The sequence below is a fragment of the Magnolia sinica genome, chromosome 16, assembly GCF_029962835.1.
Source record: "Magnolia sinica isolate HGM2019 chromosome 16, MsV1, whole genome shotgun sequence".
Taxonomy (NCBI): Eukaryota; Viridiplantae; Streptophyta; class Magnoliopsida; order Magnoliales; family Magnoliaceae; genus Magnolia; species Magnolia sinica.
This window is the reverse complement of record NC_080588.1, coordinates 57,281,664-57,425,842: the sequence shown is the minus strand read 5'-3', so window position 1 is coordinate 57,425,842 and position 144,179 is coordinate 57,281,664. Positions and strand designations below refer to the sequence as shown.

General features: G+C 39.3%; 2 protein-coding genes and 1 non-coding gene across 3 annotated transcripts; all 3 read right to left on the bottom strand.

Annotated features, from left to right (window-relative positions):
• Nucleotides 1–5,366: 5,366 nt before the first annotated feature.
• LOC131229350 (uncharacterized) lies at nucleotides 5,367–6,998 on the bottom strand. The gene is made up of 2 exons (XM_058225288.1): nucleotides 6,734–6,998; nucleotides 5,367–6,583 (listed from the first exon to the last, which is right to left on the bottom strand). Exons 1-2 carry the CDS (start codon nucleotides 6,961–6,963, stop codon nucleotides 5,728–5,730), a joined length of 1,086 nt encoding a protein of 361 aa, XP_058081271.1. The 5' UTR covers nucleotides 6,964–6,998; the 3' UTR covers nucleotides 5,367–5,727.
• A 27,114-nt stretch (nucleotides 6,999–34,112) lies between these two features.
• Nucleotides 34,113–85,695, bottom strand: LOC131228869 (cation/H(+) antiporter 15-like). The gene is made up of 3 exons (XM_058224718.1): nucleotides 85,543–85,695; nucleotides 84,218–85,207; nucleotides 34,113–35,420 (listed from the first exon to the last, which is right to left on the bottom strand). The coding sequence occupies exons 1-3, from the start codon at nucleotides 85,693–85,695 to the stop codon at nucleotides 34,113–34,115; spliced, it is 2,451 nt and encodes an 816-aa protein (XP_058080701.1).
• LOC131230123 (small nucleolar RNA R71) lies at nucleotides 43,717–43,823 on the bottom strand. The gene has a single exon (XR_009163847.1). It is a non-coding gene; the product is annotated as a small nucleolar RNA R71 (small nucleolar RNA).
• Nucleotides 85,696–144,179: the final 58,484 nt, after the last annotated feature.

The window sequence follows — 144,179 nt, the reverse complement described above, 5'->3', positions numbered from 1 at the left end:
ACACCGCCCATCCATTTTATTTTATCATTTCAGGGCATTATCCCAAAACTGAGGCAGATCCAAATCTCAAGTGGACCACACCATAGGAAGCAGCGATGATAATGATTCTCACCGTTAAAATTTTTTTAGGGCCACTGTGATGTTTATTTGACATCCAACCTGTAGATTAGGTCATACAAACCTGGATGATGGCAAAAAACAAATATAAGCTTGACCCAAAAATTTGGTAGCAAGAGGAAGTTTTTAATGGTGAGAATTCAATCAACACTATATGGCCCATTTGAGATTTTGATCTACCTCGGTTTTGGCTTCTTATCATAAAATTATGTTTAAAAATGTATGGACAGCATGGATTTATCACTAGCATTTTGGTGGGACCCACTTAGCGTCCCCGTGGAAGAACTTCATGCGAAAGGCTTTCGCCACATTCTTCTTGAGAGAGTTAGAGAATATGGTGAATAGGTGTACTAGAGAAAGAAACTCAATCTTTTAAAATTGTGCATAAGAGCGCACGTTCATCCAAACCGTCTGTCGTATCCAATTGTTGATATCTATTTTTATTTTTCCTCCGCCTTTAGGGTTAATATGCCTTTTATCTCTTTTCAGTTTTACTCTCCCCGTGGGTTTTGTGTGTTTTTTTTTTCCTAAGACAAATCCTTCGTCCCAGTCAATGGGTGGATCACCCTAATTTTCACACTGAGCGATGACCGTAGTGGTGGTGCGGCCCACCATTTGCAAGAATTGGATATTCTGCACATGCGACGGCGGCGGAAATAAATGGCTGTATGTGAAGGACATACTAAAAAACAAAATAAGCCATCGTTTTTATACCTGTCGTGACTTAAATGGCCTGCTTGCGTCGTACCATTGGGGCCATATGGTGTGATGTCTGATCAGGACCACCCATGTTCTCAAACTGCGCCACTAGAGCAATCTTGATGGTAGTAATTCAACTTCATAAATGGACAGTCAGGATCATCATTGAAAAGTAATTACAGGATTACAGCTTATTTATGATAGCACTTATAAGATGTCTGGTCCATGTCATGGGGCCATCTCAGCATGTGGTCTAAAACAGGGCGACACATGTTGGGGAACCTGAGTCTCGACGGAGGGAAGACAAGCTCGCAAATAAAATAAAAACGGTGGAGATTATTCCATCCATCCATCCGCCGCTGGGACGCAGATTGCCTCGGACGCGGACTTCCTGCGAAAGCGGAAGTTCCTGCGCAAGGATGCTGGGTGGGGCCCACCACCATGTTTGTAGGAAATCTACCCGTTCATCCGTTTTGAGAAATCATTTTAAGACATGCCACAAAAAATGAGGTGGATCCAAAACTCAAATAGGCTACACAAGATGAAATTTGGGGAAAGAAATAGGAAACGGATTGGCTACTCCCCCGTCACCAGCCGGGTGGCTGGTGGTCGGTGTTCTGTGGGCCCCACTTCATCCATTCCGTTCATCTATTTTTATAGATCATTTTAGGCTTGATCCAAAAAATGAAATGGATATAAATCTAAGGTGGACCACACCACAGGAAAACAATAGTGATGGGATATCCACCATTAAAATCCTCCTAAGGTCCAATGTAATGTTTATTTGACATCCAATCTGTTGATAAGGTCATCCAGACCCAGATGAAGGGAAAAAACAAAGATCAGCTTGATCCAAAGCTTTTATGGCCCAAAAAGTTTTTAATGGTCGACATTCATTCAACACTGTTTCCTGTAATGTGGTCCACTTGAGATTGAGATATACCTCATTTTCGGTCTCATACCATAAAATGATTTTAAAAATGGATGAACCAAATGGCTGAACCAAATACATCATGGTGGGTCCCACAGAGCACCGAACGTCAGCCATTGGCTGGTGCCATGCAGGGGGAGTAACCAATCCGTTTCCAAAGAAATACCTACCGTTTGAACCTTTATGGGCTCCACGTTGATGTTTATATGCCATTCAAACCGTTTATAAGGTCATTAACACTGATATGAAGAGAAAATATAAAACAGTTAGACTGACACAAAACTTTTATGGCCACACGAATGTTTCAATGGTTCTCACTGAATTTCTACTGTTTCCCTTGTGTGGCCCATTTAGTGATGAATCCACCTCATTTTTTGTATAATATCCTAAAATGATCTATTAAAACGGATGAACAGGATAGATTTCCAACAAACATGAAGGTGTGTCCCACCAGCATCCTTGTGCGGGAACTTCCTGCAAAATGTTCCGTAGTAAATCCGCCGTCCGATTGCCTCTGCCTCCTGTCACAGGAAGTTCCTGTAGTCCGAAACTAGGTGGGGTTTACATAGATGCCCGTGATAAATCTACTCTGTTCATCAGCTTTGCAAGGTTGCAAACATCCCTAAGTTTGCAAGAGACGTAATGACACACGAAACAGTGGGAATGTAAACATCCACCGTTGAAACCTTCCTAGAGTCGATCATGAAGTTTATATACTATCAGAACTGTTTATAGGGTAAGTGTAGGCATAATTATCGACTTTGTTGTTGACAAAATTTGAATGACTCTCTGCTCGAATCACTGAATTTCGAGCTGCTTCACGTCTTGAACCTGCACAATCACAGTGAACAAAGGATACCCTGGTCTAAAGAGGAGACCCTCCGATGCCTAAGTCAGTAAGGAAACTTGGGTCTAAGTTCATTTGTAGAGAGGGAGAGTGTGAGATATTGTGTACCTCTTTCCTCCTTATGAGATACTATTTATATCCTCACCTGAAGAGGGTGTGTCGGTATAACTCGGTGCGCCCTCTGCCACTAACCACGTACTGCAGGTGAGATGGCATAGACGGTTATTTGACGTTTTAGCAGACTTGTAGACGCAGGCAGTTGCGCAACTATAGCTAATCGTGGGCAGCTTGAGATCCCACAAGTAGATGAGATCCCACAAGTAGATCCCACTCTTAGCAGTTTGAGTTTTACATTGATTGCTTTGGCTTCAGATTACTCCGAACCTATAACCTGTGGGTAAAGGTGTAACTAGGACTGAACTAGGAATCTTTTCCTTCAGTTGTTTTCATAATTCTAGACTTACTCTTGCATCTCCGTTTGGATCTGAATGGTGTTGGACATCGGAGTTGAGTAGACTCAGATCTTCCCATATCAGCCTCAATACAAAAATTCTTTATCGGCCCCATCTACAAGGTGAGTTCATCACGATGAACAGGTTGGATCTCTCACGCGTATGCCGCTTAATCACGTACGAGAATCGAGTACCATAAAAAAGTGCACTCGCACGTATGAAACATAGAAAAGCCAACGATTTAGTAGTCCGACGGACTATCCGTGCTTTTCGCATTTAATAAAGAAACTACCTGAAACAGTCGAAAAAGGGTTGAAATACTGAGTATTCTGTTCCCTTGTCATAAAAGCATCACGCTCTAATCATGACTCCTTCCCTCTTCTTAATTATTAAAAGAACCGTGTCAGGACCATGCTCCTCTAAAAAAGATAAAGAAGAAATGATCAAATACGGCCGCTGTTTCGTAAGCTACAGTGCAACCATTTCTATACTGCCAATGGTCAGTCAATGGTATAACTCAGTTTGCTGGTCTGGCCCATCAAATGAATGGACTGCCCTGATTTCATATAAACTAGAGGCCCACCTTTCTGAAATTTTTAGGTAAATAAAATGAATGGATCATAACTAATGATACTGCCCCTTTGTAAAAAATGGAAGAAAATTGACTAAGCATGCTGTGGTAGTACAATTCCTCCCAATTCAAACCAGCCATCGTATCCGTGGTAGACATGTCATCAACTTGAACAGTCCAAATACTTGGCCTTTGTTTAGATGGGAAACTGCCCAAAAATATCTTACATTGGAGTATTATAACCTCATATTAGGACGGGTAATTATCTATCATATTCACGGTCCATTTTGACAGCTACCGACCTGTGGTATACTAGCGTATCTTGTAGGTTTTGTAAAGCCCACCATGATGTATGTGTCTTATCTTCACCGCCCATCTATCTTACTAGCAAATTTTAGGTCATGAGCCAAAAATTAAATGGACCACACCACATTAGACTTCTTGGGAGCCACAAAAGTTTCAAATAGGTTGATGTTTGTGTTTGTCCTCCACCTATGTCTAGGTGACCTTATGAAGAGATTAAGAGATAAATAGACAATGTCAAGTGAACTTCTTAAGATTAAGGAATAAATAGACAATGACAATTGAACTTTTTAAAGTCACAAAAGTTTTGAATCAAGGTGATATTTGTGTTTTCCTTCATTCATGTTGTATGATCTTATTAATGTAGTGTGATCTTATGAAAAAGTCGAAGGACAAATAAACATGGTTATAGGCTCAAGAAGGCTTCGATGGTGGATATTATTTTCATTTTTTATTGTATTGTGGCTCACTCAAGTTATGATATGATTTCAGTTTGAGTCCTTACTTAAGTGGTAGACTCTTAGGGTGTGTTTGGGCAGTGGGATTAGAAGGGATTTGGTGGGATGGGATTCATCTGGTCCTGTGCCAATTCCACTTTATGTTTGGGAAGAATGGAGTTAGATCAGATGGGATTCATCTGGTCCTGTGCCAATTCCACTCCATGTTTGGGTAGAATGGAGTTAGATCAGATGGAATTGTATGGGTCCCGTGCCAATTTTATTGAATGTTAGCAAGTTGTGTAGGTCCCACCATGATGTGTGGGCTATATCCACACCGTCCACTCATTTTTTGAGAATATTTTAGAGCATGGGCCAAAAAATCAGGTAAATCTAAAGCTCACGTGGACCCCACCATAGAAAGCAACTGGGATTGAATACTTACCATTGAAAACTTCTTTGGGGCCACATAAGTTTTGGATCTACTTCATTTTTAAGCCCATGCCATAAAATGAGGTTAAAAAACAAATGAACAATTTAGATATAACACGTGTGTTATTCTTAATAATTTCAAATGATGGTGGGTATATCTATTCAATGTACCACCTTATTACCAACAAAGCATGACATTAATCTTATCCCATGGCAAAGGGGACAATGTCCTGCCATCGGTAATAATTATGTTTTTTAAACCCCATCCCACCTAATCCTTTATAATCCCACCGCCCAAACACGCCCTCAGGATTTTCAACACGGGCTTTGACTAGAGTTCATATTGGTGATCAAATTCCACTGGGGCATGAACACAGCGACAGAGGTGGGTTAAAAAAAAAATAAAACAAAAGGAGCCTTGATATGCTTTTCATCCCACTAGGACATGAGAATGGGGATGGCAGTGTGAGTAAAAACACTAAAGGGCGTTGATATACTTTAATTTAAAGATGAGGGTTTAAAATGAATTGGAAAAATGAATGTACGCTAGATAAAACATACATCCACGATGGCCTAACAGAGTTTACTCATTACAGGGGCTACTTCCTCTTGGGTCCGAAGAATTATTACAAATAGGCCCCAAAATGCTGTGTAGATGTGGCCCACCTGATGAGTGGATGGTACTGATTTCTTCATAACAAATTTATGATGGTAGGGATATTTAGGGCCATTTTACATTGAGATTTTACTCCCATCTAAAATGGCCAACTATTTGAACGGCATAGATTGAATTATATTTACGCGAACATATAATTAGACGTGTGCATGCGTGCAGATAATCATAGTCTGCCATCGTACTGAATAACTCTTCAAATAAAATTACAATTACAAAACCAAAAAAAAAAAGAAAAAGAGAAAGGAGAAACCGGGGTGGGGATCTAAACTACAGGCGTTTCTGCAATGGAAAGCTCTTTCAACCATTCAAACGTACGTCTCCGAGAAATTTCCTGTTTCCCATTATACCCTTCTCCTCTTTCTTTCTTTCCCTTAACAATAACAATTCTCGAAGAAACAGTTTCCACAGCTGCTGCCGAACACTTGCAATTCAAACCGCCGCCCCACAGAAACTTTTGTACTCCCTCACCATCCTTCTTCTCTTTAATACCATCTTTACCCTTCTTCCTACTGCTATAATTACAACTACTACCATTGCTCCTCTTCTTCAGATCTTCCAGCTCGATTTCAGGCGTCTTCACCAGACCCAACCGGAAAAGCCCCCACGAGCTCGACCTCCGGCCACTTCTACACGCGTTTCTACGAAGATGGCCGCCGCCCATCTGCGGTCTCGGGCTGGGATGCGTGTAGAAATTGTAATTGCTGCCGCTCGAGTGCGAATAACATCTCCTGCTGCTGCTGCTGCCACTGCTGCCGCTGCTGCTGAAACCCCAACTCGATCGGTCCATGGAATCGGACCTCGACCCGCATCGGCTCGATTTCTGGCTATCCGGACGAAAATACCCTGAAAGCAAGCCGGTCTCGGAGCTCACAGAAGGGCGGAGTGGGAGAATCTGGCCCTGGAAAAACACATCATCAGCCGCGCACATTAATGGGTCCTCAGCCCAAGACCCGAACTCGAAGTCTACGGGTTCGGATACCCGGTTGCTTTCGCTCCTCTCGCAATTCTCAGACCCGAGTATGGGGAGGTCGGAGAGGGAGAGCGCCTCTGCTTCTTCATCCCAGCCGTCCATCATCTGCTGCTGGTGTTGTTCATCCGAAACCATAGCTGCAGTTTTCCTGTAGAGAGAGAAACAGAGAGAGAGAGAGATAGAGAACAGACGGTTGAGATTTTATAGAGATAGAGAAGGGGTTTGAGAGGGAGACAGATGGAGGGTAGAAAAGGAAATAAAATTAAAGAAATGGAAAGGACGGGTTTGGCGTCTGTACTGCAGGCTTCCCAAATGCGGTTTTCTTTTCTTGGGATTTTTTAATATAAAATATTCGGATAGATGGAGCCTTTCGGGCCGGCTGTGTTGGGCTATTGCCCGACTGGAAGCCTCTGTCGAGATTTTGAATTTTGGAAGTTGGGGTATTTTCGGTATTATTTTATTTGGTTTGAATGGGATATTGGAGGAAAAGCACAAAACAGTCTTCTCCTTCTTTCTTCTTCTCCTCATCCGAGCTTCGTTGGTAGCATGTGAAAGAAATGTTGGGATTTTATAAAGTAAGAGATTCGTTATAATGTGAGTTTCTTGTAACTTTAGTATAGGAATGGCCACACACGTGTAAAGTGGGGTCGGGTGTTCATGTGCAATATCCAAGCCGTCCATTAGGTGGGTTTGATTGTTGTTGGATGAAAATGAATTGGTCCAATGTATTTGGAAGCAGTTGATGGGTAAAAATAAAAATAAAAAACTTAGGAAAGTTTTCTTTGGTTGTATATTTGTTTCATAAACTGTGGCCCACCTGAAGAGTGGACTGAAATGATTCTTCGTTAAGAGCATCTAGATAGTATTACTGCTCTAATGAACGGATTTGATCTCATGCTTATGATCCATGCTGGCAGATATGTAGCGTGTGCATGAGCAACGATCTTGCTGTGACAGGAAGCTACGTGGGGTCCACCGTGATGTTTTTGAGCAATCCACCCCGTCCATCCGTTTTTCCATATCATTTTAGTATCTGAGGTCAGAAATGAGGCAGATTCAAATCTCAAATGGGCCGCAGGACAGGAAAAAGTGGGCAGAGAAATGCCTACCGTTGAAACCTCCATGGAGTCCACCGTGATGTTTATATACCATCCATACCGATCATAAGGTAACTCATAATGGACTGAACTGAAAACACTATAATATTAGCCTGATACAAAACTTCTACGGCCCCACAGATGTTTCAATGGTGGATGCTCAATCCTCACTTTTTCCTGTCGTGCGGCCCACTTGAGTTTTGGATCTGTCTCATTTTTGGGATCATGTCCTAATATGATCTAAAAAAATAGATGGACGGGGTGAATTTCTCAAAAACATCATAGTTGGCCGCACGTAGCGTCTCGTAGCCGGAAGTTCGTCCGAGCTGCCTTGTATACGTGTGTGGCTCAGCAACGACAAGATGTAGTAGAGCCTTGCAAAAACTTTTACTGTTTTTTTTTTTTTCGTGTGGCGCACTCGAGTTTTGAATCAATCTCATTTTTGGGCTCAAGTCATAATGTGATCGGTTTCAAATGATGGACGGAGTGGATGTCACACACACTCAAAAACGGTGGGCCTAACAAGCTCTGGCTCCCTGCAAGCTGCAACCACTGTTGTAGGAAATTAGCGTCCAGGATGCATCTTCTACGCCTAGGGACGCCCTGGCCGTCCAAATAATGGTCCACATTGTGGATGAACCGTAGCCTGAGAATCACGTTTAATGGACGATCTTTATTACATGATTTAGTATTTTAGAATTTGGACCGTTTGACATTTTATTTTCTGATCCAAGTGTTAGGCACCCACTGCATGTGTGGGACCGGATGATTTTTTATCGTCAGGTGGGAGTTGGGTCGTTCGATAAGTGTAATGTTAGGGATTTGTTGTACATGTGTAACACATGTGGTGGTGATGAGCCCCACCTCTCTGAAAATGGTTGGTGAATTGCCACTAAATATTGTCCCTTGATGTAACCCATCCGCTGTACACGTGGACATCTACATCATCTTGTCCGATGTGTCAAGACATCCACCGTACGTGGGTCACATATGCCTGCCAATGTAGGCCATCCAAGTAAGTTGGATCCATCGTGATGAGGGGGAGCGGATTAGCTTTTACCTCGGTAACAGCTTACTGGGTGTTACGCTTCCCATGTGGGACCCACCTTGATGAAGATGTTTCATATCTACGCCGTCCATCCCTTTTTTAAGATCATTTAAGTATGATTCCAAAATGAAGTGGATCATTTCAGGTGGACCACACTACAGGAAATAGTGGTGATTGAACACTCACCGTTAGAAACTTTTTAGGGGCCACATGAATGTTTATTTTCCATCCAACCTGTTGATAAGGTCACAAAAACTTGGATGAAGGAAACACACAAGTATAAACTTGATCCGAAATATTTGTAGCCCACATAAAGTTTTTAATGGTCAATAACTACTGTTTCCTGTGGTGTGGTCCAAATGAGATTTGGATCTACTTCATTTTTTGAATCATACCCTAAAATGATCTTTCAAAACGGATGGACGGCATGGATGTCAGGAGCATACATCAAGGTCAGAGATCCATCTGGATCCACCGAAGGCCCCATCTTGATGGGTCCTGGCCCAAATTGGTGTTGATCACAAAAAAGTTGACGGTTAAAATTGGACAATCTGGACCGGAAATAAAATGTTTGGAATGGACCCACGGCGCCCATACATGCCAATCTGGACCATCTGAACGATGTGGCCCATTTGGATGGGCTACTGGACGATCAGGTCATTGAAATTCGGTTCCCTATCATTTTATTATCCTGTGGAGCGTCTATTCCGTGGTCACCAATTGGATGGTTGGATTTGTCTGATGGGTCCCATTTGTGGGCTTCCAGATACTGGGCCCCCTTGAATGGACAGCACCGATGAGACCGCATGTGCATGCATGCCACGTAAACTTTGAATAGCAACCGCACATTCTAGTCAATGCTTTGTGGAGATTTTTTTCCCCTTTTGGGAAAGTTGTATTGTTTTGTCATGGATTTTCCGTGCCTTGGTTGCCTCGAAAACCAAGCAACGCACATACACATGACGACCTCCTGTGTTAGTCTTACTTCATCTAAAGATTGGTGGTGACTCTTCAAACTTCCACGTGTTGAAGTTTACGGAAATCCAGACCGTCCAAATCGACTATACAGCATAACAATTTCACTGAGAAGCAATGTGACCTTTTGCTTTGAGTACGGACGTCACCATTTTACTCTTAGCCGTCCATTTGATAGCCAATTACTGGATGATTATGGTTTCTTATTCAGTGTAATTATATATATATGATACATCCACGATGGGACCTACAGTTTGATGGTTTGGATCATGTGATGAGGACGATGCACAACCAATTTTTAAATAGTGAAGAACTAACACAGTAGTCTGGGCCGGAGGAGAATTATACCATACTTTAGCTTGGGGAGTACTCGAAGCATTATGATAAATCGTACTGTAAGATTTGACAGGGTCGAAGGATCTAGACGTGTGATTTGATTATGATGCAAGAGTATGATGATCCATATTCATACAGAGAGCCAGTGTACACGTGGAATACAAATTTTACAATCTAAACCGTCCAATACATGGGCCTAGCTATGGATGAGGCATGATCCAACAATGCCAGTGACTACAGCTATTTAAGTATTCGGACAGTAAATATCGGTTTGAGAATTAGACGGAGGTTCATTTATCCGTTCAATTTAGTTGTGGGATTATTCTCAGTGTGGGGCCCTTGAATTTGGGACCTGTGGGTCCTCCATGCCAGGATACAGACAGAAGGCTCTGCTTTTCCGGTTTGTATAAGTGGTTCTCGATCTAGGCCGTTGATATGTTAGGCCTCGCTCTTGGTGAACCTTATCTCAGAATTGGGAGAGGATCAGGTGTTACTTGGGTGTGTAGGGGTGCACATTGAACCAACCAAGCAGTCTGGTTTGGTTCGTTCTAGAGTGCACAAGTTCTGGTACTTGTTTCAAAAATTAAATAATCAATTACATCGGTTAGGTTCCACCGATTCAATTCTATAGAGAACTGAACCAAAGCATAAACTAAATTGTAGAACCAAGTCGTGGATCCAAATTGTGGAACCGAACCTATATTTAAAACAAAAAAAAACCTAATACCCTAACACTTATTTACGCTGATCGCCCAACTCTGCTGTGGCTGCCCTCTCTCGCTAGTTCTCTCTCTCTCTCGCTGGTTCTCTCTCTCTCTCTCTCTCTCTCTCTCTCTCTCTCTCTCTCTCTCTCTATGGTCCTCACCTAGAACCGTGGAACAATTCCGGAACTGATTCGGTTTTAACGGTCCGGTTCTGGTTCGGTTCTAGGGTGTTAACGGTCCGGTTCCAGTTCCAAATATCCTAGAACCGTTAGGAACGGTTCAATTCCAGGTGCTAATGGCCCGGTTCCGGTTCTGAATATGTTAGAACCGTTAGGAACGGTTCGGTTCCGATTTCACCATCGACTATCCCACCCGTGTTAACCCCTACCTGGGTGTGTTACCCTTACTGTGTGGGGTCCACCTTGATGAATGTGTTGTATACCCAAGATGTCCATTCTTTTTTTTTTTTTTTCCAGTGCATTAGGCCGTGATCCCAAAAATTATGTAGATTCAAATCTCAAGTGGACCACACCACTGGAAACAGTGGTGAATGACCATTAAAAACTGTGCCACAAAAGTTTCGGATTAAGCCGATATTTTATTTTCCCTCCATTTTAGGTCTGACTGACCTTCTCATTTTAAATCTCAGGTGGACCACACCACTAAAAACCGTGGTGAATGACCATAACTTTTTGTGGGCCACAAAAGTTTTGGATCAAGCCGTTCTCTATATTTTCCTTCCATTCAGGTTTGGCTGGCCTTATCAACGGGTTGGATGAAAAATAAACATTACGGTTGGCCCTATAAGTTTTTAATGGATTCCATAGCAACAGGAAACCATACCCAATGATGGATGTTGGAATCTGAAATAAACGCACGAAAACATCCATTGAATCATGGTCATTAGATGCTGTTCACACGTGCCTTGGCCTATAAAGGCAGGCCATTGGCCTCAGGATTCTGACCATAAGCTTGTAGAGAAAGAGAGAGAGAGTGAGAGAGAGAGAGAGAAAGAGAGAGCGAGTGATAGAAATAAGTTCGGGTGTAAAAACTAGGTGCCGCACTGCACCGAGTTGAGCTGTTCGAGTCGGGTCAGTGCAGCCTGTGAACACCATCCAGAAGGAGAGAAAAAATAGAGAAGAACAGGGAGGTTGTGGGAGAAAGAGAACTAGAAAGAAGGGAGGAAGGTTAGGTGTAAGCTTGGTGCCGCACTGAGTTGACCCGACTCTTGTAGACTAAGTTGAACCAGTGCAGACCAACGGCATCTCTGAGAGTGTGAGAGGGAGCCTAGGTAACACCGAACACCCCACCTCCATTAATCCATTTTTCTGGTTACGGTGTGACCATTTGGCCCTCTTAATCAGGCCATGTAATGGCTGAAACATGGGCTATTACCTGAGCTGAATAAGGTCTCTAGCCATGCCATGATTTAGAGCTGAATAAGGTCTCCAGTTAGGCCATGATTCAGAGATGAATGAGGTCTTTAGCTGGGCCCTGAAACCAGCCTTTAGCTGTTGCATGAAGTGGGCCAAAAACAGGCCTTAGCAAGGACTTAGAATGGTCCTAGACAGGGGCTCAAGAAAGCCTTCAGTTGGCCATGAAATGGTGCTGGAAATGGTCCTTCGGATGGGCCGTAAACTGAACAGAGATCGGGCTCATCTTTCGGCCATCCATTGGCTGGGTCCTAGCCATCAAGTTGTCCTAGAAGGTGGGCTAAAACCAGCCCCAGATCAGGGCTGGACTCAGCCTGAAATCTGGGCCAAGGATGGCCATCGTCCAATCTTCCAGCAACGCACCTGAGCAAAGCTTAGTGGGCTGCACAACTGGGCCAAGCCAGAAGGCCTAGCCATAGCTGCGGGCCGCACATGAGCCACATGGTGGGGCAACAGGTGGGCCAGACCGTCAACTTAGCCACAATTGTGGGCCGAGCCAATCAGCCCAGCCGCTAATCTGGACTAAGATCTGGGTTGAGTCCAACTATGAGTTGAGCTCAAGCCCAATCATAAAATGGGCTGGAAATATGGGCCGAGATCGGGCCATGTAATGGACTGAAATATGGGCCATGTAATGGGCTGAGATGTGGGTTGAAATCAGTCCAAGATCGGGATAAAAATCAGGCCAAGTTCACTTATTTGGGCCCAAAATACAACCAATAGATTCACAACCCTAAATTCATGGCCATTGATGAAGAGGTTGTTGTGGGGCCATCAACTATAGTACACGCATTCTCCCTTGCATGCATGTCAGAAAGGACCCTTGCAGGGGACGATATGATCTTTTCTTGGCTCTAAATCGGAGCCCAAATCCATTTGGGCCAAGCCAGGCCTAGTTTGTTCGGTCAAATCTGGCCCAATTCACATGTAGAAGGGCTCTTACAAACTTACTCACTTGCTACAACTCAGGTAGATTAGTGGTCTCGAGAACACAATCTAATACAACTCTTGGATTGGAAATAATTTTAGGTAATCAAGCATACGGTGTGGGATTGTTAATTGACTATAGAAATCCGAATCAAGGAAAGAGCTACAAACCTCCAGGTGATGATTTGTCCCTGTGAGCTTTCAATCTCTAAGTTAGCCAAATATAGTTTACATTAAATTATTACCGCTAGTTCAAGGTCCTAATAGTTATTGTGAAATTACTAAGTTCTATTAACTGTCCTATCTTGATTTATGATTGATGAATTATGTTTATATGAAATAAATGCTACATGCTAGGGTCATATATTAGTTGATAATTCACGAATATTGTTCAAGTACAATGATCATTGATTCCCATGCTTTAGTATCATAATACTTGATAGTTCATACCTTAGTTTCATGTTACCATGTTATTCCGCTAGCGTTATAATCCTATACAACTATACATGCGAAGTAGATTGTATGATTCACCATAGAATTCCATTCACAGCAATTGCGCGTGGATAATTTCACTATTGCATGTGAGCCACTCTTGGGATGTAACTAGACAGATTGTGTGAAAAATAGGATCCTTGACTTGGAGTTATTTTGATTGAAGGGTTTTATTTAACATCCTAAGGTGAAAAATCTCATGAGCTAGGGATGTTTGTCATGGGACACTATGCCTGAACTATCAGCCTACGCTGGGTGACGAGCCCCCCGTGGTGATCGTCGAGCTTTCTTAAACTGGCTGATTATAACTGGGATAATGGCGATAACAGGTGGCTAATTCTTGATGCTGTAGCACGTGCCTAAGATTTATCGGGGTATCATTTTGTTAGCTCTCAGACCACCGACTATTGACATTTTTTCACTATGTTGTACGAGTTATGCTACGCTAGTGACCTACGTATGTGATATGTACGATGACTGGGCACCATGCTGTACGAGATATGCTACGCTGGTGACCGATCTTATGCATGGGTGACAAGCGAAGTCCGATTGGATGAGCATCCTCAGGTCGATGTGCATTCACACATCCATGCATTTTAATAAGATTGCATCTTATCTGTTTTGGAATGTTTCATTATTTTTCTTTAAAGTATGTTTGCTAAGGTGGTGGTGTGTAATCTTGAGGGGATTTTACACTGAGCTGACCACTCATTCATCGAATATCCAACCATAAAGAGTATGCAGGTGTAGATGGATAAGATCGTAACACTGGCCTGGAGGGCGCGACGGCAGAACTTGAGGGAGAATGTTATGATGATGAGCCGCAGCAGGAAGCAGTTGATTATTTTGGTCTTTACCAGTAGATTTAGTATCTCTTTATGGGTGTTGGTACTTGGGAACTTATAAATTTTATATTTAAGGCCCCCATCTGAGTGGGCCTAATATTTGGATTTACATGATATATTCGTTGCTTGCTTATGCTATCGCACACTGATTTTGACATTTCACTAGTTACCCGATTTATTAACACTCGAGTTTCTAGAATGAGTCTCGTACTCAGGTTCTGGAAACCGGGGCGTTACAAATAACTACTTGCATCTGATCACTTTTCGGGCTACTAGAAGCTCCACCAGCTCCCATGTGTGATTTTTATGCAATGAGTCCATCTCACCATTCATAACTGCCTATCACTTTTCTGCATCAGGCTCACTGAGAGCCTCCTATACAATAGATGAGTCCCCCTCATCTTTAACGAGGGTATATGCAATATTAGAGTCGTCCCTGTATTTTGTCGGTAACCTGCGATCAGCAGTGGGTTTCTTCTCATAGGTAGCTGCTTCACCTAATCTTGTAATCTATCTACGTATCTGTCTCTGTCTGAGTATCATTTGTATCCATCTGGACGTATACGATCAACCTTTCTGGTTCTTCTTTTTCCTCTTGATCATTCTTGTGGAATAGAGAGCTTTCATCGAATCTGATGTCATGGCTAGTGATGACCTTGCGTGTGACCTTGTCGAATAACTTATAACCTTTCACACTAATAGCATAGCCAACAAAAATGTACTTTTTGGATCTATGGTCTAGCTTATATCTCTCAACTGATGGTACATGAGAGTAAGCTTCACAACCAAATATACGCAAATCTGAGTAGTTGACCTTATGACTACTCCATACTTTCTATGAAATTTTACATTCAATTGTCGTAGAAGGAGACCATTTCACCAAATAGTAAGCCGTGTTAATGGCCTTGGTTCATAAGTCCTTGCCCAGTGTAGCATTACTTAATATGCATTGAGCCCTCTTCAAGAGAGTCCAATTCATTCACTCAGCCACACTATTTTGTTCGGCCGTGTGGCCCACTGTGTTATGCCTAAAATTTCTTCATCTTTACAATATTCATTAAATTCAGTAGAAGTAAATTCTCCACCATTGTTAGTCCTCAAAACATTTATTTTTCACCCTGAACATTTTTTCACCATTGCCTTCCATTGTTTGAATATAGCGAAAACTTCAGATTTACGTTTCATAAAATAAACCCAAACTTTCTTGGAGTAGTCGTCAATGAATGAAACAAACCATGACGATCCTCCAATGGAAATCTTTGGCGATGGTCCCCGTATGTCAGAGTGCACATAATCAAGCACTCCCTTACATGTTTTCAATTTTTAAAAGATAATCTAGATTATTTACCATCTATACAATGCTCGCATATATCTAAATCAGAATTTTTAAAAGCTGGAATCAAACAATGATCAGATAGTACCTTGATGCCTCGCTCACTCATGTGGCCCAGACGAGCATGCCACATAGTGTAGATGTGAAATCTTTAACATTTGCTGCCGCTCCACCCTTTGAGGTTCTTCCGATCAAACAGTAAAGGTTTTCGTACCTTTACGCTCTTATAACCACAAGTGCCCCTTTTGAAACTTTAAGGACACCATCAATACCAGTGAACTTGCACCCTATAGTTTCGAGTGTACCGAGAGAAATCAGACTTTTCTTCATATTAGGAACGTGCCTGACATTAGTTAAAGTACGCTCTATCCCATCAAATATCTTGATGCTCACTGTACCAATAGCTACAACATTACAGGCATTGTCATTGTCCATAATGACTTGTCCACTGTCGCATTCTCTATAACTGGCGAACCAACTCCGATGAGGAGTCATGTGATATGACGCTCCTGTGTCGAGGATCCACTCATCTCCATGATTATCATGCAATCCGATTATGGACACAGATAATACATCACCACCACTTGTCTCTTCATCAGATGTGACGACATTGGCCTCCTTGAAAGAAGCTACTGAATTTTCTTTCTTTGTTTTAGAATTGGTACAATCCTTTTTTCATGTGTCCAGACATCTTATAGTTCTAGCACTTTAGTTTTCCTTTACCCTTGCCCTTGGATTTAGATATAGGTTTTAAAGATTTTGTACCTTGCTCAGAATTACTGCCTCTCATAATTAGTGCATCGGAAGATGTCCCCATGTCGCTGTTTAGTTTTCTCATGGCCTTCTCTTGAAGGGCTGAGATAACGACATCGACACTCAGGGTTTTATTTATGGTGCATATTATATCTTTGAATGACTCATACGATGCCAGAAGTGAATTCAGCAACATACATGCTTGTTCCTCATCTTTGATCACTTCCCATATATCCAGTAATTTGTAAAATAATTTATTAAAGTTGCTGATGTGGGCCTCCAGATCTTCACCCTTTGCCATCTTGAAGTTATACCACTACCGCTTTAAGTGTAGGTAATTTTCAAAGAATTTTTTCACATAGGAAGATGTCCCCATGTCGCTGTTTAGTTTTCTCATGGCCTTCTCTTGAAGGGCTGAGATAACGGCATCGACACTCAGGGTTTTATTTATGGTGCATATTATGTCCTTGAATGACTCATACGATGTCAGAAGTGAATTCAGTAATATACATGCTTGTTCCTCATCTTTGATCACTTCCTATATATCCAACAATTTGCAAACTAATTTATTAAAGTTGCTGATGTGGGCCTCCAGATCTTTACCCTTTGCCACTTGAAGTTATATCACTGCCACTTCAAGTGTAGGCAATTTTCAGAGAATTTTTTCGCATAGATATTTTCTAACTTCGCCCATAAACTAGTTATAGTCCCTCAAAACATTATATAGAACCTCATCTGTGAGACATAAACAGATTGAGGATAAGGCCTTCTTATCAAGGGTATTAATGTAGGGATGAACGTGATGAGGTTGAGCACCATCTCCCTCAAGAGGATAACTGTTCTGAATCCACGGAACTTCTCTGGACTCCTCACAGAGGCTTCTCGAATCCATGAGAAAGAAAGCAAGCAAAATAGAAAATAAATTCTATAAAATTTGAAATTGATTTATGAATCAAATAAACAAGTTCACAACCCTTTAAATAGGGATATCAAGCAATGAGAGAGAAATCAGAAGCAAACTATAACTAAAACTCTTAGAATTCGCAACTTACTATAAACAAGAAACTTACTATTTATAGATGGTCGTGATGTCTACTAGTGTGCACGATTTTCGGCCAAAAATAGTAAGTGTCCTATTTGACTTCACCAAACCGTTCTCTTAATTATTCTAAGTTCTTTTCACATTGGACGCAACGTGACAGATGAATAGTTATAATTAAATTAAAACTTATTATTTATAGTAAAAACGGAATTAAAATAGGGAAACGACCGTCGATCTGGGGTTATTTCGCAAATTCGCCTTGCGGAACCCAGTGTAACAGGGTTGGATAGCTATCGTTCTTCCCTAAAATTATATATTTTATACTTGATAACTCATTTTGGATTGTGAGATATGCCTGATATAAGGTCCGACGGTCCGAATCACTTCCGTCATCAACCATGCCTTTTTTGATCCATCTTGTCCATGAAACTGTTCGCGACCCGCTCTATATCAGATATTCCATTCATCATCAGTTATACTAGACTTTCTCGTCTCAAGAGTACCATCCTCGCCCTGCTTAACTGATCATCTTGATCTTTCATAACTCAAAAGTTATTTTTCCTTGAGTATTTCTCAATATCATACCTAATATTTCCCATTATTACTAATCTTGTAGATTCAGATCTGTGCCCCAACGATTGCTCTGATACTACTGTTGGGATTTAGTCTGCGGAATCTCACATATATGGATTTAGGATAGCAATCCAATAACACCAAGAAAACACAAGAGAACACAGAGATTTAACATAGGAAACCCTTACAGGGAAAAACCACGGCACGAAGCGACACAAATCTACTATGAAAGCATAAATTATAAAGAGAAAGGACTTACACAATTTGAACAATCTCGAATCTCAACCTTGCTATACCCTTTGAAACCCTAGAACCCCTTTTAGAAATCCTTAGAATACTTTTAGAAAGCCTTAGAATATCTTAAAATGGCCCTAGGGACTCCTATTTATAGATGAAGAACTCCCACTTATGCACATATTTAGAAATCGCTTCAAATTTACACAATCCACCCACAAACCGTGTGCCGCCTGCATAACCCTCGACTAGTCAAGACAAGACTTCGACTAGTTAAAGGGAACTTTGACTAGTCGAGCCAATCCCTGGACTGGTCGAGCATCTCAAAAATCTAGGATTAAAGACATCTTTTAACAACATTAGCCTCCTTCGATCAAATACTAATGCATGTTGATCCAAGCTATTTTTATTTTTTATTTTTAATTTTTTACGAGAATCATGCTGATATAATCTCGTGGGCCAAATATACAACTCTGAATTGGCTGAACATACAACTTCCATCCTAAATATTTTTAAAAATCTTACTAAAAAGTAAATAAGAAAAACCATGTTTCCTTTTTCACATTTTTTCGAAAATAAAGCTTTTTAAACAGCATTATTTCTTCCTTTATGTGTGAGAAGGTGCCTATGCTTTGGAACAAGGCTACCATGACAATAAAGACAATGTGAACCCTTCATTCGATGGCCATGGATTAAACAATTATTACATTTATAGCATGAAATTTGAATTATTTTTCAATGGGGCCGACAACTTCGACGACACGTACGCCGACCATGTTCAATTAAGAAGTGAAAGAATGAACCGGAGTTATTCATGTGGTCCCCTACTAATACCGCTAAAACCTATAATGGAATTCTATCCATTTAATGGGAACCTCCTCAAATGTGGTTAATGAAGCTAATGTTTGATGGTCCACCCATTTTTCCCCTGCACAAGCAGCACACCGTCACTTGACTACCTGACTAGCCTATTTTTGGGCCAGGTTTTTATGGTGGGTCCTCGATGAATGCTGTTGATCCCATGTTGTGCCTTGTTGACACAAAAAATGCAGGTATTTCTACTTTGTCTTCCGAGATAAAAAACCTCAAAACATATCATTTATGGTTTAAAAATGATCTATCTAGTTTAATTTCTACAATACATAACACTATCTTCTTGGAAAATCACGTGAATGGGTAACTTTCTCTGACGTTTAGAAGGATTTAACGTGTATGAAATCCTTTCTGTCCATCTAATGGACCTCCTTATGTTTTATCCGGTTCTCATAGCATGGACCACGCGAGTTTAAAACTAAGGAGATTTCTCACGAGTCCTTTCATCCTGGGGAAGGCGAGTTTCAAAATACTAAGATTTTTCGCTAATCCTTTCGTCCTCATGAGGGAAATCGGATGAAGAAATTTTTACGTTTGGCATATAAAAACTGCTCTACATAAAAATGGTGGTTTATGTTTCATCCCATCCATTTCCTACAATGGCCTACCTGACTTTTGTATTATCATGATATTTGGTTTCCTGGGTGACCATGTGACAGCGTGCCTGATGAGCGGTGTGGATCTCATGAGATTTCCACTCATGTGGCACTCGGTTAGCAATGGGTAACTAAGCAAGGTATATTGCCAATCATTTTTTCAACCGTAGTCTAAGGTACTATTTGTTGTCATGTACCTAAAGTTAAAAGTGAAATGCCACCCCCCATTTTTGGCTTAGTTAGGTAGATTCTTCTAAAAAAGAATTCTTTAGATTTCACTGACTAAAGTTTTGTAATTTTACTACTTTTTAAAAGAATTTATTTAACGACGACTGATCGCTTATTTTTGAAAATGATGAAAATACTTTTACCATATAAATTCTAAAACGACTTGTTCATATCATTGTTCATCATTTCGAAATGGTTCAGATCCTAATCCTTTTTTTTTTTGAACGGTTTAAATCACTGTCCACTGTCTCGCACCCATATAACTGTCCATCTATTTTCATACAATCAGAATCACCAACCTAGTTGTTGAATGGTCTACAATACCGTCCAACATCTTTGAATGGTCGGAATCACTATCTATATATCTTTTAAATGGTCCATATCACTGTCCATAATTACTATTTCATAGGAGTATCTTCGTCATTTTTTAAAATAAGCTAATCATAATCACTTGCATCGGACGGAAAGTGGTAAAATGAATGGACCTTTTAAAATGTGAGAGCTAATATCTAAGGATTTTTTTGGGGTGATTCCATATAATTAAGCTGAAAAATGGTGACATGTCATAAAAAAAAAAAAAAAAATCTCTTTTTAGTTAATGATTTCTTTTTTTAGTTGAATTTTTAAGAGTGGTAGTTGTGATTTGTTTCAACAACCTAACATAACGGTCATGTTGACGCTAGAAAGACCATTTTCTCTTTTTGTCTTTTGATGATGAGAGAAGAATATTTCCATGCACGGCCCAAATGTGGAACATTGCAAGTGTGCAAAATCCCCGATTTTTGGACCGGCCAAGATCATGGTGTGTCCCGCCTAACTAATGGCTCAAAACTTACACACGTGTCACTCGTTGGTAACTGTACTGCAAGGCCACGTCCTCGCATTCGATCTGTACCATTCTCATGTAGTGGCGACCAAGTTACACTTGGAGATTTAGGGTGTCCACTTACTTGGATCCAGTCAAACTTGGGTCATGTGAGTATCAGCATGCAGCAGCCTCAATGTGATTTTATCTTCGAGCTTTGCTAAGGCCACGTGCATGTACAAGTCAGCGAATATAAGCGCCTGCCACATATGCCAACGTGGGAGATAGATTACATATCTAAGACATCCATCAAGTGTACCTCAACTTATAGGTGCTAATGCACAGGGATAAGATGTTCCATTCACCGGGTGAGCCCTAATATTATAAATTAGTCCACAGGATGGAAAACTTCTGCCGATTTTTCACAACTGTATGTTTGTTCAGTTACTTGTGGCCTACTTGATTAATGGACCAACCTTATTCCTAGGGTAGAGAATCCACATAGTGGTACCCTTCTAATGAATGAGTTAGATATTGCGCTAATCTACCATGCTGATGTATGGGGTAGCTTGTGCCTTAGCTGCCTTGTATACATATGTGGGATTTGTAAAGTTTACTTTTCGTTTAGTAAAAGTTTTTTTTTTTTTTTTTTAATGGAATAAAAAACCCCTAATAGCTATTGCAACATGTTAAATTAGTATAATTAGCAGCTAGTACTTAATTATGGGATGTTAAAAAATGTAAAGTTGCATATGTAGCATACACAACATATGTGAGGCACTGGAAGTTGAATTATGGCACATGTAAGATACTTGAAGCTATATATGGTGGCACGTACTATATAAGAGATACATTGACACATTGGAAAAGTTAGAGGATAATATTTGTGCAGACTAAACATAGATAAAGGCATGTGTATCCAATTGGCACGTGAGGTGCAAATAACGCGGATTACTTATAACCCTGTGGATGTTAGATCCCAAATGGAATTGACTCTTGGCTTCTACAAGTAGCCTCTTTTGAGGATTCTTACGCTACTATGTTTGAAAGGGTGTTATGTTTGGCTAGAGTGGCCGCTAGCCACTCACTTCATTTCCATAGTCAGCTAAACCCTATAAAAAGATTAGGAGAAAGGATTCGAAGATGGTCTACCCTACGATGACTCTTTGATTTATGTTTAGAGATTGTAAGGACCGCGTTACAGAGAGGGAAGGTATTAGGCACCTCACTTTGCCCATATAAATGTACAGTATCTACTTCGTAGAATCCAAATATCTATAAGGATTAGTTATGGCTCTTGCATTTTGATGATGCAATGGCGTGTAGTGCTAAATGCAAATCAGCACAAGTTTCTGATGGGCAAGATTCGAATATATTGGCAAGCCACAAAATATATGTTTGTACTGAATGAATATAGGGATGTTTATGTATGTGATGTGATGCTTATGATATATGCAGTGTGTGATGCTGTGTTAAATGTAATGCCTATGACAAGATTCGGTTCGGGCTAGATATATTTGTCCCAACATCTCTACTTGCTAAAGCTATTGACCAACCAACACAATTTTCTTATGGCGTAGGATCTGACCATGTTGGTAAGCCACAAAGCATATGTTTGTACTAGTTGGGTATCAAATGCTATGTAATGCAATACAAATGGATGAGATAACCAGGGGTGTTGAGAATGAAGTCTGTGTTACATAATGCTAATGTTGAGATTTGACAGAGAGAATTAGAGATTGGATGGTTGGATGAATGGTTGTATCACAAGGACTGAATTGAGCGGCTAGGATTAGGGTCTTAGTGGCTCAGGAGGCTAGGGATTTGGATGGACTAAGTTGACCTGGGATGGACTCCTTCCTATTGCTCTCACCTCTCCTAGGTGGAGGGATGGAGATGGCTAAAGGGAGAGGCTTAAGGGACTTGGGGGTTTTGGATGCTTGAGGGATTGTTAAATGGGTAAGGATGCTTAGAATGAGGAGAGAAGGGTGCTATTTATAGCCTCTCAACCTAGTTTTCCTGAAATTCCTAGCAAGTCTAGTGTTGAAATAAGGTTGAAGAGTGAAATCCTAGATTGCCATGTAGCACAATCTAAGTGGTTGGATTTCTTTGTAGAAAAGTAGTTTTGAATTCAAATAAAGGACATGGTGGTAATTCTTTATACGTGCAAATGTTGAAAGGGGAGGTCTGGCACTCGTGGGGAGCTTTTTATCGAAATAGGGGGTTTGCCACATGTTAGGCGACAGTCAGATCGCCGCCCAAAGCACAGAATTCCCCCTTATTTTGGCAGGGGACTTCACACATGTACGAGGGATCTCTGGCTGTTGCAATGCTCACTTACTGTCTGGGCTGCGGACCTCTATCGGGTCTATGGGCTTGGACTTTTGGGCTTGGGTTGACTATGTGGGTTGGTCGGGTTTTGGGTCGCAAGTCAACTAGGAATGACTCAGTGAGTTGACTCAGTGGGTTAACTTGGTTGAATCTGGTTTCGAAAGTTTTAGGATCTGGGTTTCTAGGTTTCTAAAATTTAACGTCTAGATTTAGGTTTAGAGTTTTAGATTTAGGGTTTGGATTAAGGTTTGGGTTTAAACTTTAGATCAAGGGTTGGGTTTAGAGTTTTTCCATCCATTGGGACTATCCACTTTTAATCAACTTGTCACCTTTGGGTGAGGTGTCTACAAACCCCTAGTTGCAGGAGCACCTCATAACCTTTGCCATTGAAAAGGAACCTGCGTGTGTACTGGATTTTGGGCATGCAGTGAAAAACAAAGATTATTATGCGAAACAACTATGTTTGTCTTTACATTAGGGGGCTTGCATGCATTTAATGCATGCACATAAAGTTGTAATGACATTATCCAAATAACATAACTTGTAATGGTAATGTCCATCTCCGTGCTTTACAACTCACAGGGATTGCTAAATGTGGAGGTAGAGGGACCACATGGCATGTCGTCACATGTGATGACGTAATGGCTTTGTTCAAATCAAATAATGGCATTGTCCATCTTCCTGCCATTACAAGCGTTGCTAAATGTAGGGGATACGACGACCAAATAGCAAGTTATGGCATGTGACATTGTAATGGTATTGTCCAAATCACGTAATTTGTAATGGTAATGTCCATTTTCGTGCCATTATAAGGATTGCCAAACGTAGTGGTTACATGAACCAAATAATATATTAGTGCATATAATGTGGTAATAACATTGTCCAAATCACATAACTTGTAATAGCAATGTTCATTTTGGTGTTATTATAATAATTGCCAAATGCAAGGGTTATAGGGACCAAATAATATGTTGACATATGTGACGTTGTAATGGTATTGTCTAAATCACATAACTTGTAATAGCAATGTCCATCTTCTTGCAATTACAAGGATTGCTAAATGCATGGATTACATGGACCAAATGACATATTGGTATATGTGATGTTGTAATGTCATTGTCCAAATTACGTAACTTATAATGTCATTGTCCATCTTGGTGCTATTACAAGGACTACTAAATGCAGGGGTAATAGGGACCAAATGGCACATTGACACATGTGACGTTGTAATAACATTGTCTAAATCACATTGACCATATCATGTTGGGGCTACATTAGAAAATGTGGCACATGTGAGACTATTGAAGGTGCATAGTGGTGTATTTGGGTGTAACTCTTAAAACTCATTTTCCTTCCATCGTAGAAAAATGCATTTCTTAAGCATAGATGTAAGAAATTTAATTTAATGATTTTTCAACAAAATAAAGTGGAAAATTGTTTCTCACAAATTTTTACAGAAAAAAGAAGACTTCACAAATAAAGGAAAGTGGAAAATACTGTTTCCTTTCCATTCCTTTTTATGATCCATATAAGCTCTAATTATACATTCACTATCAATCAACATTATACAAAGTGCATGTTTTTCTTAGACCAATTGACCATGTGCTTGATTTCAGATCTAAACCCACCTTATAGGGTCATTAAGATGCTTGTAAAATTTTAAGGTGTAAGCACTTTATATCTGAAATTCTTTTAAGGTGTAAAGTATTTATAGTATGTCATATTTATCTTTGAGTGGTAAAGGGTTTACATACAACTACTCATTGTAACGAGAGAGAGAGAGAGAGAGAGAGAGAGAGAGAGAGAGAGAGAGAGATTGCTAACGACAAGCCTTTCTTCAAGAATTAAAAAAGGAGGCTAATTGGGCTGGTAATTAGATTACTTATATTTTGAAACACATCAAAATTTCATAATTCTAATATTTACAGCCTATAAAGAGTTTAAAAGAAATAACATCTAAACAACTTTTGTAATGTTTTTACTTTTATAAACTCTTTACAACTAAGGAATTTTATAAGCATCCAAACTACCCCTAAATCTTAATTCAAACCCACAAATCTAATGAGATAACTTCATGCCTCATATACCATATTTGTCTATGAATGCATTAAGACTTGAGCACGGATCCCTTATGCTCAAGTAGGTTACAACACTATTCAACCCGTTGATAGCCCTACTGACATGGTTTGGTTCTCTAAGAATTTTTTTTTTTTTTTTTAGGTTAAAATTTTAACCTAGTTAAAAGTTTTTTACTTGATATTTACCAAATATGAATAAATTTTTAATAACCCATTAAAATTTTAACTTATTAAGCTTAAATTTTAACCTAATAAGCTCTCATTTTATCTAAAGAGTGATTTTGATGTAAAAATGAAATTGTGGAATAATTGATCTCTCTATTAATCGATAATGGAGATTAGACATGTTTAATCTTAAATCACATACTCGAATATTCCTTTTGATTGTTGATATTGATGGACAAGGATAAATCTTTGATCTTTTATACTTTTCACCTTTTAAAAAATCCTTTAATGGCCAGAGTAGCTCAACTCATCACAATTACTCCCTTAAAATACTCCACACTAGATATAATTATGTCTCTCTAAAATATTGTAAATGCGTGGCACGGTTGAAGCATACAACCCTTTATGTATTTGTATCATTGACTATGGGGCCCACTAGTATGATGTAGAGCAAGTTGCGGACACTTTGATTGAAAAGATGGACTAGAGAAGGCCCGTTAGAGGTGAAAGTGATTAGGACCGTCAAAACCCTAAAACAAATGTATCTCACAAATCAGAATGAGTTATTCGACGTATAATATATGATTTTAGGGTAGGAGAAGCTACTTTAGCCAACTAACTGCACTATGTCGAGCTACTCACACCGGATTTGCGAGATTCAATTAGATTGGCATACATTTTTTTTTTTTTTTTTTAATATATATTTTTTAAACTATTTATAGTAGGTTTTAGTTCAATCATAACTTTTGATCCTTTGAGTTTTAGGAGTTGTGCCCAACATGAAAATGACTTAGAAAAATTAGGAGAATAACGTTATTAGGCCACATTGGACACTTATTATTTTTGGTTGAAACAATGAAGTCTAGTAGAAATTATGACCGTATATAAATAATATGTTTACTATTTATAGTAAGTCATGTTTGTAGGGAGTTTGAGTTGGAGTTTGATCATGAAACTTCTTCCTAGATTTGATATCACCATTTAAAGGACTATAAATTCATTTTTATCATTAATTAATTTATTTTCAATTTTATTAGAATTTATTTCTATTATTTCTATTATTCTTGTGGATTCAAGGAATCTCCATAAGTCCAGAGAAGCTCCGTAGATACAGAGTAATTATCCCATGAGGAAGACGATGGTCGAGCTTATTACATCCATCCCTGCATCATAGCATGTTAAGTTCAGATAATTTAATGTCATATCCAAACCAATGATAATGTGTACATTTGGGTTATATAGCTTTCTTCTTCTTAATCAATGGTTCTCATCTTTCTCCACTATTCCCGCAATCAGTTTTAATCATTATCATGGACGGTATCTGTAAGCTTTAGAAAACTCAAGATCTGTGGCTTCTGGTGTTCTAGAGCCATCAATTATAACTGGGGATCATGGCTTTGGTGATCTGGATTGTTGATCTATTGGGACCCACCCACCAAGTGTTGGGGATTCCCCAAAAATCCGTATGATGGAAATAATGCTATCCCTTCAATCGGTGATCTGCAAATGGATGGTTAAGAAAAAACGATCCGTCAACGGTCCTCATACATCCAGAAATGCCCATAGACTGGATGGTAAGTTCCTTTTTTTTTTTTTTTCTTTTCTTTTCTTTTGCTTGCTTGATGGATGGACACAAGCTACCAATTTAGAACATTTTAAGGCATGGCCTATCAAAGCTACGGTACATCATATCAACGGTCTGGATCACTAAGATATGGGCCTCGATTGGGCCCATCTAATTGTACCGTGGGGCCAGGCTTTTTGGTGTAAACGGACGCTTTTGGGCAGGAAAGGTGCAGGTGGGACCCACCACTCCTTGATCCAGGCTATTCATCTGGTGGGCACCATCATGAACGTGTCGTGCTGGCGAAAACCCTCGGTAGGAAAATCGTAGCCGTTTGTATCTATTATCCCTGCTGAATTTGGACGGCTTACCAAGTCATCACCATTTGCAAGCCAGCCATCTAATAGCTATAAAGGTTTTCCAATAAAGGGGAGTTGCACTGCACGCCCTATTCATAATCAGGCCACCAGATGAACAGCCTGGATTAATGATAGGTGGGCCCCACATGTACAGTTCTTTGCCGAACAAAGCATACCCTTTTGTCATCCATTCACACAATATAAAATCTGAAAATGCTAACCTTGATCATGTCGCATGCTGGCCTAACACTTCTTGTCGGCCGAACCTGCATGGGTTTCAGAGGGTGGGGTCCACCTGCCCTCAGTAGATCAGCTGTACATATATCAACTATGAGCCAGTTCACCACCACCTCTTAACTTGTGGTGTCTCATCGTGACACGTGTCATCTGTAGTTGGCAATCCGGATCGTCCAAATTGTGGGTCCGATTGTGTATGTCACATAGCCCAAAACCCAGCAGTGGAAAATCCTAGCCATCAAATCATTAGCCTATCTTAGTTGAATGAGATTTCTGTTTTTCCCTTTCTTTTTTAACCACTAATTATTAGCCACCAATTGAAGGGTTGAGATTTTCTTATAAGGGAGAATTTTCTGCAAATGGTCGGTGCTCTGTGGGCCCCACCCTGACGTATATGTGTTTCATCCATTCCGTTCATCCATCTTTACATATCATTTTAGGGCTTGATCCCAAAATGAGAGGGATATAAATCTCAGGTGGACCACATCACAGGAAATCTACAGATCATTTAAGGCCCACTGTACTGTTTATTTGACATCCAATCTTTCGATTAGGTCATACAGGCCCAGATGAAGGGAAAAAACAAAGATCAGGTTGATCCAAAACTTTTATGGCCCCCAAAAGGTTTTTAATGGTTGACGCTCATTAAACTCTATTTCTTGTAATGTGGTCCACTTGAGACTGGGATACATCTCATTTTTTGTCTTATTCCATTAGAATGATCTGGAAAAATAAATGGACGGCATGGATGAAACACATACATCATGGTGGGGCCCACAGAGCACCGACCATCAGCCATTGGCTTGTGGCACGGGGAGTAGCCAATCCGTTTCCAAAGTGGAAAGTGGAATCCAATGTTTTAAAATTCAGACCAGACCGGTACCCGTTGTTGTGTACGGTTCATTGCAACTGCCAGTACAACCGCTCAAAGCAGGAAATCTACTTGATAAAAAAGTATTTTAAAAAAAAGGAATTAACAAATAATCTATTGGTAATATAGTGGTCCATAGCTATGTACCACATGTGCTCCAGATCTAGGCCGATCATCAGGTGGACCACACTCAAAGTGTGCTAGTGAACCCGGATATCAGGCTGGTCCGGTCTTTTGGTAGGCCATCCATGTACAAAAGAGTGGACCGCTAATGCTTCGAAAAAAAAAAAAGAATCGTAGTTAATATGCAAGTGTGTCCCACCTGATACATGTCTGATAATTAGACATGATGGACTTTTAGAATTGCCATACATGGTAGGTGCCACTCAATGAATGGCATGATGCTCATGCACCTGTGCCAGCCGATTGTGATGGACTTCGTGCATGGACTTAGGATTGGTGCCATAATGCTGGCCCAACTAAGGATTTAAGTCATCTATTATATCAGCCATGATGGCCCACAGATGTTAGGGCTATGATCTATTGTAGTGGGTTAAAGTGGTTTCATCATGCTTATTATTTTATGGCATTTAAAACATTCCGGGCCATTGCAGATGAGAAAAGCATGTGTGCCATTTGAAGGTCCCACCGTATGATTGTGCTATGCTTATATTGGTACACTTGCTTAAAACTGGTGTGTTAGCCAAACCTAACAAACGTTTAACTTTGCATTATTGCAAGGGGGTGTTTGTTTCTTTATTTACGGTGAACACGGAATGTCCTCACTTTCTTAGCTTTCTCTTTATCTGTAAGTTCTAGTTATTGTTTGAATCCTTACTCTTGCTCGGGTGGTAGACTCTTAGGAGTTTCAACACCCGGTCAAGGGTTCGAGTATCAATGGGTGGTGAAATCGCACTATGGCATGAGTGTATGGGGGTGTGTTGAATTTTGTGACATCCGAACGTCCAAGGGTGTTCCCATTTTCTTGATCACATCTCAGATCAATTCTTATTCCATTCCATACGTACCCAAAAGTTCAATAACTTTCTACTCTCCCGTTATTTATACATTTTTCTTTATTTCATTATATGACTTACCTTGGTAGTATTGGAAATTTTCCTAAATCCCCCCCAAAAAATCATCTAGTTCCATAAGATCGTGCATTGCACGGGTAGAAAATAGTAACTAACGTAATGTTACTTGGGTTAAGGAATATTTCGATTTATCGCCTTTTAGATGATTATACGGATTCTAGTCAATTATATATTCTAAAGTAATATCATAACTAATGGTAACTTTAAATCAAATACACTTTTATCTTTGAGTTAATCCCACATTCAAATCAAACAAGAATTAAAACTTTCTTTTTATTTGTTTTTACTCATTGACTGCAGTATTTCTATGGCATTGACTTTGATTGAGTGAGCAACCTAACAAAGAGAAATCTCGAGAGATGGTATAGGGTCAAATGAGTTTGGGTGCATACAACTTTGAAATAAAGACGGAATGATGATTGAAACTTCTTTCAAAGGACTGGCTAAACAAACCTTCCATAATGCTTAAACTCCTCCAACACCTCCGCCTCCACTCGCCTCTCCAGGGTGGTAAAGGGTCAAATGAGCATGGGTGCATACAACTTTTCAATAAAGAGGGAGTAGCGACTGGAACTTCTTTGAAAGGACTAGCCAAGCAGACCTTCCATAATGCTTCAGCTCATCCAACACCTCTGCCCCTTTTGGCTTGTCATTTGTACAATCTGACGGTGACTGATTTGACCCAATGGCTGTTTTTAAGGCTTACCCTATGTTGTATAGTTGTATAGGTGCTTTGACTGACACTTTACTAGAGCCAACAAGTAGGATTTAATCTTGGTAAGGTGAGGGTAACACCTAGGTGTGCTTGTTGCAGGACCATTATCACCAAGAAATAGTCCATGTATGATCATTTTATCCAAAATGGTACCTGCTGGAGTGTCTACATTCACATAAATAATTGCTAATAAATAGGTAATGATTATTTACCTATGTAATTACAGCATTAGTCTCGAGGTTTGTGGTGAGCTTATTGCAAAGCTTCCCATTTCATAGCATTGAATTCGTACAATTTCTACATATAAAAATCGTGGGGATCACCATGATGCTTGTATCTTATCCACATTGTCTATCTATTTTGTGAGCTCATTTTAGGGCATGAGCCCAAAAATGAGATAGATCTATAGCTCGAATGAACCACACCATAGAAAATAGTGGTAATTAAATGCCTAGCGTTGAAAAGTTCTTGGGATCTATTGAAGTTTGGATTAAGCTGATATTTGTGTATACACTTCATACATGTTAGTGCCATCTTATGAATGGGTTTGGATGATAGATACACATTTTCACGGACCTACAAAAGTTTCAATTTTGAATAGTGGATGTCATTAACCCCTCTGTTTCTTGTGGTCTGGTTCACTTGAGCTTCTAATCTACCTAATTTTTTGGCTCATGCCCTACAATGAGATGCTAAGATGGATAGACGGAGTAGATCACATACATACATCATTGTGGGACCTATGAGTTTTGACAGCATCGAAATCATGTTCGATTTCATGCTTCATGCATTGTTTTCCAGCCGTGTTTACGAAGGTATTTTTCTCTTAAACAAACACTCTTAATTATGATGAAGGGCTTAAAACTACTTAGCCAAAAAAATTCTACTAGCTAAGTATTGGTTATCACTCTATCTATTAGTGGATTGAATTTATTTATTTATTTTAGGCTAGGGTATAGTTAAATGACGGTTCCACTTGATGAGTGGTTTGAATTTCTCACACGTGTGCCACATCAGTTAACATAACAGCAGTTTGAAGAAAATGAAAGAAAAAGATCACTGTGTTCTACCCTTATGATAAACCGTGAAACTACAAGATTTTTTTTATTATTATTATTTAAAAAAAGTAAAAAAAATAAAATAAAAATCTTAAACCAAAATGAAATTGATAATACTGAATTATTCATCTGCAATGAAATGGATATGGCTCATATAATCCCTAAAATCATAACTTATATGCAAAAGTAAACTTCCAAGATATGGTAAAAGATTCCCAAACCGATTTAATTTCTCTTAGACGACACTAAAAAGGACTTCTAAGCTACCAATAAAAATTTCATGCTCTAAAACAATTAAAAACAATAAGTCACAACTTATTAAAAATAGTAAATTATAACTTCAAGTATTAAAACAATCCTATTTTACAAAATCTTTATGGGCCAATGGACCCAAGTTGATTTGCCAGGTTGAAGGGCTCGGCAATATCTTTCAAATAATATCTTATATGTGCGATTAATGCATTAGGCAATAATGTATTTTTGTCATTAAAAATAAAAAAGCCCCAAGAATTATTGACTTTTTTTTTTTTTTTTTTAATTTTTTTTCAAAGAAAGGGTATTTGCAACAACAATGTATTAAAAGCATAGTTTTAAAACGCAGTGAGTCACTGTGTAACTCGGTGTTGAGGTTGATATTTGAACTCCAAGCCACCCTTACTGCTTATAGTGATAATTCCAGCGTTAACCAACAAACCATATTTTTATAATCAAATATTTCTATATAACTATTATTAGTAAAATATCAATCCTGGTTTAATATTTAGACATTGAGTTGAGTTTAGTTGAGTCTTCTAGTCAGCCCAACTCAATTGGACAGCTAACTCAGCTGATCACCCAGCAGTAGTGTTGTGTGTTGTTGGTCCCACTTTGATGTATGTGTTTTATATCTACGCCGTTCATCAGTTTTTTTGGCTCATTTTCCGTCATGAACTAAAAAACGAAGTTGATCCGAAGCTCAAGTGGATCCCGCTGCAGGAAACAATGGGGATAATGACAAAAAACGTTGAAACCTTCTAAGGGCCCACTGTAATGTTTATCTACCATTCAACCTAATCTCATGCGGACATGAATGAAGGGAAAACAAAAGTATGAGCGTGATCCAAAACTTTTGTAGCCTCCAAGAAGTTTCTTATGGTAGGTGTACTTTTTCCTGTGGTGTGGTCCACTTGAGTTTCATATTTGTTTCATGAGGGAGCGCAATGGATGGACGGTGCAGATATAAAACACGTAATCATGTTGGGCCCCACATAACACATCTACACATCACCGCTGGGCATGGTGTTGGCAACACCACTTAATACGCGTCTATTTGCAAGTACTCTGTTATCTGCAGAAATCCCAACAAAACTTGAGTAGATCTACTTTTTTACATTCAGTTTCAAAATATTTTTGAACCGTCCATCTTCTTTATTTTTCCTACGGCTCACATTCAATTACAAAAGTCAAAGGTCAGGATACTTAAGGAACCGTAATTATGATGTCAGTGGCTTTAGTTCCAGGAGCGGGATTACAGAAAAAAAAAGGTGAACGGTTCAAAACACTGGGCCATGTCAGCACGTGCGTCCACTATTTTCCAACATTTATTTGTCCGGAAATGCCTGTAGAGGCACGGAAGGCATCATGCCTAATGTTATCATTGCTGAACAGATATCATACATGGATTACATCAAGACCGTTGATTTCACAATCAAAAATATTAAATGGGCCACATTCCAAAAATCAGAATGTGTAGCCAATCCTAATCCTAACCATTTGATCCAAAGCAGCAGATTGCATCCTGCCCCACGGGTACAGAAATCAGTCCAAGCAACGGCTCTTTAGGGTCCACCTTGTATGGATTTTATCATGTCATTCAACAAGGCAGACCAAAGGCTCAAGTGGACCAAAACCAAAGGAAGCACACCGTTGATATTTTCCTAGGGCCCACCATAATATTAATCTGCTATTTAACCTTTTTTATTATGGAAAATACTCCATTCAAAACTTATAATGGTATCTCAGTCATCTTTACTAAGATCTCTTAATCATTTTTGTAACTCTTCTATTGATGTTTTGTATATTAATTAATTCAAATAATGCAAATATAGATAAAATTCATTATCTAAAATAGAAGTAAATTTTTTTCATTTCTAATAATTCCGCTATGACTAAAGGACACGATAGAAGGTTTTTCTATTCTTTTATTACCTGATTTATGTATCAGATTCCACTTACCCAATGGCTCGAAAGTAATGATTGGTTCGTCTACGAAGATTTATTTGCGCCCAACAATCAAATCATTTCTAGTTTTATTTTCACTTTTCCAATCATTCTAGACTATTAGCATTCTTATTACGGTCTCTTAATTATTTTTCTAACTCTTATCTTGTTTTTTGGTACCTTAATTAATTCAAATAATATATATATAAATATAGATGAAATTCATTATCTAAAATAAAAGTAAATTTTTTTTTTTTTTTTTCATTTTTAAGAATTACTCGATAACTTAAACGATACAATAAAAGCTTTTTCTGTTCTTTTATTAACTGATTTATGCATTGGATTTCACTTGCCTAATGACTCGAAAGTAATTATTACTTCATCTACAAAGATTTTGGATTTGCTTGTAAAATCAAATTATATCTAGTCTTGTTTGCAGTTTTCCAAATCATGCTACACTATTAGCATTCTTACTGTATCATATAGAAAAATACAAATGTTAGCTTAATCCAAAACTTCTATAACCTGGTGAAGTTTTTAATGGTGGGCATTCAATTCACTTGTGTGGTCCACTTATTAGTTAACTCATTTTTAAAATTTTTAAATCGACGAACGAAGTGGATAAATTGCATACATGACGGTGGGCCCCACAAAACTTCTGCCCGGAGAGAGAGAGAGAGAGAGAGAGAGAGAGAGTGTCCATTTTGCATGCTTATACAATCATGCCAGAACGCACAGCTATGCTGGCGGGGGAACGGTTCTGGTGCAAGGTCTGGGAGACCAGACCTCGCCTGGCATCGTTCAGCATCAACTGCTCCGACCCGTCGCCCAAGCTATCAGGCGTCATTGCCGTTCCTTCCATCGACATGACTCCCAAATACTGCTGCACCACAAGCACAGACGCCATTGCCGCAAAATCAATCGACGCAAGCAAATCCCCCATCGCTCCAAGTTCAGGACAATCACTCCAATCCGTCAGCCCAACCGTCAACGGCGACAACATCCCTTGCCCACGTCCCACTATAAAAAGATCATGATTCGAATCCATCCCTCTCACCACTTCCACAGTCTCCTCCGCATTATTCACCACCTTTTCAATATACAACACCGACTCATCACTCAAATGCCTATGCCTGAATACGTTAATACATTCATTATCAAGCTGCTTCTCTTTATCTCTCTCAGTAAAAACAGACAGCATATCCATCTCTTCCTTCTCCGGATCCACCACATTCTCCAACACATGCTCTCCCTCCACGAACCTCACCACCGTCAAACTAATCCCTGGATGCTGCGACATCCGGCTCGCGTAAGCTAGCCCTTCCCGATCATCAGCCCCACCGAAGAAAAGAACTCCCACGTTCTGAAATACCCGACTCTCTGAATGTCGGTTATCCCCGCTCTGTCCTCCATCAACGAGTATTCCCACCGAGCACGGCGAGTTCATCAACACATTCGTATTGATGGTCTGGAAAGCTGGGTTTCTCGCCTCCATCCTACCATCCACTGTCTTCTGCTTGTGGAAAGGGAGAACAATCAGAGCCGCACGTTTCTCCTCCGCCAATCCACATATATCTTCATGCATCGTCGGGTAAGGTGATGCAACGGTGAGAACTTGTACTGAAACTCCTACCAACTTCTGTCTGTAATTCTCGAAGGCGTTGATGATTTGATCTGTCTTTGATTTCGTTGATCTGTTCGTTCTTATATTGTGGGTTATCAGCATTGTCGAGGCACGACCCGTCAGTTCTACTAAGTGAAGTGCATAGACCGACATCGGAGACCGCCTCGTCGGATGGGATGATTCAAGGAGGCGGAGGATGGTCGGCACGCTATCTTCGTTGTGCATGCACACCAGCATTCGGAGCTCTTTGTCTGATTTCGTATGTTGGATGGTCCGTCGCTTGTATGGTAAAGACAGTCTCGCTGGCCGGTATATGATAGTCACTAATGGCGTGATCGACGACGTCACTATCACTGCCATTAACACTATGATTGCAAATGACTGATCATCGATCACCTGCAATTGCATGTATCAGTAGGGATGGCCCACCAAATATATCACATCTTATATTGATTAAAACTAATTTCCTGATATCAGATTGCATACAGACCGTTTATTAGGTTTAGGAAGCGGATTGGGTGGTGTACCACACACCAGATATATAGCTGTTCACACCTCAACCGGTAGTTCATGGAGAGCGGTCTGGAAAATGGATGGGCGGGATGGAGTGATCCATAAGACCTACTACTATGTTTCATCTACAATGTGACCCACATGGTTAGATTCCGTTGGAAGATAGGTCGGGCCCGCCCTGATGTGTGAGAAATCTTGTATGTCCGTTTTTTCAGCTCGTGTGTTAGGACATTTAGCTAGAAATGAGGCGAATCCAAAACTTAAGTGGCCCACATGAGAGGAGAAATTGGAGAGTGAAATGTCTACCATTGAAATATTTTTTGATCCACCATATTATTTATATGCCATCCAAACTGTTCATAAGGTCATTTTCCTATTGATATGAACTGAAGAAGAATAAATAAATAAATCAATCAATCAAAATATCAGTCTGATCTAAAACTTATACAGCCCCAAGAATGTTTCAATGATCGGCATTAGTGTTGCTTGCCGTGTGGCCCACTTGAGTTTTGGACATGTCACATACGAACTGGCAAAACAGATGAACAAAATGGATTTCTCACATGGGCCACAGAAACTCCCAATGGTTGGGGCTGTAGGCAATCCAAGTCCGATAACAAGGAGACTTGTGCACAGATTAGGTAAGGGCAGAGTAACTGCTTAGTGTCGGAGGGCCTGATAGTGGGCTCATCATGATGTATATGTTGTATATTCATGTTGTCCTTCTATCTTTTCTAAGTGAATTATTCTTTTATGTGTCGGTTCTATTTTTGAAATCTTGATCAACAAGTAATAATTGTCTTTCAAAATTGTCTAGTCACATAATCTACCTGCATCATAATCACATCATAATCATGAAGTGCTTCAAACTTGATTTATTTGGTTGTATTATGATTATTGAATGCTTAGAAATTAGTTGGCTTACATTGTCATGAAATAACTAAAATTTAATTTGGATAATTGAAACTTAAAAATTGTGAATAATTCAAATTGAATTTAATTGAATGATGGATCAGTGAGCATTTAAGGATTGTTCATGCAAGGATTGCTCGCCTTACTAAACTGGATAAGTGAGCATGTAAGGATTGTAAAAGGTTTTTATTGTCAAAGTCATGTAAGATCTTGTCTCGTTAAATTGAATCAGTGAGCATGTAAGAATTACTCATTACTATGCATGTAAGAATTGTATGCTTCGCTAGATTGGATATATGAGCATGTCAAGATTACGGAAGGCTTCTTTTATCATAGCTATGAGAGATCTTAGAAAAATGAATAGATTGAATTTGAGTACACGTCTTATTAGACCAAATAGGTGAGCATGTTAGAATTGTAAAAAGTTCCCATTATTAAATCCATGCAAATTTGTGAAAAAGTGGTTACATTGAATCTAAAAAAGGTAGAATATATAAATTTGTATATATTACCGCATTCATGACATCATTACATCGATGTCCATTCATAACATCATTATATGAACTCCGTTCATGACATTATTTCATCGATATTCTATTTTATTCTTGTCTTCTAATTAAGTTGTTATATATGATATATCTCTTAGAATTTAATTGTGGTGGATGTGATCTCATTAGACTTCTAACTCACCCATTTTGATAACTCTTTCAAGTTTAGGAGATGAGGAAGGAACGGTAGAAGTGAAGTACTTACATGATTACTTTCATTAAAGTTTCACCTTTAGTTTATTTTTATTTGGATAGTTGTAATAAGATAAATTAGAGTATGATTTGAATTCATAAATTATTTGTTTATTTTATGTTTTTATATTATGGTTTGAATAATTAAATAGTTGTTTGGCTTAGAGTACAATGTGTATTGAATGTAATTGTAATGTATAAATGTGTATAAATTACTTTATACTGTAGAACTCAGAATCAGTATCATCGTACTCGGGTTCCGAATTTCAATGCGTGACAATGTGTTGGTGTGAGAGAGAGAAATAAGAGAGAAAGAGAGATGCAGAGAGAGAGAGAGAGAGAGAGAGAGAGAGAGAGAGAGAGAGAGAGAGAGAGAGAGAGAGAGAGAGAGAGAGAGAGGAAACTTATTTTTGGTTTAGGATTTGTTAAGTTGAGTGGTCTCTCACATGGTTTTAAAAGTTTTTATTCTTTTAATTTTTTTAAAACTATACTCTTATACGATGTGAAAACTATATCTATTTCATATCTTTTTCTAATTTGTCTTTTGAATTGATCTTCTTCAATTGTTTTTCTTAAGTTCCGTATTGTAGGAAATCGATGCTTTCATGTGCTTGAATTGAAATTTCGGTGCTAGTTGGTATTAAACTATGGAATTCACGAATTTTTCTTAATTTCTTAAATTTAGAGTTTTAATAATTATTTTTATAATCCCAATTAGTTCAGGGATTAATTTGTATAGAAATTCTAAGTTTGGCATTTTAAAATATTACACAAAATCCTACACAATGTTGTTCTACATTCAATTGACAATATGACTTTAAATTCTAATTTTTTGAAGACTTAATGTAAAAAAATAAAAATAAAATCTAGATTTATTTTATTTATTTTAATTATCTTATTATTGAAAATTTAATGAGCATGCGTTTTATATACAAGTATGTTATATGGAAAGCATACGTGAGATTATTCTTGGAAAGTATGTTAGTTTTGGAAAGTATGTTATCTTTTTTTTGGAAGTATGTGATTTATGAAAAGTATGTTTGAATACTAAATACTTTAGGAACGTTTAAATGTTCATTTAAATATTTTGGAAGGTTTCAATAAGTTTGAGATGTGGATTTTAAGAGAAAGTAATGCATCATGTATTTTAGAACACCGATAAAAATAGTTGGGTGATTAATGTCCAATGGATTGAAATTTTCAGAAAGCATAAATAAACGAGTCTATGTGACCTTTGGGTTAAAAAACTTTAACCCAATTTGGTACCTCTTGGAACCTATGCTTGGTCTAGGTAGAAAGAGCATTTTGTTGATGCTGCGACACTTACATTAGAGGAAAACTACGATGTCGTCAAACCAGGTTGGAATCAGTCATTCACCTTAGTCCGGGTGGGTAAGTTTGCAGGACTACAGAAGACCACTAGTGGATGCGTGTTGTATTAAAGAATGTTGGCCATCTACAATAAACTGGCCTTGATGTTCTAATGGTTAATTACATTGAAAATGTTGGTTCATTCTTGTATATCCTACTATATTCATGTTTCTACTATATTGAAAAGCATGTTTTCCCTAATATTTTAAATTCAAGTTTTGGATTGCGAATATTCTTGTTTCTAAATATCATGTATAGTTTATTCGGTTTTAGAATAGTGATTGTTTTTAAAAAACTGTGCGAGACTTTCTCCCTAACTTTCACAGCTTATCAGTTTGGAATTTTAAATTTCAGAAGCAGGGTCTAATGAAGGAGTGGAGTGGAGTTCTAGGCATTTATTTTTCTAGAGTTATTTTTTATTTTTATTTATTTATTTTTTTAAATTTTGAAAGTATTATAAGAGGACTTATAATGAAGAGTGATTAAGACTTTAAATAGTGTTGATTGGATGTTTTATTATTTTTATTAGAAAAGCGTATGTTTTATGAAATGATTTTACGCAACGGTTTATGAATATATTTTTATAAGTCATGTCCCTGAGTGCGGGATTAGGGTAGAGCATACTCGGGTGTTGAATTCAGGGTGTCATGACATCATAATATGTCCATTATTTTTATACATGAGACCTTATTTAGGAGCACCCTTTAAATAGTGCAAAATTCTCGATATAGCATCCCAATGAGGTGTACGTAGTTGGTGCATAAATCGTCTACAAGCTTTATCCTTTAGCCTTAACAAAGAGATTAGCCTAGCATGACTAATATTCTAAAGCAAAAATAAAAGAAAGACAAATTAGAAATGAGAAATCAAAGAAGAAGAATAGCTCCATGGAAGCTCTATCAACCTTAGGTTTCTTTTCCAAGCCCTAAAAGCCTAACACACCATTTTAAATGGGAAAAATTCACACTGATTTAGACCCGACTTCAAATTTATGGACTTTTGTAACACTTCGGTCACATCGATTGTAGCCTTCAGTTGTACTGAACATCATTTCGGTCGCACTGACTGGGTCTCTTGATTGCAATCAAATTTCTTTAATATTCTTCTGAAGTATGTCTCCCTCAGGTTAGACCGGGCTCTCTTTCGGTGGCATCGAATGCACCTTTGGTTGGACCTAAATATTGAACCAAATTATCTCTAAAAATTACAATTTCTCGTTAGACTATTCTATGCACATTCAGTTGGATCGAACCAACCTCAGGTGGCACTGAATAGTTTGTTATTTCTATTATTGCACTTTGTGATTTTTCAAGTCTTTTCTCCATCCTCTGTACTTGGTTTTCTTGAATCTTTGCCACTTGAAATCTTCAATAATGTCATCCAAATCTCCAATTATTTATCACATTTAGCTTGATTTCTTTATTAGCTTTAATTCTTCCATTTAAGCATGTATTTGTCTTTAAGTCCACAATCGCCTCGCAATTATTAGATCAATTTAACATGTAAATACTAGAAAAGCTAATGCAATTAAGAAGATAAAGATACAATATTTAGGCGTTATCACTCGCCTCACCTAACATCTTGTGCCTCTAACCGTGGAGTCTACCTTGATGTATTTATTATATATCCATTTTCAAGCTCATTTTAGGACATATTTAAAAATGAAACAGATCCAATCGCAAATAGACCACACCATAGGAAATAGTGGTGATTAACCATTAAAAGCTTCTTATGGGCTACAAAAGTTCTGGATTAAGTTGATTCGTGCAACCTTTTTGACATGTTGTATGACACATAAACATTATAGTTGAAATTAAGGTGGCCCCAATGGTGGGCATTTAATCAATCTATTTCCTATGGCGTGGTTTACTTAAGATTTGGGTTTGCTTCATTTTTGGGTTCATGTCCTAAATTTAGCTGGAAGGATATACAATAAATACATCAAAGTGGGTTCCATGGTCAGGGCCACACCTAATCAGCTCCCTTAAAGAAGAGTAGCCCTCACGTGCCTCACATGATACCTGGCATTGGGGAGCGGATTAGGTGTTACATGGGTAACAGCTTAGTGGGTGAATTTTTATATATCCATACCGGTCATCCATTTCTCCAATCCATTTTAGGAGGGCATTCCAAAAATTATGCCAATCCAAATCTCATATGTGCAACACCATATGAAATAGTGTTGATTGAGTGCCTCACCATTAAAAATTCCAAAGAGCCCTTCGTTAGGTTCGGTAATATTTTTTTTGGCAATTGATGCCTGTTGATAATGTAAAAAAGATATGGATGAATGTGAAATATAAATATTAGCTTGATTGAAAACTTTTGCTGCTCACAAAGTTTTTAATGATTATTCTCGATTGTTTCTTTTGAATAGATAATGCTTGAACCTCGGAATGTACAACTGAGTATTTAACATGTTCAAGAATAAGTGTGATTTTAAGTAGAGTTGGTAAACACTCAAGTTAAATAATTCTATGTTCAAACTAAGAATGTTAATAGAGGGATGGCTAATCAAACTGAGGCCATGCATTGATTGATGGCTATCATTATCGAAAGAGCGACAAGGTTTAATGTCCCTTTTCTATTGGTATAGTTTACCCAAGATTTTTATTCTCTTAAGGTTCAGGATTTTGTCCTAAAATGAAATGAAAAACATATGGACGGCGCAGATATATATAAAATATATAAAGGTGGACCTCGCAGAGTTAGGGTAACACTCCCTGAGCTGTTCCCAGGGAACAGCTAATCCGTTCTCCTGCCATTGACCTCCCTTGGTCATCCAACCCTATTTATAAGGTCACATAGAGTTGTATGAAGGAAAAATAAATAAATATCAGCTTAATCCAAAACTTCTATGGCCCCTAGAAATTTTCAACAATAGGCTTTAAATTCCCACTACTTCATTGTTGAGTATCAAATATTATATATTTTTTCCTATTTATATCTTAGTTTTATGAACATGATAAGGCTTAATGGTATATTTTATACATGTTTGTATTGCAAGGTGAATCTGAGGGCTTGGATTGAAAAGAATGTTAAAAGCATGGATTTAATATTAAAAAATCACCAAGGCTAAGGATGGATCTTATGAGACCAATAACAGAGAATTCTCATGCCAAAGATCCAAGGAAACCTAGTACAAAAGATGGAGAAAAGACTGGAAAAAACACAAGTTAAACAGAAGAAAAATAAGACAATTCGGTCCCTCCTAAGCCAAATTCGGTCTGACTAAAATCGCACAAAACTGTCTAGCAAGAAATTAAGATTTTCAGGCTTAATTCGGTCCCACCTAAGCCAACTTCGATCTGATCGAAACCAACTTCGGTCCCACCTAAGCCAATTTCGGTCCCACCTAAGTTCTCTACACATAAATTTCAGATGCGATTTTGGTGGGACTGAAGGCAATTTCGGTGCGACTGAAGCATAACTTTTTGCGTAAATGTGAGGCAGTTTCAAGGTCGGTTTGCGAAAATTCTAAGTCAGTGTGGAAGAAGGTGTTTTACAACTATAAATAGGAGTCCCTAGGACGTTCCTAGGCATCATTTAGGGTTTAAGGAGTGGCGCAAAAGAGTGGAGAGCCACCGCCAAGAGGTTTCCTTCTTCTTCCTTAGTTGTTTTTATGCTTTGTTTAAGTGTTCTTAGTTCAATCATGTCTATGGTTGGCTAAACCTTTTATTTAGGGCTAAGAGGTAAAGCTTGTAGCATGATTGAGATGTTTACTTTGATTTGATTCATGTTTATGTTGAACTTCATTGATTTTTAGTTGATTGTAAGGAATACTTTCAGTTTTCAATGGTTTGTTGTGACTCAAATTACAGTAGATCTACGATAGCTTTAATTATCTTCTTTTCTTATTTGAGATTGTGGGATTGGTAAATCCTGTTGTTTTCCATCATCCCTTGGACATGGTTTGGTGACGGAATCCCTTCCAATCTCCACAGTTCTCTTTTATTGAGGCTAGATCAATGAGAAGTTCAGAGATTTGATCATCTCTCTTTCCAATTGGATAGGATAAGACTCTGATTCCAATTAGTTCCTTTGAATCAAGTAAGGTAGCATCCTAAGAGCTACAAGTGGATCCTTGGCATCCTAGTTCCCACCTTTAAATTTATAAGTTTCAATTACCTTATTCAACATTACTCTTTCCAAATATTTCAAATTTAGATTTACATCTTCTACTATTTCTATTTCTAGTTACTTCCAGAAACATACGAGATTAGTCCCCGTGGATTCAACCTTGACCTCACTGAGATTATTACTACATCGCGACCCTACACTTGGGGTTGTGAACAAGTTTTTGGCGCCGTTGCAGGGGACTATGACACGTTTTTCTGAATTTAATTAGTATTAGAATGAGGTTAAGATTAGGATTATTTTTCAATTTCGTGTCTAGTTTAAGATTTTTTTGAACTTGTTTTTAGAATCTAACTTGGTTTTTTGTTTTGAAGGATTCTAGCATAGCAATCTCCAATCCGGTAACCTCTTTCTAATTCTCTCTCTTATTTTTCTTAGATCTCTCATTTGTTTTAGTTTCCTTAATTTTAATTCTTAGATTTTAGGTTAGATTCTGAACTTGAAGGCTGAGAGTGTTTCATGCCTAAGTGGGTCCGTGACAACACTCAATGTCTCTTAAGTGAAGGAGGATTGGTCGAATGGTTTCCTATCCATCACAGGATTAGACACCACCAGAGATCCTAAGAGTCAATAGAAGTAATGACTGTTAATTAACCTACAAATCAACCTCAACCTCCAGTTGAGGAAGCCTAGGATGAGAATGAGGTGCATCATGCACCCCCACCTTATACCTTATGAGACTATTTACAATTGACGGGGCCGAGCACACCTTCATGTATGATTTTTTCAGAAAATACAGGAAATATGGATTTTATGCCAGGGGTGATCTAACTCCTCCCAAAGTTCCATGGACTTGAATCTAAAAGTCCATATCTACACATGAAAGAGTTTGATGAGATCATAGCCACTTTATACTTTCCTAATGTGCCAGAGGACACGATTGGGCTGAAACTCTTTCCTTTCTCTTTAAAAGAAAAGGCTAAGATGTAGTTGCATTCACTACGTCCGCGATCTATTGGTAGATAGAACGAGATGACAAGGGAGTTTATAAAGAATTTCTTCCCAAACATAAAATGAACACCATCAGGAAGTCGATCATGAACTTTGCCCAAAAGGAAGATGAAACATTCTTTCAATGTTGGGAGCGGTTCAAGGATCTTGTCAGTTCATGCCCATAATACGGTTTTAAAATGTGGTGCATAACAAGTTTCTTCCATGAAGGACTGACATCTTCCATGCTCCAATTCGTTGAGACAATGTGCAATGAGGAATTCATGAATAAAGATGTCAATGATGTGTGGGATTACTTTGACAAACTTGCTGTAACCGCAAAATCATGGGACATCTCTTCAAGATCGAGCACCACTTCTAAACCTACTCAATCAAGGTAGAAGGGTGGGATATATCTTTTGAAAGAGGAAGATGATTTAAATGCTAAAGTGGTTAGTCTCATAAGGAAATTTGAGGCCATGGAACTTAAGAAGGATAAGGTTAAGGAAGTTGTCTGTGGTATTTGTGCCTGTGTTGTTTACACAACTAAAAATTGTCCAACAATACTAGCTTTTTAAGAAATACTGAATGAGCAATCGAATGCCGTGAACAACTACCAAAGGCCTTTCAAAGGACTCACTTCGAACACATACAATTCAAGTTGGAGAAATCATCCAAACTTCAGTTGGAGGAATGAACAAACTATTACTCCTCAAAGATTCCCTAACCAGTTCTTAAATCAAGGGAAACCTTAGGAGGATCCGGTTTTAAAACACGTTCAAAATCAAGACCTTTTCAATCCAAACACATTACAAGCCTTTTAAGACCTTAATAAATCTATTCAAAGGATTGAGGCACACTTATCGAGTGGGGAGAAAGGGATGCTTCCAGCCAAACATCTCCCCAATTCAAAATCGCAATGTGAAATTAGTGACCCATGCTCTTCAAATCAGATGGAGCAAGCTAAGCCTATCACCACTCTTAGGAGTGAAAAAATAATTGACAAATCTATTCTGGTAAGGGCTGAAATGTCTAAGGACCCGGAAGAAGACACAGATGACAAACCTAGCACTACTCCACATGGATTAGAACTGGAACCTCTAAGCAAGCCAATTGCTCCATTCCCCCAGTGGTTGATTGCACCAAAACCTCTAGCTAACTCACAGGATATTCTAGAAGTGTTGAAACAAGTGAAGGTCAACATCCATCTCTTGGATGCGTAAAACAAATTCCTTCATATGCCAAATTTTTGAAAGACTTATGCACAACCAAGAGGCAGCAAAGTATCAAAAAGAAAATTTACCTGACAGAGAAAGTGAGTGCCATCCTCAAGCAAAATGTACCACATAAATATAAAGATCCTGGTAGCCCAACTATCACTTGTACAATTAAGAATCACCAAATTGAGATCGTACTTCTTAACTTAGGGGCAAGTGTAAATCTAATCCCTTACTCAGTTTAGGAACAACTAGGTCTAGGTGAATTAAAACCCACCTGAACCACATTACAACTTGATGATCTCTCAGTTTATGTACCGAGGGGGATGATTGAGGATGTATTTGTCCAACTTGATAAATTCTACTATCCAGTAGATTTTATCGTCCTAGATACTCAGCCCATCATAGATATGAGCATTCAAATCTACATCCAATGCTATCATCAATTGTAGGAATGGGGTCATGAATTTGTCTTTTGGAAATATGATATTTGACCTCAATATTTTTTTCAACATGAGGAGACAAACAGAGGATGATGATGAGGCCCACGACATTACTTTGATAGACTCTTTCGTGGAAGATAGAACTTTGATGACCTTATCCTCTGACCCTCTAAAACGTGCTTGGCACACACCCCCAATTTGGATGATGACATGATTAGGGAGATGGATGTCATGCTTGATACTGCATCGGTACTTGAAGTTAACTGGTGGAGGCTACAATTTAAAGAATTACCCTAGACTAATGCAGTGCCTCTACCGTCTAGCTTCAAAGTGTCAAAGCTTGACCTAAAACCTTTGCCATCTGATCTTAAATATGTCTATTTAGGTCAAGATGAGAGATACCCGGTGGTAATTTCTTCCTACCTTAAGTAAGAACAAGAGAGTATGCTTATTTCTACTCTCATTGAGCATAAAGGAGCCCTTGGATGGTTGATTACGGACCTCAAAGGAATTGACCCTTTAATTTGTACTCACCGCATTCATCTTGAGGATAATGTGAAGACCTCTCGACAATTACAACGTAGATTAAATCCAAACATGAAGGAAGTAGTTAAGGCCGAGGTACTTAAACTGTTAGATGTGGGTATCATATACCCCATATCTGATAGCCAATAGGTGAGTCCAACTTAAGTAGTTCCTAAGAAGTCTGAAATCACCATCGTAGCCAATGCTGACAATGAACTCGTGCCAACTAGAGTTACTACATCAAGCGACCCTTGAGGGGTCTTCCATGGTATCAATGACCACTCGATGACATCAAGTAGTTGGATTAGATATGTCCAATGAGTTTTGACATTTTTATTTGATTTTCTCGATGGAATCGAGGGACCTTCGATGACATCGAAGGATCATTTCGACGACATTGAAGATCCATCAATGACATCAAGTAAAGAAGTGTAAACTATCCTACAACTTCTCATATGGAATTTGGATTTTTTTTATGCCATCGAAAGGAGCCTCGATGCCATAGATTTGGGAGATTTTTGCCTTTTTTTTTTTTACTATTGTAAGCTCCTCTATTTAATTGAAAGATGACTTTCCTTGCAAATGGGTGAGATATACATAGAACCTTGAGAGAGTGTTATTCTCATGTTAAACCCCTCATCCTAAGCTCTTTATCTCATGGAGTTCATTATTCATTCCTTGTGATTAAGAACATTTATTGAGAATTCAAAGCTTGGATTAAAACATGAACTCCAGCATTCATTGATGCCCTAACCTTTACCTTTAATGGCAAATCCTTGGTGTTAAAGGGCATTGAATGCTAGTACTTAGGTATCCTAACTTGTACCCTAAAGATCCTTCACCTTTGATTTAGGTTCTCCTATCCTTCTCCCTTACCTCAATACTACAAAGGCACATCTATTGTAAGGTTGTTGTTCAAGGGAGCTGAAGAAGAAGCTTTATGATAGAGGAAGCTCTTCGTCAAGGTGCATTCATGAAGGCTCATACACTTTGAGTTAGAAAATTATTTATGAGTCCATTTTTTCTGAAAATCGATTCTTGTATAGAATTAGGTTTTAGAGTTTGATAAACCAAACTCAGTAAGTCTTTGTGTAGGCCTCTGATGGGAGCATACATGTTTCATCCTTATGTAGGACATTTTGTTGGGTTTGAGATCCAAACTCACTAAGACCTTGACATGTAGACCTTGTCTAAATTGTAAAGGTTTATTGTAAACCAAATTTAAAACCATTATAATAGTAAAATCCAGTACACTCTAGGAGAAAGGGCATCAGCTGGGAGTGGAGTAGTGTAACACCTCGTACTTTTCGATACTCGGGTGTTACCTTGGAGATCTAAATTAATTACATGTACGCAGGATCACACGTACATATCATCATCCAGTAGTCCTCAATCTATCCATCTGGGCCATCTAACACAATCTTCATTCATATATCAAGTCATCTGACCGTTGATTCTCAAGAACGAACAATCATCTCATCCCAAATGTGACATTGATATTTAGGAACCCACTGTGTTGCTGGAATCCAAATGGCGACAGAAGTCTAACCTTACCTTATTAGACAAATTGAGCCATACATTATCGATCGTAGGCCTTAGATCATCAGATCCACTATTCGTTGGATCCGCAACGTCCAACTTAAAGGTCTGCCACCTGGTCATCACAATCCAACCATCAGACCACTAAGTCGACTATAGATCTTCATCTAGACAAACCTTATGACCCTTAAGGCTGTTGAAAGTAACCTTTACCCACAGATGAAGCCATCCATCGGGTTTAGACTTAGATATTCAGTGAGCAAAAATATGGTAATAGCAAATTTAATAATAATAATAACAAGGTTATTAAAATATTATCATAATATTTAATGTTATAAATGCATAGTAGGTCATCTAACCACTAATCAGACAATCAATTTTTATCTAAGGGACCCTAGAAAGCTTTTGACCATTGATGTGTAATTTCAGAATGATCCGATCGTCAGATCGATGTAGATCCGTGACTAGACTCTCCAATCAAGTAGTATGGCCCACCAAAGCTTTGGATCCACCCCCATCTAGGGTCAAATAGTCCTACTTGGGCCATTGAAAATCGGATGGACGGAGTAGATTTGATAGAATCATCACGGTGGACCCCACCTTACGTTGTGTGTGCACCCTAGTGGGTGTGCACCTGCTGAGCACTGGACCAGTGGAAGCAGTCAAACTGCTTTGACCCAACATTTCCAAAAATGGGAGAGTTCCTGCCCACAACTGTTCGAAAAGAAAGACGCAGTTGTTTTTCTTCCTTCTCGTTCGATCGATCCTTGGGCCACCATGATCATCCCCATGGATGATCCGAACCGTCCATCTTGTTGGATGGAAAGTGACGACCAAAACCATAGTCATTCCACCAGATATTATGCTTGGGTGTGCACGCAAACCCCATCATAACAGCAGCGTGTGCGGTTGATTTTCTTCCAAAAATGAAAAGAAACATTGTTTCTTCTATTTGCCAGCTTGGCAATCCGCGTGAACACCCATCTTCGAATCTCAGCCATCTATTCGACGAGATCTCTGCCACCCAATACTCGATTTAGGGCTCCCTCAAATACTAGTGAAAGAAACCGCTTGAACGAATCATATCCTGACCGTTTGGGTTCAATCCAACGATCTGAGAAAGGCTAGGGTTCGTCATAAGAGAAGAAGGGATCGAGCAGCAGTCCCCATTCACAATAGCCGCAGTCGAAAACCCACAACAAGTGCCCAACGTCGAACCTGCCAGTCCAGTCTCCTCCAAACCTCAAGGAAGCTTGTTTACAAGCTTTCCAGGGCCCATACAAACTGTTTCTAAGGCCTGGATGTGAAGCCAGAAATGCCATTTATGGTAGCCATCTTCTCTGTCGTTCTACTGCACTAGGTCGACATGGTTCGACCTTAGTTATGATCGGTCTCACTCCTGGATGTCTCTGGAGAAGAAAGGAGAGAGGAAGATGGAAGAATGAAGAAAGAAAGAAAGAGGAAATAAGAGAGAAAGGAAGGGAGAGTGAGAGAAGTAGTGTCTGTCATACTACTGAGTTGGGTTGCAATAAACAAGTCGACTCAGTTGACTTCCGAGTCTGCCCTAACCAGCTGGGTTCGAATTTCACTGAGTTTGGATGACTCAGAACCTTCTCAGGCATTCGTAGGAGGTAAAGACCAGGCCCATCTGTCCATCTAACCAAAATTGCTGAGGGTCCTACCGGGAGCCGGTCGGACGAGTTTAACGTGCTACAACTCATCAGAGCTGTTGGGATAGTCTGCGTCATGCTCTTCCTTAAGCAACAACAATCTAATATGTAGGATGCTTCTGACTGGCGGTGCTATGGCAGCACTTTAAGTGGTTTGGGCTGACTCGTCCTAGCCTCAAAGGCTGACCCAGTAGCTCCCCAGTTTGGGGTGAGTTCAAGAACTGTGTAGGCTTGAGTCATCTGGTGGTAGCATCCTCCCATTCGGGCACGAAGACTTACTCAAACTCAGATCCACCATCCAAATTTCCAAGCAAGTTGAACAGTTGGGGTCTAATGTAGGGGAGTTTGAGTTCTCTAAATCACCTCTTAGACCCATCCTGATTCAGGTTTGAGTGAAGGTCGAATCAATCAATTTAAGGTAAGATGATTTCTTAGACCTCCTGTTTGGTTTTAATTAGAGTGATGGTGATTTGAACATTACTGAAATGTTGAGAGTTAAAGCCCCTAAATTCTTCGTAGGAACTTTCTTATTTAGAATCGAGTGAAATTAATTTTCTTTGATTTAAGTTGTAGGATTGGATTATTCCCCATACATTCCTGCACTTAGGGTTCATTTAGGACAAGAAACCTCAATTGGAAAGTTTGAGACCTTGTCAACAATTGACCAATCATGTAAGCTAAAGAGTTGGATCTTGAGGGCACGCATACTTTCTAGCAATGTTAGTTGGTGTTTTGATTCGTAAGGTGATGACTTTTTCCCTTACGCTTTCCATTTCCAAATTAGTTAAGTAATAGTCTTTATCAAAATCACACATGTTATATTATAGGATGTGATCTCTTACATTAGTCATAGATTCTTAAGGTGTGACTTATATTTGACTAATGATTGCATGTAATAGTTATTTACATGATGACTTCCATTTAAATTTCAATCAATGACCTTTGCGATTATTATGTATCAAATGCTTCACATACATCTGACATGCTATATCTATATGCTTTCACTTGAATTGTTGTAAGTCGTTTATGAATCTCTATTCACTACACTTACTAATGGGTAACTCCCTCTTGTGTATGTGAACCCATACTTAGATGTAACAAGATGGGTTGTGGTAAGAAATGGGCCCTCGATTTAGAGGTTATATGGGATATGGAACATTAATGTAGGATTTACCATCCATAGGGCATACAACTTAAGTGGCTTATAAATGATCTCTTTCAACCACACTGATTTAGCCTTGTCTAACCCTTTTGCCGTTTTGATTTGATGTTTGTGTACCCTTTTTGTCGCTACAATTTGACATCTGTCCCATGTTAGGTTTGCCCGGCGTGGCTTCGATGGCCTATAACATGCGATGGTAATCCCTACTTACTGAATTTAATTGGCCACTAGTCGACGGGCATCCATTAAACATTCTAAGATGGAAAAACCTCATGAGCCGGGGATGGTGGTCAGTGGACATTATGCCCGAGCTGTTGGCCTACACTGGGTGACGAACCTCCTGTAGTGACCATTGAGTTACTCAAACCGACTGATTGTAATTGAAATAATAATGGTTTGGCTAATCATGCATTCATAGCATATTAGCAATTACGGGTGGCTAATTCTGGATGCTGTAGCACGTGCCCTAGGTTTAGTGGGGTATCATTTCGCTAGCTCTCAGACCATCAACTATCGACCTATGTACGAGATATGTACGATGACTTCGTCATTATGCTGTATGAGATATGCTACGTTGGTGACTAGTCTTATACATGGGCGACAAGCCCAAGCCTAACTGGATGAGCATCCCCAGGTCGATGTGCATTCACGCATCCATGCATTTAAAAAGACTGTATCATGTATTGTTTTGATTACCTTCTTATTTTTAACTATGCTTAGTTAAAGCGGCGGTGTGTAATCTTGAGGAGAATTCACACTGAGTTAGTCACTCATCCATCAAATATATAACCGTACAGGTAACACAGGTAGCCTAAGAGACACTCATGTCCAGCGTGATAAAGTGCACGGTATAAGTGTCAGGGATACATGACTGTATTTGCTAAGAGGAGTTGCGCGATCTTGCGGCTCAAATTAATATGCATTTTATTACTTCTCTTGTATAAATTATGAAATTTTTGTATTTGTTATTTTGAAGACATTGGTTTGTATAAGTCATTATGGGCAGTCTCTTGTATATTCTAAATATAAAAGCAAATTTTTTCTTCATGTTGATTTGTCCATCCTACGTTAAACTGCTAACTCTGAAAGAAATATATATATATATATATATATGGAATTTGGCTCTCTATAGGTTACACTCGAGTTTTTGGGAAAGGAGTCATATACTCGATTCCTGAAAACACGGGGCGTTACAAGTAGGCACATATCCAAACCGATATACAGTGTACAATGGCTTGAAAAATCTTGTCTATTATTAGTTTCATTTTTTATGAATGTTCATGAATACATATCCTTAGTATAGCGAATATGTTTAATAAATTACACACATAATAATTCACTATATTCATGTTTTAGAGTTGAGCTAAATTGGTATATTTATATCTAGTGTAATTGATTGTGGTATTGGAGGTGGACCTTAGCAATTTAATTTAGAAAATTTTTAACAACCCACCCCCCCTAGGACTTAGGCTAACTTTTTAGCTCCTATTGTAGTGGTTATTGAATTTAGATAATAATTTCACATTTAATACAACATAACTCTGCAATTGTTTAGGATTTCATGTGAGTTAAGAGGGATTTCATCTAATAGGTGGTGATTCTTTTGTTTGAATACCCTGTTCTATTGAAATGTGTAGATACAAGATGCTTCATGTGTAATGCCACATGAAAAATATAATTATTGGGTGAAGGCAGATCACATATATTTAGTAGCATTGTGTAACCAAAATTATCTAATCTCTTTGGAATTGATTATGGATTTTCATATAAAAACATTTCAATACATTAAATAGTTTAGAGTGATCATGTAACAAATAAACCCCATGTCATGCATGAAAAATCATCAATACGTGTAACAAAATATTAAAACTTATGTAAATTATGAATTTGAAGGGGACCCCAAATGTATGAATGAATTAACTCAAAAGGAAATGATATAGGGCTTATAATGCGAGGTAAAAAGGTTGAACGACTATGTTTTGACAACTGGCACGCTTCATTAACCAAATATAAGATAAAGATGGAACTAACCTATGCAAAGACCCATGATATAGATAACTGAGACATGCGTACCACGGTAAAGGAGACGAAGAACTGGTTAAGAAGAGAGTAGAGTTCGCATATCTTGGTGCAAAGTAGTAAGGTCCACGCAGCTCACGCATCCCAACGATCATTGCTTTGTGCGAAGGTCCTGAAAAACACAGTGGGTCGAAGAAAGTGATTAAGCAATTTCAAAAAGTTTACTAACTGACAAATATTCATAGAAAGTTTAGGTAAAAATAAGAGAAAATTTAAATCAAACTCAGGACAGAGGAAAGGAACTTATTTTTCTAAAACTAAAGAAAGGGACCTAATAGCCAAAGAAACTAGTATACAAGAAGTAGAAGGGAGGTTAAAAGGGAATGGCTACCTGTCATATGATGCTCCTGAATCAATCACCTAAGCTAATGATCCAGTGGATGCAATTGATGCATTACCTGAAGTTGTAAGGGATGTAGAAGCACTGACACTAGAATTTGTAACAGATGCATGACTAAGAAACTTTTCTAATCCTACAAGGAAGACAATGACAAATGCACCTAGAGAGGAGATCTCCCCTTAGAACATAACTAGGTAAGCCTAAGGAGGAACAAATATTCTAGTTTTCTTTATCAAATCCCAACATTTATCCATCATATTTTCTTATAATAAACACAATGATGTTGATGTCCATTAATATGACTACGCCCGGCGTACCTCCACATCCACCCTTAAAAGGTGGACCCCCCCCTCTAACACTGCTTCCCATGTCGGAGTGAAGGGCAACATTATCAATAAGAGAAGAAGATATAGGAGTGGAGGTGGGTGTGGACATTCTTTAAAAACAGGTGTTGAGGCATAAAAATTCATAAAAGATACAAATTGCACGACTGCATAACTAGTTTGAGCTATGCATGCGCATGAAAGAAATAACTTGGGAAACTAGCTAAAGAACAAGTTAGTTCATTGAGAAGTATAGAAGAAATTGTTATGTGCTCGCATAACTTTAATGTGTTATGTGACCACGTAACTTTAGTAAGTTGTACAAATTCAGGGCTTCACGGGTGGAGATGCCTATAAATACCCCTTTACCCTTTCATTTGGGTACTTTTTAAGACTTTAGAGTTTCTTCAGGAGATCCTATCTGAGTAAGAGGATAGTACTGAGGAAGGCTTGTGTAACAACTCCTCCAGAATTATGCAATGACCATAGTTAGTGTATCCTGGGAGACGAAAGAAATCAAAAGAAACATAAGTAAGAGAACTCCTGATGAGTTGTGTGGCCACGCAACTCAGCAGCCTTAAGCGGCCACGCAAATGCTCTGCAGTAAAGCTTGACTTGATGGCATCTTGCGAACTCAAGAGAATTCTATTCTTACATTGTAGCATGCACAAAGGGGTTTCAAAGCTGCACAATTCTTTTGACACTTCGATGGATATTCCACAGGGGCCAAAATGCTACTAGAATTATTATTATTTAATTATCACTTAATGTTATACATTAATTGTATCTTATTTTAAAATCAAGGGCAAAGTAAGGAATGTAATAAGAACTTAGGTTAATAAAATTATTGATGATGAATTTTCTTTCATATTGGTTTCTTTGTTATTATTAGGACACAGATATTCCAATCCCTGAAATATATTTCTGATCAAAACAAAATAGCGACTCTGCTAAGGATCGAATACAGTGTCTCGAGTTGACATATCTGTGTCTAATGATAAAAATTAACCAATTGAAGAATGCTTGTCATCAAAAGGCATTACAAAGTCGCCAAAATGGTGACTCTTGACATGAACATTCCTTTGTTCCTCCCTTCATCTCTAAAACAAAGTATAATTTGATTTGATTTGGATAATTAACAATGATCTATTTTAATCTTTGGTAATCCATTATTGTACAATTATAATGGCTTCTCTTCTAGCTAATGTGATCGTTTACTTTATGCCCAATGGATTCGTTGTAGACTATGTAGGCAGCACTAAAATATCACCTAAAGAGACTTCAAAGAGGTCGAGTTAGCCGCAATTCTGAATAGGCAGTCGTGAACAATGAAAGGGGTGATTTCTGCTTTGCCCATTTTGCCGAAAAATGATGAAGAATGGATAATAGTGACATCTAAGAGAACAAAAACTCGATTCCCTCCTGTGAGAAGCCTGGTTCCATTGAGAGCAGTGAGAGGACCGATCACACGTAATACTACAAGGCATAATCCTTCCTTAGATCCACCTTCACTTTATCCCTTAGGGATTGGAACGACACTTTTTACCCCTCATAGGATTTTTCCACTCTATCTATAATAACGCGACAAGCACATATCGCGTTCTCACTGAAAGTCCAAAAAGAGAAAGGAAAAATTATTTTGACAAGTAAGTATTTACCCTCAATGCTGGCCACAACGGCTCTGGCACAAGATTCTGCATTAAATGCATTCTTTTTAGAGTAGTTAAATCCCCTAAGACAACAAAATGCGCTAGTTTCAAGTCAAGCAACGATTCATTCTCCTTAACATCCCTAACAACGGCCTATTCCTCCTCTCCCTTTACATCGGAATGATCAAGGAGTGAGAAAGTGGTGATCTTCATGGAAGGCATCCGTCAGGCCCATTCATTATTAACGGATGAAAACTTTGCCAAGATAGCAAACATGCAAAATCTATTGATGGAGGAATACAGAAACCTTAGATAGGTGTTAACGACATTAACCCGTAACACGACTCAGACTACTGCTCCCCTAATGATGGTTGCCACAAATGATAATGGATACAGGTGGAAGGGTCATAGTCATAAAGAGTAGGATCTCATGGGTCTGTACCAGCTGTCGCTCACACCATAACCCAAGATGAAATCCGACATGTTGTTGCCGAAGCTATTCGCTTAGAGAGAACATGAACATAGAGGAAAATTCCAGTTTCATACGTCGTATCCCTGTGAGATTGAGGACATACCATTTTCGGCCAACTTCAAATATCCAGACTTCCAAAAGTTTAACGGAGACAGTTCACCGAAAGAACAATTAATGCATTTTATAACAATCATGGGGAATTTCTCTATAATGCCATAGTACTATTTACAAATGTTTGGGTCATCTTGCAAGGGAAAGCATTTAGATGGTATTCAGCCTTGACCGTAAATCTATACGTATGTGAGATCAGATGCAAGACACTTTTATGATGAACTTTATCTCATCTGATAGAGACATAAGCCTGACCGAATTGACTTTTGTCCGGCAAAGAGGAGGTGAGCTAGTAGAGAAGTTTATTGATCAATTGAAAACCCTAAGAGCATCATGTCGGCAGTTCTCAAGAGAGTAAGAACAAGTAAAGATGTGTTTGAGTTCTATGGAATGGAGGGTAGCATTTAGTCTAACGAGCACTGATATATGGATTTTTCATGATCTCACTACCAAAGCCTATGCTCTTGAAATTATTGTAAGAAAATGCCAATCTTTTAAATGGAGATGACACATCGAGGCTCCAACAAAATGTCAGTAAATGTCACCGATAAAGGAAAAAAGAGAGAAGATTCTCAAGATAGACAAAGAGATGGCATGAGAGAGAGCAGAAGCATTTATACAGGTAGAACGATAGATAAATAACCTAGGCGATACGATGACCATAAGAGATGTGCATTTGTAAAAGAAGATGTACTCCCCATGATGAACCAACTGCCAGCCACAGGGATGATTAATTTACCTTAGCCAAAACGTCCAGAAGAGGTGAGAAGAACAAAGGAAAATAATTATTATCATTGTCATCGTATGCTAAGCCATCCGACTGAAAAATGTTATACTATTAAGAATATACTCCAAAAGATAGTTAATAGAGGTGAAATAGTAATAGAAAAGGATAATGAGCAAGTCAAGAAGGTCATGGAAAACGCAATGTCTATTTGGAACACATTTACCAAAACGCTTTTCGCCTTTCTTCTGGAAGTACTTAATTCAAAGGTCGAGGGAAGAAGAACGAAGCCAAATGAAAATTCATGGGTATTTCATAAGAAAAGAAAGGAATTCTTAGAAGTAGAAAGATCAATAAAAGTTCTTCCTCAAGAAATCATGGCATAAATTATGACTATATCTACGGTCTTGAATGATTATTGCCACAAGAGGATAAAAACAATTTTGGGGATCAAAGCCCGCCGCTGATCAAGGCATCATAGGGTTAAAAAGACAGTGCATTAGGCAGAGTAGATGACATGATTCCAGGTAAAATTATTTAGTAGAACAATTTAGTGAATCTCTCACAGGCCCGATTAGATTGTGGTCTGAGTCAAGAGCACTAGAAGGAGTCACTAGTTAGAAACAGACTTGTGACTTGTTCCTACTCTGATTCTTTATGTCAAGAAGAGCCATACTATTGACAAAATTGGTGAGATGGGAAGCCATTACAGAAGAATGCCCTTACCAATATGTGTTAAAATGTAGAAATGCTATTACTAGTTCCTATAAACTCTGTGACATTTGTGGGGAGTGTAGGATTGTACATTGAGGAATGATATGAACCTCACTAGCTCTATAGCTTGATGAATGAGGCGGTGACTATAGGGTCAAGTCCTTGTAATGTACTGCTTGTAGTGCATTTTTCAGTGAAGTACATGTAAAGTGAATACAACAAGTGTTGAGTGCGATGTCATTTCAACCATTCAAGACAATGTAGTTTACTAAAATGAGATGGATTATGTAATTCTCAAAGTTCATGCTATATTTAGGGGAAACACGGTTACCATTAGAACATTTGGTTTCCTATGAGAGAGCAACGTATTTCTGAGGTAACGTTTTGGAAGATTATTTGTTAAGAAATTTCACATACTCGCTACTGATATCAAGTGAGTCAATGGCATGGTATTTAGCCTTACCGGCAGGAGTTTTCTGATCATGGGAAGAGATAAAAGAAGACTTCATCTTGCCATTATATATGTACAATACTCAAATTCTCAAATTCTGGAAACACAAATGAGGTGAATTGTCTAATATCATAAGAAGATGTGTTGGACTTCATTCGATGATGGTGGAATGTATGTTCTTATTACCTTTTGTTGCCCATATCGGAAGCGACTATGGTAAAAGAATATATCCGAGTGACCATCCTCAAATAAAAACTGTTACCAAAGGATGTAGAGTTGATATAAACTTTTTAGAAGTTGTTAAAGTTGTTGATCGGGAAATTCCATGATGATTGTAATATGGCCTCTATAAGGCCAGTGATAGAATAAGTTAACTCCCAATCAAAAAGCACTGAGGAAATGGTTGCGGTAACTTTGCACTTAGGAAATAAGATAGCCAGTCTTCAAAGAAAACATAACTCCACAGCATCACTAGAAGGGGCTTTAGAAAGCTCCTAAGAAAAAAAAAAGATGTAGTGAAAGAAACTAGAAAGATAAAAGATTATATAAGAAGATATCATTAGCTTAAGGAGTGGCTTATGATGTCGTCAGTCACTTGAATAGGATTCCTTCTCGGTTAAGCATATATGATGATTTATGCTTATCAAAGAACTTCCGACAAATGTTAATATAGGCGTTATCAAATGATAGAGTGAAAGAAGCATTACTCACCAAGATGGAAAGCACAGAAGTCGGAAAAGATGACAGTACGAGTTGGAATGCCATATTTGAAAAGATAGATGCGGTCGACTATATGTCTGTTCTTACATTTTCTGATGACGACTTGATGCTACGCAAGAAAGAGTATAACTGATTGCTTATGGTAACTGGCTACATCTATGAGAAGCAAGTTAAACGTATAATAATGGATAATGGCTCTATGGTAAATCTCCTACCACTAAGTACACTTACCAAATTGACATATTGGCATTCTCATTTACATGCAAGTGGAATGATGATCCAAGGGTTTAACCAAGACAGACAGAAAGCGTTAGGAATGATTACACTAAAATTATTTTTAAAAAAATGATTACACTAATGCTAAAAATTGAAAATGTTATTACAAAAGTTGTATATCATATAATTATTGCAATGACAACCTATAATTTACTTCTTGGGTGACCATGGATGCACAGATAGTACATCGTCTCTTCTATGTTGCATCAGTATTTCAAATATTGTCAGAACGGTACTCAACACAAGGTTATGGCCTAAATGAAACTGTACACAGTAGTAAAATTGTTTTTTACATATGCACGTTATAATGAAGAATTCGCCATTGAAGAAAAGGAAAAAGTAAGTGAGAAAGGTTCGAAGTTAAAAAATCATAAGCCCCTAACAACAGAAAGAAAAGCTTCACAAGCTGAATTTATTAAAAAAGAATACAAAAAATAGTTGAAAGTCCAAGAGTTAAGTATGACAGAATCAAGAAAAAAAATTATCCCAAGACATTTGAGGCAGTCAGGACAATCTCCTTTAACAATGTTGTCACTAAAACAAATGAAAATTTTACATGTAAATTATACAGTACTTGTGCCATGACTGGAAAGAAGCAAACCATTCCCTGTTGTGCTGAACATATTCTATGTACAGCCAAAATCTAGTAACCCGAAGCCAATAATGTTCTATTCTCCACCAGAGAAGGAAGTTATGAAGAAAATCGGTGAGATATTGAACGATGAAAAGCTTTAATCGGAAGATTTAAAAAGATACAGCTCAGTGAGCTGAAAGATCATGTAGGCTATAGGATTCGATTGTAATGAACTAATAAGGTTGAACAATGGCAAAGGTATACAAATTCCAGTTGGTGTCCATGAAAATGAATGGGAAAAATTTTACATGCTAGGGGCATCCCCTGTGTGTGCGCAAGTGAATATGATTAACAAATTCCAAGTGATCTGTACAAGGAAATTCGATTAAGAAACAAATGAAAACATTTTTTTTAAGAGAGAGATGAATCAGCCTGGAATAATGTCCATGCAGATAAAAGATGGGGGACAACCCATTGTTGATGAATTATTAGAAATAAATATATGAACGAATGATGAAACCCGGAATACGTACATAAGCGCCAATTTTTTAAATGAAGAAGCAAACTGGTATGTCGAATTGTTGAAAGAAAATAAAGATATGTTCACCTAGATGTACGTGAAAATTCCTGGTTTGGAGCTGACAATGGCAATACATCGCCTCAACATCTTAAATGAGAAAAACCTAGTTAAGCAAGCACAACAGTGTTTCCACACAGATTTAGTACCACGAATTAAGGAAGAAGTAAATAAGTTGATCAAAGTTGGCTTCATTAGAGAAGTATCCCAAATGGATCTCTAATATACTACCTATTAAGAAAAAGAGTGGTAGATAACAGTATGTGTCGACTTCAAAGATCTTAATGAAGCATGTCCAAAAGATGACTTCCCACTGCTTATAACTAAATTACCTATCAACGGTATGACAAAATTTGCAGTCATGTCCTTTATGGATGGACATTCTAGATATAATCAAATACGGATGGAGTTAGAAGATGAGGCGGCCACAACATTTAAAAATATTTTAGGAATATACTGTTATAAGGTCATGCCATTTGGGCTCAAGAATGTCGATAACTTTCGCCAAACAATGTCATAATGTCAAATACATTGTGACATTATACATATACCACCTGAAGACTTGCATCAATCAGTGGTTTCATGGCCCTTTGCGGCCTGGGAATGGATGTCACTGGCCCTATTAATCCATCATCTTCACAAGATCGCCAGTATATCATGGCAATGACTAATTATTTTTCTAAATGGACAGAAGTTGTCGCATTGCGCAATGTTAAATAAAAAGATGTCATAGATTTTATTCATCATACAATCATATATAGGCATTGTTAGGCCCGTATCCTACTTCGTACCATTCCTTAGACTTCAGTGATCCTCCCCATCGAATTTCAGCAACCCGCAACCTGTAGACAGTATTTGCGTGCGACCTTAAGTCACATCTCATAGATCAGAGTTGACTCGACCTGAGACTTGTATTCTAGCGAACGCACTGTCGACGCGGTTTTAACGCTGCTTCTCACGCTCCTATACGATACCCAGACTGAGATGTGGGCCCTCGTATATCTTGAGAAAACGTCATACGTTGTGAATTCTGAGAGAATCTCTACCATCTATCACATCAATCAATTAAGTAAAACCCATCACTCATCCATATCTCTCTCTTCACTAAGTCAAATGAACCCATACCTATCCCATCCCTTTCTTACTAACAAGTCAAGGCAACCCATACCCCATGCCACCTCATGCCCCCAAAAGTCAACAAAGCCCATACCCTCCATGTCACCTCCTCTTACAACACTCTCTCCTCTCTCATTCTCTCTACCATTTCCAAGCAACCCAAAGAGAGTAATCATCCAAGCATTCCAAGGGGAGAAGAACCAAGTGTGTGGCCCACTTCCTACCCCAAATATCACAATCCAGCCCTTTAATCTTTATCATCTTCCATAAAAGAAGAAGCCAAAGAGCTTACCATTCCAAGGAACCAAGAAGAAGTGTAATCAGTGGGTGAATCTTCCTTATTGTTAGGAAAGAGATTTTCACCGTTGATTTTTATGATTTAAGGGCCCACATGTGGTGGGACCCTTTTGATGTATGCATTGTATTGAGTAAAGGGAGGGCTCATAGTGGCGGAACCCCTCCCTCCATCACACGTCTCTCTCTCTCTCTCTGTCTCTCTCTCTTCCCTGATGCATGGCGCACTTGATGTATGTATTACATCCATGTCGTCCACCTTTGGGGCCCACCTTGCTGACATCTAATGGTAGGCCTTGCCTGTCCGTTTGGACAAGCCCAGATGAAGAGAAAATACAAAGATTAGCTTGAATCCGAACTAGTGGGCCACCACGTGGACCCACCTTGAGGTGTGGATGGTCTCCACACCGTCCAGCCTAACAGGGACAGCAGCCTAGCAGGCCTATGTGCCTCATCCAGGCCATCCGTCCGCTGGAAGTCTAGCAGGCCTGGACGAGGTAAAACACAAGTATCGGCTTGATCTAAGCAGGTGGGCCACACGTGTGGATCCACCTAATATGTATGTTTTATCCATGCAGTCCATCCCTAGGACGATGGGACCCACCCTGCACGTGTGGGGTCTCCACCGTCCAGTTGGAACGTGGACCCCCCCCCCCCCCCCCCCCAATGATTTATGTATTATATCCTCACTGTTCAGCCTGCTGGATGGTGGGATCTTCCATGATGTATGTGGTCATGCACACCGTCCACATGGGACATGAACCCCATAATGATGTAGGTGTTGTAGTCACATCATTCGTCCATGGATGCCACTTGATGTAGGAGTTTTATCCACACTATCCAGTGTTTGGACTTGGGTTGGACCCCACCATGATTTATGTATTTTATCCATGCCGTCCAGTCCCTGGACGGTGGGACCCACCATGATGCATGCGTCGTATATCCTAGTTGTCCATCTGGTGGGGCCCATTTGGAATGTGCAGGCCCACCTTGATATGTATGTTGTACATGCTGCCCATCTATTTTTACTGAATCATGGGCTGCCCCATCAGGCCCCCTATGTTATATGAGTTACACACACTATCCATCTCTTGTGCCTAGCTCATGGGCCCTTGTATGAGGCCCAATATGATGTATATGTGACCCTTGTGTGAGGCCTAATGTGATGTATATGTGGCTCTTTTGTGAGGCCCAATGTAATGTATGTGAAGCCCATGTGATGTATATGTAGCCCATGTGATGAGGCCTAATGCGATGTATATGAGGCCGATGTGGTGAGGCCCAATGTGATGTATATAAGGCTCTTGTATGAGGCCCATTGTGGTGCATATGAGGCCTATGTGATGAGGCCCAATGCAATTTATGTGAGGCCTGTGTGATGAGGCCCAATGTGATGTGTGTGAGGCCCTTGTGTGACACCCAATGTGATGTATATGAGGCCCATGTGTGAGACCGATAATGGTGCATATGAGGCCTATGTGATGAGGCCCAAATGTGATGTGTGATTCCACCATGATTTATGTAGCCCATCCATTTTCTAGCTAGTGTAAGCGTCATGGGCCCCATTGCAGTTATATTCTAGGTTCTAAATGGGCCACACCTTGGGAGCAATGGTGGTTAAATGTCCACGTTGTAGAATAGTGGTCAAATGTCTCCTTTGTACATCTCCTTAGGGCCTGTTATTAAGCTCATGACTATCTTACCGTATTGGGCTATCCCAAATCATTAGGCCCCCATAAGTGTTACTCGTCTTACCCTAGTGGGCTAACCCAAACCATTAGGCCCCAATTCATGCTAGTGCTCTCCACCACCCTTGTAGGAATCTCCATAACTTGTAGACTCACCTTATTTGTATCGGGCTCCATAAGAAAGCCTAACTTACCATATGATAGAGTGGGTGAGGAAGCCCACTTAATATACTTAGGTTCATCATCTTGACTCCCACTATTGTATGATTCACCCCATGAGGTCCATGCTTGATGTAGTATGACATCTAGGCTGTAAGACCCGTATCCTAGTCCATACTGTTCCGGCAACTGTCGCGATCCTTTCCGTCGAATTCCAGCAACCTGTGACCTATGATAGACATTTGCGCATGACCCTAAGTCGCATCCTATAGATTTGAGTCGGCTTAATCCGAGATTTATACGATTACGACCGCATCGTCGCTGCGATTCCAACGTCCCGTCTTGCATACCGATTCGATACCCTGGTAGGGAGATGTGGGCCGGTGTTCAGTTCGAAGAAAACGTCGCCCGTTTGTAATCCCAAGAGAATCTCTACATCATGTCCCATCAATCAATCACCTCATGTCAAGTACAAGAGCAACCCATGCTTTTTTTCTCCACAAGTCAAGCAAACCCCAAAAGTCAACCAATCTCTCACCTCACCCATCACTCACCTCACATCTATCACTCACATCTCTCTTACAACCACCACACCTCTCTCTCTCGTTCTCAACACAAATTCCAAGCAACCAAGAGGTGCACACGTCCAAGCCTTCCTATGGAGAGAGTGATTTTAGTGGCCCACTTTCCCATCCCAAATCCATCATCCTAGCCATTCAAACCTTATCTTCCACCATCAAAGTGAGACACAAGGAGATTGACTTTCCAACGGACCAAGAAGATCGAAGGTGGGTGCTTATTAGGATAGATTTTTCATATTTTGATGATTGGCCAAGTGAGGCCTACCGATTGATGGTATGGATCTCACTTTGGACCCTTGATGTGGCTGATGGACCACCTTGATCCTCATGATCATTCCATGATGAGGCCATTCTCCATGGACCCCATCGTGATGTTTATTTTCCTTGTATGGATAGGGTCATCTAGACCTTACATTTGGTGGAGAAAGGATCTCCACAGTTGATTTTCAGTTTGATGGGCCCACGTGTAATGGGACCCACTTGATGTATGATTGCTTGCAAGGGAGGGCTCATAGTGGCGGAGCCCTCCATCACACATATCCCATCTCTCTCCTTTTCTTTTTATGTGATGATATGTCCATGTGGCCCACCCAAATGGACCCCACCATAAAGCATGTATTTGATCCAAGTGATTTGTAGGTGGGGCCCACTGGTATATATGTCGTTCCACACCACCCAGCTATGTGGTGGCCCACCTAAGCAGGGCCACCTTAAAAGTAATTGCCTTGCCCAAAACCGTCCAACGTCTAGACGTGAACTGGGAAAACACAAATGTTAGCTTGATTCTTAAGCCTATGGGTGAGCCACTTATATAGGCCCCACCTTGATGTATGTATTCAATCCACACCGTCCATTTCATTCCTTAGCCCATTTTTGGCGTCGAGCCAAAAAATGAAGTCCATCCGATCTTCTAGCGGGCCATAGTACATAAAACAGTAGTTTCTACCATTGAAAAACCATTCTGCTTTTTCTATACACCAAAAAATATCAGATATTAGGCTTGTTTGGCTTGTCTCGAGCTATGGGAACCAGTGGGTGGGGTGGAATTGCCTGATGCCGGCCCCACACGTGAAAAACCTCAGAAAAATCGGTTTAAAAATAAATAATAAATAAATAACATGCAGCAGGCGCGGGCAGGTAGATTCGCCTGATGCCGGCCCCACACATGAAAAAGTTGTGTCATTATGGGCGGGCGGATGGCAGTGACCCACAACTCGTACCGTGGGCCCCACCATGATGTATGTTTAGTATCCAAACCATCCATTGGGTGGGCCCCTCCTTGAAGTGGGCCCCCTCCAAAGATCAGGCCAATCTAAGTCTCAGATGGCCCACATCACAGGAAACAGTGGGGATCTAATGCCTGCCCTTGACCCTTTTGGGTATCACAGAAGTTTTAGATCAATATGAAATTTATTTTTCCTACTCAGCCAGGTCCGTATGACCTTATCAGCGGTTGGATGGAAAATTTACATTATGGTGGGCCCCACATGGGACCCACAGAGATGTATGTGTTTGGCTCCCACCGTCCAGGCGGACGGTGGAGCCCACAAGTGATGTATGTGTTTTAGTCACACCGTCCAGGCGGACGGTGGGACCCCCTTTATGTGTTTTATTCACACTATCCCATGACAGTGGGGTCCATCATGATGCATGTGTTGCATCCAAGCCTTCCAACCATCTGGAAAGCTCATTTTATGGCGTGAGCTGAGGAATGAGGCAGATCTAGGATTAAGTGGACCACCTAGGAAAAGTAGTGGGGATTGAGTTCCTGCCATTGAAATTCCTTGTTGTGACAAAAGTTTGGATTATTAGGAAATGTGTTTCTTCCTCTTAATCCAGGTCTGTGTAACCTTATGACCAGATTAGGTAGAAAATAAATGTTATGGTGGGCCTTGAAAATTTTAATGATGGAAATCATTATCACCACTTATTTTGGGTGTGGGCCATTTAATATATATGGGGCCCATTGGCGTGACCCATTTGATGCACGTAAGGCGCATGTGATTAGGCCTATTTTGATACATTCTAAGGCCCATGGGTTATGACCCATTACAATGTACATAAGGCCCATTGGTGCGGCCCATTGATGTGGCCCACTTGATGAATATAAGGCCCATGTGATATGGCCCATTTGATGTATTGAAGGCCCAATGGGAAGTACCTAAGGTCCATTGTAATGTGTGATCTCAACATGGTTTAGTTAATGATATTTATGGCAGGCTATGCCTTGGGAGTAATGTTGGTTTGACGTCCACATTGTAAGGTAATGTTGGTTAAATATCCGCATTACGACTCTCCTTGGGGCCCATTGATAGGCCCATACTTGTTGTGTGAAGGCCGTCTAGGCCCATCTTTATTTTGAGGATAGTTCATCGCTTTATAACATGCTTAGTATAATTCCATGCCTCATGCCATATGCATCATATGTATTCTTAATATGAGGAATGTTTGATCATAGCATAAGCCATTAGGCTGAGACATTTACGGGACTCCTTATGGGATAGAGTACCCCACATGAGCGCATGGTACGAGCGGGATTGCTGCATGACTGTACGGTGTGATTCATGCATCTTGCATATGAGTGACTTGATCATTGTATGCCCTAGCGACATCAGGGTCATGGCTCCACAGGCACATCGTGGATGGCCGTATCGATACCGAAAATGCTTGGTTCTAGCATTGTGGGCACTTAAGATGTCCTTGGGTGAAAGTCCCAAAACCTTTTTGGTACCAGGAGTTGCTCCAATGTCTAGATCAAGTGGATACACGAGCGCCCGAGTGCTGAATACCAGTAGGCCGTGTCTCCCACTATGTCATGGTCGATTGGAAGGGGGTGTGGCCTTATCCGCCCGAGTGAGGGGGCTATAAGCTAGACTGAGTTTGACCAGCTCACAAATGAGTCCGGTATCGACGAGCCGGGTAGGTATTGCAGACTACTGGTCAGGCGGATAGTGAGGTCTATTCCACTTACTTGGTTGTGCAGCTAGGGAGGAGGCAGTCAGTGTGAAGTGCATTAGACCCCGGTGATATTTAGAGAGGAATTGTACTGATATATGTACTTGATGAGGACTGACATGCTTGCTTTGCATCTTACATATGACATTCAGCTACATAGGTCTCGCATCGCATGACCTTGGTATGACCGATAGCATTAATGCCTTGCATCATATAGCTTTGGTACAGCTGATAGCATTCATGGACTTACCGCATATTTTCGCATTACTCTAATATTGTACACTTGGCGCTTGCCTTGCACACACACTTACACCACCCTCTAAGCTTTTGTAAGCTTATGCACAACTGTTGCGTGCAAGTGGCATTGGATCACAGCAGCGCTGAGGTAGGAGCGCACATCAGACTATTTTGGAGTTTTTTTTATTACCTTGTATTTCCCTTCCCGCATTGTACTTAAAGTTTTTGATATAGTGGATGTGTGGTGATGTTGTTTTGTGACTTGGTTATGCTTGTGCTTATGCTCCATTACAAAAAAAAATCATACTGAAAATCCTCCTTATAGGATCTTAGGATCGGAATTTGGCATGTGAGTGTCGGGATCCGAGAATGGGGCACTACGGAGGCTGTCGGCGCCGGATTCGGTGATTGAGAATTTTGTGAACACGTTTTCCAAGTTTGGGGTGTGACATAGGCCACCACTATATATATATATATATATATATATATATATGAGAGTACATCATTACCGTAGATCATACTTAGTATAACTTCATGATTCATGCCCATGCGCATTATAGTATGCTTGATATGAGGAGTGATTAATCATATCATGTGCCATTGGGCGGATTGTTTTTGGGACTCCCTGATAGACAAAGTTGCCCCACATGAACGCTCGGTACTCACAGGATTGATGTATGACTGGATAGTATGACTCATGCATCTTGCATTATGTGATATGATCACTGTATGCTCTAGCGACATCAGGGTTGTGGCCTCCACAGACATATCGTGGATGACAGGATTGGATACCGAAAATATTTTGGCTCTTGCACTGGGGCGCAAGGGTATCCTTGGGTGAAAGTCCCTAAACCCTTATGGTACAGGGGGGTTGCTCCAATATTGAAATCGAGTGGATACATGAGCGCAAAAGGGCCATATACCATTAGGTCGTGTCTCCCACTGTGTCATGGTCGCTTGGAATGGGGTGTAGCCTTATCCGCCTGAGGGTAGGTGGTATATCTAAGCTGAGTTTGACTAGCTTATAAATGGGTCTGCTATCGATGTGCTGGGTGGATATCAGTCGACTATTGGCCAGGCGAATAGTGTGGTCTCTTCCGCTTACATGATTGTGCATCCAGTGGGCAGCGATCTAGTGTAGAGTTTGCTAGACCCCAGTGATATTCCAGAGATGAGCTGTATTGTTATGTGGATTCAGATGAGGACTGGCATGCTTGCATTGCATCTAGCATATGACATTTGGCTACGTAGGCCTTCATCGCATGACCTTGGTATAGTTGATAGGATTCATGCCTTGCACCGCATGGCCTTAGTGTGGCAGATAGTATTCATGTCTTGCATCGCATAGCCTTAATATGGCTGATAGCAATCATGGACTTATCAGCATGTTTCCGTATTACTCTGACATTACATTCTTGGCACTTATCTTACGCACACACTTACACTACCCTCTAAGCTTTCTATAAGCTTATGCACGACCGTTGCATGCAGGTGACGCCAAGATGTAGCCGACCAGGAGCAGGAGTGTGCAGCCAAGCTTTTAGAGTTCCGATATTATCTTGTATTTCCGTTTATGCATTGTACTTAAAAGATTTTGATTATAGTGGATATGTGGTGATGTTGTTGGTTGTTGTTTGTGGGTTATGCTTATGGTTATACTTATTATGAAACAAATTCATGTTAAAAATCCTCCTTATAGGATCTAAGGATCGGAACCTGATATATGGGTGCCGGGAGCTGAGAATAGGGTACTACGGGAGGCTGTCAGCACCGGATTCGGCGATCGAGAATTTTGTGAGCCCAGTTTTCGAGTTTGGGGCGTAACAGGCATAAAATCCCAAATAAAATTATTATTGATAATGGTACTCTATTAAAAAACAAGAACAAAGAGAAGTTGTGTCAAAATTTTAGGATTAAGCATTCCTTCTCAACACCTTTTTACATGTCAACGAACAGATTGGTGAAAGCTTTTAACAAACCAATAGTCAAATTTTTGAAGAAAGTTATCACAAAAAATTGAAAATGCCCTGGTTTGTCAATTAGCGTGAGGGTTGAGTCGGTGAGCCATGTGAGCCCCATATGAAGATCATACAAGCTATTGCCTCAACCGGATGTGCGTTTCGAGATCGTCAAAGGTAAATTCAGCCTCACATCCCATGTCCCAAAACACTCAGGTAAATAAATCCTTAAAAGCCTTAGAACATTATAGGAGTTAAAAGTCTGAAAACTTGTTTCTAAATAGGAAAAGTTTTTAAGTTTTCTGCTTAGTTCGATGACATCGAGCTTACGTCGATGACATCGAACACTCATGTTCGAGTACATCTTATGGGCTTCGATGACATCGAAATGAGACATTTTATGTCTAACAACCACATAGTATTTGGAAAAAATATTTGAGGAATCGAACATAACTTTGATGACATCGAACATCAGTAATCGATGTCATCGAGGGCGAGTCGATGAAATCAAAGAACTTAGAGCATTGTCCAGCAAAACTTCTTGAAAAATATTCTGACGTTGCTTAAGGAATTAAACGAGCTCCGATGTCATTGACATTCAAACCTCGATGATATCATGCAAGGTTCGATGACATCGAATATGGACAAGTCTGTGTCCAGTAAGCTTCATAAGAAAATCAACTGAAATGCTCGAGGAATCGAACTAACCTTCGATGGCATCGAAATTCAAATGCGATGACATCGAAACGAGTTCGATGACATCGAACTTGGACAAGGAAGTGTCCAGAAAGCCTTCAAGGAATATCTTTTTAAAAGATCGATGAATCAAACTGGGATTCGATGACATCAAAATTTGAAATTCGATGACATCAAATCAGGCACGATGACATTAAAGAAAGCATTCAAATTGTCCAACAAGCTCTTATGAAATATCACACAGATTGTCGAGGAATCGAACTATAATTCGATGATATCTGAAATTCGATGACATCGATCTCCTGTCAAAAAATTTTAGCAATGTTTTTTCAGTTGAGTTCGTATCATCGAACTGATATTGGATATCATCAAAAGTATACATTCGATGACATTAAACTCAGTCAGACACTAACTATTTTATTACTGTTGGAGCTTTTTGCCTTTTTAAGGAGAGCTTGTTCTTGGTTGTTGTATTAAGAAAAAAGAGAGAGCTTTGAGAAAGTAATTGCATACCACCTACCCTAAGCCCTTTTTCTCACAGGAGTTCATCCTTCAATCCACCCTCATCATTAATATTCAATAGAGTGGATTGGTGAATGAACTTCCTCATTCAAGGATCATCCAGCTACCATCTTAATGAAAAATCAATGATCCGGGATCCCTTGAATGCTTAAGACCTTGGAATCACTCCGTCTCTTCAATGATTAACATTTACTAGAGTGAATTCCAACAAAACCTTGACCTAACCCCGTCGCCTTACATTGGAGCATCATCAGTGTTGCGGATTAAGGGAGCTGAAGAATCTCCATCATCAAAGGAGAACGTCTTCATCAACATGCAGAACAGGGCTCATCTACTTATCTGTAAGTCATTAGAGTCCAGAGACCCTGTTGATCATTCCTTATGTAGGATTGGGTCACAGGTGTATCTCAAACCTTTCAAGCCCTCATTGGAGGCCTCCGACGGGAGAGTATGTTTGGGTGCTTAGTGTAGAACCTTTGCTCTTGTGTAGGGCATAAACTTAGGTGCTTAGTATAAGACCTTTGCTCTTGTGTAGGGCATAAACTTAGGTCCTTTGTGTAGGTCCTTGGCCTATGTGGCCTAAACCAGGTTCCTTATGTGGATCCTTAACCTGTGTGGCCTAAACTAGGGTCCTTGTGTGGATCCTTGACCTGTGGTCTAAACTAGGTTCCTTGTGTGGATCCTTGGCCTGTATGGCCTAAAACCTAGGTTCCTTGTGTGGATCCTTGGCCTGTGTGGCCTAAAACTTAAGTGCTTTGTATAGGACCTTTGCTCTTGTGTAGGGCATAAACTATTGTGTCCTTGTGTAGGACCGTTTGCCTTGTGTAGACATGTTTAGGTACCTTGTGTAGGTCCTAGAGTCAATCTTGTGTAGGTTGTAAAGGTTAGAGGTGAACCTAATTTGAAACCTTCGTTAGTGAAATTCGGTACACTCAAGGGTTAAGTGCGTCCACCGGGAGTTGAGTAGGCACATAGTCGAACCACTATAAATGACCGTGTTTTGGATTGATATTTACATATTCTTTTATTGTGTTTACTTTGAATGTTCACATGAATCATGATAACATGATTATCTAGAACTGATGAGAATCACATCCCATACACTTTCACATAGATAATCCATCATAGATTAATTATTATATCTTGTTTAAACATTGAGTAGTGTTGTGATTGGATCCTCCACTTAGCTTGGAAGCCATCAGAGTTAACTTGAGTATATCTTGATTTTTTTTAACACATGCACACACACCCCACACACTCACGCTAGTGGAATTTCACCACCTATGGGTACTCGAACCCTTGACCGGGTGTTGAAACTCTTGAGAGTCTACCACTTGAGAAAGAGTAAGGACCCTGAGTATATCTTGATTGTTGCAAAATAGATCAAGATTAGGATAATAAGATATTAAATTGGCATAAAATTTTATAAAGTCCTATTCACCCCCCTCTAGGACACTTTGACCTATCCTACATCAACTATAGCAGTCTACACTGTAATTTCAAAAATAAGCAAGAAGGGGATGAAAAGTTGAAAGAACCCTCGTGGGCCTATCGAACGACTCATCGAACAATGACAAAATCAACTCCTTATTCATTAGTTTATGGAGTTGAAGTTGTTCTGCCAATAGAAAAATAAGTCACTTTACTAAGGGTGACGGTACATGAGTTAATCAAATAAGACGAAAAATGCCAATATAATGTTAATGGAGTTAGATACTCTGGATAAGAAATGGCTAGCAGTGCAACAGCATTTATAACTATATCAAGCATAAATAGCGGTCCTCTTCGATGAGAAGGTTAAACACCGATCCTTCAAAAAAAGATACATGTTATTGATGCTTAAAAGTCCCATTGTGCTTATTGACATAATCAGGGACAAATTTGACCCTAAATGGGATGGACTATACATTATATCAAAAGTTTACTCTAATGGGGCTTATCGGGTTATGTATCAGAATAGGAATACCCATCGACAACCGTTTCTTAAAAAGATAATATCCTTAAGGGAAATGAAATTTTGATTATGAAGATTATTAATGAAGAATCTACCCAATAAAAAGGGGGCAATAGAGAGGTACACTCTGAAAAAGAATATTGGCAGCATAGTGTGATGGCAAAAGAAATGCCATGTATCGCCACTCTCCAATAAAGTAAGAGTGAAGAATGATTAATAAAAGAAAAAGTCAAATAAAGATATAATCTTTAAAAACTTCTTTAAAAAGATATGATCTCTGATTCTTCAGTTCCAAGGATGGTAATTGACGATCTTTTGAGACAGTAATTGTTGATAATCCTTCATACTAATGACCGACAGGAATTATTATTGCGATTCTTTAAAATATCATGAGGCGGTAAATTAAAGATGCAAGATTGAAGCCACTATGAAGACCAAAAAAAATCCAAATAGAATGACGTTGTTCTTACCGGGATAGTCACATCGGAGACATCTTTATCTGAGTAAGAGGCCTCGTTGTCTGGCTCCTCATAAATGATGTTATTTAGGATAGATTCTTTTATCTTCTTCTAAGGTATCCAAGCTAGTGAATGAAGTGAACAAGTGAACAAAGCGAGGGCGAGGAAAGGGAAAGTCCTCCCTCTACCCTTTGCTCTTAGATAGTCCGCCCTTACTTAATTTCTCATTGAATTCGAAATTGCAAGCATGATATTTGAATCCACTGAAGATGCAATAAGTATTTGTGATCAATTAGCTTCAAGTATGATTAAGGACTTTTTATTTACATCCATAATAACTACACAATTTGTTTGTTGGTTTGACGTGAAATTGATCTTCTTGTTTCTCGAATGGATTTTTTTTCATGTTGATTGAGTGTTGAGGGTCAAATATTGCATATTATCCCCCATTTACATCTTGTTTTTATGAACATGATAATGCTTAATATTCTATTTTACTCATGTTTGTGTTGCAAGGTCAATTTAAGAGCTTGGATTGGAAAGGGTGCTAAAAGCATGGATTTAATGCTTAAGAATCACCAAGATAATGGATGGATCTTAGGAGACTAAGATTGAAGAATTCACATGCTAAAGATTCAAGAAAACCAAATAAGGAATGAAGAGAATCAAAGATTTGAAGTGAAAAAAAAAAGAATCCTGAAATTGTCCTGAAAAAGCTCATTCTGAAATTCTGGGTCATTTTGTGAAATTGCACTGAGTGAAGTCTATTTTGAAAAATTGCACTAAGTGAAGTCTATTTTAGCAAACTGCGTAAATTTGAGGTGGTTTCTAGAGTTTTCCAACTAGGTACGAAAGTTAGAGTTTCACAACTATAAATAAGACTCCCTAGGATGTTCCTAGGCAGCTTCTAGGGTTTAAGGAGTGGAACAAAAGGGTGAAGAAGCCGTTGCCAAAAGTTTTTCTTCTTCTTCCTTAGTTGTTTTCATGTTTTTCTTAAGAGACTTTGGTCCAATCATGTCTATGGTTGGCTAAACCTCTTAGCTAGGGCTAAGAGGTGAAGCTTGTAACATGATGGGATGTTTCTCTTGCTTTAATTCATGTTTATCTTGAACTTTCTTTGATTTTAAAGGAATACTTTCAAATTTTAATGATTTATTGTCATTTAAATTACAATATATCTGTAATAGCTTTGAACATCTTCTTTTCCTTACTTTGAGATTGTGGGATTGGTAAATCTTGTTGTCGGCCATCATCCCATGGGCATGGTTTGGTGATGGAATCTCTTTCAAGTACCACAATTCTCCTCCTTTGAGAATTAGATCAATGAAAGTTCATATTTGCTTTTAATAATATATCTTTCAATTAGATAGGATAGGATTCCAATTCCAATCGTGTTACTTAAATCAAGTAAGAGGGCTCCCTGATCACTACAAGTGGATCCTTGGCACCCTAGTTCTCACCTTTAAATTCTTTGTTTTAATTACTCTATTCACAATTACTCTCTCAAATACTTTAGAATTAGTTTCACATCTTTTTCTAGTTCTAGTTAATTTTAGAAACATACAAGTTTCAATCCCTGTGGATTCGACCTTGGTCTTACCAAGATTATTACTATATCACGACCCTACACTTGAGGTTGTGAACAAGTTTTTGCTACCGTTGCCGGGGATTAACAGTTGCATTTTTTGGATTTGATTAGTTTTGGAATTAGGTTAAGATTAAGATTTTTCTATTTCTATTTTTAGGTTAGGATTTTTTCAGAATTATTTTATAAGCTAACTTAGCTTTTTATTTCTAGGTTTAGAAACTTTTTTTTATTGTTTTTAGAAACTAATTTACTTTCTAATTCTAGGATAGAAACTTTCCTAATTTGTTTTATAAACTAAAATTTTATTTTTTAGAAACTTTCCTAATCCATTTTTAGAAACTAATTTCCTTTCCTTTTTCTGTTTTTAGAAACTTACTTTCTATTTTTAAAAACTTTCCTTTTCCTTTTTTTTTTTTAGAAATAGGTTGCTTTCTTAGTTCTTGTTTAGAAACTAATTCACTTTTTTTTTCTCTACTACAGGATACCAAAATAGAAACGTTTAATTCGGTAACCTCTTTCTAATTCTCTTTCTTTCTATTTCTAGATTTAGAAACTTTTTAATTTTTTTTAAAAAAACTAACTTTTCTTTTTATTTCTAGATTTAGAAACTTTCTTAATTTGTTTTAGAAACTAACTTTCTATTTCTAGATTTAGAAACTTTCTTAATTTTTTAGAAACTAACTTTCTATTTCTAGATGTAGAAACTTTCTTAATTTATTATAGAAACCAGCTTCCTATTTCTAGATTTAGAATTTTATTTTTTTTAGAAACTAATTTATTTTTATGACCAACTTTTTGTTTTATTTTTTAGGTTAGTGTTTTTTCTGATTTATTTTTAGAAAGTAACATTGTTTTCTGTTTTGTAGGATCTTAACATAGAACTCTCCAAACTAGTAAACTCCTAACTTTTTCTCTACTTACTTTCCATATTATTGTAGGATTTTTCTTTTATTCTATTTTAGGATTATGGTTTCACCATGTATATGAAAGAGTGGGAACGTCAGTATGTTGAGATAGTTTTAGAGAATGCAAGAAATTATGAAGGGGTGTCAGATGATTATGTTAAGAAACAACCTATGTCTCAAAATTTTTCTGAAACCATCATCGAGAACCAACCAGAATACAATGCTCCACTAGTTAAAAAGTCCTTATGCGATCATAGGCAAGAGAATAATTACACCCCACAAATTAAGAAAATAGTACGTAATTGTTGGGGTTATTATAATTGTGAGAGTGAGAACTATTATCACCCATCAGATAAGAAGAAAACAATGAGAGATTATATTATGGGCGATAATATGTACCAACAAGCATCAGACTCTCTCACCTATGACCCGTACGACTATAATCAGTGGAAACATCAACATTGGAGAGATAAACCAATAATTGATTATAGTGACTATTCTCTTGGATCCCCAACCTTTGAAATCCAACCAAAAGCGATCCAAAAGGATTCACGTTTGAATTTCACGGACTATCAAGAATAGTTCAACCAACTTGTCGTAAGCATGATGAAATCATTGAAAGCGATTGAATTACGCCTCGATAAGGTTGAAGAAGCTAGGTTATCACAATCTCAACCCATTTTAGAAACATAATGCGAGAAAAGTGATCCTAACTCGCTTGTGGAGAATACTGAAATTGAGAATGAAGAGTTGGATTGTGTTAACAAGCATACGACTCAATTTTCCAAAGAGTTGATCTCGATGACTTTCCAAAAGAATGATCAAGAGACATGGGTGTCTTTCAAATATAATGATACTGACACGCTCTAGTCATATGACACACTTGACTTCAATGAGGAGGAAGAGGCTAGTTTATTCGAACCTCAACTCAACCTAGAAAAACAGTGTAAGGAAAGTGATCTCATCCCACTTGTGAACTATACTGAATTAGAAGATGATAAGTATTGAGATGAGAATCTTGAGTTTACAACCCAAGATTCACTGGAATCGATTTCAATTATGGTTTTGAAAAGTGATCACGAGGTATAGGAAGTTGTCGACCATAATGATTTACTCCACCCATATGACACACCTGATTTAAATGTGGAGGATGATCCTCTTCCAATCGATCCTTCCAACTCTTTTGAGATGTGTGTAGACCACTCCCCTGATTTAAATTATAATACAATTAGGGAGATGGATGAGTCGGTCGATATGACTCTGGAATTTGAAACCACCTAGTTAAGGCCATCATCTGAGCTATCAACCCTTGACAATATAGTGCCTCTACTGAGTAGTAACAATGAACAGAGTCTTCATATCAATACGCCTACTGATCCACAATCTATCTATGCAGGGTAAGGCGAGATGTATCTAGTGACAATTGATTCTCACCAAAATGAAGAGCAAGAGATCATATTTCCCTCTATTCAAAGAGAAGACGAAGGAATCATTGGGCATATCATCACAGACCTCAATGTGGAAAATGAGCCTCTCTCAACTGACTATCTCAACTCTCTAAAAGATCACTTGGCATATTTTACAGATTCAAATGATCCAATAATAAAAGAAATAATGGATGCCTTACAAAATAATACCTCAGTGGTTGTTACTGACTGAGAGAACTCTTATTTTGAAGCCCCTCCTTCCACAGATCTTGAATGTTTACTATTAAGGGAGGAGGAACTGAAAGTTGAACCGAAGCCTTAAACTTCAGAATTTGTTGAGATTACATCACCTACTAAGAATTTCTCTAAATTTTATCTACTTGTAGTGTCTGATTCACCATATCGTGCTAACTCTGAAACTTTTTATCTCAAGTGAATCATATGTACTTTGGTCACATCAGGAGATTAAAAGAAAACTTTATGCTGAGGTTCACAAATTTCTTTAAAAATTCATGCTCCGAGACATCCAAGCCTATTGCAAAAAGGGCTTTTGGATGATCTTATTGAGAAATCTACTAAGAAATTTATCAAGATATTGGCCGAAGGAGGAACCTTATGGTATGACTGAGTAGCTTTTCCCTATTTTCCTAGTTAGGTTTACTACTTTCAAAGAATTTAGGATTATGATAGTTTGCTTTCCGCTGTTTTAAGATAGTTTGTTTTCCACTATTGAGGATAATTTATTTATTATCTGTTAAGTCTTTTGTATTAACCCATCTTCATACTGAAATCATTGGAAAAGCCTTAAAAATTCATTCTTCAAGTATTATCTTTTCATCACTTCCCTTTTCTTTTCATTGCCTCTTTTACATTACATGCTTATTTCTTTTACATTGAGGACAATGTAGATTTTAGATTGGGGGTGTTGATTAAACAAGCTAATTAGTTTTTTTAGTCTTTGAGCAAAAATTATGAAAAATTGAAATTTTTAAAAAAATTAGAATTACAAGATGCTGAATGTTGATGCCTTATGTCTCTTGGAGTTTAGTCACTTGGGAGATCTCAAAATTAAGTCATTAATCCTCGATTAGAAGTTTTAAACATTGATTGAGTCATAATCTTACACGTCACATCTAGCTTACATAGTAAAGTGTCAGTTTGATATTGAATTGTTAACTTGTTGATTATTACACATGAAAGGAACCAACCTAGGAAATTTTTCCATCATGTTCGATGAGAAGAATTGAAAAAAAAGCCCAGTTAAAAAACAGTTGTATTCGAAAAGGCCGCATATTAAAGATCTTTAAAAAGATTAACATAGTGTGAAAACCATGGATGGAAAAATTAAAAACTGAAAGAATAAAAGAGGGAATTAACAAATGAACTATAAGATAAGTTTCGGTTTAGGTTTTAGTTGTCCTGAATGCTCTTTTAATTATTAATGTTATCATGAAAGTGAAGAATTGAACCTTTAATTATGATAAGTCTAGACTTCTTGTACACTCATGAAACTCAATGTTTGGAATTGTTCTAATTGGAGGATTAATGCTTTGAACTTGATCATGAAACTTACCGAGTGCTAGAGTTTAGGAAAATGTAATACACAGCATCGATGTATTTTAGAATTCTATTATCTGGATTATTTTTTAAAAACCACTTAAAGTTATAGAAATTATCCTGTGGTTCTTAAAATATTTTTCGCATACTTTGCTCAGGACTAGCAAAATGTTGGTAGGGGATTGTGTTGAGAGTCAAATATTGCATATTATCCCTCATTTATATCTTATTTTTATGAATATGATAATGCTTAATGTTCTATTTTACTCATGTTTGTGTTGCAAGGTCAATTTAAGAGCTTGGATTGAAAAGGGTGCTAAAAGTATGGATTTTATGCTCAAGAATCACTAAGGTAATGGATGGATCTTAAGAGACTAAGATTGAAGAATTCACATGCCAAAGATCTAAGAAAACTAAGTGAGAAATAAAGAGAATCAAAGATTTTAAGTGAAAAAAATGAATCCTAAAATCGTCCTGAAAAAACATATTTTAAAACTCTGGGTCATTTTGTAAAATTGCACAGAGTGAAGTCTATTTTGAGAAACTGCGGAGAGTGAAGTTTATTTTAACAAACTTCGTAAATTTGAAGCGATTTTTAGAGTTTTCCAACTAGGTACGAAAGTTGGAGTTCCACAACTATAAATAAGACTCCTTAGGATGTTCCTAGGTATCTTATAGGGTTTAAGGAGTGGGGCAAAAGGGTGGAGAAGCCATCATCAAGAGTTTTTCTTGTTATTCCTTAGTTGCTTTCATATTTTTATTAGGAGACTTTAGTCCAATCATGTTTATGGTTGATTAAACCTCTTAGTTAGGGCTAAGAGGTTAAGCTTGTAGCGTGATGAGATGTTTCTCTTGCTTTAATTCATGTTTATGTTGAACCTTCTTTGATTTTAATTTGATTTTAAAGAAATACTTTCAGTTTTTAATGATTTATTGTGACTTAAATTACAGTAGCTCTGCAATAGCTTTGAGTATCTTCTTTTTATTACTTTGAGAATGTGAAATGGGTAAATCTTGTTGTCAACCATCGTCTCATGGGCATGGTTTGGTGATGGAATCTCTTCCAAGTATCACAATTCTCCTCCTTTGAGAATTAAATCAATGAAAGATCAGATTTGGTTTTATTAATATATCTTCCAATTGGATAGGAAAGACTTTAATTCCAATTTTCTTACTTGAATCAAGTAAGAGGGCTCCCTGATCACTATAAGTGGATCCTTGGTACCCTAGTTCCCACCTTTAAATTTTTAGTTTTAATTACTTTATTCATAATTACTCTCTCAAATATTTCAGAATTAGTTTCACATCTTCTTCTAGTTCTACTTCTAGTTAATTTAAAAAATGTACAAGTTTCAGTCCCTATGGATTCGACCTCGGTCTTACCGAGATTATTACTACATCGCAACCCTACACTTGGGGTTGTGAACATTGAGCGCCTTCAATCTAGTGCTGAAACAGGGGATTTTGATCGATCGATCGAGAAAATTTCAAATAAATTAGTTTATTCTCTAGACACTTTTGAGCATGCTCAATTCGATCGAACATGTAGTGTTGATCGATTGGAGTCGATCGATCAATGGATCAGTCGATAGTCCACGTCAATTTAACATGAGTATACGATTTGTTCTAATTCTTATAGGGGGTATTTAAGTATGTTTGTAATTGGGAATTAGGAAAAATCACGTTATGCTAGAGTGAGGGTTAGGGTTTTGAAAGGAAATTTACTTGTAAAACCGAGAGTTTTGAATTTATAAGTTGGTTTCATCTCTTGTAATTTTCTGTTCATAGTTGGTGCCATGGTGTCTTCCCGCAAGAATTTTTTCACATAAAATCATATGTTCTTTGTGTTTGCTTTTTTTTTTTTTAATTGCATGTTTGATTTATTCTTAAGTTACTTCAAGCTGATAATGTATAAAAGGTCGTGCACAACAATATCCAACACACTTAACAAAGAAAATTATAACCCTAATTTCCTAAGATCCACTACCCAAATGGACCCCTCGTACTTTTTAAAACCAACGAAATGGGGCTCATAAGTTGCCATAGAAAATAGGCTAGATCTTTGAAAATTCTATTTGGAATGTAAAAATCAATAATCCCGAAATATTTTTATGCAACCTCAAACATGAATTATATAGTTTCAAATTTAAGGTTTACCTTTTGATTCTGACCGACATTGAGGATAATCATTTCAACGAGGCCTTTGGCGTTCATAAGCACACCAAGAGTTAACTCTTCGCGGACAGGCATTCCATAGAAACAGGCTATCAGCAGTGTACCTAACACATTTCCAACACACGCCGGGGAGATGACCAAGATTAAGACGCCGACCATCCAGAAGTTGGTGATCAACAACACATTGGTCCTAAGGCCACTGATGACGAAGAAGGTCGGCAGCATCATCCCATGTATGATGTCCTCTAGCCTCTCAATCAACAAGGCCCCCAGAGAGCCATTTGGTATAACTAGGTCAAACACAAAGGGCCCGAAAAATGCATTGATTCCAACAGAATCCGTTATGATGCTACTCAGAAATACGCCTGCTATGATGAAGGACAAGTAGATTTCATCGATGGTCTCTTCTTCTGGGGTCTGCCTTATGATCCACATGATGATGGGCTGAACAACAAAAATGCAGAGGAAGACGTAAAAGACCCTAGAGAGTATAAGTCACAAGGATGCGAACATATGGCTTTTGCTATTAGTTAAGGCAATGGCTAGAGCAAGTAACACCCATGCCATGAGGTCATTGATGACAGCCAATGATGTGGCAATCCTCCCGAGGTCTGTGTTAAGGAGCTTGAGCTCTACAAGGAGGTGGGCAAGAACGGGGAAGGCAGTGAAGGAGAGAGCAATGCCAGGGAAGAGTAAGAAGGATCCCTAGTGGATATTAGTGTAGTTGATGAAGAAGGATATGCCTGTACCAGTGAGGAAAGGGAGGATCATGCCCGAAAAGGCGACTGACATCGACTTCCGTCCGGTCCCCCATAGCATGCTTAGGTCCATCTCGACTTCGACCATAAAGAGGAACAACACTACCCCAAATTCACCACCGTCTCCAACACTGACATGCTCCATAGGGAAAAGAACAATGATGCATATGCCTGGCTCTGGCCCATTACTGATGTACCCAAAAGCACACCACCCTAACACTAAAAAAAAATACCTTCTTAGTCTGCATCCAATATGGTGGACCACTGAAAAAATGGTGTTAATTAATTCAATGCACATGTTAGCCCATCATCATCGAGTGGACCGCACAATGTAGATACTGGAACCGGCGTGATGATCATGGTAGTATGATTTTTCAAGCTAAGGAATGTTTGTGAGTGCACCCACTCAATGAATAAAGAGGAGCATTAACAAGAATGCCGGATCAGCAGATAAATAATAATTTGTGTATTTTTGTTCATTGATTCATGCGGTTATTATCTAATGTATGTGTTTAAAAAGAAAGAATGATGAGGTTAGAGAAGGCAGACTAAGATCTCATAGATGACCGGGGGCTGGCGAAGGGGCTTTAAAAGGAAGCCCAAGGTTCGAGTGGTTATGACGATGATGGTAAGTTGGATGATGAAGATAGAGATTATGTAATCGAAAAGGGTTTTCTCCTACTGATAACCCATTTAAAGACATCATTAATGTTGTATTAAACACAACCTTGCTTTCGGTCACCGATTCATGGTCATAAAGTTGGTTAGACACCTTCGATGCTTTTTCCATCCTTTTCTTCTCTTCTTCTCTTACCAAACTACTTTCTAACAATGACCACAGTAGCCACAGCAGCTGATGTTTTCTAACCCTTGTAACAATATAATGGATGTTTTTGTTTTTAAGGAAATGTGGGAGCACACCACCTGAAAGTAGGGGTGCACATCGAACCGGTAAAACTGTAGAACCGGACCGGAACCGACCAAATGGTTCAGTTTGGTCCAGTTTTAGAGTGCACCGGTTCCGGTTCCAAAAATCAAAGAACCGATTACATCGGTTCAGTTCTCGGCTTGGGGGTATGTAAAACCGAACCGAACCATGAACCAATCTGTAGAACCGAACCGCGGAACCGGATAGTGGAACCGAAATGAACTTGGAACTAAACGGTGGAACCGAACCAGGAACCCTTTAATTGTTTCCATATTTGACTCATGATTTATAGTTTACAATGCACCATTTGATTATTTTCATAAATATATTTTTACACACCTTATACAATATCTAAACCATTCATCAAATGGATCACAACATGAATGGACATGGGCTAGATTATAAAATAAAACATGCAATTGGGCTGATTACAAAAAGCCTAGAACCATGAAACCAATCCAGAACCGAATCGGTTTTAACGGTCTGATTCCGGTTCGATTCTAGGGTGCTAACGGTCCGGTTCTAGTTCCGAATATCTTAGAACCATTAGGAACTGTTCGGTTCCGATTTCACCATAGAACCGAATCGAACCGACCCGTGTGCACCCCAACCTGAAAGTGGATTGTTGTTTTTTAACCCTTGTAACAACAAGGATGGGAATGACGAAAATAAATGTTTCTAACACTTGTAACGACAACAAAGTTTCTTAACCATTCTAGCAATGACTAGAAGGATAGAAATAAAGGTATCATCGCCCTTCTAACAATAACAAATATATTCGCGTTGGAAAATCATACTTTTGATAGAGGTGGAGTGCAAGACTAGAGAGAGAGGTAGAGAAAGAAAAACAATGTGGAGAGAGAAAGGTATAGTGCAAGATGAGAGAGAGATAGACAGACAAAATGAGGAGAGAGGTGGAGTGTAAGACGAGGGAGAGAGAATGCGGAGAGAGAGGTAGAGTGCAAGATGAGGAGAAAAATGGTTATTTCGGTTGATGAGTTGACCGTTTTTCTATGACATTTTGGCCCACATGCTGAGATGACCCCAATAACAATTTAAACAATATAAATATTATACAAAACATATATAATATGAAATAACAATACGTGCATATTAATTACATTATTTGTTATATATGTATACATAAACATATTATATATATTAAACAACTATTAACTATTATATATTATGATAATTAATATATTATTTGTAACTACATCATCTTAATACACCAATATAATGCATATTAATATTAATATTAATAATCACATAATATTAAACATACAATAATACAATATTAATATCATATAATTATAATCAATTTTACTTATGCAATTATAATAATTACTAAAATACACATCATACAAACACATAAATATTGTTTATGATAAACGATTAATATTATTATATATTAAGTATACGATTATTATTACTTGATTACATTATTAAAAATAATATAATATATATGTATTAATAAATAATGAATACATACTTAATATTACTTATGTCATATATTATAATTTATATTTTTATATGCATTCAATTACACTTATTATTATTAATTATATTATTTTATTACTATAATTTAAATTGTCAACACTACGCTATACTTTATATATATTAGATGTTAAATAATTAGAGTTGTGTTACAAAATGTTAATTTATAAAATAATATTTATTATAACATTATATAAGAGTATAGTTAATAAATATTAAGAATATAAATAAAATATTAGGAAGTGTATAGTAAAAGATTAAAAGTTAAGTATCATATAGTATGGTAAATGTTAGAAGACAATTAATATTTTTTAAAAATATAATTAAATGTAGGCACAAAATAAGTAAATTATACAATATAAACAATTAAATTAAGTTAAATAAATATAAAATAAAATAGAAAGAAATCATGAGAGTTGATGCGCATTACGTGTATATTTATTTATTAAGAAATTATTAATAATAAATTATAATTAAAGTTATAATTAAATTGTAAATTTTATAGCATAAATAGTAATTTAATATTCAATTAATATTATATTTTTTGTACATATAATGTATACCATTCATGTTTCATTTTGATGGTGTATGATGTATTAATATTTAAATATATTTTAATATTACAAAGTAAATTATGTATATTTATATTAATATTATTGTTAATATGATTTATATAATAATAAATATTATTAGTGGTATATGATATATGATGAAATTATATTAATATTAATATGATGTTTGTTTAATATTATACTATTTAATATATTATAATTGTAGATATATATATATATCATAGTTTTGATATATGTTATATTTAATATATTTACAATTATTATTTAGAATATATAGTGTATATTCAAATTAATTAGTTTATTCTCTATACACTTTTGAGTAGGCTCGATTTGATCGAACATTTAGTGTTGATCGATTGGAGTCGATCGATCAATGGATCAATCGATAGTTCACGTTAATTTAACATAAGTGTATGATTTTGTTCTAATTCTTATAGGGGATATTTAAGTTTGTTTGTAATTGAAAATTAGATAAAATAACGTTATGTTAGAGTGAGGGTTAGCGTTTTGAAAGGAAATTTGCTTGTAAAAGCGAGAGTTTCAAATCTATAAGTTGGTTCCATCTCTTGTAATTTTCTATTCATATTTGATGCCATGGATTTTTCCCTGAAGAATTTTTTTATATAAGTTGGTGTCATGGTTTTTTCCCGTAAGAATTTTTGCACATAAAATCATATGTTCTTTGTATTTACTTGATTTTTTTTTCTATTGCGTGTTTGATTTATTCTTAAGTTACTTTAGGCTACTAATGTATAAAAGGTCGTGCACAACAGTGTCAAACACACTTAACAAAGGAAATTATAACCCCAATTTTCTAAGATCCGCTGCCCAAACGGACCGCTCGTATTTTTCAAAACCAACGAAATGGGGCTCCTAGGTTGTCATAGAAAATAGGCAAGATCTTTGACAATTCTATTTGGAATGTAAAAAATCAATAATCCCAAAATATTTTTATATAGCCTTAAACATAAATTGTATAGTTTCAGATTTAAAGTTTACCTTCTGATTCCGGCCGACATTGAGGATAATCATTTCAACGAGGCCTTTGGCGTTCATGAGCACACCAAGAGATAACCCTTCGCGGACAGGCATTCCATAGAAACGGGCTATCAGCAGTGTACCTAACACCTTTCCAGCACACGCCGCGGAAATGACCAAGATTAAGACGCCAGCCATCCAGAAATTGGTGATCAACAACACATTGGTCCTAAGGCCACTGATGACGAAGAAGATCGGCAACAACATCCCATGCACGATGTCCTCTAGCCTCTCAATCAGCAAGGCCCCCAGAGAGCCATTTGGTATCACTAGGCCAAACACAAAGGGCCCGAAAAATGCATTGATTCCAACAGAATCCGTTATGATGCTACTTATAAATATGCTTGCTATGATGAAGGACAAATAGATTTCGTCGATGGTCTCTCCTTCTAGGGTCTGCCTTATGATCCACATGATGATGGGCCGAACAACAAAAATGCAGAAGAAGACGTAAAAGACCCCAGAGAGTATAACCCACAAGGATGCGAATATTTGGCTCTTGCTATTAGTTAAGGCAATGGCTAGAGCAAGTAAAACCCATGCCATGAGGTCATTGATGACAGCCGATGACATGGCAATCCTCCCGAGGTCGGTGTTAAGGAGCTTGAGCTCTGTGAGGAGGCGGGCGAGAACGGGGAAGGCAGTGACAGAGAGAGCAATGCCGAGGAAGAGTAGGAAGGATCCCTGGTGGATATCAGTGTAGTTGATGAAGAAGGATATGACTGTACTAATGAGGAAAGGGAGGATCATGCCCGAAAAGGCAACTGCCATCGACTTCCGTCCGATCCCCCATAGCATGCTTAGGTCCATCTCGACTCCAACAATAAAGAGGAATAACACTAACCCCAAATTCGCCACCGTCTCCAGCACCGACACGCTCCATAGGGGGAAGAACAATGATGCATACGCTTGACTCTGGCCCATTACTGATGGACCCAAAAGCACACCACCCTAACACAAAAAAAAATACCTTCTTAGTATACACCGAATAAGGTGGACCACTGAAAATATGGTGTTAATTAATCCAATGCATGTGTTAGCCCATCATCATCGAGTGGACCGCACAATGTAAATACTGGAGCCGGCGTGATGATCATGTTAGCATGATTTTTCAGGTTAAGGAATGTTTGTGAGTGCACCCACTCAATGAATAAAAAGGAGCTTTAACAAGAATGTCACATCAGCAGATGAATGATAATTTATGTATTTTTGTTCATTGATTCATGCGGTTATTATCTGATGTATGTGTTTAAAAAGAAATGATGATGAGGTTAAAGAGGGCAGACCAAGATGTCATAGATAACCGGGGGCTGGCGGAGGGGCTTTAAAAGGAAGCCCAAGGTTCGAGTGGTTATGACGATGATGGTGAGTTGGATGATGAAGAGAGGGATTACGTAATTGAAAGGGCTTTCTCCTGCTAATAACCCATTCGAAGACATCCTTAACGGTGTATTACACACAACCTTGCTTTCGGTCACCAACTCACGGTCATAAAGTTGGTTAGATACCTTTGATGCTTTTTCCATCCTTTTCTCCTCTTCTTCTCTTACCAAACCACTTTCTAATAACGACCACAACAACAGTAGCAGCTGATGTTTTCTAATCCTTGTAATAACAACAATGGATGTTTTTTTTAAAAGAAATGTAGGAGCACACCACCTGAAAGTGGATTGTTATTTTTTAACCCTTGTAATAAAAAGGATAGGGATGACAAAAACAGATGTTTCTAACACTTGTAACAACAACAAAATTTCTTAACCATTCTAGCAATGACTAAGAGGACGGCAATAAATGTAGTATCGCCCTTCTAACAACAACAAATACATTCGAGTTGAAAAATCATACTTTTAAGAGAGAGAGAGGTGGAGTAGAAGACGAGAGAGAGAGAGAGAGAGAGAGAGAGAGAGAGAGAAATAATGCGAAGAGAGGGAGAGAAAGGTGGAGTGTAAGACAAGAGATAGAATGCGAAAAGAGAGATGTGGAGTGCAAGATGAGGAGAAAAAACAGTTATTTCGGTTGATGATTTGACCGTTTCCTTATGGCATTTTGGCCCGTATGTTGAGATGGTCCCAATAACAATTTAAACAATATAAATATTATACAAAACATATATAATATGATATAATACTTGGACATTAATTGTGTTATATACTATTTATGTATACATAAACATATTATATATATTAAACAACTATTAACTATTATATATTATGATAATTAATATATTATTTGTAACTATATCATCTTAATACACCAATATAATGTGTATTAATATTAATAATCACATAATATTAAACATACAATATTACAATATTAATATCATACACTAATAATCAATTTTACTTATCCAATTGTAATAATTACTAAAATATACATCATACAAACACATAAATATTGTTTATGATATACGATTAATATTATTATATATTAAATATATGATTATTATTAGTTAATTACATTATTAAAAATAATGTAATATATATATATTAATAAATAATGAATACATACTTAATATTACTTATGTCATATATTATAATTTATATTTTTGTATGTATTCAATTACACTTATTATTATTAATTATATTTTTTTATTACTACAATTTAAATTGTCAACACTGCGCTATACTTTATAAATATATTTGTATCAAAAATAATTAATAAATCATTACTATGTAATATAATTTACTACAATTGAATTGATTTTACCACTATCTACAATTAATAATTAATAAATATATAACAATTTACTTAATATTTATTATTTTTATCTTTGTGAAATTTATAAACAATATGTTGAAACATCATAAATATACATTATTAAATACTTCTCACGATTATTTATATTAATATATTGTTTATTTACTTCTACCACTTTAACATGCTTATAATTTATTACTTAATATTGTAACATTTTTTTTTATACATATATATTTTTTTGCTGCTTCATTTTTTACTTTATTATATTAATCTCACTATATCAATTTACACTTATTTTATTATTAATATATTTTTAACTATAGTTATTATCTTTGTAACATCAAATTAACAGGTATTGATAATTATGTTATTATATAATATACTTTTACCAATATTTTCATAATAATTTTAACATTATGTTATGTTAGATATTCTGTTTAATTAACTATTTGATATTAATGATATGCATTTCGTAAACTAAAATTATTTTACTTGCTATAATTATGCATTATATGCTTAATATTATTTTAACTTGATGTATTAATATATAAATATATTTTAATATTACAAAGTAAATTATGTATATTTATATTAATATTATTGATAATATGACTTATATAATAATGAATATTATTAGTGGTATATGATATATGATGTAATCATATTAATATTAATACAATGTTTGTTTAATATTATAATTGTATATTTTTATTTTTAAGGTAACACTCGAGTACTAAAAGTACGGGTGTTACAATATATATATATATATATATATATATATATATATATATATATATATTGTAACACCCGTACTTTTAGTACTCGATTGTTACCTTAGAAATGTAATTAATGTGTGTATATGTGGAAACACACATAGACCTATTTTACTCCCATATATGTAAACTCATTAATCACACATCTCAACCATCTAAATTCGGGCTAGGAGAATGCAAGTCATATCCGTAGGGCCTGAAAACACCTATACTTTCAGTACTCGGGTGTTACCTTAGAAATGTAATTAATGTATATATGTGTGAAAATGCACAGACCTATTCTACGCCTATAGATGTAAACCCATTAATCACACATCTCAACCATCTAAATTTGGGCTAGGAGAATGCAAGTCATATCCGTAGGGCCTGAAATCAATCTACCTTTCATCTGGACCATAACATCTACCATTCATCAGATCTACAACTAGAATTAGGATATTAAACCCTCAATTACTATGATTAGCTTATCCGATTAGTTATTTGATTAATGATCTTTGTCTAGGCTAGGCTATAAATCCTTAGAACCATCCTAGAATCAAGTATATAAGTTGTCATACCTTTGAATAAATGGAGACCAACAAACTAAAACTAACATAACAGATTAATAGTAGGATTTCAAAATCCATTACTAAGAAATTCTATCACGTGCTAGGGCCACTTACCCATGTAGTCCACCTTAAATTTAAAAGGCTGAGTTGATAGTTTTACTAACCGATCAATATATGTAAAATATACTGTTACAGTTATTCAAAAGTCATTACAGTACCTAGGACCCTAAAGGAGTGAATTTGTAATGATTAAACCATCGAATTTTAAAACTGACCGTTGAATCATCCTCGGTCATCAACTAAACACAAAACCCTTGTTATACGGTCTATTGAACTATGGATCTGGTTCATAGTCGGGTTGGTAGCCTATCCTAAGCTGTTGAAACCGATGGACAGACTAGATTTCTCCAAAACATCTCTATGGGCCCCACACTCATTTCCCGTGTACACCAGAGGGGGTACACTTGAAGTGCACTGGACGGCACCTCCAGTCAAATCGGGTTTGACCCAAAATTTTCCGAAAAAGAAAGAATTCTCTCTCTATCCTCCACGGTTCCCACCTACGGGTAGCTTGAAAAGAAGCCGTCCGTGCATGACCCATGGCCCACAAATTAAGTCCCATTTCAATGATCAAAACTGCCCATCGTGTCGGGAGTAAAGATTAGACCGAACCCCACCTAACCCCTTACCTGAGAACACGTGTGCATGCACACGATCCTTGGCACAAGCAGGTCCTACAAGCACACCGTGTTTCCAAAAATGGAAGCTATCTTCACTGCCAGCTTGGCAATCCGCGTGAGAGGAGGGATCCTCCAATCCCATCCCTCCATTTAGCAAACTCTCAGTCGTCCGATGCTTGCCAGCTATACAACCGAACAACAGATATTTCATGGAGAGAGAGGGTGGAAGCCCTAGATTCGATCCAAGCCATTTACCCTTCATCTAATGGCTTGGGGAAAATTAGGGTGAGGCTTTATCAGGAAGGGATTAAGTAAAGAGACACGGTTCCTCCATTTACAGCGGTTGTGCTCGAAAAATTCACAGATTCTTTTAAGACTCGAACCCACCACCAAAACTAATTCAGAGCTCTAAAATTTCCCTCCTGCTAGCCTGTCTGGACTGGTCTTTGACATCCACGTGCCTCAGAACAAAGGAAGGTACGTTGGATGGAGTTTCGCCATTAGAGGAGCTCGTCTTCCTCGTCAGAAACTATCGCGTCCCAGACTCAGAAACCGGGCAAACAAAATTTTCAATCGTCGAATCCGGCATTGACAGCCTCCGTAGTACCCCATTTTCGGCTCCTGGCACCCATTCACCAGATTCTGACCCTGGGATCCTACAATGAGGATTTCTAAATCATAAGTCTGTTTCATAATTAGCATAACTAAGTCATGACCATAGAAAATAACTACAGGAACACCATTACAAAATCCATTAAGAATAAAAAAAATTTACAATACAAGGCACATAAGAAATATACAATGACTAATAATCAAAACTCCAAAAGAAAGCTCCACTGCACGCTCCTGCTCAACTCGACTCCATCCTATCGACACCTGCACGCATCTATCGTGCATATGTTTATAGAAAGCTTAGAGGGTGGTGTAAGTGTGTGTATAATATAAACGTGATCAGGATGTAATATCAAGTAATATGGAATCATACTGGTAAGTCCATAGGCACCATGTAATGTAGAATCATAACAACTTGAATGTCATATACCAAGGGTGCAATGCAATGTGCAATGTAAAGGGATAACGATACTAGAGTGTGTAGTCAGGATGATAGTACGTGGTATCGCAAGCTGTGGGGTTCATCACAAGGGACTTCTATCCAAACCAGTCCCATACCTAAATTTGAATAGTCAGACTCAATGTGGTAAACTCCTGAACTCAGGTTGGTCGCGCGTCCCACCCGAAATCCCAACCATTACAAAGGTACCCATAATGATTTGGTTGCGCACCACCAACCCAAGTGGATAGTGGATGAATGAATGAGTCAAATGCTGAGTATACAAATCCCTTTGCAGTAGCCTGCCAGCATAGTAGCCTGCCAACCACTAGTAGCTCGCCTAGGTCCTTAAACCCCGGCCACATCAGCGTCCGCCCACGTGTGTCCGCCTACGTGTGCAATAGTGACAGGGTGTCATAATACCAGTACCGAACATCTCTGGGACTATCACTAGGATTTAGTACAATGCTGTCAGTCGTATAAAGGTTATGTGACGCAAATCATGAATGCTATCGGCCATACCAAGGCTACGATGCGATGCAAGGCATAAATATTATTAGCCATACCAGGACTATACGATGCGGGGCCTATATAGCCAAATGTCATATGCAATATGTAATACGATCATGCCAGTCCTTATATCAAGTGCACATATCAGTACAGTTACTCTCTGAGAAATCATCGGGGTCAAATACACTTCATGCTGATGCCGCCTTCCAGGCCACGCGGCCCACCGAGCGTAAAAGACCTCACTACCCGCTTGTGGATAACCAATCACCAACAAGGCTCGATAGTAGCTAACCCATTTATGAGCTGGTCAAACTCAGCCTAGCATACACCCCCTTTGCCTAGGTGGGTAAGGCCACACTCTATCTCAACCGACCACGTTATAGTGGGAGTTGTGGCTTATTGGTATAGGGCACTCAGGCGCTCATATTTTCCACTCGGTCTCGGCGTTGAGGCATGATGTATAGCGGGTCGTGGATAGTTACCTGGCCAAGATGGATCAGAAAAGGCCCAGTCGACGACAGAAGTGATCCAGACCATCGAACCTTAAATCGGGCGTATCTTACAATCCGGAATGAGTTATCTGACGTAAAATATATGATTTTGGGGTAGAACGAGCTACTGAAGCCAACTAACCTAGCTATGCCGGGTTGCGTAGCTCAAAATTGTGAAAAACCCCTGGATCGACGGTCGTTTCCCTGTTTTAATTTTGTTTTTAATATAAATAGTAAGTTTTAGTTTGATTATAACTCTTCATCCATCGGGCTTTAGGAGTTGCGCCCAACGTGAAAAGAGCTTAGAATAATTAGGAGAATAGTTTGGTGAAGCCAAATAGGACACTTACTATTTTTGGCCAAAAACCTTGCGCACTAGTAGACATCACGACCGTCTATAAATAGTAAGTTTACTATTTATAGTAAGTCGCGGATTCTAGGAGTTTGAGTTGTAGTTTGATTCTGATTTCTTTCTCATTGCTTGGTACCCCTATTTAAAGTGTTGTGAACTCGTTTTTATTCATCAATCAATCAATTTCAAATTTCTTAGAATTTATTTTTGTTTTCTATTTTCTTTCCTCATGGATTCGAGAAGTCTCTGTGAGGAGTCCAGAGAAGCTCCGTGGATTCGGAGTAGTTATCCTCATCACGTTCATCCCTGCATCAAGGCATCTCCTGGTACCATGAAGGTTTAGGGGCTTTCACCCAAAGACATCTTAAGTGCCCTAAATGCTTAAGTAACATTTTCGGTGTCCAAATTTAGCTATCCACAATATGCCTATGAAAGCTACGGCCCTGATGAAACAATGGCGAATATCCACGTGCTATGCAATGCCAGATGCATGAACCACACCAATCAACCATGCATCCAATCCTGCGCATACAGCGTGCTCACGTGGGACATTCCCGCCTGTCAGGGAGTCCCATAAACAATCAGCCCAATGGCACATGCTATGCTCAATCACTCCTCATAACAAGCATGTGGATGATGCGTATGGGCATGGATCATGAAGTGTACTAAGCATGAATATAATCACGTACATCATGGTGGGCCTATATAAGGAAGCCCATGGCCCGTGATAATGAATGGGTGGTGTGCACATAATCACACACATATGGTGGGCCTCACGTGTCACAATTGGGCCTCACCCATACAATCGGCCTCACTCAAGGGTCTCATACATCACAACGGACCTAATCACATGGGCCTCATATAACCAAGATGGGCCTCATATAATCACAATGGGCCTGATAGAATCACAATAGGCAGTATATAATCACAATGGGCCTCATATAATCATAATGGGCCCCATACACAATGGGCCTCATATACAATGGGCCTCAGGTAATCACAATGGACCTCACATGGTCACAATGGGCCTCATATAATTACAATGACCCCCATATAGTCGTAATGGGCCTCGTATAATTACAATGGGCCTCATACAATCACACGGTGGTCCTCATACAATCACACGGTGGTCCTCATACAATCACAATGGGTCTCATACAATCACAATGGGCCGCATATAATCATAATGCTATACTAACTCATACATAGTGCGTACACTAACTTAGTCGTAGTCAATAATCGGCTTATATATGGCGTGAGGAAAGCAGATCTAATCTGTAACACGAGGATCTGTCCTAAACAGTAGACATACCAAACCTGATATCACAGATCCTTGCATCTACAACAAGCAGTGATGTTATACTCTTCTCATAACCAAGATGGGCCTTTATGGCCTAATCATATCAAGAATGAGCCTAGGTGGCCTACTTATACCAAGAATGGGTCTAAGGACAAGGGGTGGGCTTCCTCGCCTGCTCCATCACATAGTAAACTGAGCTTCCTAAGGGCTCGATAAGCGCAAGGTGGGCTCTACAAGGCATGGTGGAAGCACAATCCATAATGGAGGCCCAACAGTTCAGGTTAACCCACTAAAGCTAGTTGGGAATGAGCCTAATAATTATGGGAGCTCAATGATTTAGGATAGCCCATGAAGGTGCGATGAATCATTCTAATAACGGTAAGGGCCGAATTGCTTAGGTTAGCCCACTAAGAGGAGATGAGGATGGGCCTAATCAACAGATCATAAGGAGGATTACAATGTAGACATTTAACCATCAATGCTCTCAAGGCATGGTGTAACGCCCTGAAATTCAGGGGTCGAGCATAACTCAGTTCCCGAGTTCCAAAACATCACTTATGCAACATATTTAATGATGGATGTATGTTGTCTGTAAGAGTACATAAAACATGGAATAGATTGAGCCAAACTACAAACATAATTCAGAGATAAGTGAAAGACGCAAGCGGAAGACTTAAAGAAACATATGTGTACTTGTGCAAGTCCCTGAAGTACGAATACATACCAAGTCATATTACAAGTGTTGCTGCCAAAAATACAAGCATTAAAAGACATTATCTATTCTAAAAGAAACCCAGAATTCTCGCGCATCAGGACATGGCTCACAAGAACCCGCCTGAAAACTGCATAAAAGAAAATGCAACCTCATCATCCTCGAACTCCTGCTCTACCTTAGGGGTCGCATCAATATCTGCAACTAAGACAGAGTCTGGTGGGTGTTTACACACCGTCCCAGAACGTGGGAGTGAGTGATCAACTCAGTGGAACAATATAGCAAAGGTTAACATGTTATCAATTCAATCAAGCAATAATGATAAAGCAGAACAATCAAACATGTCCTAAGTACTCATATTAGTGCAAGAATGTATGTAGAATGATGCATGCCCTCGCGCGTACACCCTCAGCGTCTTCATCTTACGTTACGCATGACACCACCTTAAGTGCTCCACCTCTTCCAGGCACATGCAATGCGGTGCATGAACATGATCACCAAGTTGTTATTAGTCCTTTTCATACAGCAGGATTGGGAAGCTAAGGTATCTTCCTCATATCACTATCCAAACAGTGATCCATTCTAAGGTCCTCAGTCCTAGACATCTCATACGATCATATGGTTTTAGGTCGTTGCAAACGGCTCGTCACCAATCAATGCACGCCCATCATACCTTCGTTACTACAATAAGGCTCGTCACCTCAATGCGGTATCCAGGTATGCTCGAGATCACTACAAAGGGCTCGTCACCAATCAATGTAGGCCGACAGCACGAATATAGTGTCTCATACCATCATAATCGGCTCACGAGTTTGGTTGCTCACTGGTCACTATGGGGAGGCTCGTCACCCCAGCGTAGGCCGACAGCTCGACCACGGTGTCCCATACCACCATGTCCGGCTCATGAGTCTTAGCGGATCTAGGTACAATGGTTAACAGGATTTGCACCGGTAAGTTTGGTACCTTAGATTCAAGTAATAGCGTCCATACATGGTGAACATACATCAGACAATCGGGTTACTTGACGAACTCAACTAGTACGAGCGCACGTTTGGTTGAACGACATAGAGTGCGTAAACACTCCGTGTGGCCAAACCACTGCCGATAACTCTAATACGACTCGGGTTCGTCAAATCACGTCCTTTATGGCGAAAGCAACCTCAGCCACGAACTCAAGGCCGATTACCGATTTCCTGGACTATTCATAGTCCCAAACACATTCCAATATAACAGCTATGCATATACAATTTAGAACAGTAATGGAACAACACTTCAAATCATATAGCATGTAAGCATTTGAAGAATATCAACTTAACATGGATTTACACATAACTAATACTGGAAGTTTAAACAACGAAGAATGTGACTTGCATGTAGTAAATCATACACATCAATAGGAGTGTTGAGAATCGCTTCTCAACGCTCGCAATTAGGTTAATATTTTACCCTATTGACCATTCAGACATTTCTACAAACACTTAGAATACATAGGTCAACATACATGACGTATGTTGGAATACACACATTTGAACAATTCCTTTTGCCAAGGAGTTGACACACATACATCTAGCACAAATACACGACAAATAATCATGGCAATCACATGTTCATATTTTATACGTATACGGTACTTCCTACATATACATAGAATACACCAATCTCAATATAACACATGCATATCAGGAACGCATAATAAACATGGCATTTGGCATGTGAAATTGCACCCACAACAAGAATAAACCATTATCTGACATTGAAAGCCTTGAAAACCATAACCTATACGATTAAAGTCCACACCTTAAACCATAAATAGAGCACCGAACTGATTTAGACGATATGTCTTCGTCAACGGCGACTAGATAACCTAAGGCAAGAATAGAAATGAGCTACAACAACCCATAAACCATTCTAAACTCTAAAACAGATTAGGGTTAGATTAACTTACCCAAGAATGAACTTAGAATCGCTAGAATAACGATTCAAAAGTGATGGTTTAAGGATATAGAGTAATAGGAAAGAATCTCAAATGATTCACCAACTTCTCTCTCACTTTCTCTCTCTTTTCCTCTCTCTTTCTTAGCTAGAGTTTAGGAAATTCGTATGGAAAAAAGAGTTAGGGTTTTAAGGTCTATATATAGGCCTAACATTGATGAAAACAACCCCAGGGCCAAGGTATACTTAGGTTATAACCAAAACAGGCCTCTCTCGATCCAACGAAACACTTCTGGTGGGCCTTTTTTCACGTGTGGTCGGACTTAAGCTCACTGACCATGGATCTAGGTCAGGCTGAGTTTTCGTATCGATCGAATTTACAGATCAGCCGTGGCGGACCACACTCAATTCAACAGTCACCAAAACTCAATCAGGTCCACAAGCACTATGACATGCCTGGGCCATCTTCCCTGATCAGAGGGTGAAATTGGGTCAGAATCCAACGGTCAGATTGCTTAAAATCGTCGCGCAAGCGATACGACTCAGATTTCATAAAATCATATTTAATTTCTCACCGTTCTCACAGTCTTCACTCCGGACTCAATCAAATTGACACAGGACATCATCTGGACTTGATTTTTGAGGTGATTGTCAAGTCCAACATGGTGACCATAATTGTCTAAGATCATCGCCATCGGACTTTCGACGCGCGGTCCAGGTCCGATCCAGAACTTTTCAAAAATTTTCAAGAGCAACTAGATTTAGCGATGAATCCCAGATTTCAGAGTAACATAGCGCTAACTATTCTACAGGTTTTGAGTCATACAGATCAAATTTAAAGTGATTGATGCTAATTTCACAAGCAATCGAGTTTAGCACTAATTAACCTACAATTAACTTCTAAGAAATATAGAGGTAGTACTCGGGTTCAGGCACAAAATTTTTCTGGTCATTACACATGGCCCATTTAGAATGTATCCTATAATGGGGTCCATGATCTTATATCAACTAGGAAGATGGATGGGCATCATAGTCATCACCACATACACCATGATGGACTCACATATCAGGTACAATGAAATGGGCCATACATCACAATAGGCCTCACACAAGGGCCTCACACACTCCATATTGGGCCTCATCTCATGGGCCTCATCTACATCACAATGGGTCTCATCATATGAGCCTTATCACATGGTCCTTACATACATCACAATGGCCTCATCATATGGGCCCCACATACATCACATTAGGCCACATCCCATGGTACTTACATTCATCTGATTAGGTCACATCCCATGAGCTTCATATACATCATATTGGGCTACATACAAGGGTCTTATGAAAACGGCCCAGGGCTCACATAATAGCTAGAAAATAATGAGCAGCATTCACAACATGTTGGCCCCAAGCAATGGCCTAAAGCCTAAATACATCAAGATGGGCTACATGAGGGGTAACCCAAGGCCCTAAAACATCATGGCCAAAGAGAACATCCCATTCAAGCATTATGTTGGGCTTACAATCAGCCTACAAGGTCTAAGCAAGCCATTCTACGGCCTAAGGGATAGGAACAGGTCCAAATAAGGTCTAAGGTGGACATCTAACTACTAAATGATGATAATGGACCTAACAAATAGGCCTAAGGTGGACATTCAACCACCAATGAACCTAGAGGAGTCCATAATGGAGACATTTAACCACCATTGTCCCTAAGAAAGTGGCCCAATAACAATATACCAAGGATAAAGGCCCATGGCCTGAGCACAATCATAAATAAGAAATGGGCAGCTATAAATATATACTACTTACATCACATGTTGGGCTTCAATAAAGTAGCCCAAGGCCTACATACATTATATGGGTCTAAAGAGGCAATACATGGCCCAACCCACATACAATAACATGGGCCCATAGGGAAGGTTATGGCCCAAGAATAAGGTCACCAAATTCATACATTATGGTGGGCCTAGTGGGCAGCCCATTATCCCAAACATATGAGCAAGAATCACATCCAAGTTAAGCCAATTGGGCCTTACAGCCTTAGCCCAAAATCTAGTTGATTTGGTGGGCAACCAAGGGCCCAACCACACATACATACTTCAACCCAACCAGCCCAACATAATGATGGATATAGCCCATAAATCCATTGAGCCTAGCTAGGACATTCCAGCCCATTTGGGCCTACAAGATGTCCTAAAATCTAGTTGCACATAGGTCCATATAACCCAACCAAAGTGGGCCTTCAAAATGCATTAATTAAGCCCAAAGGCTAATGGAATAAAAGCATGAAAAATATCCCTACAAACCCTCACAATATGGTAGGCCCCACACCCTTAAACTCCAGCCATAAACAATGCATTTTAATAAGGTACCTAGCTGGATTTTTAGTCCACCAGCTACCTGGGCCTGCTGGAGCCCAGTAAAATGCTTTTCTGACTGGAATGCAAGTCCAGGGTGGCCTAGCATTATGTACAGGGGGTCCTACCACATAAGGAGTGGCCAATCATCACACGAAACAAGTGGGCCATGCTACTTGACTGAGAGTCCAGCAGTTGCCCAAACAGTGGGCGTCCCACATGGGCCTGGACGGTCCAAAAGGATGGATGGTCAGCCCACACCAAAGCTCAAAGTGGGCCACACCTTGGATGTCCCACTTAGGGGTGGGCCATGTCCAAGTGGGCCACACATATGGGTGGAAGCATGGATGAAACACCACATCAAGGTGGGACAGCCAGCCTTGCTGGACGTTAACCACCTTGGGACGTCCAGTAAGGTGGCTGGTCCAGCCACTTGTCCTAAAAATCCGGTGGCCTTGATAGCCTATGATCAAGCTAGGTGGGCCCATCAAGGGTGGGCCACCATAGAATTAAATTTTGAGATTTTAAACATAAGCTAAGTATTTTCGCAAAAAATGGACAGTAATACTTATCCAAAAATTAATTTCTGTTGCAGAAGATGTTGATGTCCCCATCTTTAGCACCTCATGGGGTGGGCCTAAGCTTGCCCAAATCACTGGAAAATTGGTGAGTCTAATGGTCCCACATATGGATAGCAAGTAGGGTGTAACGCCCCGGTTTTTGGAACCCGAGTATATGACTCGTCCTCTAAAAACCCGAGTGTTAGCCTATAAAATTCAGTGTAAATTTGAACTGCTTATTATTAATCAGAGTTAATAGCAACGAAGCTAGAGTAAACCATGCAATGTATAAAAGCACTTTAAATACCATAAATAACATCCAAATGTAGCGCCCATACAAGACTTATACAATTCCAAATACCAAAGTTCATATAAACAAAAACATGAATCTATCAACTAGTGGTGGAGCTCAATATGGGCCGCAGGGCCCCCGTCTAGCTCCTCAATTACCCGATCTGCTCTAGCAATCTAGTGAACAGCATCGGCTCGCTCTACACCTGCATACTCTGTATGGTTAGATATTTGATGAATGAGCGGCCAGTTCAATGTGAATTCCCCTCAAGATTACACACCGCCGACTTAGCAAACATAGTTTAAAGAAAAATAAGAAAATATTCCAAAATAGGCAAGATGCAGTCTTATTAAAATGCATGGGTGTATGAATGCACATTGACCTGGGGATGATCATCCAGTCGGACTTGGGCTTGTCACCCATGAATCATCGACCTGGGGATGTATCCAGTCGGACTTGGACTCGTCACCTATGTAATCATCGACCTAAAAATGTTATTCCAGTCAGACAAATAGGTCGATATTCGGTGGTCTGAGAGCTAGTAAAATAATACCTTAATGATCCTAAGGGCACATGCTACAATATCCAGAATTAGCCACCCGTCATCGCCAATATGCTATGGATGCATGATTAGCTAAACTGTTATTATTCCAATTACAATCAATCATTTTAAGTAACTCAATGGTTACTACGGGGTGCTTGTCACCCAACGTAGGCCGACAGCTCGGACATAGTGTCCTATGACCACTATCCTCGGCACATGAGGTTTTCCACCTTGGGATGTTAAATAAAATCATTTGATCAAAATGACACTAGGTTAAGGGATTTATTTTCCACATAAAATCCGTCTAGTTACACCCCAAGTGTGGCTTACATACAATAGTGGAGTTCTCCACACGTAGTATTGTGAGTTAGTTATTGAGGCGACTCACAACCATAAGTTCTTATATGAATGTGCATAGAATTACATATTGAAGGTAAAATTTTTAATGTGTCATCATGAGACTATAGTGCAAACAATTAATCGTTACAATACTAAACATAAGAACAATGATCATTATTCATGAATGGTATTCATTAACCAGCATATGAGCCTAGCATGTGATATGAACATAATACATTAATCATGAATTTGAGATAAGGTAGTTAATAGAACTTAGAAATTAATGACAAGTATTAGGACCTTAAACTAGTAGTAACAACTTGATGTATACTATGTTTGGCTAACTTAGAGATGGAAAGCCTAAGGGGAAAGTCATTACCTGAGTCGTCGTAGTCTTGCCCTTGATCTGAATCCCCGTGTGCAACTAATGGCCCCGAGTTACATAAGTAGCTTCCTAGAGGATTAGCATGCATTAGATAATAACTTCTAAACATATTAAAGGTTTGAAGGGCCCATGAATAGAATCACTTGGGCTCGCTTTAAAGCGATTAGGCCCACCATATTTTCTTCTTCAAATGGCCCAGATTGGGCGTAGGATTTGCTCCAAATTTAGGCCTAAATTGGCCTAACATTTGAGGCCCGAACAGGGCCTGGTTCGGCCCAGCTAGGTGGTCCAAAGGGTGGCCCATTATTATTAATGTCATATAAATAAGTTTAAATAAAAGTAATATAGATATATATAATTAAAAGTGGAGTAATCATGAATAATATTATATGATATATAAATAATATGTTAGTATATAAAGATATATTAATTAATTATATATGATTAAATTATCAATATTATAATTTAATATTTATATTATATCATACATACGAATTATTATGATAATAGAAAAATAATATATATTATTCAAATATAATAAATATTAATATTTTATTATTTATATATATGTGTTATTACTTAATGATATCAATTTATATATGATTTTTAAAAGTAGTAATATTATATATTCAAATATTGGATAATATGATTTAAAAATTATAACAAATTAAATAAAGTAAAAGTATTAAAATTATGGAATAATTTGCCATAATCATATATGATATATAAAATTAAAGATTATAATATAATAAATATATATGTTATTAATTAAAAGTATTTAACATTAAATAATATAAATTACCTGAGCTCTTTTCTTTTCTTTCTTTCTTTCTTTCTTTCTTTCCTTCTCTTTATTATTATTATTATTTTCTTCTTGCTGGACGGTCGAGATTTGGCAAGGCTGATGCCGCTAGCTAGAACCTCTCTCTCTCTCCCCCATGTTTCTTCTTTTCTCTCTACTGTGGGCTTATGCTGGTGGGACGAGATGTCTTTTATAGACATGAGGACCTGTGCGTATCCCTCACGCAATCAGATGATTGGCTAGACTTACGCAGCCCCGGTTTTATGTGTAGAGAAGGCAGTTGCGGTTTTGCGTTTGGAGAACGGATCGGTCAGAGATCCAGGTGTGAGGTATCTCTCGATTTGGCCTCCTTGGCGAGGTTAGGAATCCCCTGAGGATGGGTTTGGACGGTTCTGATCGCACCAAGGGCCAGGCTGTCGATCGCAGAACAATTGTCGTTACTAGTTTTAATGGGAAACGGCTGTCCTTGTGTCGGCTGGTGCGCACGCCACGAGTTGTATGGAGTCTTTCATTTGTTTTGGGGGTTTGGGTTTTGTCACGTAACTAACTGAATGGACGGTTCAGATCATCCTTACGGATGATCGTGGTGGATCACAACTCGTCTCAGCGGACGGTCATCCGTGAATGCGGAAGGAAGGAGTTTCCTTCTCTGAAATCTCGAGCGAAATCTGTGCTGGCTCTTGGTTTTGGGGATCCATGGGAGTGTACACATTATGTGTACACGCACCACTAATGTGTGGGGCCTTTGGTGAGGATTAGTGAGATCCATACCGTCTGTCATGCTTTATGGGTCCTATTTAGGCCAACTATGGGTGGTGCAAGATCAAAACTCAAGTGGCCCATGCTAATGGGGTACACCCCAAATCTAAAATATAGATCGTTACACGGACAGTTTTCACGGGCATTGCTATAGTGTGCAAGAGAGTTTCTTTTTCAAATGGGTTCTTGAGTTAACGGGGTCCACTGATGGTAGGGATCATCCCATATGGAGTGGTGAGATCTATTGATGTTAATCCTAGTTGGGACGTGCTTGTTTTAGGAGGAAGAAATGGAGGTAGTTCATTTTGAATTTGAATACAGACTTATTACGGAAAGGTTGCTAGCTTGAAGAGTCGTGACTTACTGTAGCATTAAGTGGGGTCCACTTGCGATGAGCTATTGGGAAATCCATTCCCTCCATCGGTTTCGTAGGGTCACGTTAGGGCATAATTGTGAATGTGGAGATGATCGAAAGCTCATCTTGAAAGTTCTCCTAACGAACACCAATATGGACTTGATCTTAATTGACGGTTCACGTTCAATGATTGGGGCCCAATTTTGGGGAAAATGTATAGTCAAGATAGGTGAATGGTTGGACGAAACTTGGTGGCTGATCGATGGTGGGAAAAGGCTAGATCTAAAATATCACCTTTTGTGTCAAAAGGAAGGAACTGGCTTCAGCGTTCAATGGTATAGGATCATTAGATCGGGGTCCAAACTTTTTATGACGTTGTAGTCATATGAGTCCTAGATGTGGTCAAATTTTGAGGTTCAATGGACAACAGGAAATGGCTAGATCTAAAGATCTAGATTTATAGGGAGTTGATAAGCTCGAAAGGATAAGTTCTCGCCTAAGAAAAGGCCTACCAAGGTGGGGTCTTCATATTTTACCCTTGGTCCATATGATGGGCAATCCAAGTCGTTCTTATAAAAGGAAATATCCAACTACACCTACCCATGAGGTTTCTTCACTCAATTGACACTAAAATCAACAGTTAAGGGGCTAATCTGTTGATTAGGTCACTTTTACAATGATTTAAGGGCTGAAATTCGATGTCTATGGTTAATTTATGATACATAGGCATGGTACAAATTTCACATTAAATGGATAATGGGAACCATGTGATATAGGATTCATGGGTCTAGGTTAGTGGCATTTTTGTAATTATTGCTGATCTAAGAGTTTTGTGAAATCTAATGGTTCTAGTTGGTTCTATGTCCATTTTTAAACAATTCTTATAAAAGAACTTGCATCTAAATCATTATGGTTAAAGAGTTATTCACCGATTTAGTCAAGGGAAGGTACATGTATCAGACCACATGATCAATGGTCAGATGACTTGATTTATGGATGAGTATCATTTATAATCGGTCAGATTCATGTTGGAGGATGAATGTAGGGTTAGGTTGACTAAATTGGTACCGTACATGTATATATAATAGGCTAAATTTATGGAAACACTCGGGGACTTTCAATACTTGAGTATTGAAAAGTTCGGGGTGTTACGTGGGGTCCACTGGAGTGGCCCACTTACTCCAAAAATCAAGATGAAAATGATCGTTTCTAACATACAATGTTGCTGGACTGTCTAGAAATTTCTGAACAGTTAGCCTCCTTTAGCCCATCCCATAGCTCTCAATCAAGGGGTAATGGATGTGGGCCCCATACCACATCAAAGTGGGGTCCATGCCTCAGAAAACTCCTAAAGAAATCAGGGATAAAAAGCATCACAAACAGTCCCAAACAATGCCCAAAATCGTACCACAGATGGGCCTGAAATTTGGACAGCAACATATGTAGTCCAAATTTCAATCCATAGAAAAATGTCCAAAGGGTTTTATACCCAATTACATCAAGTAGAGTCCACCTAGATGGGTCGTAAAAATTTCAAATCCATTACCATACCAAAAGTTTCAAGAAAATCCATGTTTAGAGGCCATCCAACCCATGCATGTCATGGTGGGCCTGGACGTCCCACTTTTCTAGTAGATCTGGGATTTTATTGACTACATAAGTGGGCCACAAATCTCTAACAACAAAAGGAAGAAAATAGGGAGAAAGGGAGAGAGAGGGAGAGAGATCACGGCCATAGTGGAAGGTCCCATCACTATGAACCTTCCACCTTCACATCCACACCATCCACTATATTTAGAACTTACATGCATGTTATTTACAAATCAAGGAAATTGCTGGGGGTAGGGACACCATCCCTACTATACATGCAAGGTCTAGATGACCTATGGAGTGCTAGATCAAGGGAAAAAAATGCATCATGGTGGGTCCATGGAGAATGGTCCACTATGGAAGAGATCATGCTTGAAGTAGGCCCATGACCTCTAATCTTGGAGCCATGTAGGACCTCCACCATTGATTGGTGGGTCCTACATACATCCAACATGTTAGAAAAGGGAAAGCAAGAAGAGAAAGGAAGAAGTGTCTTCAAGAAGCACCCACCTCCAAGATCAAGCTCCAAACTTCAATGACTAGCTTCAATGCTTCAAGGGAAATGATCTAGTGGTGGAGATGAAGATTTGACGGTTGGATTGAGGGGGAGAAAGGAAGAAAGCTTGCTGGAATTTAGGGAAGGTGGGGACGTCCTCCACCATTACAGAGGGAAATGAGAGAAATGAGAGAGGAGAGAGAGGGAGGGAGAGTTTCTAGCTAAATAATGAGTGTTTCTTGGGAGAGGGTTGCTTGGGAAGGGTGATTTCATCATAGCCCAAGGGGAGGAGAAACCAAAGCTCATCATGAGCTTTTAGAGAAGAAAACCTACTAGCTAGGCTATAGGGGTAGGTATGATGAAAAATGTAGGGTAGGTACATAGGTTAGAGTGCTAGGTGGGGCCCACTATTGGGAAACATGTAAGGGGCCTAGGTGGGTCCCACATGTAAGATGGATGGCCAAAAATGGTGGGATCCATATCTCAAGATGTACATGTCGGAATTATGTATGAGACGCAACGTTGGAACCGCAGCGCTGATGTGGTCACAATGGCATAGGTTTCTAGTCGATCCGGGTTCGATCTACATGATGGGACTTAAGGATGACCACAAACGAATTCTACAGGTTGCAAGTTGCGGGATTCAACCGATAGGTCTGCGGGACCTAAAGGAATGAAATGGATACTCAAGCTAAGGACTTATAGAAACCACCCACCGCACCATCATTGTGAGCATTGATTTGTGACCTGCTCGTTCATCAGGTAGGCCGTGTCTATAGCTGATGGTAGCCCTAAGATAGTCCCCTTTTTAAGTCCCAGTCAGTAGATGGAATCGGGTGGTGTATGAGGCTTGTTGTCGAGTTGGGTCTGAGTCGAGTTGTTGATTGAACCAGCTGTCATAGCCTTCATGAATTGCTGGACTGACCAAGTCCATATCTGTCGAATCATGGGAGTGAATAGAGAAGGAGAATGTGTGTGTGAGAGAGAGAGAGAAAGAGAGAGAGAGAGAGAGAGAGACAGAGATCATAAGGGGGGGCTGTTGCTGTCGAGTCAGGCAGACTCAACTCGCTGGGCTCGAGTTGGGCCTATTCCAGTCAGGTCGGGCCTGGTTCGGTCCAAGTCATCCCAGGAAGGATTGAAAGGAGAAAAGAAAATTAGAGAATGAGAGAAAGAGAGTGGAGTTGTAATCGGGTTGGTACTGAGTTGACTCAGTTCGAACTCGAATCAAGTTTGGATCAAGTTTGGGCGTGATTTAGTTCATCATTGGGGGTTGATTCAGGTAGTTTGAATCGACGCTTACTGAGTTGATCCCAGGTTTGAAGTTAAGTAGGTTGGGCCGTTTCCTACCGTTGTTGAATCACCTAAATTTGATTCCACTAAGTCTTGGCTCGAGCTTAGTCCATCTAGTCAGTTTTGTGTCAATGGGTTTTCGAAATGCTTGATTGAAACCTAAGTTGCCTAGTAGTTGTTTTGATCTCGAGATGGAAACCAAGTTGATCGGGACACCATCAACTTACTTCAAACTCATTACTGAGTTAACTCAGTATGTCCTTCTAAGTTGGGCATTGTTGTTGATCTAATTAAGATTCACCCCTAGTCCAGCCACCAACGCAAGTAATGTCAGTAGGTTCAAGTAACTTCACCAAGTCCAGCCAAGTCGAGTGGAGAAAGAAAAGGGAAGAAAGGAAGAGAGGAGAGGAAGGTTGTGTTGAGCCAAGTCAACTCGGCTCGAACCGAGTCAACAAGGTGAGAACTTTCATTTCCTTTAACCAATCAGATTCATCATTAGTTACTTTGTTATTAATAATATCATTATTATTTTCTATCTGTGGTAATGATTAATGTTATTCCAATGCTATTGACTAGGAATTATAACTAATATTACAATGTATTAATTAGTGTCGTTGTTACTATTATCATCAATTATAACTTTATTATTAATTATCATCATCATTAGTGTTACTATAATTATTATAATATGGTTAACCATTAGTAGGTTAATTTTACTAGTATTAGTTATTATAGATACTTGATATTAACAATTATCATTATTAATGTCATTCTTATTTTGTCGTTAGTGGGCTATTAATTATAAGATTAGTATTGTTAGTATTAATAGACAATTATTATTTATTTTTATCTCATTCTAATATTATTATAAATTAAATTATATGGGTTAGATTTTGTGACCCGACCCGAGTTCGCTTGTGTGCATGTGTGTGTAAGTATGTATTCCGTCCATCTTGGTCCCGTGGTCTTACCGGTCGAATCCCGGTGACCCGTGACCCTTGGATAGTGTTTGAGGTCATCCGTGAGTCCAGTCATAAAGACTTGACTCGGATCGAGTTGAGACCTATGCCATTGCGACCGCATCATCGCCGCGGTTCCAACGCCGTGTCTTGTGCATCCATCCGACATGTAGATTGTAAGTTGGGTTTATTTCACTTTCTAAGCCCTTGATTATGATCATGTGGCCCACCTAGGGGAGGTGTGCATGGATTTCTAGGTAGGTCCCATATCTTGGAACTATTTCCAACACACACTACACAAACGCACTACCTAAGCCCTATCCCTACACCACCCATCTTTAAAATACCACCCACCTAAAAAGCCTACTTACCTACAATATTGTTTCTAACTCCCTATTACAATGATTACTCTTCTCTATCCAAGGCAAGAGAGAGATGAGTGCTTGCCTTAAAAATCTTTTTCTCTCTTTTTCCCTGTCATTTTCTCTCTCTCTCTCTCTCTCTCTCTCTCTCTCTCTCTCCCTCCCTCCCTCTCTCTTCTCTTCTTCTCCAGTTACTTTCCTCCATTTTTTCAGCTCACTTTCACTCATATAATCCCCCATATACCCATTGGAATAAGATCTCAAACTTAGATCCATGTACCTTAGAGCTTGAAGACTATCTTGGAGGTGTTTGCTTAAAGACCTTGTAGGTGGGTGTGCATGTACTTAGAATCTTAGGATCTACATTCCTTCTTCTTATTTCTCTTCTTCACCTCATGTTTGAAGTATGTGGAGCCCACCAAGTGATGGTGGAGGCCCCATGTCTTCTTGGATGTGGCCATTGGCCCATCCTTTTGTGCATGCATAACTCCTGGGTGGGGCCATTCTCCATGGACCCCACCATGGTATTTTTCTTAGTTATAAGGATTATTAGGTCATCTAGACCCTTGATCCTTGGTGGAGATGGCATCTCCACCATTGGATTTTGATTTGAAGATGCATGCATGAGTAGATCTTGTAATACCATCAATATAGTGAGATATGTGGTTTGTGATGAAGGGAAGGGCCTCAATGAGGTGGAACCCCTTCCCTTGTGGCCGATTCTCTCTCTTCTCTTTATAATCTCTCATTTTTCTGAGGTGTGTGGCCCACCATTTGGCTTGAAAATATCCAGACCGTCGAAGGAGAGTGGACGCCCATGGCAGTCCACTCTATGGATGGTGATGATTTGTTTGCCCTTTTAGGTGCATATGCAATAAAATTTTATGAAAGGAATAGGTCTGAATGTTTTTGGGGCCCACTGAGGTGGACCACAACTTAGGTTTCATGGGGTGTTTTCCCCTTAATTTGAATTATATACTCAGTTTATTTCATATGCATGTTGCTGTCTAAAAAGTTTCTGGACAGTTTCTAGTTGTTTTTGGGTCAAATTCTGGATGTTTGGGGAACTATTTTTACCCCCTTAAATATACTTTTCTTGAATTTGTGGACCCCATCTAGATGTACCCCAAGTTTCAGCCCCATCTGACCTTCTTTGGGGTCCCAAAGGTGTGGTCCAAGTGAGGTGGACAGTCTGAATTTTTTGCACTATTCCAGCAACATTCCACCCTGGACAGGTTGGAATTCCGAAATTTATTAAAATACCTTTGGGTGTCTAAAAATTTTAAAAATTTACAGGGAGGTGTCCCACTCATTATAGGACTCATCTACAAAATTTTGTAGCCAATGGACGCCTGTACACACCATGGTGGTGGCTGGACCGGCCCACTATAATATGGTGTCAAGATCAATCCGATTTTCAAGACAGATTGATTTCTTTAAATGACTTAAAATATTTGTAGATGTCCAAAAATTTTGAAATTTTGTGTAGGTGTGTACCACCTATGGAAGTATCACTATGTAAAATTTCATCCACAATTGACCTCCTTTGGGCATCCAAAAGAGTGGGCCAAGATGGTTGAACTGCCAGATTTTTCTGCTGTGCAGTCCAGCAATATGCCTTGATAAAAACCATAATTCAAAAATATTTCCTTCGATGGTGGGACACCTTTTTGGGTTTCCTTTTATTGTATACATGATGAGGGACCTTGGTCCTTAATTTTCAAAATTTTAGAGTCCCTAGACCCACTCCAATGGGGTGCCCAAATTTAGGACAACAACATGCATTGCAGAAATTTCCTAAACATTGTTGTCCCCTTTGTTATTTTAGAACTTTTGGGCCCCAGCCCATTGGGCTTTGTGTATGATTAGTTGGGGACCCATCCTTGATGTTCTAGGGCCCATTGGGGCCATGATTGTGAGGCCCATTAAACTGGAACAGCAGTCCATGTAGGACGTCCAGTTAGGGACATCTAGCCTGGGGCTGGCCGTCCCAGTGTGCAGGCCCACCATGATGGTGTGTTTCATTCATGCCGTCCTCCATCCTTGGGTGGTCCACGTGGAAGGGCCCACCCTTAGTGGACAACCCTTGTGGGGCCCACCGCAGTTTATGTGGGGCCCACCATATTGAGGAATTTGGGTATTTATTGCTCCCTTATATTTTAGAATATTCTTGGGCTTAATTAATGCTTTTTTTTTGTCTCCATTGATGATCATTTGTGGGACCCAAATATAAACCAGATTTTGGGGACTTCCTAGTGGGCCCAAATTGGGCTGGAACATCCCAGCTTGGCCTAGCCATATGTTGGGCTGACTTCCACCATTTTGATGGACTTATGGGCTGAGATAAGGGTGGTATTGGGCCCTTGGTTGCCCACTTAGATTGCTAGTTATTGGGCTGATGTAGTGGGGCCCATTTCACCCAACTTAAACTTATTTTTAAGCCGTGTTTTTGTGCTCATCGACTGCCCATTAAGTTCAACTAAATGTATGAGGCCTATGGCCATTGGGACTTGGGTCTTGGGCCTTGATTCCCCTCCTTAGGCCCATGTTGTTGAAGGTAGTATTGGACCCTTTTTCTCATGCCTTTATGTGGGGCTTATGTATGTGGTTTGGATGTGGGCCTTGGGCCTTGTAGCTATATAGATTATGGTTGGCTATGCCTTGGGGAAATGGTGGTTGAATGTCCCCATTATAGACCCCTTTAAGTGTTGTTGAATGCCCACCTTAATCTTTTGCTAGGCCCATCTCTATATTATTTAGGCCCGTAGCTTGTATGCTTAGTCTCGTTAGCTACCCCAGGTGATTAGGCCCCCACTAGAGGTTGTATTCCTTATGAGAAATTGGTTAAGTACCTAGACCTTTCATGGTTAGGTAGAGAGAACATCTTCATTGCATTGGCATTTCTTATTCATCTTCATGGCCCACTCTCATATGCATCATATGCGTGCTTGGTTGAGATGTGATTGGTCATGGTTATGTCATTGGGTAGGATATTGTGAGGGATGGAGTTTTCCCCTCTTGAGCATGTTGGATGTTAAGGTATGATGCGTGGATGTTTGTGTGATTCATGCATATGACATTAGATAGTATGATCGACATCCATTCTTATTTCATCAGGGCCTTGCCTCCATAGGGCTATTCGTGGATGGTCGTATGTGTGGACACCGAAAATATTAGTTGAGCATACCGGGTGCCCGGATGCCCATGGGTGAAATTCTCAAAACTTCAATTGTACCAAGGATCTGCTCTAACGCCATGACCGGGTGGAATACATGAGCACACGAGGGCCTTATTCCGTTGGGCCGCGACTCCCACTGTCATGTAGTCGATTGGATAGGAGTGTGGCCTTACCTGCCTGGTGTCAGGAGACATTACTAGGCTAAGTCTGACCAACTTGTAAATGGGTCCACTACCATCAGGCCTTGCTGGTGATTGGCTGTCCACAGGTGGGTAGTGAGGTCTCTTATGCTCGTTTGATTGTGCGGGGTCTGGTCATTCAACAGTGTAATAAACCCTGGTGATTTTCTTATGATTGAAAATATACTTGACATATGGTTTGGTTATGAGCACTGGCATTACTTTTATTGCATTAGCATTGGTTGTATAAGCCCCTTCATGCATTGCCTTGGTATTGCTCCCACTACTCATTGCATGGTATTCATGATAAGCCTTGGTAAGGCTGGTGATATTCTCATTGAGCATGTTTTTTTTCTTATACCTCCTACTATTCTTCTATGCACCATTGACACACACTTTCACCACCCTCTAAGCTTTTATAAGCTTATGCACGATTGATGAGTGTAGGAGATTCTAGGCAGGCATCGTAGCAGCAGGGTGTAGAGTAGAGTTGAGCAGTGAGGACTCTAGTGTTGCTGATTTCTCTCTCTTTTCTTATTACCTTATGTATGTTCTTTTGAACTTGATGTAAACTTGTAAAAGTTTAAATTTATAGTAGATTTTATGATGTGTGCCTTTGTTATTCTCAGATATACTTGCTGTGATCTTGGGTATGCTCGCATTGAAAATGATTATACTATTATGAAAATCTTCCTTGTAGGATCCCGGGATCGGAACCTACCTCAGGAGCCGAGAATGGGGTACTACGGAGGCTGTTGCGGCCAGAACCAGCCATCGGGTTCCTTGTGAGTCCGATTACCAAGTCTGGGGCGTGACAGATTTCAAACTCTAAACCAAGGTCTAAGATTATATTAATGGATAAAACCCTAAACCTAGGTAACCCAAACCCTAGGTTAAGACCTTAACCATGAATAGCGTATAAAGCTTGGATCTAACCGTATAACTTTATAATTTATGGTAGGGTTTAATCTGAATGTCGCAAGCACTTAGTGGCACTAGAAGGTGATTCGGTTCATCAGGTGATGATTTCAATTGATAATTAATATCTTTTATCTTATAATCATATGTACTAATTGTTGGGATCGAATTGCTATATTACATGCTTAATGTTTATCCTGCATATTTATTTTATGCTTGTGGCTATTTGTGAATTGTTAATAAAACTTAACCTGGTACATCAGTGGGAAACCCCCACTTATAAATGTACACCCATACTTCGGATGTAACTCGATTGAATGTGATTATAATGGACCTGCGACTTAGTGGTTTTTGAATGGTGACTTGAATTGAATATTGATGTGGGCCTACCATCCAGGGGTTGATGTGTCTAAGTAGTTTTAAGGATGGTTTTTATTACATGGTTTTGATATTAGACCTATGTGGCATATTTTAGATACTCGCCCTATGAGGCTTAGTTTTGATAATTGCCCTATGTGGCTTAGTTTTGATATTCACCTGAGTTGGCTTTGTTTTGGTATTTTTCCTATATGGGTTCGATGTATTATTTTTATATAACCATGTGATGGTAAGCCCCATATACTGTAATATGATTGGCCACTATTCGATGGGTACCATTAAACATCCTAAGGTGGTAGTCTCATGAGTTAGGGATGGTGGTATGAGACCTATGCCCGAGCTGTCAGCCTACGCTGGTGACAAGCCCCCATAGTGACCTTGAGCTTATCTAAATTTGTTGATTGTAACTGGACTAATAATGGTTGTCTAAACATACATACATGGCACAGACCAACATCTATCGCTATCGTATGTGATATACGTATTCTGTCCGACTGGATGATCATTCCCAGGTCGATGATTGCATGGGTGATGAGCTCACTGTCCGCACGGATGAGCATCCCCAGGGCGATGATTGCATTCACGCATCCATGCACCTAATAAAACTGCATCATGTATTATGTTGTATGCCTTGTTTTTATAACTATGCTTACCTAATGCAGCGGTGTGTAATCTTGAGGGGAATTCACACTGAGTTGGCCACTCATTCATCAAATATATAACCGTACATGTAGCACAGGTGGCTCAGATGATATTCACGTTCTTATTGATGAGGGGTAGGCTATAATTGAAAAGGGCGCATGATTGTATCTGTTAAGGATTGCTCCAGGATTTTACATCCTAAGATTGTTGTAATATATTTTGTTTCACATGTAATATTATTTTATTTCGTAATTGTTAATTTCAAAGACATTGGTTGTATAAGTCATTATGGGCAGGTTCTTGTATATTTGAATGATCATGCAACTTTCCTTTACATTTGATTTGTCCATATTACGCTAACTGCTAACTTTGACTATGAAAGAAAATTTTATATATGGAATTTGGCTCTTTATACGTTAACACTCGGGTTTTTGGGAAACGGGTCATATACTCGGGTCCTGAAAACACGAAGTGTTACATATATATATATATATATATATATATATATATATATATATATATATATATATATATATATTAGTTTTGATATATGTTGTATTTAATATATTTACAATTATTATTTAGAATATATATTGTAGGTTTACATTATATGACAAAATTTATTCATGTAATAATGAGACTAATGTAATGTACATTATAGTATTATTAATATATCATTTTAAATGTGTATCATGTTGTAAGTAGTTAAAGTGAGTAGTTCCATTGCCAGGACTTGAACCCGAGTCTCTCGAGTGAGACCCAAGTATCCTATCCAACTAGGCTACAATGGAATGGACGGTTCTGATCAGTGCCCATGTAGATGAAGCAGAACACTGAAAATAAAATATTCAATGGCTCACATTCCGTTGGCACTCGGTTTGTTTTTCATCACATGTGGCTCGTGTGAACATGTAAGAATCGATTGTACGGCTTAATTTAAAGCTAACAACTTAACTTAAGCACCAATATATATATGATCGAAATATGAGAAGATTGGTAGTTTATTCAGCCACTTATGATGGAATTGTAAGATGATTTGGTGATATTCAAAAGGTGGAGTTCTTTCTCTTATGATGGGTTTCTTCTTACCTTACATATGAAATAACTTTAATATATCAATGGAATCAAATATAAAAAAGTACTTACATTGGTTGCAAAGAGCAACTACTAAAAACTATTCTGAAAAATAAACTTCTATTGAGAATGGATATAGTTCAACATATGAGCGTAAACTTAGATTACAACTAACAATTATCGCTACAAGATTATTGCTACTCCTAAATTAGAGCTAATATATGATAAGGAAAGATAAAGATAATTTGATTTATTTGATTGGTTTGGTAAGAGATGATTTACTTTGCTGAACTTTTAGTTATTAATTTATACATCTCCACTGTAGCTTTTGTTATCGGTAAAATTGGACTGACTTAAGGAGACTGACATAATAGAATAGCATTCCTGAGCCAACAGCCAGGGTCGGATGGCCGACCATGACGTCCGCGGCATCTCGACGACCTGAGCACAACTAGAAGCGCAATAACAGCCGAGGTCACATTTCCATGACCAACTATTATATGAATCAGTTCAATCTACACATCGAAAGCATGCCCCAACCTCAAGTCTGTATCAAACCACAGATCGAAAGCTCGGCCTCAGTTAGTCGAGCTTGGCCTCAACTGATCAGAGCTCTACCTCAACTAGTCGAGTTCAGCCTCAATTGGTCAGAGCTCTGCCTTAGCTAGTCAATGTCAGGCATGTGCCCTAGTGACCACCCCCTTCCTTAGGACCCCGCGGTCCTCCCGGCCGAATTCTGGTGACCCACGACCTGTAGACAGCGTTTACGAGCAACCCTAAGTCTCATCTTGTCGACCCAAGTGGACTCAACCCGAGACCTATACCATTGTGACTGCATCATCACTGTGGTTCCAACGCCACATCTCGTGCGTCAATGCGACACTTAGATCATAAGATGTGGGTCGTGCATTATAATGGTCATGGACCGCACGTTGTGGGACCCACCTATTAATGACACCATTCCCTAGGTGGGTGATGTCATGACCTTACATAAGTAATGATGGCATTTCTCCTCCCCATGAGTCAACCCTAGTAATGATAGCCTTACAAGCCATTATGATCTTACAACTAATAATTACCCTCTCTCTCTCTTATCTGTCTCTCTCTCTCTCCCTCTTTCTTCCTCATTTTCTCCATTGCAAGACCCATGGAATTCCAAGCAACCCCAAAATCCAGCCCTCTCCCACCTTACATCCCCACCAATCCAACCTTTAGATCATCATCTCCACTGTTGAGAGTGCTTCCTAAGAGCATTGGAGCATATGGAAGAAGAAGTTTAGGTGGGTGCTTCTCTCTCTCTCTCTCTCTCTCTCTCTCTCTCTCTCTCTCTCTCTCTCTCTTTCCCATCTTGTGGCCCACCTTGATTGTATGAAGTTTATCCATATTGTCTATCCAGTGAGATAGACTTGTTGTCCTTAAATGGGACCACATTGCTGTCCGTTTGGGGCTGCATGGCCGGTCGGCCACACAAGCCCAAATGAAGGGAGAAACACAAAGATCAGTTTGGTTCAAGGCTGTGTGGCCCACCCATGTGGACCCTACCATGATGTATGTGTTGTGTATCCCGCTGTTGTCTAGGTGGCCCACCGATTTTAGCCCCTAAACATGGGTCATGGATTGTCCAAACCCTAGAGATTCAGCCTTATGAGGAGCACACTGTCCAGCGTGTCCTCCAACGCCGAACACTGTGGGGCCCACTGTAGGGTCCCATCTTGATGTATGTACCCTGTATGCACATCGTCCATCATCTGGCCAACTAACCATGAGCCAAATGGCTGTTAATAGCTGGACCTACTACTGTCCAGCAGCAGGCGTTGATGAAGGAAAACACAAATAGCAGTTTGATTCAAACTGGTGGGCCACACTGACGTAGACCCCACTTGCTGTATGTATCTTACCCACACCATCCAACCCAAACTGGGCCACCACATGGACCCCATTTGTATGTATTTTATCCTCACCATCCAGCATGGGACGGTGAGGCCTGCCTTGGTATGATGTATATCCACACCGTCCAGTCCCTGGACGGTGGGAACCCACCATGATGTAAGTGTGTATTCACACCGTCCGTCCGTTTCGCTGGACGTGGGACCCCACCTTGATGTATGTTATATCTCCACCGTCCATCCAATTTCCCAGCTCATTTTAGGCGTTGAACCAAAAAATGAAGCCAAACCGAGTCTCAGGCGGGCCACATTATAGAAAACAGATGTTTTGGAGATATAAACTATTAGGGTCCGCTGTGATGTTTCTATACACCGAAATACATTGAATATTGGGCTAATTATATCTGTCACGAGCCTGGGAACCTAGTAGATAGAGTAGATTGTCATGATGTGGGCCCCACCTAAGAAAAAAAACCACAAAATATATATATATATATATATATAACAGTTAGACGCTGTTGCTGCCAGCGTCCTGCTACTTTGAATAGAGGTTGGTTCCGTGGGTCCCACCATAGGCCCCACCATGATGTATGTTGAACATCAACATTGTGCATTTGATGGGTCCCCTTTAAATACAAGGTTATCCCAAAAATCAGCAATACACGGAACTTAGGTGGCCCACACCATCTAAAATCATGTGAAGACATGATAAATCATATAAAAGCACTTGTTGGGGTCCATTTGAGATTTGGATGCACCTGAAACTTGGTCTGACCCCTTAACCTAGTGGGACACACATAATGGATGGGCTGGATTTGTGAACCACGGCTTGGTGGGCCCAACAAATGATTATGAATGCTTTAATGGAGGGTAAACCTCTCAATTATTGTGCATGGTGTGGCCCACACAAGCCACAGATTGACTTGATTTTTAAGTCTCAGGCCCCATCAGGATGTATGTTTTATATCCACTCTGTTCAACTATTTTTCCAGGGCCGTGGGCCCCATTGCATTGTATGGCTCATCATGATATGTGTATTATATACACACTATTATCTATTTTTTTAGACCATGGGCTGTCTTATGAGGCCCATCATGATGTATGTGTTAGATACATGATGTCCATCCATTTTCTTTGAGCCATGGGCTGCCCAATGAGGCCCACTATGATGTATGTGTTGCACACGCGGCCCACTCATTGTTTCAGGGCCATGGGCCCCTTGTCATGAGAGGCCCACCTCAATTTATGTGTTTTACGCTAGCTATGGGCTGCCTTATGCAAGCCCGCCTACTGGCGGTGCAGGGCCCACCTGCTGTGTGGCCCATTGTGATGTATTTGCGGCTCATGGTATGTGGCCCAATGTGATGCATATGAGGCCTTTGCATAAGGCCCAATATGATGTATGTAAGGCCCATGAGATGAGGCCCAATGTGGAGTATTTGTGGCTCTTGTGTGAGGCCCGATATGATGTATATGAGGCCCTTGTGTGAGGCACGTTGTGGTGCATATGAGGCCTATGTGATGAGACCCAATTGGATATATGATTCCACCATGATGTATGTGATGATGTTTATGATGCCCATTCATCTTCCTGGTTGGTATTAAAATGGGTCATGCCATGGGAGCAATGATGGTTAAATGTCTACATTGTAAGAGCAATGATGGTTAAATGTCCACATTGTAACTCTCCCTAGGGCCTGTTGATACGTCCATTCTCATCTCCTCTTAGTGGGCTAACCCAAATTGTTGGGCCCCTACTGTTATTAGTATGACCCATTTCACCTTTTTAGGTTGACCCTAAACTGTTGGGCCCCCATTATGGATTTTGCTTCCACCATGCTTTGTAGAGCCCACCTTGTTCTTATTGGGCCCTTAGGAAACCCAGATTACTATGTGATGGGACAGGTAAGGAAGCCCACTCCTTGATCTTAGGCCCATTCTTGATATGAGTAGTCCATCTAGGCCCATCCTTGATATCAGGAGAGTACATCATCACCGTAGGTGGAAGGATCGGTGGTATCATATTTGGTATATCCACTATTGAGGACCGATTCTCATGTTATGGATTAGATCTGATGTCCTTCTATGGACCCCGCCATATATGTAGGCCGATTATTGATTACATTTTAGCATAGCATTATGATTGTATGAGGCCCTTGTGTGAGGCCGATTATGATGTATGAGGCCCATTGTGACCATGTGAGGCCCATTGTGATTGGATGAGGCCCATTATGATTGTATGAGGTCCATTGTGATCATATGAGGCCCATTGTGATCGTATGAGGCCCATTGGATTGTATGAGGCCCATTGTGATTATATGAGACCCATTGTGAGTGTATGAGGTCCATTGGGATTATATGAGGCCCATTATATGTATGAGGCCCATTGTGTGATTGTATGAGGCCCATTGTGATCATGTGAGGCCCATTATGATTGTATGAGGCCCATTGTGATTGTATGAGGCTCATTGTGATCATATGAGGCCCATTGTGATCGTATGAGGCCCATTATATATATGAGACCCATTATGACCATGTGAGTCCCATTATGATTGTATGAGGCCTATTATGATTATATGAGGCCCATTGTGATTATATGAGGCCCATTGTCATTACGTGAGATCCATCTTATGTGTGAGGCTCATTATATGCATGAGGCCCATTGTATGTGTGAGGCCCATTATATGCATGAGGCCCATTGTATGTGTGAGGCCCATGGTATACATGAGGCCCATTATATGTGGAGACCCATTGTATGTGTGAGGTCCATTATATGGATGAATTGTGATGTGTGAGGCCCACCATGTGTGGGTGATTATGTGCACACCACACATTCACTTATACGGGCCATGGGCCTCCTTATACAGGCTACCCTGATGTATGTGATTATAATCATACTTAGTATACTTCATGATATATGCACATACGCATCATCCGCATGCTTGTTATGAGGAGCGATTGAGCATAGCATGTACCATTAGGCTAATTGTTTATGGGACTCCCTGAGAGGCAGAGTTGCCCCACATAAGCACGCGGTACACACAGGTTTGGTGCATGACTGGATGGTATGACTCATGTACCTCGCATTTTTTTATGACATGATCATTTAGCGCCCTAGTGACATCAGGGTTGTGGCATCCACAGACTTATCATGGATGGTCAGATGGGACACCGAAAATGTTTGATTCTAGCATATGGGTACGTTGGATGTCCATGGGTGAAAGTCCTTAAATCCCCTAGGCCAAGGGATGCTCCAACATCGAGACCGAGTAGAAGATATGAGCACCGAGTGCCGAATACAAGGAGGTCGCGCTTCCCACTGTGTCATGGTCGGTTGGAAGGGGGTGTGGCCTTACTCACCCGAGGGTAGGGGCAAAGCTAGGCTGAGTTTGACCAGCTCATAAATGGGTCTGTTATCGACATGTCCGGTAGATATTAGCTGACTATTGGCCAGGCGGATAGTGAGGTTTCTTCCACTTACATGGTTGTGCATCCAGTAGGCAGCGATCTAGTGTAGAGTGTATTAGACCTCAATGATGATCCCAGAGATGTATGGTACTGATATGTGGACTTACTGACCAGGAGTTGCATACTCAGCATTTGGTTTATTTATTCATTCACTATCCGTAACCAAATCATCATGTGCACCTTCAGAGTGGCCAGGATTTCGATTGGGGGGTGTAACCAACCTGAGATCAGGAGTTTACCACATTGAGTCTAGCTATCCAAATTTAAGTATGAGACTGGTTTAAATAGAAGTCCCTTATGATGGACCCCACAGCCTACGATACTACGTATGATCATCCCGACTTTACACTCTAGCTTAGTCATTTCCTTCGCATTGCATATTGCATTACATCCCCAGCACAAAGGCATTTGGTTTACTGCAACCCTGCATTGCATAACCAATTTGCATTGCATACTCTGATATTGTATGACTTATGAGTATTTCTACCGACTCTGATATGGTATAACTCATAGATTTGTCAGTATTTTTGCTTACTTTGATACTATATAACTCATGGACTTATCAGTATTTCTGCTTACTCTGGTATCGTATGATTCATGAACTTGCCAGTATTTTCGACATTATATGATTTATGGATTTATATTGTATACTTAGCACCTGTGTTATGCACACACGTATACCACCCTCTAAGCCTTTTTATAAGCTTATACATAATAGATGCGTACAGGTGACGTTAAGACGTAGTCGAACTGAGGCAAGAGCGTGCGGCAGTGCTTCTGGAGTTTTAATACATATCTTGTATTTCCCCTTTCGCATTGTACCCAAACGCTTTGATTATAGTAGATATGTGGTTATGTTATTTTGTAACTTGGTTATGCTTCGTACAAAAAAAAATTATGTTAAAAAATCCTCCTTGTAGGACCCAGGATCGGAATCTAGCATATGGGTGTTAGGAGCTAAGAATGGGGTACTAGGAGGCTGTCAGCGCCGGATTCAGCAATTGGGAATTTTGTGAGCCCGGTTTCCGAGATTGGGGTGTGACATTCAAGCTTGGTTGCCTACTCTGTATTCTTGGTCTCGACCTCTCAACCTTATTATAAAGGTCGTTTTGAGATCTCGGCATAGGATCTCGGAAGATGGCCGTAATGAGCCGCAACCCTATATGGAATTTTCCATCTATGTAATCTGCACCAGGGCTATAAATAGGGCCCCCAATCTACAGAAAAAGGTATACACTCGAACCCTAACACACCTAGACCCAGATTCCCTGACTAACTTTGGCATCGGAAGGTCCCCTGTCTTAGTCAGGGTCTCTATTGTCGTTTCATTTATGCAAGGCCTCGAAGGTCCGGTTAAGACGACCAGAAAACTGCATTAACAGTTTGGCGATGTCTGTGGGCAACGACAACAAAGCCGCTCTCACTTCCAATCCATCTGCAATGGCAAAAGGAAAGAAGAACACTTTGACAGCCATTGCAACACATGCACCACCTTCAGTTGATCTTTCTATCGACATTTGAAATGCACCTTCTCAGCATCAGGCGGGTTCCGCCTCCTCAGTGCCTACACCCAAGACCCGTAGCTAGAGTGGTCGACTTGTCTCTTTAAAAAACTAGGTCGATGCCTTAAATGGCAATATGAACCAACTGATGCAGATCCCAGAGAGACAAAATCCACCCCCAGGTGCGAGGCAGAGGCTGACACCGCCACCGATCAATCCCGACCCCCGTGAGTTCACCATAACCCTCATGAATCTAAAATACAACTAAAGCAGCAAAGTCAAGTGTCTACTCAGACTGTGAGAACTACCAAGCTCGACAACTTTGACTTGCACTATACGTTGGAAAACTAGATACGTGGAAAGGCTCCTAAGGTACTTTCCGAGATAGAAGAGAATCTAGTCCCCTAGGAAGCTGATCTGAACAAACTGTGAGGCTAAATTGGTGACATCCGCAAGGCCTACAGCGCACAAGTCCCGACCTCTGTCAAAGCCATGCTGGAGGAGACCGAGCCATCATTCACTGACGATACCATGGGAGCCCAGCTCCCTCCCAAATTTCGAATGCCGCAGATCGCCGCTTACTCTGGGTCCGACGACCCAGCTGAGCATTTGGAATCATTCAGGGCATGAATGGAGCTCATGGCGCATCAAGCTCAATTATGTGTCAAGTCTTCTCCCTAACTCTGTTAAGAGCAGTGTTCGAATTATCTCCGATATTATCTTTATCTCTAGCTCAGCGATACTGATAACACTGGTAGCGATACCAATAACGCTGGTAGTATTAGAAATTTCAGGTATTAACAATGTATCACTAAGTATCGTCAATGTATCAATATCGCTAATGTAATCATCAATATTTTCAACTATGTAAATTCTAAGTGCCATTTGTATCGCCAATGCATTACCAATATTTTTTACTATGTAAATTTTAGGTAATGCTTGTATCATAAGTGTATCGATGATATTTCAGTAATATCGTCAACATTTGATATTAACAAATTTTTGTTTATTAGAAAAGAAAAACTATTTCATTTTTTTTCATGGGCATATGGTTGTATATAGTGTTCAATTTGTCATTAATAACATCTCGATATTATCGCTATTGCAACATGCACGATATTAAGACCACAATCTTTCATTTTATTTCCAATTGTTGATGATTTCTCAGTGAAATATCATGTGTTGTTAATATTTTGCAATATCAATAGATGTTTGGATGGAAGGTTGGATAGTTAAATAGGACAGATGGAATGATTAGACTGATTTCTTATAACAACACATGTTTTCTTATATATGCATTCTTTTTTGCAATTTTTCATTTTTAAAATGTAAATATGTACATTTTAATATCTCCTGAAGTTTCACTGAAAATTCCACTGTTTTTCTCATGTTTCCCCGCATTTTTTATTATCAGCGATATTATCGGTAATATCAATATTGATTTTATATCCCTGGCCAGCGAAACTTGTAGCGATACTGATACTTTGAACTTTGGTTAGGAGTAGCACGAAAGTGGTATGATAGTTAAAACCGAAGTCCGTCAACTCATTTGTGCAACTTAACAAAACCTTCATCATGCAATTTATAATAGGGAAAGATAGGCGGAAGCTGACAACCTATCTCCTCACTATTACCCAGAAGGAGGACAAGCTATTAAAGGACTACATCACGCGGTTCAACCAGGAAGTAATGCAACTGGAAGGATATCGGACCAAATAACCTTGATCGATATGATAATTGGTCTCTGAGAAGGGAGATTTCTCTTCTCAATCAGCAAAAACCCTCCAACAACTTTGGCTAATCACCTTAACCAAGCGCAGAAATATTCCAATGCCGAGGACTTTGTCACGCCCCCAAACTTGGGAACCGGGCTCGCGAAATTCTCGATCGCTGAATCCGGTGCTGACAGCCTCCGTGGTACCCCATTCTCGGCTCTCAGCGCTCATACACCATATTCTGATCTTGGGATCCTACTAGGAGGATTTTCAGTATGATTTTTTTTGTAAAGAATGAGCATAACCACAAGTGTACCCAAATCATAAGAGCAACATCATCATCACATATCCACTAATAAAATCATTTTAAGTACAAAGCTAAAAGGGAGATACATATATGAAACAAGAACTCCAAAGCTCTAGCACATGCTCTTGCCTCAATGCTGTTGCGACCTAACGTCACCTGCACGCAACGGTCGTGCATAAGCTTACAAGAAGCTTAGAGGGTGGTCTATATGTGTGCAATGCACATGCCAAGCATACAAGATCAAAGTAAGCAGAAATACTAGCAAGTCCATGAATACTGTCAACCATAACAAGGCTATGTGATGCAAGACATAGTATGCTAAATGTCATATGTTGAGGATGCAATGCAATGTGCAAATCCTGACAAGTCCACAAATGCCATCAGCCTTCTCTAGGCCATGTAATGCAGAAACTTAGTAAACCAATGTCATATACAGAGGATGCAATGCAATATGCAATACAAAAGAAATGAAAAAGCTGGAGTGTGTAGTCGGGATGATAGTACGTGGTATCACAAGCCGTGGGGTTCATCACAAGGGACTTCTATCCAAACTGGCCCATACCTGATTTGGATAGCTGGACATAATGTGGTAAACTCCTGATCTGAGGTTAGTTGCGTACCGAACCAAAATCATGGCCATTATGAAGGTGCACATAATAATTTACTTGCGCACCACCAGCCCAAGTGGATAGTAAATGAATGAATGAATGAGTCAAATGCTGAGTACATAACTCCTACTAATTCCACATATCAATACCGTACATCACTGGGATATCACAGTGGTTTAGTACACTCCACACTGGCTGCCGCCTCCCTTGCCACATAGCCCAGTGAGTGGAAGAGAGCTCACTACCTGCCTGGCCAGTAGTCTACCAATATTTACCCGGCTCGTTGGTAGCAGACCCATTTACGAGCTGGTCAAACTCAACCTAACTTTGCCCCCTACCCTCAGGCGAATAAGGCCACACCCCCTTCCAACAGACCATGACACAGTGGGAGATGCCGCCTACTGGTATTTGCCACTCATGTGCTCATGTATCTACTCGGTCTAGACGTTGGAGCATCCACTGACTATAGGGGTTTAGGGACTTTCACCCAAGGACATACTAAATGCCCATATGCTGAGTCCTAAACATTTTCGATGTCCCATTTGGTCATCCACGGTATGCTTGTGAAGGTCACAGCCCTTATGTTGCTAAGGCATACAGTGATCATGTAACACGAAATGTGAGATGCATGAGTGATACCATCCAGTCATGCATCAACCTGCGCGTACCGCACGATCATGTGGGGAAACTTCGTCTCGCAAGGAGTCCCCTAAATAACTTCGCCCAACAGCAATGCTATGATCAAACATTCCTTACGACAGGCATACAAATGATGCGTATGAACATGTATCATGATGTAATACTAAGCATGTTCTCAGTGTGTCCTACTAGACTAAGTACACTAGCATGATTATCAAATATAGCAGGCGACGATCAGCCTTAACCGGTGTGTCACTTACAAGAATAAGGGCTAAACAATACGCCCCACTAGACATATAAAAGTCTATATGGAATGATCCATGTTAGACTATCATAACCTACTCAAGGTACTAGTATGATATATATCCTAAGGCGGGGTCCACTAAAAGGATGATGGATCTAACCCATGTATCAAGGTAGTCTCCACACAATGGATATACCAAATTTGATACCACATGATCTTCCATCTATGGCAAGGGGTGATGATGTACTCTCCTCCAAATAGCAGATGGCCTAGATAACACACTAATGTCAAGGGTGGACCTCACACTCGTCTTAATGAGGAGATGGACGGTGTGGATGATATGAACATGTTACGAGGTCCTAACAAATGGGGTACAAAGGTAGGATACATTTCTCGAGGTGAGTCAAGTGGGTATACAATGAGGTGAGTTCACGGGGTGAGCTAAAAGGGTGAACAATTGGGCTTCCTCAATCTCTTATCATGAATAAACTGGGCTTTGTGGAGTTCATACATCTAGGACGATGTGTCCTTTTAAGTGGATTGGGTAGCTCACTCAACACCTAAGTGAGCCTTAGGTATGGTCACTAAACTTGGGCAAAACATATATCTAGGTGGGACACATTGCTATGGAAGGCCCGGTATGAACATAATGTGGGCTCCAAGGTTTGGACAATCCTACAGGGCATGGTGGGAAGCACCATTATCAATGGGGGCCCAACGGTTTGGGTTAACCCAACAAGAAGGACGGGTATTGCTAACACCAATGGGGGCCCAATGATTTGGGTTAGCCCGATAGGGTGAGATGGGTATCATCAATGGGGCCCAATGGATTGGGATCGCCCAATAAGGAAGATGGGGAGTGGGCTTACAATGGGCCTTAGGGAGTGTAAGTGCTATAGTTTCTATCCTTGTTTGTTGTCAAATTTGTAGTGCCAAAATCACTATTATACTCTGTTATATATAACTTGCATAAGTGAAGCTCTCTCATAAACAACCTAAGCTCACAACAAGCAAAGCTCAAGATCTTGAATGAAAGAACTGCTCACAAGACTCAAGCTGAAAAGAAAAAGAAAGTACAAGGCAAGACTCAAGCTTAACTCAAGACTCAAGTTGAAAGTCAAGCTGAACTCAAGACTCAAGCTGAAACTCAAGCCACTTTCAAGATTGAGCTACTTCAAGGTTTAGTCTACATCAAGACTTCAAGGCTCATTCTTCATGGTCTCTTATTTCAATGTCCATACTTCATGATTGAGGTTTGTTTAACCATAGGATGACCTTAGAAGTAGGTCATTTCGGATACATAAGCCGAATGTTATTTTACATGTGATTGGTCTATTCTTCGACTAGTCCTAGGGTTTCTTCGACTAGTCCTAGACTTGCTTCGACCAGTCTAAGAAAATCCTCGACCAGTTGTCAGTTTGTTACAAATTCCGGATAAAATCTGTTAGCCTTCGACTAGTCCTGGAATCTGTTCGACCAGTCGTAGGAACAGTGTCGACTGATCTTTGACCAGTCGTACAATCTACGACTCGAAGTCCAGCGAACCTTTGCAGGACCTACGACCAGTCGTAGGAGGGCTACGACCAGTCGTAGAACGGTCTGAGCTTATCCCGCCTAATCTTTCAAATATCTGTTATGGCTTCGACTAGTCGTAGAGCACTCTAGACTAGTCGAAGACCCGATCTTCTCACCTATAAATAGAGCACGAATCTCAGAAGAAATCATCGATTTAATTAAAGTATTCACGCCAATCTTCGTCGAACTTCTGAGAGATAATTTTGTGCTCCATCTAAGCTAAGTGTGCTTATTTAATATTTTCTTTCCTTAGCTTTATTTTAATTGATTTTGTTTCTGCTATTCCAATCTGATTTGAAAAGAGGAATTGTTATTCCCTTTCTTTGGAATCAAAATCAATTAAGGCAAGCCCTATTTGGTTTAATTTAAAATCTATTAAAACTAGAACCATTGTAATCGAGTACTGGAGATTGAACTTGGACATTCAATCATCTACTTTAATTTGGTTCTACCGGGCTGCTACAACGAAGGAGATTTTCAGGTATTTTACATATTGTAAATTCCTTTCTATTTTGGTTTCTTTCAAGATTTGCCAGAAAAATCTTATTATATTGGTTATCTGAGGAGAGCCAGGAAAACTCAGAAGTGGGGTTTTTTTAATTGTGTAAGACCACATACAAAGACACAATTGTAAGGGTTTTGGGTGAACCTGGGAAAACCTATTTTTAGTGAACGCTAATATCCCCTGTGTGAGGATATTAGGAGTGGAGTAGCTTTTTGTGTGGCTGTTGTATAACAGTTGGTGAACACACAGGCGAACCACTATAAACCTTTGAGTTGTGGTTGATTGATTTATTCTTTTAATCTTTTAATTAATTTTTGTGGGATGTATGTATGGTGGTGAATGTTGTAATTATTTCAAGCTTTGTGAGAATGTTGTAATAGCTTAGAATTTACTTTCTGCTATTCCTTTATAAGCTTGTTTTTCAATTTTATTTGAAAGTTGTTCCAGCAAGGTTGCCCTGCCATTTTTATGGTGTATGGCTGTCCCTAGAACAATACATTTTTAATTACAAGTTATTTTATTTCGGTTTATATTTAATTCTGTATTCCTCTTCGATTTGAGACTTGATACAAAGACCTTTCTAGAAATAAGGTTGTCCTACCATAAACTCGTTTTTGTGTAAGGTTGTCCTTAGAATAACGTTTGTATCAACCTCTCAAGATCTGAATTTTGAGGTTGTTTTACTTTCCTGCATTGTTATTTAATTTGGCTATCATTTTCTTTATTATTCCGCTGTTATAAGTTTTTATTTGGCATTGTCCTATTCACCCCCCCTCTAGGACATATAGCTTGGCCTTTTCAAGTGGTATCAAAGCCTAATAGCTCATTTTTTTTTTGGATTTAATTCCTGAGCTAACGATTTAAGCTATTTAAGATGTCAAATTTTGATAGCCTTTCAGTCACTAGGCCTCCACCCTTTGATGGCTCCAACTATGCTTATTGGAAAGCCAGAATGAGGATCTTCCTCAAATCAATGGATGAAAATGTGTGGCAAGCCACAGTGACTGAATGGAATCCTCCTATCATGGAAGTTACTGGGGTTGATGGTTCAAAATCTATGAAAACCACACCATATTACCAATGGACCACCCTTCAGAAAAGTGAGAGTAGTGCAAATGCTAAAGCACTAAATGCAATTACTTGCGCACTATCACCGGATGAGTTCAAAAGAATCATTTCTTGTGATACTGCAAAGCAAGCTTGGGATGTATTAGAAATGACACACGAGGGTACTATAATTGTCAAAAAATCTAAAGTCCAACTCCTCATAACCAGATTTGAAGAAATTCATATGGAGGAAAATGAAATGTTTATGGACTTCTACACTAGATTGAATGACATTGTAAACTCAATGTGGGGTCTTGGCGATAAAATCCCAGAAAGTAAAGTGTGTGCAAAAATACTACGCTCACTTCCCGAACGGTTCAATTCTAAAGTAACCGCAATCCAGGAACTTCGTGATACGGATAATATGAGGGTTGAAGAACTAGTTGGTTCTCTACAAACCTACGAGTTAAACTTTAAAGCTCCTAAAGGTAAATCTATCACTCTAAAATCATCTAAATGTAATTCAGAAGAAAATTCTGATTCAGAAGATGATATGACTCTTTTAGCTAAAAAATTTTACAAAATTTTCAAAAGCAAGAAAAGAGTTGATTTTTAAAAATCAAATGACAAAAAGAAGTTTAGACCCAAATCTTGAAAATCTTTGAAAGATAGTCAATGTTACAACTGTCTAGAATATGGGCACTTAGCAAATAGATGTCCTAAAAGGGACAAACCCAAGAAGAAGGGTATGTTGGCTACATGGGATGAATCATCTGATTCTGAAGGTACTTCTGAGTCAGAAGATTCTGAAACTGAGTCGGGCAATGAGATTAAAGCTCTTATGACTCTAGCCAAATTCACATTTTCAGATAATGACTCTACAAGTGAAGAAAATCTGAATAGTGAATGTGAAAATGAAGATGATCTTCAAGACGCTTACAATGCCCTATATAAGGAAAGTTGTAAAATTGCTGTCAAACTTAAACTTCAAAAAGAAAAGTTTTCTAAACTCAAAAATTGTTTTGATTCACTTATTTTAGAAAAATCACAAATTTCAGATTGTTTTGAAAAATCGAAATGCGATTTGGAATTCAAAAACTCCCTAATTGTTGATTTAAAATCTGAAATTGAGAAACTTAAAACTGAAGTATCTTCTCTTCTGAGTTTAAAGGACACATGGAAATATGCCCAAGGTGATCCAAAATTAGAAAAACTTTTATCCGGATCAAGAAAATGTGGCGATCGATCCGGGTTGGGCTATGATAAAAATCTACCTCCCAAACAAAAGTATACTCCTCCTATGTTTGTTAAAGGAGAGTCCTCAAACTCAAAAGGGAAAAGTACTTATCAAGATTTTTCTAAAAATTCAAAAACTTTTCAAAAACCTAGAAATAGCCATGTCAACTTTAATCAGAATCGAAATCCACTAGCTGAAAAGATAGTTGATTTACTCAAGGAGCTATTAAAATCTAACTCTATAGGTCATTCCTACAAGTATACACAAAAGAAGACCAACTATGTTCCTAAACCCAAAATAGTTATGAAATGGGTTCCTAAAGTCACCTGCTTGGTTGCTCACACTGCTTTCAAAGCAACAAGTCATTCAAAATGGTACCTAGACAGTGGATGCTCCAGGCATATGACAGGTGACAAAGATTTATTCACCGATTTGAAAGATATGACTGATGGTTCAGTCACATTTGGTGATGGTAGCAACTGCAAGATTATAGGCCAAGGTACGGTTCAACTTTTTAATCTTCCGGTGTTTAAAAATGTTTTATACGTTGAAGGCCTAAAGCACAACTTGCTTAGTATATCACAAATATGTGATAATAATCATAATGTTCGGTTTTCTAATCAAAGCTGTGAAATACTAAACAATAAGGGTTCTGTAATATTAACTGGACGTAGAACGTCTGAAAATTGCTATATTATTAGTGAATCCAGCTCATCTAATCAAACATGTTACATGGTCCATACAGACGAGACCGACTTATGGCACAAACGTCTTGGACATGTACATTATCGAAATTTATATCGATTGAGCAAACGAGAACTTATAAGAGGTTTACCCAAACTTCAAAAATTAGATAAAATATGTGGTGAGTGCCAGATAGGCAAACAAACAAAGAACTCACACAAAAAAGTGAATTCAAATACCACATCTAGACCACTGGAACTTCTCCACATGGACCTGATAGGACCTACCAGAATGGAAAGTCGTGGTGGTAAAAAGTACATCTTGGTAATAGTTGATGACTTTACCAGATTCACTTGGGTAGTCTTCTTAAGGGATAAATCTGAAACCCTTGAAGAAGTAAGAAAAGTTCTCAAAAGGATTCAAACTGAAAAATCCTCTCAAATCAGTAAAATTCGTAGTGATCATGGATCTGAATTTGAGAATAGTAATTTTGAGAAGTTCTGTACCGACCAAGGAATATTACATGAATTCTCTGCTCCCAAAACTTCACAACAAAATGGAGTTGTAGAAAGAAAGAATAGGGTGCTTCAAGAAATGGCTAATGTCATGTTAAATAGCATGAAGCTCTCTAAAAATCTTTGGGCTGAAGCAGTCAACACAGCTTGCTATATTATTAACCGAGTCTACACTAGAAAAGATAATAATAAAACAGCTTACGAATTGTGGTTCAATAAAAAGCCTACTGTTAAATACTTTTGAGTTTTTGGCAGCAAGTGTTATATTTTATGTGATCGTGAAAATTTGGGAAAGTTCGATACGAAGAGTGATGAAGGTATTTTTCTAGGATACTCTTTAAACAGTCGAGCTTATAGAGTTCTGAACAAAAGGACTGGTGTGATTCAAGAATCCATTAATGTTGTCATTGATGATCACTTAAACACACCAATCTCTAATTCAGATAATGATAAAGTACTAATCATTGATAAACCCGATACTTCATCGAATCAGACTGATTCTGAGTTAAGGACTGTTAAAGATCATCCAACAACACAAATTCTTGGAAACCCTCTCACCGGTGTTCGCACCCGTAGACAACTTGAGGATATATGTAATTATGTATGTTTTACATCCCAAATTGAACCATCTAACATAAAAGAAGCTCTAGCTGATGAAAACTGGATTGTTGCGATGCAAGATGAACTCAACCAATTCGTAAGAAATGATGTTTGGTATCTCGTACCAAGACCTAAAGATAAACACATCATTGGAACAAAATGGATTTTCAAAAATAAGTCTGATGAATGTGGAAATATAATTAGAAACAAGGCTAGACTGGTGGTACAAGGTTATACTCAAATTGAAGGGATTGATTTCGATGAAACCTTTGCACCGATGCACGTCTTGAATCTATCAGACTATTTATATCCATTGTATGTTTTAGAAAGATAAAGATCTATCAGATGGATGTGAAAAGTGTTTTTCTAAATGGCAATTTACATGAAGAAGTCTATGTTGAACAACCAATGGGATTTGAAGATTCCAAAAATACTGATCATGTATATCGGCTTAAAAAGACACTTTATGGATTAAAACAAGCACCTAGGGCATGGTATGAGAAACTAACGAAATTTCTTTTAACTCATAATTTTCAAATGGGATCTGTTGATAAAACTCTATTTGTTAAGAAACATAATGATCATATCTTAATGGTGCAGATTTATGTTGATGATATCATTTATGGATCAACTTGTACTGACTTGACTACTGAGTTTGCAGATTTGATGAAATCACAGTTCGAAATGAGCATGGTTGGGGAATTGACTTATTTTCTTGGATTGCAAGTAAAGCAACAACCTGAAGGAATATTCATTTCTCAATCTAAGTATGCCTTAAATCTAATCAAGAAATTTGGATTTGAAAATGGCAAAAATTTTGATACTCCTATGAGTACTACCCTGAAACTATCAAAAGACTCTAATGGTAAAAATGTTGACTCAAAACTTTATCGGAGTATGATTGGTAGTTTGTTATATTTAACTGCTAGTAGACCTGATATTTCTCTAAGTATTGGTATTTGCGCAAGATATCAATCTGATCCAAAAGAATCTCACTTAATTGTTTGTCCAGCGAATTATTAGATATGTCGCAAGAATATTGTAAATCTTGGTCTCTGGTATCCTCATGAAACCAATGTCCAATTAGTTGGGTACTCACTGGGCCGGTAATCTAGATGATAGAAAATCAACCAGGTGGTGGTTGTTTTTTATTGGAAATTGTCTAGTTTCTGGTTTAGTAAGAAACAAAATTCTATATCACTTTCAACAATTGAAGCTGCTGGTAATGCGTGTACACGACTTGTTTGGATGCAACGAATGCTAAGAGATTATGGAAAAAAACAGGAATCTATGTTATTACACTGTGATAATTCCAGTGCGATAAATATTTTAAAAAATCCTATTCAGCATTCTCGTACTAAGCACATTGACATTAGATTTCATTATATAAGGGAATTAGTAGAAGAAAATGTTATATCTCTAGAATATATTCCTACTGAAGATCAACGTGCTGATATTTTCACAAAACCTCTTGATAAAAGCAGGTTCAAAAAGATGAAATTTGATCTTGGCATGTGCATTTTAAATTGATAATTTATGCCTTCTTGTATAATATTGTATATATTTGCTAGATTATATTTCAATTTTTGTAAAAATTGTAAGAAAATTGAATTTTTGGGGTTTGTACGACCAGTCGTGAGTATACACGACCGGTCGTAGATACCCATGACCAGTCGTGGAGCACGGGTTTCACTTCAAATCAGGGATTTTTCTCTTTCTTCCTCATTTCTTCTTTCTTCTCCTTGGAGCCGAACTTCGACTCGTCGAACCCATCCTTCAAATTCTTCAAGGTTAGTGTTCCAAATCCATTTTTCTTGCATATTGTGTCAAGATTGCTTCCTTTTCTCTCTTGAAGCTTTCTATCTTGAAAATCATTGAGATTTGGGGTTTGGGTTGTGAAAAATCTGTTTTGAGCAAACCCTCTTCTCAATCCTTTGCAACTTCTTTATTCCTTTAATTCCTTGTTGCAAATGGCTTTTAGAGGAAGGAAAACTACTTCACGTGGTCCTTCTTCTTCCTCCAGATCAAACCCTATCTCTAAACGTCATCTTCTTGTTCCCAATGATGATCCATCATTTATTAGGGACATTAGATCTCGTAAGGTTATCGTTGAACATCCTGTTGATGTCAATCACATTGCTCCATTTGACATCCTTCCTATGCTTGAAGCTGTAGGTTGGACTAACTTATTGCATTGGGGTGGGCCTGCATACCGGTCCATTGCCCAATCCATGTTTTCATGTATTAGTGCATTTTCACAGGATAATTTAACTTTTCAAATTTCTACTAGAGAAGGGCCATTTGACGTTGATCGTCATCTAATTTCAGCCCTTATGGAAATTCCTGTGAATGATGAGGGTATTCCAATTCATAACTTGACTGATAAACCCTCAATAGCTGAAAAACGTATGCTAACTAAAGACTTGTGCAATATGGATGTTCAATGGACTCAAAAAGGGAATGCGCTCCCCGCAAGGTATTTGTTACCCAAATACAGAATTCTTCACAGAATCTTTGTGTCTAATCTGTATCCTCGATCGGGTAATAAATCTGACTTGACTTCATTTATGGTTCGTGTTATCCATGCTATCTCAAATGGTACTCAGATTTGTTTGCCTTCCTTAATTTGTCATTTCATTCTTCAGTTTCGACTCCATCCTGGTCATAGTGACATTCCATTTGCATACTTTATGACTGTATTGGCTACTCATATGTTAGTCGATATGCCTGTTGATGAAGCACCTATCCATCATCTGATCTTCAACAATACAAATATTAATAAGATGAAGTTGGATCTGCTTCCTGAACAAGGTGGTGGTGTTGGTGGTGGTCCTGAAGAAGCTGGTGTTGATATTAATATAGATGATATTTTTGAGGAACTGGATTCTAACTCTGCTAATGATCCAGATTTTGTACCATCTGATGTTGATGCACGTCTGAGTGCATTAGAAGGTAGAGTTGAGAATATTAATGTTAAGTTGGAGAACATGTCTGTTGCTCATGATTTGCAATTTAAATACATGCGCAAATATCTAAGGCGCTTGAACAAAGGCATGCACCAACTTGATCCTTCTATTCCTGCTCCTTCATCAAGTTCTAGTTCTGACTAGTTTCTATGAGACTTTTTGTATATAATAACTTTATTACTTAGTACTTGTTTGCTTGGGTATGAGTTGGATTCTATTTATGTATTATGCTGAATATTTGTTCTTGATGTAATGCTGGATATATGTGATGCTATCTTGAGTATCTCTATGTAGCTCTGAATATTTCTTTTGCTATACTCTCTTACTTCCTCATGTTTCCTCTCATGACTTCCTTTATTTAGTTCTCGTTTGTCATATTGTGACAAAAAGGGGGAGAATGGTTTGTTGTTAATGTGATTGTGAGAGGAGTAGCATTGGTTATGTTACTCAGGGGGAGTGGGGTGTCAAGGAGAATATATGTTTGAGCAGTGGGGTGTCAAGGAGAATATATGTTTGATCTTATTATCTGTTCAGGTATTAACCAGTTGTTTTACTTTTTATCATAGTTATGTGTTTTGTCACTAATTTGACAAAGGGGGAGATTGTAAGTGCTATAGTTTCTATCCCTGTTTGTTGTCAAATTTGTAGTGCCAAAATCACTATTATACTCTGTTATATATAACTTGCATAAGTGAAGCTCTCTCATAAACAACCTAAGCTCACAACAAGCAAAGCTCAAGATCTTGAATGAAATAACTGCTCACAAGACTCAAGCTGAAAAGAAAAAGAAAGTACAAGGCAAGACTCAAGCTTAACTCAAGACTCAAGTTGAAAGTCAAGCTGAACTCAAGACTCAAGCTGAAACTCAAGCCACTTTCAAGATTGAGCTACTTCAAGGTTTAGTCTACATCAAGACTTCAAGGCTCATTCTTCATGGTCTCTTGTTTCAATGTCCATACTTCATGATTGAGGTTTGTTTGACCATAGGATGACCTTAGAAGTAGGTCATTTCAGATACATAAGCTGAATGTTATTTTACATGTGATTGGTCTGTTCTTCGACTAGTCCTAGGGTTTCTTCGACTAGTCCTAGACTTGCTTCGACCAGTCTAAGAAAATCCTCGACCAGTCGTCAGTTTGTTACAAATTTCGGATAAAATCATTAGCCTTCGACTAGTCACGGAATGCATTCGACCGATCGTAGAGCAGTGTCGGCCCGATCTTTGACGGTCGTACAATCTACGACTCGAAGTCCGGCGAACTTTTGCAGGTTCTTCGACCGATCGAAGGAAACCTACGACCAGATCGTAGGTGACCTACGACCGGTCGTAGGAGGGCTACGACCGGTCGTAGAACGACTCTGAGCTTATCCCGCCTAATCTTTCAAATATAGGTATGGCTTCGACTAGTCGTAGAGCACTCTAGACGACGAAGACCCGATCTTCTCACCTATAAATAGGGCACGATCTCCGAAGAAATCATCGATTTAATTAAAGTATTCACGCTAATCTTCGTCGAACTTCGAGAGATAATTCTGCTCCATCTAAGCTAAGTGTGCTTATTTAATATTTTCTTTCCTTAACTTTATTTTAATTGATTTTGTTTCTGCTATTCCAATCGATTTGAAAAGAGGAATTGTTATTCCCTTTCTTTGGAATCAAAATCAATTAAGGCAAGCCCTATTTGGTTTAATTTAAAATCTATTAGAACTAGAACCATTGTAATCGAGTCTGGAGATTGAACTTGGACATTCAATCATCTACTTTGATTTGGTTCTACCGGCGCTACAACGAAGGAGATTTTCGTATTTTACATATTGTAAATTCCTTTCTATTTTGGTTTCTTTCAAGATTTGCCGGAAAAATCTTGTTATATTGGTTATCCGAGGAGAGCCAGGAAAACTCGAAGTGGGGTTTTTAATTGTGTAAGCCCACATACAAAGACACAATTGTAAGGGTTTTGGGTGAACCTGGGAAAACCTATTTTTAGTGAACGCTAATATCCCCTGTGTGAGGATATTAGGAGTGGAGTAGCTTTTGTGTGGCTGTTGTATAACAGTTGGTGAACACACAGGCGAACCACTATAAACCTTTGAGTTGTGGTTGATTGATTTATTCTTTTAATCTTTTAATTAATTTTTGTGGGATGTATGTATGGTGGTGAATGTTGTAATTATTTCAAGCTTTGTGAGAATGTTGTAATAGCTTAGAATTTACTTTCTGCTATTCCTTTATAAGCTTGTTTTTCAATTTCATTTGAAAGTTGTTCCAGCAAGGTTGCCCTGCCATTTTTATGGCGTATGGCTGTCCCTAGAACAATACATTTTTAATTACAAGTTATTTCATTTCAGTTTATATTTAATTCTGTATTCCTCTTCGATTTGAGACTTGATACAAAGACCTTTCTAGAAATAAGGTTGTCCTACCATAAACTCTGTTTTTGGTGTAAGGTTGTCCTTAGAATAATGTTTGTATCAACCTCTCAAGATCTGAATTTGAGGTTGTTTTACTTTCCTGCATTGTTATTTAATTTGGCTATCATTTTCTTTATTATTCCGCTGTTATTAGTTTTTATTTGGCATTGTCCTATTCACCCCCCCTCTAGGACATATAGCTTGGCCTTTTCAGGGAGATTTACAATGGTGGACTTTTAACCACTATTGCTCCTAAAGTGCGGCCCATTTGGGGATTGGGTTCTAACTCACAATGGGGCCCACGGCCCACATACTATCTAGGAAACTGGATGGACACACATGTATATAACATATACATCAAGGTGGGCCTATATATGGCGTCCCATAGCCTAGGAAAAATAGGTAGGTAGTGTGTGTAACACATACATCAAAGTGGGCCTCATGGGGCAGCCCATGGTAAGGAAAAAGTGGATGGACATCATGTATACAACTCATACATCATGGTGGGCCTTACAAGGCGGCCACACGTACATCACAATGGGCCTCGTACATAGGCCGCATATACATCACAATGGGCCTCATACACAGGCCGCATATACATCACAACGGGCCTCAAATACATCATAATGGGCCTTGTACACGGGCCTCATATACATCACAATAGGTTTCAGGCCTATGTCCTAGTGACCATTCCGTTCCGTAGAATCCCGCAGTCCTCCCAGATGAATTTCGGCAACCCGCAACCTATAGATAGCGTTTGGGGGCGACCTGAAGTCACATCCTATAAAATCGAGCTGACTCAACCTGAGACCTATGCTATTACAATTGTGTTGTCTCCATGGTTCCAACGCCGCGTCTCATGCGCCAATCCAATGCTTAGATTGTGAGATGTGGCCCGTGCTCTATCCCGACCTTTGATCGCATGATTGCGGGACCCGAGGTGTCCTAGTGCATTTTCCTAGAAAGTAATCATGATAGTGACATCACCCTAGCCTACCTAGGGTAGGATGATGTCACACTAGCCCATGCCTCTTACATGCACTCATTGCTAGCATGCTTCTCTTACCCATGCATCTCTTGCAAAGTCATTATTATCTTACAAAAAAAATCATTGCCATCTCTACATCCCTCACTTTCCCTCCCTTTCTTCCTCATTTCTCACCTCCCCTAGCAAGAGAAGCCATGGATGTCCCACCATGGAGAGAAAATTTACCATTAATCTATCTCAATCTAACCCTCTAAACCCCATCTCAACCATTAAATCAACCCTCTTGGAGCTCTAAAACCTATGGGTGGAAGAAGAAGGAGAAGTTATAGAGGCGGGTGCTTTTCTAGGATTAGATTTGTGTTTTCTTGCATGGATTTTCTAATTTCTCTAGCATGAGGCAACTAGGACCCCCCAATCAATGGTGAGGATCCTAACTTGACCTCTAGGTGTGGCCAATGGCCCGCCTTAGCTTGCATGCATGAATCCATGGTGGGGCCATTCTCCATGGACCCCACCATGATGTTTGATTTAATTTCCTAGTTCATGAAAGCCATCTAGGCCCTGATTCATGGTGGGAAGGAAATCTCCACCCTTGATTTTGTTTATGGGCCCACATGTTTGGGACTCATCTTGATGTATGTATTGATGCATGTATTAGAGGGGCCCATAGTGGCGGGGCCCCTCCATCACACGCCTCTCTCTCTTTCTCTCTCTCCTTCTCTTTTTCCTTGTATGATGGCCTACCTGATGATGTAAGTAGTGGGACACCCACCATCCAGCAAATAAGGCTCATCTTGCTACCCAAATTGGGCCTGCATGGCTAGACAGACCATGCAGGCCTAGTTGAGGGAAAAACCCAAATACCAGCTTGATCCTTTTGAAGTGGGGTGGCCCACTGATGTGTGGACCCCACCTTAATGGACATCCGGGCCAACAGGCCCATCGTGATGTATGTGTTACACCCACACCAAGCCCACCTTTCTCCCTATCCAGCGGGCAGGCTTGTAGCCTGTCCATTTGGACGGGCCTCCATGAAGGAAAACATAAATATCAACTTTATCCAAAGCTGGTAGGCCACACTGTGGACCCACCTTGATGTATGGGCTTCATCCTCACAGTCCAGCAGCTAGACGGTGGGACTCCACCATGATGCAAGTGTTGTATTCACACTGTCCATCCATTTTAGGACATGGGACCCACCCTACGCGTGCTGCACGTGTGGGGTGGGGTCTACCTTGATGTTTGTGTTGTATCTGCCTCACCTTTGATGTATTTGTATATCCACACCATCTAGCATTTCTGGACGGTGGAGCCCACCTGCACGTGTGGTCCCCACGCCGTCCAGTCCAGCTGGATGTGGGACCAGCTTGATGGATGTGTTTTATTTCACACCGTCTAAGGGCTAGACGTGGGACCCACTGATGTATCTGTTTCATTCAGGCCGTCCATGGACTGGACGTCCAGCAGGCCCACCATGATGTGTATTTCCACCAGGCTGTCCATGGACTGGATGTCCAGCAGGCCCACCGTGATGTGTGTTGCATAGGCACTGTCCATTTAGTGAGGACCATCTTGCAGGCCCACCATGTTGTATATGTTCTATATTTATGTTGTCCATTTATTTTCTAGAACATATGGGCTGCCCCATAAGGCCCACTATGATGTATGTGTTACACCCACTATCCTCCCATTGTGCCTAGATCACGGGTTTTTTCATAGGGTCCATTGTGATGTATATGAGGCCCATGTGGTGAGGCCCAATGTGATGCATGTAAGGCGCTTGTATTAGGCCCATGGTGATGTATATAAAGCCCTTGTGTGAGGCCCATGTAGTGAGGCCCAATGTGATGCATGTAAGGCCCATGTATGAGGCCCAATGTGATGTATATGAGGCCCTTGTGATGTGGCCCATTGTGGTGCATATGAGGCCTATGTGATAAGGCCCAATTGCGATATGTGAGCCCACCACAATGTATGTGATAATGTTTATGATGCCCATCCATCTCCTAGTTAGTATAAAGAGCATGGACCCCCATTACGGGATATGTTCTAAATGGGCCATGCCTTGAGAGAAATGGTGGTTAAATGTCCACATTGTAATCCTCCCTAGGGCCCATTGTTAGGCCCATTCTCATCTCCCCTTTGTGGGCTAACCCAAATTGATGGGCCCCCACTATTATTAGTATGATCTATATCACCTTATTGGGCTATCCCAATTCATTGGCCCCCCCATTGATATTAGCATAACTCACCTCATGGGGCTTACCCCAAACCATTGGGCCCTCACTATTGTTGATGTTTCCATCATACCTTGTAGATTGCCCAAGTTATTAGGTCCACCTTATGTTTATTGGGCCCCTTAGGAAGCCTAGTTTACTACATGATGGAGTGGGTGAGGAAAGCCCACTCCTTGTCCTTAGGCCCATCCTAGTTATGAGGAGAGTACAACATCATCACTTGTTGTAGATGCAAGGATTTGTGGTATCAAATTTCGTATATCCACTTTTAAGGACTGATCTTGATGTTATAGATTAGATCCACCGTCCTTCTGTGGACACCACCATGTATATAGGCCGATTATTTACATATAGCCATGCTAGTATACTTTATCTGGTAGGACTCACTGAGTACGTGCTAGCATAACTTCATGATTCATGCTCATGCGCATCATATGTATCCTTGATATAAGGAGTGATTGATCATAGCATATGCCATTGGGTAGATTATTTATGGGACTCCTTGATAGACAGAGTGTAAGATCCGACCTTAGTTTATATGTGTGCATGCGTGTGTGTGAGTATGCATTCCGTCCATTTTGGTTCCGTGGTCCTACCGATCGAATTCCGGTGACTCGGGACCATCGGGTAGTGTTTGCGGTCATCCTTAAGTTCGGTCACATAGACTCGGCTCGGATTGACCCGAGACCTATGCCATTGCGTCCGCCTCGTCGCCGCGATTTCGACGCTGCATCCCGTGCGTTAATCCGATATGTACATCTCAAGTTATGAACATTAATCGATATGGGTCATTGATTGCATGATTGGTGGACCCCACCATGGGTTGCATGTTTTCACATGCCATCATTTCACCTTAGACTGAGATTTCTAGAAAGGCTATTACCCTAAGCCTTGTTAATATCACCATAGGCCACCATCATTGCCTAGGAGAGAAAGCTCATCATTACAAGGCTTAAAAGTCTCTCTCTCTCTCTCTCTCTCTCTCTCTCTCTCTCCCTCTCATTTCTCTCTCTTCTCTTCTTCCCTAGCAACTTTCCTCTATTATTCAAACCCACTTTCACTCATAAATTCTCCCATCTAACCCTTGAAGAAAGATCTCAACCTTATATCTGTGCACCTTGGAGCCTAAGGAGTCTAGTGGTAGAAGATTCTTGGAGTTCTTGTGAGGTGGGTGCTCTCCATGGTTCCTTCCATTCTTCTTCTTCCTCCCTTCTTCCTTTCTCTTTTGCTTCATGCATGGAAGCATGTAGAGCCCACCGATCCATGGTGGAGGCCCTACATGGTTCCTAGGTAGGAATAATGGCCTAGATTTTGCATAACTTAGCCATGGTGGGCCATTCTCCATGGACCCACCTTGAGGGTTCTTCTTCTTCCCATTTCTTGTACATCAAGGGCCATATAGGCCTTGCATACATGTGGGAAGAGGAATCCCCACCACCCAGTACTTTATTTTCCATGTAAATTGCCATGCATGAAGTTTATATGGATAGTAATGGTGTGGATGGTGCGTGGGTGGTCCATTAGTGGCGGGACCACCCATCTATGGCCGGATCTCACTCTTTCTCATTCTCATTTCTCTGTAATATCCTTTCATGTATAATGATGAGGTGAGGTCCACCAATGAAGGTCAGCAACCTCCCAGGCCTCAAGTAGGGTGGACGTCTAAGCTCAACCATGCATCCATGGTTTAGGTGATCTCCAAACTTCTCCTTTTATGGAGGTTTGAATGAAACCAATGGCCTGTAATTTTTCTGGCATGTCAAGGTGGACCCAACAAGTTAAATCAAGGCCATGGGCCCTTTGATTTTTATGCATGGGCCAAAATATGGACAGCATATGTTGTTGTCCAGATTTCAACCCAGTTAAAGTAGGTGTTTTGGGTTAATGATTAGACCCATTTTTAGATTCTTTTTCCCCAAATTTATTTAGGAGATTTGTAGTGTATGGACCCCACTTTGATGTGGGATGGGGCTCATACCCTACCTCCCATGATCGAGGCCCATGGGTTGGGCCAAAGATGGCTAACTGTCGAGAATTTTCTGGACAGTTCAGCAATGTAGTATAGCAGAAATGATCTTGTTCACCTAAATTTTTGGAAGAAATGGGCCACTCTAGTGGACCCCACCTGCTTTCCATACATGGGAGTACCAAACCCACCTATTTTTCCAGTGATTTCAGAGACCTATGCCCACCCCATGATGTGCCAATCATGAGGACAACAACATTGTGCAGTAGCAGTTTTTTTTTTTTTTTTTGGAAAACATTGCTGTCCAGAATTTGTATCAATTAAATAAAATACTTCTACCACTTCAAAAATTCTAAAATTTTTCAGTGGGCTTGACCATATATAGTAGGACACTATTACAAAATTTTAGGGCCAATAAACCCCATTTGGGTATCCAAAAAGGTGGGCTAACATAGTGGACTGCCAGAAATTTCTGCTGTGCAGTCCAGCAGCATAGTTTCATAAAAAATAAAATTTTAAAAATATTTTGTCAGAAGGTGGACAATATTTATAGGTCCTACATTATTTTAGGCTTTATTAGGGACCTTGGGTCCAAATTTCAAGAATTTTGGAGGCCCAGAACCTACCCATTTGGATAGCCCAAGTTGAGGATAGTTATTTCCAGCAACATTTCACCGTGGACAGATTGAAATATCTAAATTTATTAAAATACTTTTGAGCATCAAAAAATCATGAAAATTTATAGAGAGGTGTTTCACCAATTCTAGGATCCACCTACAAAAGTTTGGGGCTAATGGACCCCTGTGCACACCGTGAAAGGGCTAGACTGGCCCACCACGTTGGGACGTCCAGGTTAGTCCAATTTTCTGAACAGACTGTTTTCTTTAAATTAATTAAAATACTTATAGTTATCTAAAAATTACAAAATTTTTTAGTGATATGACCCACCCATGGAAAGACCACCCTAAAATTTTTTAGGGCCATTGGGCCCCTGTACAGACCATGGTGTGGCCTGCAATTTAGATCATTTTTGAGCCAAATACCCAGGCCCGTATGACTACCCACCATGGGACGCCCCTACCTTAGGCTGCTGAGCCTGCATTCCAACGACATGACCCACTTCAATATATGTATTGTATATTTCCTCTCTAATTTGGTGGAGCCCATAGTGATGTGTGTGGGCCAACAGGGAAATAAATATACTCTAAATAAATTTTATTGAATTTCTAGCAAGCCCAGATAGTGGGTGGGTTGGAATTTCAGCATTTGGCCCGAGGTTGCTACCCGCAAATGTATGTTTTGGGGTAGCATGGCCCACTAGATTTAGGGACATTATTACACATATTTTTCCCTATCTTAATTGGATTTTTTGACTTAATTAGTACACTCTTAAGGCCCACCTTAAATGGGTTTTATTAGAACAATATTCATAGTTGGCTGTTGGGTTTCCTAGGCCCAATGTCTTGAAACTTCCTTGATAGACCCCTGACCTTTGGGCCTATATTTAATACACTATTGTGATGGTTTTTATGGGCCAAAATACTCAGGTAGTTGGGCCCTTGCTTGCCCATTAAAGTAAACCATACTTGGCCCGAGATATGAGGCCCAACTTATTTTAAATATAAGGATCACCCATATGTTGGAATAATGGGCTGCCCATTGGGCCCACCACAATGAGTGGACTCATGATCTTTATGGTTGGGCCCAACATTACTTGAGGGCCCACCATATTGCCTATGTGTTGGGCTTTGAGTGTAAGCCCACTAAGCCATGAATTGCCTTAGGCCTTAGGCCTTAGTTCTTGTTCGAGTAGTGGCGGGCTACCTCTTGGGAACCAGTTGAGGTTGGATGTCCTCCTGGGTGGTCCTAAGGTAGGCCCATGGGTTCTTCTATGGATGGTTAAAGGCCCACCATAGGCCCTAGGCCATTTGTTTCAAGCTTAATGTGAATGCATGTGGAGCCTACTTTAACGCATGTTTGGTCCGGGCCATTCAAGCCTTGGATCGCTCGATCATGGAATCACTCTCTGCCTTGGGTTGCCGCTGGACTCACAATCTAGTAGCAAGCCCACTTGATCTTTTCATAATATATAGACACTCTCCATCTGGTGGGGTCCCCCAATGAGTATAGTTGGCCTTCATGAGATTATCTCCACATATTTAACTAATTTCCAAACCTTAGCAGGTCCAGGAACTCAAACGGGCTAAAAGTTTATCAAAGGGCCTTAAATGTACAATTTTATGGTTAAAACTTTATTTGGCTGTGGGGCCCACCATATTGAGAACTTGTGTACGTGTTACATGCTTATGTTTTCTTATAATCTTTGGGCTTAATCAGCGCATTCTTTTGGGTCACCCTTAGTGATCACAGGAGGACCCCATCTTAGATTGGATTTTTGGGGCATCCCATGAGCCCAGAGTGGGTTGGGACATCCCAGCTTGGCCCAGCCATATATTGGGCCAACTTTCACCATTTTGATGGACTTGTGGGCTGAGATAAGGATAGTATTAGACCCTTGTTTACCCATTTAAATTGCTAGTTATTGGGCTGATATAGTGAGGCCCATTTCATCCAAACTTAAACTTATTTTTGGGCCATATATTATGTATGCGGGCTACCACCAAGTCTAACTTAATGCATGGATTCTATGGCCATTGGAAATTGAGCCTTAAGCCTTAATTCCCCTCTTAGAACCCATGTTGTTAAAAGTGGTATTATATCTTTTTATGGCCTATTATGAGGAATATATGTATGTGGTTACCTTTATTTTTATCTTAAATGTAGGTCTTAGGCCTTCTATCCATATAGTTCATGGTTGATATGTCTTTTTGAAGAGTGGTGGTTAAATGTCCCCATTATGGACCCCTCTAGGCCCAATTGTATTTAAGAGTGATTGAGTACTCATCTTAGACTCTTTCTAAGCTCATTTCTATATTACTTAGACTCGTAGCTTGTATACTTAGTCTTGTTGGCTATCCCAAGTAAATGGGCCCCCACTAGAAGTTGAATTTCCTTAAAGATATTGTCTAAGTACCTAGTCTTGGTTCCTTCTTGGATAGGCGGAATGTAATATACATTATATATCACCATATAATGTGATTAAATTCATCCTCATGACCCAAGTACATCATTGTATGCTTGGTTGACACTATGTGTGTGTGGTCATATTGTGTCATTGGGCATTGCATGTTACCTTCTCCAATGGACGTAGTATTCCCTCCTGAGCACGTTGGATGCTTGGAATTGATGCATAGTTGATTATGTGATTCATGCATCTGGCATTGCATAGCATATGGACAATTATCGTCCTTGCTTCATCAGGGCTGTAGCCTCCACAATTACATCGTGGATGGCCATGTTTGGACACCGAAAATGTTACTTGAGTATACCGGGTACATAGGATGCCCATGGGTGAAATTCTCAAAACTTCCATGGTACCAAGGATCTGCTCTAACATCGTGACCGGGTGGAATATGTGAGCACACGAGGCCTTATATCGTTAGGCCACAACTCCCACTATCGTGTAGTCAGTTGAATAGGGGTGTGGCCTTACTCGCTTGATGTAAGGAGGCATTGCTAGCCCAAGTCTGACCAGCTCGTGAATGGGTCCGCTACCGTCAGGCCTTGCTGATGATTGGTTGTCCACAGGCGGGTAGTGAGGTCTCTTACATTCGTTTGACTGTGCAGGGTCTGTAGAGCGGCAGTCATCTAACAGTGTAATGGACCCCGGTGATTTTCTTATGATGGAAATGTACTTGATATGTGGATTGGACATGAGCACTGACATTACTTCGCATTGCATTTGCATCAGCTGTGTAAGCCTCATATTGCATCGCCTTGGCATGGCGCTCAGTACTCATTGCATTACAGTACTCAATGCATTATATAGCCTTGGTATGGCTTCCTGCATTATTGTATTGCCTTGGTATAACTTCTTACATTCATGACAGCCCTGGTAAGGCTGGTAGTGTTGGCTTTGATCATGTTTCCTTTCTTTATCTCCTATTATTTTTATGTACACTATTATCACACACTTTCACCATCCCCTAAGCTTCTATAAGCTTATATATGATTGATACGTGTAAGAGATCTTAGGCAGGCATCGTAGCGGCAGAGCGTGGAGTAGATTTGAGCTTGAGGACCCCAGTGTCGTAGACCTTCCTTTCCTTTTTCTATCATCTTATGTATGTCATTTTGGACCTTATGAATACTTGTAAAAGTTCAAATTCATAGTAGATTTTGTGATGTGTGCCTTTGTTATTCTCAGATATACTTGTTGTGATCTTGGGTATGCTTGTATTGGAATGATTATAT

What these genes read in the sequence shown, in the direction of transcription:
- LOC131229350 (XM_058225288.1), bottom strand. Translation starts at nt 6,963, where the DNA reads ATGAGGAGAAGAAGAAAGAAGGAGAAGACTGTTTTGTGCTTTTCCTCC. An exon ending in CCGCATTTGGGAAGCCTGCA is followed by an intron (nt 6,584 to 6,733) that starts GTACAGACGCCA and finishes CTCTCTCTACAG; the next exon opens with GAAAACTGCAGCTATGGTTT.
- LOC131228869 (XM_058224718.1), bottom strand. Translation starts at nt 85,695, where the DNA reads ATGTCTTCGAATGGGTTATTAGCAGGAGAAAGCCCTTTCAATTACGTA. An exon ending in CGGTTATCTATGACATCTTG is followed by an intron (nt 85,208 to 85,542) that starts GTCTGCCCTCTT and finishes TTTTTGTGTTAG; the next exon opens with GGTGGTGTGCTTTTGGGTCC. An exon ending in ATGTCGGCCGGAATCAGAAG is followed by an intron (nt 35,421 to 84,217) that starts GTAAACTTTAAA and finishes ATGCAATTGCAG; the next exon opens with GTGATCGATGATCAGTCATT.